A 144,179-nucleotide genomic window follows, 5' to 3' on the forward strand; every position below is an offset into this window, starting at 1 on the left:
GCAATAAACCTCCCAGTGATTGGTCTGAGTGAAATAAGTGTGCACAACATGTATCTTCTTGCTCTATCTACTGGAAAACATCCTAGGAGCAGGGAAAAGTAAACATTGCTGAGGCTGTCCATTACATTTGTAATGGGGATACTCCAGATTATGACATGGTCCCTACATATATATGTAGTGAAATATTAATTCTTCAGAGTTTCTTAATTAGAGAATTTTGTAAGAATGTTGTAGATATGTTCCTGTGCCCATAATTGTGCCACCTTAGGCCCAGACCTGTGGGGCTTTTCATACAAATTTGATCCTTATTTTGTATGTCCTATAATAATATACAACAAACTGAAAGTGGGATACTAAATAAATGTAGATTATAATATCAAAAATATTTTCTTGTAAATATTAACTTTAAAGTACACTTTTCCTTTTTAGCAATTTCTGAAGCAAGCATTTGAAAGTATTATTAAAAGACCAATATATATATATATTTTTTTTTATTTAGAAATAAACATATTATGCATATTTATCATAATACAAAATATTTACAAGGGAAAATAGTTGTATGGTATAATTTTAAAAAAGCATCAAGATCAAACGTGTTTCAGTGCCCAGTGTTATCGCATAGGGGTGTCTCCTGAGAGGCAAATGTACTGTACTAATAATGCACAGTTATACATTTCAGTGTTACCTGTTTTTTTTTAGTCACTGATGTCATAAAATAGCTTATTATTTACCGCAGACTAGTAGATTCCACATGTTTGAAATATAGGACTCATGATCTTAATATATATATATATATGTACAAATAAAAAAGTATGAAAATAAGAGTCCACAGGAAAAAAAAAAGAAATATTATATTAATACATCTCATTTGGAAGACCTGCTATCCCAAAATAAACTGTAGCAATAATGAATGCTGCAAAACACCATTACACAGAAACTTTATAGTCACCTTGTGACAAATGCCAGTGGTGACCTGTTATTACTAGTAAGCTTCCACTCTGCTGACTGAAGTCCTGTAGAAGTGGAAAAAAACAAAGTTGGCTGGAGATAGGCAGTTGTTTCTCCAGAGAGTAAACCTGGCCAAAGATGGGTAGAATTTCATATGCAAATTTTTGGGGAAAGAAGATTCTAAGTGTAGCCATACATGGATTGAAATTAGGCTAGTTCAGGGGGGACCGGCTGAATTTTGATTAACGTATGGGCAGGTTGTTTATAAACAAGTCTGTCGAGTTTTTCCCAAACAATCAGTGTCGCAGGCTATAAGTGCCGGTTCACATAGGGGCGACTTGTCAGGCGACCTAGTCGCCTGACAAGTCGCCTCCCGTTCTGTGCTACGGAACCGTTCTAATAGGAGCGACGCAAGTCGCTCCGACTTAGAAAAAGGTTCCTGTACTACTTTGGGGGCGACTTGGGGCGACTTACATAGACTTCTGTACAGAAGTCGTTTTGCAAGTCGCCTCGGAAGTCATTTGCAGGTCGCCTCGCTGAGGCGACCTGCAAGTCGTGCCGCCCCTGTGTGAACCGGCACATAACAAGCAGCACTGACCATTGTATTTTGGTGGTGGGGAAGTTGCCTCATCGTAAAACACAATAGTACAGTGGGAGTGATTCCCCCATCCACCTCAAATGTGGTGATAGGGGAATTGGATAATTTGTTAACCCGCTGGTTGAACTTAAAAAAAAAAAAAAAAGATTAATATATAGCTAGCCTAAAAAAGTTTGCTTTTCTAAGCATTAGTCAGTTAAATCTATGTCCGTTTACTACCATATTAACGAGAATATTCAAAGAAGCAGGATGGAAATTTTTCCTCAAATAAACAGATTTCTAACAGTGTATGTGGTTTTCATTTGGTGAAGTCCATCCATTACAAAATCAAATATTAAAAGCAAAAAAAAATCTTTCAGCCAACAAATGAATGTTCTGAAACATTTTCTTACAATTTTTTCCTAAGACTTTTCCTAAGAACTTTCATTCAAGATTCTATCCATCTATGGCCAGCTTAAGACAGCTATCTATCCTCAAACTCACTGATGCTCCTCCAGGACCTACTGCTGACTTTTTTGAGCACATTAACATAAACATATGCTATTTGCTTGGAAAATGGAACAATTGCAGCCTGTTTAGAGAGATGTTCTAAAAGGTTGGAAGCATTTGTAATCCCCCTTAGGGCATTCCTAAGTCTCATTATGTAAGTAATGCTTCAGTCGGGCACATTGCTTGCAAGAAGCAGGCTGCAATGGGCCACCATAAATCTAGATATAGACATAAGGTGTGCTTATGACTTGCAACACACATGTGACTGATGTGATTAAAAACTTCCATCCTTATCTTGCAGGAAAAATAGTCATTAGCTAAAAACATGGCTTAGCCCACCGAAAATGATCAGTCATTGTTTTTCTAGGTGCCCACTAACATAATGAATATTATGTTATTAACATAATGGGTGCTATTGGTACCTTTTCGGTATCATGCACATGGGTTACTAGACCCATACAAATAAATGACCAGACACTGTCATTTATCAAGCCATCTAATACATTTGACACTTGAAGCTTTTACTTATATTGAAATCCCTTATGACACTGTACTGCCTTTTCTGTTCTTATGGAAATGTTATGCATACTAATGCAGAAAAAAGCAAAACATAGCTGCACAGCTGTGTTCCTCTACACTAAAATCTGACATTCAAACCTAAAGATGGTCTTTCGGATATGCCCAACAATATGACATCAATGAATATTATTTGGGTCATATTATTTTAGTTGGTTTATTATTATTTTTAATTTAAATACCCTGAGCATTAACACTCTTGGTTGGACATATAGGGCTTATTTTCAGATTAATCCCTTTTCCCACCTATTATTTCTGCTAAGAATGTTCTTATGGGCAGTATCAGTGAAGTGGCTTATCCCTTCTGTTTAAATATAGAACATAAGGGAGACATGTGAAAGTTTCCAGCTCACTGGATTTTCTAAAACTTTGATTTTAGGCTTTCCTACTTCAATTGTTAACTCCCTATATGCAGAATTGCTCTAAAGTAGTTTGTCTGTGCACAAATCTATCCTCAGTGGTCCTATCTTTGATAGCAGCAGAAAGAGTATCTTTCAGCCCATGTATAGGACAGTTATTGCCAAATTAGGTCTAAAGACTAAATATGTTCATCTTAATCCAAGGGACTATACTCTACAACTGTACACCTGGATAAACTTTTTTTTTTAAAACAAATGTCAAGCAATAAACATACAAATAATAAGTGCAATATATTTCATGGAATGAGTTGGCTAATAACATTGTTATTTGTACTAACTGAACTGCAATATGGCCCATGATAATGGCCATTTCCTTCCTTATAACCAGTTAGTACAGAACAAGTGGTATATTGGATAAAGAGTGGAGAGTTACAGAACAACTGGTATATTGGGTATAACAATGGAGGCCAAAATGTAGTGAACCAAGCAGAGAAATATACCCCCAAAAATCCAAAAATACATCTTCTCAAAAAAATGTCAAATGAAATGTAATCTCCAGTAATGATAAATAACGGATTTGTTTAGTTATTTAAACAAGAGCTACACCTGGTATTTGGTAGATGACAAAGTAAGTAATTTTCTGAGCTTCCCCCAGACCCTTCATCATCTACAGAACTGATTGGCACTGTGCTATAGAATGCTGAAGGAGATCTAAGATAATGAAGATCCACCGTCACTCTTCAGCAACTCAGTTGTTCTTTCTTTTTTGCATAGTTTGTTACATTTGACTTTATTCTCCGTTCCACTTCACACACATATATATATATATATATATGTATGTATATCTATATACACATAAATACAACAGTATGGGATAAGGGATGATGAAGAAGCTCAAGAACATGACGTTGGTCCTATATAACAATATTACATCTCATAGAAGCCGTAAGAAGGTAGTCATTCTCCCTCCTCTTTTATGCGCTGCTGCTTATTCCTGCGGGTGTCCATATCGAAATTGAAATCATTCCAGTCATCTCGTGGAGGGAAGGAGATGGTCTGGCGAAGTGTGAAACGCACTGCGTCAATCACCCTTTCTCCGCGAGACTCATTAGCACTGACAGAAGAAGCATTGTTGGCTGTCCTTAGCAAATGAGGAGAGGAGAAGTCATGGATCTGTCTGTGTTCAAGTAAACCTTTCCAGATTGCATGCCGAAACTGATCAGGAATCTTCATATTGATCAAGTCCTTTAATTACATAAAAGAAAGTCAGCACGTGGTTAAATGTTGACTTAGCAATTTACAGAGTGAAAATCCAAAGGAAATTAATCAACATTCATCTTTTGACTGATTGAAGGGAATTATCTAATTGTTTTGCTATGAATTATTGTTTTCAGCTGCGTAAAGACTAGTTAAATCTAAGCTGGCTTTTACATAAGAAATATATTAAGCTGTATTCTTGTCATGCTGGTCCACATAAACAAAATGCACAAGTCTGAGCCTTATAACAGTATGCATGAAAAACACATTTGCATGGATTCACTTGTTACAATAATTGCATTCCAGTATTACAGGGAAGCTTATTAATCGTAATTAATTGAACTTCATATTAGATGTGATATACATATGCTGAGTCAAATGAGATTTCATTAAGTACACTGGATTTCCAGTTAAAACTAAAAGTAGACCTTTGTTTTAGTTCTACCTATTTGGTTTTTATGGATCCCCTCTGCCCAAAGCCCCCCTCAAAAGCAACACATGGACCATCATGGCGTATTTTATACTGTATATTAGTTTATAAATTACAGCATGCAATGTGAGATGACAAATTATATCAAAAGAATAAACCCTTCAAATTCATCCATTTGAAAGTTGGTTGCTTAAATACACACCTCTATCGAGTAATGTTCAATCTGATAAATGCTGCTCAGACCCTGGGTAGTGAAAAAGTCCAGACAAGATGAACATCCCAATCTCGCTAAAAAACTAAACAAGAGAGAGTAAGAGAGAGACATTTAATGCATATATAATGCATATATAATTGTTAAAATAATAAAAACATAAATATTATTTGGATGAATTATCTAATATAAGAAATGGTAAATAATTATTAGCTGGGTGCTTTCTGAATCTTTTCCAAACTGAAGGCTGGGAGTTCAGTTGCAAACATCAATTTTAGAGCAAGAATCCATTTTTTGGATTATGCACAATGTTTAGGATTGTAAGGCCACATTTTTGCCACAACCAGCCTGCAGAACATTTAACTATGATAACAATTTACACCTTGTATAATTATCACTAACAGAAACAGAAGTCCTGCTTTTTGAAATGGTTAGACACATGTAAAGAAGCATCAAGAACTGAAGGGTCCTACTGATAGAAGAGTTTGAAGGAAGAGACATTTCAAGAATGGCAAAGGGGTATAGCATTTGATCAAGCAAGCAGCACAGCTAAGAGTGGCAAAGTGGTTGGGCATTTCTGACATAAAAACAATTTTGCCCATCTGCACTATTCCAGCATAAAGTGCCCCAAACCGAGCCATATTAGCCACAGGTATGTTTAAACAGACACTAGCAAAGGACTGTGGTTGTAGAGGTAAAACTAGTGTTATCTCACCTCACGTCTTTCTTTTACTTGTCCATACGCATGCACAAATTGATTAGGGGCGGGGGATGAATCCAAGCCCAGGTGACTATAAGGGGGGTGCAAAATACAACCCCTTACTTTTCAGATAGTCTGATTTGGTTTAGATAATGAGCAACAAAAGATGCAGAAGGCACTTGAGAAGAGTTACAAAACAACCATGCTATGATCATGGGACATGCAGACTGTTAATACACAACAATGCCTACTAATATAATTAGCAGAAAGTGTTCATTGTGAGGTAGCCACAACAACCTACAACAAGAATTGTACACTAGGAGGATTTACTTTCCATTTGCACATAAAATGGGGATGATTTACCAAAGGAGTTATTTCCACTCTTCGTAAACTGAACTGCCTTTCAAACATCCAATCATGAGGATGTTTGAAACAAGGGTTCATTTCACCAAGAGTGAAATTTACTTTTTAATAAATGACCTCCTCTGCGTTATTTAAATAATTGAACTAAACTAAAAAAAAACACCATCAAAACCCAATGCATAGATACACAGAAACTGGTAAACTGTGATTATTCCTGCAGTTTACAAGAAATGGCCTGAAACTGATTGGGAAATATTCAAGTTTAGCCACTACTTCACTTTAACTTTAAAGCTCACTATGAAGATGTAATGATGTTTTTAACTAAATGTCCACATTGCTCACACGCTATGCCATTTAACGAACCACTGCCAATTGCCAATGACTCAAGTTAAAGGTGTCATAATTAACAACCAGTGAATTTCCCTACAACCACCAATCAAACTGCATCAGAAAATGACAAAAGTAAAAACAGAATATAAGTTTGATGGGTTGCTGTGGGCTAATTACAGATTGTTTTTTATTAAGGACACTTTTATTTTTGATTGCTTATATTTGTCCAATTTTCCAGCAGACAATTCTCCCCACTACATTATAAACAGGTGGTATTTGGTCCACTGGCCAGCATCCTCCCACGACTCAAAGATGTCATGTATGGACTTTTTTCTTTGAACAACTGAAATTGCAATGAACACATATTTTTACAAATGTAAAAGCTTCCTAATTAAGCCAGTTATTATTTAAATAATTATTTTTAACAATTTTTGGCTAGAAATTGATTTCTGTCTCATAATAACATCTCTATTTTAACAAAAAGAAAGAGTTTTATTTGTCTCCAGAAGAACTGGTAAAGTTGACACATGGATGTTTTGAGATATGTTGATGGAGTTGTCATTACTTTGCATTCTTACCTGGCAATGCTGCAGTCTGTGGGGTATGGGGGAGGTGGCGTACAGTGTGATGTGGAAGCCATAGAAAGGGAATTAGGTAATGTCTGAGGAGGGCTGAGCCCATTAAGATCACCAGGCATTGGCATGTGTGTCCCCATCATAGGAACTGTTAACAAGAGAAAACAAACATAGAAAATACATTAATCTAAATTGAACTGAGTATGACAAGTATAATGTTTAATCCCAAGGCCCTATTATCAATCGAAGTTTGTCCAACCAGTAATGTTTTGAGGGGCAACAATAGAATAAACTACTTCTAAAAATGACGTAACAATGCAGTCACAGAACCACAATCGTTAACTATACATACATACATACTATACATATACTATATATGCTTTCCACAGCAACCTAACCATTCTAGCTGTAGTTTCTAAGGCTGGTTGGAATATTCAAGAAAAATCAATAAGGAAACCTATTCATTTATTTCAGATAATGACAGTGGATGCTGCTCAAAAACATATCACATGTATTTTGCTCCAGTTGCATTCTTTATCTTTTGCAGTCTTAAGACCATAAACAATTAAAGGATTTCAACTTCTCGGAACTGTAGAAAAGCTAACCAACTGCAGCCAAAATATTTGAAACTAATAACAAACCCAAGCACTGCAGGGAAAATGGTTTGTTGCCTGCTTGAAGAAAGAATGTGCAACATAACAATTTTATGGCTGTAATCCATGTAAGTCTGCTTTAATAGGATACCTGCACACCAGGCAAACGCTTACTCTATGCCATAAGTCAAGATGAATTTGGCTCTAATACTTATCTTACATCTATTCAGAATCATGAGCTTTCTGTCTTCAGCAATGATTGCAAAACACAACAAATTCATAAACTTGAAAAGTGATCTCTACTGTTAGAGGGGAATACTTATGCATCTGCCATTTCTTTTCTATGTGGATACTGCTAAAACTGAAAACTTCATAGTGCAAGTAAATTCAGCATCAGAACCTTGTGAAATCCTGTGCCTGCCGACTGAAGAAACCCAAGCTGCTCTTTGGTGTCAGTGTTGCTATAATACTACTTGCTGGAGGATGCCACATCACCCTAACAGACGGAAAACCAGATTCTGGCATTGAAGGATGCCTGGATAGCTGTGTGGGCTGTACTCTTTAATGTTTAAAGAAAACCTCTATGTTTTTTTTTTTATTGTGGATTTGACCCCAATGGATAAACTACTTTTAAAGTGAGCTTTCACAAGGGATAACATTTATTTTCTAAGTTTACTTCTGATTTAAGTCTTTTCAATTCAAAATCTGGCAAGGTTATACAATAACCTGAATAAAAATAAGTCATACCATCTCAAATGTCTACTGGATTCCTAATTTATTTAAGATACATGTATGGTAAGCTTATTGGGGTTCATCCAGCTTATTAAAGAAAACAGCAATAACCAAAGTAGCAAGTGAAAGTTGAATACAAATCTGTTTTGTACTAGAGTGACTTCAGTAAAAATGAATTCTGAATGTTTGCTATGTGATATTGAACTTTGCATTTAATTCTTTGACATCTGTATTGTTTAATAAATATGGCTGCATGTCTCATTTAAGAGATGAAACCCACCTTAGATTCAGGTATAAATACACTTCTCATATGTCAGTAAACATAAAACATGGGCAAAAGTTATACTTACTGTTTGACCCCATTCCATCAGACATGGCATTTGGAGTAAGAGAATTTCTCTGTTGTGGGTTCATCAGCTGGCTGACAGAAGGTAGCTTGTTCATGCTATTCATCTTGCTGAGGGGAGGAGAGACTGAGCCAAAGGAAGGCTGACTTTGTATGGAAGATCTGCAAAGATACAACCCATCTGAGGGTTAGGGACACTCTAGAAATAAATGCATTGGCACTTTTAAAAATGCATATACATTGACATACATTATTCAGAATGGCCTTACTGTCATACCAATTGGAGTTTCCTTTGAATTAATAATGTGTGTTTTAAACTTCTGTAAAAAAATATCTAGATGGACAAACTGAGGCAAAGCTACAAATATGCTTTTATGTAAAAAAAAGAATAGAAACAAAAGATATTTAGATATTTGAAACATGAAATGTATTCTTATGAAAAAAGAATATACTGTAGGTGTCATTAATGACTACCTTTTTAGTTATTTTTTGTTTATTCAAAAACATGTTTTCAAGGTTGTTTGCTGTGTATAGACTGCAACTCTGTAACATGCTTTGAAGTAAAGTTCTTTAATAATATTGTTGTGTAAAGTAGTTTTATGGAAGAATGCCTTTTTTTTTTTTTAACTATGAGTTTTTCTTTCCATCTACACGAAAATCTGGAAAGGTCCAGAATTACCACTTTAAAACTGCTATGAGGAAGAAGCGATATTTTTCTGTTTCCATCATTTCAGTATCAGCACACACATCTCCTGGGCAGGTATGTGAAGAGATAGGATCATTCACTGCCCTCCAGGTATATGGCAGCAAGCCAAGTGGAGGAGGCAATGAGCATACATCCTGAGGCACAAACTGCGAGACCTTGAGATTCAGTTTCACACCTCAGATTTCAGTAGAAATTCACTGCTATTTTGATTAGCTGGGAGAATACAAAATGGTGTGTTCCAAATATGGAGTGCTTGTTCCTCTAGGGTTGCTTCAAGTATTGTTGGTTTTAAGGAGTACATATGACATGTACATTATAGTCTACTGAGCCTTAGAATTGATTAAAAAAAATCAAAGCAGAGAGTTTGCCCATAATGACCAATCCGTTAACATCAGGTTATCACTTTTTCTGGGGAATTAAACAAGAAATATGCTCATAAAGGCAAGTTCACCACATTAACTTTCTTTTCTTCATGTTTTTTTTAGTTCTTGTAAATAATACACTTGGCTTGATTCACAAATCTTAAAAAAAAGAGATTTTAAAGCCATGTGACCGCAATTGTCAAACATTATTGGCTTTTAGCTTAATTAACTGTAATTTTTTTTCAAAATAAACATGATGTTTTGCCTTGAACTGAGCTTACTGTGCCCCAAAAAAAAAACAGCAAGTGTATTATTATCAGCTGCACATTAAAGACTCACTGGAAGCATTTACACAAATAAATAAGACAATGGCAATACAGATATACATACTTTAGGAGGTACAAAATGTTTTAATTGGTACATAATAATAAAGATAGATGCCACTATTCTTTAAATAGTAAATCTTGGGAAGTTCATTAGCCTTTTTCAAAAGAGTTGTCTACTTTTTGGAAACAATTTGTGGGATAAATTGAGCACCCCACTTCCCATTTCCCAAGCCAGAAGTGGAATGCTTTACAAATTGGTTGAATGCGTTGCAGTAACGCTTCCCTGCAAACACATTATGGTTTATATTATTATACAGTATATTTAAGTTCCTTGGATTCTGCAGTGGGAACAGTATCTGTCTTTAGCTGACAGCTTGCGTGTCTGTATGTAAGTGTCTGTGTTGGAAAGGAGACGGGCCGGGAGGGTGTGGTACACAACTGAATTTTTAATGAGTGTGTGAACTGTGCCTAAAATAAAAGATATAATAATACCTGTACCCTTGGAGTTCTTGTTTTATTTAAAAAGTGCCTGGTTATTTTACTGTGTAAGCAACAGTAGGTTTTTTTTTTATGTGTGAAATCCAAAGAGCTGTTTTCAGCACACTGTCTATATAAGGATTTTATATTTGATGGACTGCAGTTCAGATCAAATTCTCTGCCAACCTCAATAGACTTTCTTTATCAAATCATTTTTAGGAAGACTTGCCTGAGAATGTGTATATACATACTGCTGCCTATCAGGTGACAGGTTTTAAAGCTTTTCTGTTGATAATGATGCAAGTCTACTGAAGCTACAGTGATGTTTTTGTCTTGGTGAACTCATGAAAGAGTTAAATACAAAGAACAGGAACTGGAACAAAAACACATCCAATGTCCAAGATAAGCTAGCATAAATGTTTATTGGCATTTAGGAACATGCAGCCACTCGAAAAAACACTTCAAGAGGATGCCAAGGGGAAACCCAGTGGAATTTGACCAAACAGCATTAATATTTTCCCACTTTTTTAATCAACACTACATTTTATATCAGAATTTCAAAGTCGTAGCAGAGTGACCTGTTGCGTTATTAGCATGGCAAATGGAATAAAGCACAACATTTTTATAAACACATTTGACATGTTACAGTCAAGCATTTTTGGTACTACACATATATTGACACATTATTATTGCAGACAGGTGTATCATGAGACAAAATAACCTTAAGTTAAATGACTCTATGAGGACAGAAATATGAAATCTGCAATTACACATGTATTGTGTTCAGGCTCAGATACAGGCAGTGGAGTTGTAATACTGATCCCCAATTTGCTATCTAATGTATCACAGACCTTGATACGTAGAACAGGAGTTAAAACTTTTTAGAATTCACTGGCTGCATGCATCTTACAGACCAATGACTAACTCAGCAATTAAACTAAGATCATAAACAAACTAAGCCCCGAATCTGCTAATTTTAAACCAGGTCAGTAATGGAAGATTCCATATGTTTATCTTTATAGATTCACTTTAAAGCTTAAAGGGGTTGTAAAGGTTCATGTTTTTTCACCTTAATGCATCCTATGCATTAAGGTGAAAAAACATCTGATGATTACCGGCCCCCCAGCCCCCTGGTTTACTTACCTGAGCCCTCGAAAGTCCTGCGCTCGATCCCGTGCTCGATCGTTGCCCGGGGCTTCTCTGATCTTCTCGGCTCTTCATTGGATAGATTGATAGCAGCACAGCCATTGGCTCGCACTTCTGTCAATCAAATCCAAATCACATGGCCGCCGGGGGGTGGGACCGAGACATACACTCTGTGTCTATGGACGCAAAGTGTATGAGACAGGAGCGCACTCGCAAGGTAAGCCCCCGGGAGAGCGTTTCTCCCAAGAGTTATTTGAGACGGGGAGGTGCTAAGAGAGCCGCAGACCCCAGAAAACGCCATTCAGGGTCACTCTGTGCAAAACAAGCTGCACAGTGGAAATAAGTATGACATGTTTGTTATTTTTAAAAAATAAAAATCAAACCTTTAATGTAACTTTAAGTGCTGCCAAAAAAAAAAAAAGTATGAAAAATCGTCATGATGGATAGAACTAAGGGGCTGTCATAGGGGTAGATTTACTAAACCTGAAGAGGGCAAAATCTGGTGCAGCTGTGCATGGTAGCCAATCAGCTTCGAACTTTGGCTTGTTCAATTAAGCTTTGACAGAAAAGCCTGGAAGCTGATTGGTTTCCATGCAGAGCTGCACCAATTTTGCACGCTTCAGTTTTAGTAAATCAACCCCACAGGCTCCAATCAAAAGCTTGACTGTGCTTGCCCTTTACACCCAACTGATCTTTTTACAGAAGCTGTACTACAGTTTTTATGAATGAAACATGATTTATGAATGGAAGGCAGGTGGATAATTGATAGATCTGCCTCCTTCATGGGGGGGGGGGGGGCATGGATGGAGGGGGATTTAATCTAATAGAGGAGGCACAAGGGACATGTCCTACTGACTGTTATTTCCCTTGAGCTTATTTTTCTGTTTTTTATTTTGGCTGCACATAGGCTTTAATAATATTGCAACAAGCAATATTAATAATATTGTAAAAAATAATGGCATTCCATTATTCATAGCAATCAGACATTTTGCATAGTATTCTAGCCACACTAAGTTGTTTAAAGTTAATATCTGATTGTTGGCATGAGTTCTGCAGTTCTGATAATTTACTGTTGAACAAGCATGCCACTTGCTTACAGGACTAAGGTGACTAGATGACGAAGCCAGAAACATCAGCTAAAAGCTCACTCATAGGAGCCATTTGACACAAGCTAAAATATGCCACTGAATAATTCTATCTATTAGTAATCAGCTATACGTGTTCGGTCGACTGGCCCTTTTATGTATGTATGTTTATGAGATTTATAGGTATAACATACTCTGAGATTGGTTTTATGCAAAAAAAACCCCAAAAAAAACATTTATTTGTTTTACTTTGACTAAATTTGACTTAACATAAGTGCTTCAGACAATATGTTAACATTGTCTGAAATAAAAGCAACACACATTTTTATTTAGATCTGTCCAGCAGTACATATCTTATATGACCAGCATTCATAAGCTTGAACAACTAGGAAAAAGCCTAATATGCAACATTCTTATTACAATACACAAAAATATTATAAAAAAATATATGTTTAACATTTGAGACCAGCTCAAAATCCGGCACAACATATATTACATAAACCAGACAAGTAATTGCCACCAACAAGCAGAAGCGAAAAGACATATAAACTGTTAAAATGGCAAATCAACTCTTGAGTCCCTTTATAGAATGCTACACAGTTACATTCACCATAGAACAAAAGGCTAAATATATCATCTCATGAACTTGTAAAATGTGCTATTTTAACAGTTCTCTTACAAAGGCATCACTAAGAGCCACTTTACATCAGAGTACTGCACATGAAAATTCACTTTTAGGCAAGTCAAGGTGTGACAATTCAGTAGAATGGCAGCTCTTATGGCAACTGCCGACAATCCACTGTTGGCAACTGTGCATGACAATACAATGTATTGTCAGTGATGCAAACTGTGCATACAACATGTTTCAATGTTGTGTACTAAAGCAGGTATGAGTTACATTCTTTAGCCTTGTGCAAATGGTACCCTCCAACTGTTCACTACCATTGCAAGTACCATTGTGTTACAAAGCTTCATGAAAGGAATTTATGTAGTTCTTAACCCATGTCAGATGTAGAACTATAAATTAAAAATGACTGCCTTACTAGGATCCTGAATTTCTTAGACAGCTGCATTCAAGTAAAGAGAAGTCCAGTAACTCTTATGCCGCGTACACACGGTCGGACTTTTCGTCTACAAAAGTCCGACAGCCTGTCCGACAGACTTCCTGCGGACTTTCGGCGGACTTGCAGCAGACTTTCTAACGAACGGACTTGCCTACACACGACCACACAAAAGTCCGACGGATTCGTACGTGATGACGTACACCGGACTAAAATAAGGAAGTTCATAGCCAGTAGCCAATAGCTGCCCTAGCATGGGTTTTTGTCCGTCGGACTAGCACACAGACGAGCGGATTTCGGGGTCCGTCGTAGTTACGACGTAAAGATTTGAAGCATGTTTCAAATCTAAAGTCCGTCGGATTTGAGGCTGAAAAAGTCTGCTGAAAGTCTGGAGAAGCCCACACACGATCGGATTACCAGCCAGCTTTAGTCCGTCGGTGTCCGTTGGACTTTTGTAGACGAAAAGTCCGACCATGTGTACGCGGCATTAGAAACTGACAGGAATTCATATTTTACAAGTAAGGGCAACAGTAAACTGGTTGTAAAGAGCTAGTGTACTTTCCTTAGTATCATTGTACTTGCACGGCCTTTTAGTAGTGGTCAGATTTTAAATAATTCCTGTGGTATATATGTTATCAACAATACTTTGATTTAAAAAGGCCTAAGGAAACAGATATTGTAGGAATGTAAAACTCTCACTTTAAAACCAGACCTGTATATTGCATATTTGCATAGGCAAGGGATATTTTATTTAGGATCTAATGCAATAAGCTCTGCTAGAAACCAGAGTAACTCAGGAAGTGCTTATTTCAAGCAGAATGCTCTAAAGTATTATTTTTTTTTATTACTATTCAAATGAACCCTGCCTAAAATGTCCCTACCTGTAGCTCAGTGTTACCTAATAGGAGCTTCAAAAAGTTTCCGCACTTTTACATTGTTAGAAACAGTGAGGGTGGGAGGAGTTTTGCTGATGGCAATAAAAAGTTGGTACAACATGGTAAAAAATGCATCGCAAAGGAAGGTGACTATGTAGAAAAATTATGCAATTTTTTTTTTAAGTTCTTAATAATAAAAGTAAAAAAAGTGTGGAAACCTTTTGAAGATACCTCGTACATTTCAAATACAAAGGCTGAAGACATACATGATAGTGACAGCACAATTTTGCAGCATTTCAGACTTTTCAGTCATGGAGCAATCTTCTCTTTAAATCCATCAGTCAATATTGCAGAAACAGTTCAAATCTACTTTTTCCCTATGGAAAAGCACCATCCCCCTTACAATGAAGCATGATTCCCCAGAAAAAGTCCTTTTTTTAAGTTCCTTCTTTTTAAATTGTGGGAAAGAGTAGGGCAGTTAGAAAGTGCATATACATAGTTCATGGATACATTGGGAGGTGAGAGAATGTAGAGTATTTTGGGAAAGAATCTTTGTCTTTCAGAAGATCTGCCCGGGGATCCATGAGTTCATTCCGGAAACAGGCCGTTAGGAGCCTGTAGAGAAGAAACCAGAGAAGAAAAGAACAAGAGCTGATGACCATGAAGAGTTGAAAGATGCAGTGACACCACTATGACCACAGTGTGATGAAATGATGGATTGAGGGAAACAGAAGGATTTTAACAGTCTGAAAATATTTTCTAAATAACACTATAGTGAGGCTATAGTAGGATCCTTTATGTAGGCTATATGAACCTGAAATGTCTGCAGCCAAGTAAATTCTAGCTGTTATGGTTAGTGTAATTTAGAAAATGGAAGAAAGACTCTAACTGGTTGCTTTAGACAATAAAGCAACTTTTCTTTCCCTGGTAATTATAGGAGGGACCCAATTTTTTTATGGAATGAGGCAAAAGATTTACATTCAGAAGTGAATTAAGGACAAAACAAGTAAAATGTTCTACACTGTGCTGGCCAGGAGTACAAGATTTGTAAATCTGTCCCTTATTGTGAGAAATTTGGCACACATAGAACAAATAATCATACAATATTGCCTTTCTGAGAATCTGGACGTGAAAGAGCAAGTGTACCACGTAGGTCTAAAAACAAAGGCTTACAATGTTGGGATTACAACACGTGCCAGCTCTGTAATTTCCTGAAATTCAAGCCAATTGAATGAGTGCAGAGCAAACGGCATGCTCTAAGTAGAATGAAATCTAATGCTTCCTCTGAATATTCCCAGTAACAAAACAATCTAAATGCCTTAAATTTAAAATAACAAGTCAAGCATAATAGTACAGAAAGCAGCCTTTTTCATAGTTTGGGACACTTGTAATCCTTTGTTAGTGTTATCTCTATTGCCTGACTGATCAAAATTTCATATTCTCTTTTATCTTTACCAGATTATGATGTGCAGCTTTAAAAACACAGAGAGATGAATGCACCCTACTGTTTTCTCTTAAAATATGTATCAGGCTAACTCTGGCTATAAATGGAAAGACTATCACACCTGACCAAACTTAGAATTCATCTGGCTGGTCTCCTCTTTACCAGATCTGGTGTGGGTCCAAACCTAGACACATGGGCCAGTAAATGGTAGGTTAGACCTAACAAAAACTAAATAGGCCATAAACATCACTTATTAAAGTGTTTTATCCAAAGCGAAAACCTTTTAGTGTGGTAAGGGCTTAAAACATCTGTCAAGTTTATACTGCTGTCTCTGTTCCTGTTGAATTTACAGGACAGGAAGTGAAGAAAATACTCTCCAAGTGACACATTGCAAAAATAAATAAATTCATGTAAATAAAATCTAACAGGGAGTCCTAATAATTCCCTGTTCTATTCAAATGCAAAAAAAAAAGAAAAAATTGGATTTACATATAATTTTAGGGCTGCCCAAGAATATTAGGTGAGAAGTCACACGGTAAACAAAGACACAGTTTTGTGTGTTTTTTTTTATCTTTAAAAGATTTAAAGTCAATTTAATTCCTAATTACTAAACTTAGAATAGGAACTGACCTTTTCCCTCACAGTATTTATTACAGTGTCCTACAAAACATTTATTATAAACTGTCAAGTAGTGAACTGATACATGTGAGTATATAAACTATAATACACAGGAAACTTTTCAGATAAAGAAACAAAACATCAATGCTTTATTGGTGCATTAAGTAATGTAGTTTTTTTTTTTTATCTTTGTGAAGGAGCTGAAATTTGAGCAGTCACACTGTGATCATAGAGGTGTGGGGGTTAGTGAGAAAAAACAAACGAAATGCATTAAAAGAAATCCGACATGCAAAATGGAAGACATGAAAGAGGAAGAAAAAAGCATTATATGCACAGTAATGTCAACCGTGAAAGGGTAGTCAATATTTCTACAAACCATGTACAATGGAAGCTAATCATTTTTTACACCGGGTGGAGAATCTCTCAGTAAAGAGATTCATTTTAATCTGTTTATTTTTTGGTTTATTTTCTCTTTTTTAATATCTCGCACTTTAGGAAATGTTAAAGAGTTTGATCTCACTTTAACCATATGATGTATATACCATCAATAGTACATTCAATGCAAGAACAGCTCTATTTTTCACCATTCTAGAAGATAACATGTAGTTTTACTTAAAGCGGAGCTCCAGCCCCTTCCCCCTTCCCACCAAAAAAATAAAAGTCAGCAGCTACAAATATTCTAGCTGCTGACTTTCAATATTAGGACACTTACCTGTGCAGGTATCCCACGATGTGGACACCCCAGTAGATTTTTCTATCAGCTCTCGGGTGATGCCGCCGCCATTCCTTGTAAGGCAAACTGGCAGTGAAGCCTTGGGGCATCACATCTGGTTCCCTATTGCACATGCGCAAAGCACGCTGCACTTTGTAAATGGCGCAGCGGCGAGGGAAGGAGGAGGGGGGGCGAACTTTCGGGGGACCTCGCAATGGCGAAGTCATCCGGAAGTGGGGATAGGTACCTGTCAAAACAGGTACCTGCTCCCCCTGAAAGGTGCCAAATGTTGCAGCAGAGGGGGGGAAGTAAGCAAACAAGTGAAGCTTCCACTTTTGAGCGGAGCTCCACTTTAATAAGTTAGAGATTAAAGTGCAGCAATATTTAACAACTAATCATTACAAATTTTTTATTGATCTGAGTGGAATTAAATGGAATATAATTGGATGATTTGATGAGTTACTGGAGAATTTTTCTTACTTTCATGCCTTAAATTGAACCTTCCCCATTTGAAACCGGATTATGACATTAATGATCAGGCTGAGAACAATGAAGAATTTGATTTCATCTTTTAAACTCATGATGCCATTGCCAAATAACCATCAGCTGTTTTTTTTCCTTTTACAGAAAGTAGTCTATCATCTGCAAAGAGCCTGCATGGGTTTTTTCTCTTCAACTCTATGCCTGGATGTTTTAAAGCATTGTATTGTAACATTAGTCCAGATTCAAAAATATAATACTTAGTCTAAATAGTGCTAAGTGTCCAAGTGTGGAATCTTTTGTAGGTGACAGAGTCTCTTTATTGAATGACCCCAAAAGTGCCTATTTATATATTATTTTGTTTTCTGCTATTGTTACCTTTCTTTTGATAACTGGCATTAGAATCAACCTTACAGTATTAATCTGAGGTTATGAGCACTCTATTCTTTAACTGCTGTCTAAATTTTGTTGTATGCAACATAGGAGAAAAACTGCATAATAAAACAAGTGCATGTACTTTTTTAGCTAAAAAAAAATTGGATAGGATGAGTTAATGCGGATGATTTACTAAAACTGGAGAGTACAAAATCTGGAGCAACTCTACATAGAAACCATAGAAATCAGCTCCCATGTTTTATTGTCAAAGCTTAAATGAACAAGCTGAAGTTAGAATTTGATTAGTTGCTATGCAGAGCTGCACCAGATTTTGCACTTTCCAGCTTTAGAAAATTAACCACAATGTTTTTTAAGTGTAGAATACATTGATAAATGGTTAGAAGTTAGAACCTGTTTCATTTTATGGCTGTTCGGTGGCTAACAGAGTGATAGCTAGCTGGGTAATTTTTAGTCACCTATAATTATAAGAAGGCAGAAGTAAACCAAAACCCATTCTGGAAAAAGAGCAACCTATTGTTCAGAAAGGTTTTACATATTTGTTGGTTTGATCATACCAATACCTAAGCATTATTAAGAAAAGTGCACAGCTATGCTTAACATTACTAAAAAAACAATGTTTATGAGATTATGGACTACAATTGATGATAAATAAACTAAGTTACTACACTTCTACTATGAAGCCATTCTCTGTATGGAACAGGCTAATCCTCACTTGAATAGATAGACAAGGAGATAGGATTATACTAAATAAAAAAGTTGTTTCATTTACATTTTGGTCTGTCAGAGAATGGTTTCCATAATGATGCATGTTACCAATGACTGCTCTGCATTTTTGTTTGCCATGGTAATTGGAAAATGAATCACTGTGAACAAGGAGTGTTGTTTCATTTTCTTGTCCCTAAGCAATTTATTAATGACCGCTCCTAACTAGAATATTATGCATATATTACACAAAAAAATAGAAGTGGTGACAGCCAACATAAAGTCCTCACTTTTAGCAAAGGTTTTGGAATTTTGTGCATATAAACTATGAGAAATACAACTTACTACATCAGAATTGTTCTGACTGACAGTCAAAACTTAGATGATACAGTACCATTGGCACTGTTTGATTTCATTATCTACATTTTTAAGTTTAAGTATCAATTTAAAATTACATCTCGCAATGTTAAACATTGGGGTTTTTTTTGTTTTGTTTTTTGGTTTGTGCAGTGTGAAAACATGTACATAATTGTAAAATAGCAAGATAAATAATTTGGGATATAAAAAACTCAGACTTGGGCATATTAAATGTCATTTAAAAAGTGCATGCATATGCAAACTAAACAGCAGGCACAAACAGGTCACATTTGTAAATGTACATATAATTGATTTATTTATGTATTATAAATATACTTACTGTTTCTGCAATAGATGTTGCTGTTGTTGTCTGTAGTTCTCAATCGTGTGTTGGGGAAGGTACTGCATGAGTTCAAGAGACTCTTTGATTTTTAATAAGGTTTCATATATTTCTCTGCCTTTTACCTGCATATAACAAAAACAATGAAAGTGATAAGAGTAGCTTCTTAGTGTTTGATCTGTTTCAGCTATGGACCATATTTAACCACTAGCCTACTGGGCACTTTTACCCCCTTGCTGCTCGGGCCAATTTTCAGCTTTCAGCTCTGTCTCACTCTGAATGACAATTGCGCGGTCATGCAACACTTTGCCCAAACTACATTTTTATCATTTTTTTCACACAAATATAGCTTTCTTCTGGTGGTATTTAATCACTACAGTTTTTTTTTTTTTGCTAAATCAACGAATAAAGACCAGAAAAAAATAAAAAGTTTCATAGTTTGTTTTAACATTTTGCAAACAGGTCATTTTTCTCCTTCACTGATGTGCGCTGATAATGCTGCACTGATGGGCACTGATGAGGTAGAACTGATAGGCATTGATGGGCACTGATAGGCTGTGCTGATTGGCACTGATGAGGAGGCACTGGTGGGCACTGATGAGGCTGCACTAATAGGTGACACTGATTAGGAGGCACCAATGGGTACTTATTGGCCACACTGATGGGCACTTATTGGCAGCACTGGTGGGCACTAATTGGCAGCACTGGTGGGCACTGATTGGCAGCACTGGTGGGCGCTTATTGGCAGCACAGGTAGGCACACATTGGCAGCACTGGTGGGCACACATTGGCAGCACTGGCGGGCACTGTTGGGTCTCCACTGATAATCAGGACACTGATTATCAGTGTACATGTCTCTTTTAGAGAAGCCAGGTATCGGCTCTCTTCTCCTCTCCTTATGCTGTCAGCATTAGGAAAGGAGTGCCGATAACCAGCTTCTATTTACATCCATGGTTAACTGTGATTTGACACAGGTGATCACTTGGTAAAGAACTGCTGATTGGCTCTTTACCTCAATCTGTGGTCAGCAGTGTCCTCCGTACACTGTGATCACAGAGCGCTCTGCCCCGCAGCAGGTGCGCAATGAGCACAATCACGGGAGGCTGTCTTATGACAGCCTCCCAGAACTAGTCGGCTGTGCTGTAGCAGTCATTCAGCCATAGCACAGTCGGCAAGTGGTTAATAAAGAGCACAACAACAATAAAAATTCATTTTGTACTGGTGTGACATCAACAGAATGCATTTTGATTGATTGCTCTTGGTTAGTGTGTATAAGAGTGTAAGGAGTTAACTTTTTACTAAATAATGCCACCTATTTAAGGATATATATATATATATATATATATATATATATATATATATATTTATATATATATATACTGCATATATGTACTTTTTTTTTAATAAAGCTTGTATTCGTTTTAAGTGCTAATTAAGAACAGCAACCCATACTAACCAATCTGAATCCATCTTGTACTGCTCTAATTTAAGTTGAGTAGCTTCCAGTGGCTTCCAATTGCTTAGGGTTACTGTGCCTAAGAGCTTATTCTACATTGAAAAAGGCTGCTAGTGGCATAAGTATTATTAACCATCTCAATACAGGGCACTTTCACCCCCTTCCTGCCAAGGCCATTTTTCAGCTTTCAGTGCTGTCGTATTTTAAAGGACAATTGAGTGGTCATGCAACACTGTACCTAAATTAATTTTTAATCATTTTCTTCACACAGACAGAGCTTTCTTTTGGTGGTATTTAATCACTGCTGGGTTTGGGCAGCACTGATGGGAACTGATGGGAATTGATGGGCAGCACTGATGGGAACTGATGGGAATTGATGGGCAACACTGATGAGCAGGCACTAATGGGCACTAAAAGGCAGCACTCACTGGCACCAGTAATGGGTACTGATTTGTCTCACTGATGGGCACTCATGGGCACTGATTGGTGGTACTCATGGCCATTGATTGGTGGCACTCATGGGCATGGATTGGTGGCACTTCTGGGGCTTTACTGTAATCAGGGCACTGATGATCAGTGCCCTGATTACATGCCCTGTTCTCCCCTGTGAGGAGATGCCGCTGATCGGCTCTCCTCAACGCAGTGAGGCGATGAGAGGCGATTATTGGCACTTCCTATATATGGACACAGCCGATCACATGGTTAAAGAGCCGCGTCAGCAACACGTGCGGCCGCGATTGCCGCGCTGTGAGAGTGGGAGCGGCCCTTCGGGTGCACCGTCATATGACGTTCACCCAGAACGAGAGCCGCACCGTCCCTCCGTCATTTGAGGCTGGGCGAGCAGCAAGTGGTTAAAGAAATTTTAAGTAATCTGTTTTATCCTAGAAAGACTCAGTGGACTTGATTTACTAAAGGTAAATAGACTGTGCACTTTGTAGTTGCACCCAAAGCTTAGTAAATGTAGTGAAGCTAGACTTTGTAAAGAATACCCAATCAGGTGCAAGGAAAGTAGAAAACAAAAAAAAAGAGCAGTTTTGCATGCCCATGATTGGATGATGGAAATTAGCAAAGCTTCACCACTTTTGCTAAGCTTCTGGGAAAATGAGTGCAATTGCACTTGCACAGTATTTGCCTTTAGTAAATAAACCCAAATGCATACACTTATGTATAAACTATACATTTGCTAGGAAATTTGCACAGAGATGTACCAACATTAAGTTAGGAAATAAAATACAACGTATTGACTTACAGGTATGTACAACACTTCATCATCTGGTGACCGCCGTTTTTTAATAGATGCCATCTGAATTCCATGTGTGTTCTGTCTAAAACCTGAAACATCAAGAGACACTTTTATAATGATTGTTTGCAGTGTTACTTGTTTTAAATAGTCCTTTGTGTTCCAAAAAAAAAAAATGCTTGAATTGCTACTTAATTTACATATCTCTCCAATATATGGAACACTTATCTAGTATCCTGGTAGTTACATACTCATACAATGCTTGGTGCTACAAGCTATATTGCAGTAACTTACATTGTTTCATACCTTCGCCACTCTTTGTACCGTCTGAGACTTGCTGTTTACGGATGCTGTCCTCATCGGCCTTACGATCTCTTCCAGGACAAGCACAAATCCGAGCCTCAAAACATCGGCGCCCAAGCACTTGACCACTTTGAAAAAAAAAATGATGCCGTTATAGACTATGATAAGTAACAAATCAAAAATGAATATCTGGTTTTCTGTTGGGTATTGTACATTTTACTGTGCAAAAGATTTATGTACATGATCAAGCAAAACAAAGCACATTCACTTACTCTCTTGTTTCTAGCGTTACTATGATCAATATCGGTCGGCGATTCATTCCTCCAACACAGCTGCTGTTGCACATAAAGTTGTATAGTATTGTTGTGAACTCAGTGCCAACCTATAAAGAATTTTGTAGAGATAAAGTAATATATTTCACAGTATAGTAACTGCATTGACATTTTTCAAGATACATAGTTTAGAAATAGATACTTCCAAAAATAATTCTGATGATTAAGAGACACTGACCTGTGGGGGTTCATATGGTACCAGAACACTTTGTCTGCCAGTGATTGGATCCTCCACATACTGTGCATGGCTATTTCCTTCAACTCTTATGAGATGGCTTGGGGGAGCTATTTGCCCTACAGACAAAGAAAATAAATCACTGAAAGCAATAACACCAATTACGGTAGATTTTATTTCTGTAAAAGCTACTTACAGTAGGGACGGAAAGTATTCAGACCCCCTTACATTTTTCACTCTTTTTTATATTGCAGCCATTTGCTACGATCATTTAAGTTAATTTTTTTCCTCAATAATGTACACACAGCACCCCTTGTTGACAGAAAAACACAGAATTGTTGACATTTTTGCAGATTTATTAAAAAAGAAAAACTGAAATATCACATGGTCCTAAGTATTCAGACCCTTTGCTGTGACACTCGTATATTTAACTCAGGTGCTGTCCATTTCTTCTGATCATCCTTGAGATGATTCTACACCTTCATTTGAGTCCAGATGTATTTGATTATACTGATTGGACTTGATTAGGAAAGCCACACACCTGTCTATATAAGACCTTACAGCTCACAGTGCATGTCAGAGCAAATGAGAATCATGAGGTCAAAGGAACTGCCTGAAGAGCTCAGAGACAGAATTGTGGCAAGGCACAGATCTGGCCAAGGTTACAAAAAAATTTCTGCTGCACCTAAGGTTCCTAAGAGCACAGTGGCCTCCAGAATCCATAAATGGAAGATGTTTAGGATGACCAGAACCCTTCCTAGAGCTGGCCATCCAGCCAAACTGAGCTATCAGGGGAAAAGAGCCTTGGTGAGAGAGGTAAAGAAGAACCCAATAATCAATGTGGCTGAGCTCCAGAGATGCAGTCGGGAGATGGGAGAAAGTTGTAGAAAGGCAATCATCACTGCAGCCCTCCACCAGTCGGGGCTTTATGGCAGAGTGGCCCGACGGAAGCCTCTCCTCAGTGCAAGGCACATGAAAGCCTGCATGGAGTTTGCAAAAAAAACACCTGAAGGACTCCCAGATGGTGAGAAATAAGATTCTCTGGTCTGATGAGACCAAGATAGAACTTTTTGGCCTTAATTCTAAGCGGTATGTGTGGAGAAAACCAGGCACTGCTCATCACCTGTCCAATACAGTCCCATCAGTGAAGCATGGTGGTGGCAGCATCATGCTGTGGGGGTGTTTATTAGCTGCAGGGACAGGATGACTGGTTGCAATCGAGGAAAAGATGAATGCGGCCAAGTACAGAGATATCCTGGACGAAAACCTTCTCCAGAGTGCTCAGGACCATAGACTGGGCCGAAGGTTTACCTTCCAACAAGACAATGACTATAAGCACACAGCTAAAATAACGAAGGAATGGCTTCACAACAACTCCGTGACTGTTCTTGAATGGCCCAGCTAGAGCCCTGACTTAAACCCAATCGAGCATCTCTGGAGAGACCTAAAAATGGCTGTCCACCAACGTTTACCATCCAACCTGACAGAACTGGAGAGGATCTGCAAGGAGGAATGGCAGAGGATCCCCAAATCCAGGTCTGAAAAACTTGTTGCATCTTTCCCAAAAAGAGTCATGGCTGTATTAGATCAAAAGGGTGCTTCTACTAAATACTGAGCAAAGGCTCTGAATACTTAGGACCATGTGATATTTCAGTTTTTCTTTTTTAATAAATCTGCAAAAATGTCAACAATTCTGTGTTTTTCTGTCAATATGGGGTGCTGTGTGTACATTAATGAGGAAAAAAAAACAACTTAAATGATTTTAGCAAATGCCTGCAATATAAAAAAGAGTGAAAAATTTAAGGGGGTCTGAATACTTTCCGTCCCCACTGTATATGTAGATGCATCTGGTATGATGAAAAGTCTGGAAACTATATTTTTGAAACAAATTTCATGGCTGCAAGTTGCATTCGTTATTTAAATACATTTTCTTTCATAGATTATAGTGCAGGTTCTGTCATTCTTTTTTTAAAGCTTATCAAACATAGTTTCTTCTAGAATAGATATATATATATCTTAAAATATGACAAAATCATATGGTTGAAAAATCTGTCAGTAGTAGACAGATGTTAAACATTAGCCAAGGAGACCTATGTAGAAGGGGTTGTATACAAGACCAGTCATTCTGCACTAGGTGAGAAAGCAGCGTGACTGGTCTTCAAAGCAGGAAGTTCCTGCAAAAAAGAAAGCTTTCACACTGGATTTCTGCACTGATCTGGAAAAAATACTCAAAGTACATGAAGATTCAAGTAAGAATGTACACGCCTGTTGTATTTAGACAATATTTGCTTATTCTGGGGTCTAGTGTAAGCTACCTAGAGACATGCATGGGGCCGTCACTGGCACCGATATTTTCTCTTGCATTTAAAAAAGTTGTAAACCTCAGAAAAAAACAAAACAAAAACCCTGCAAGACAAAAGCATAATGAGCTAGTATGCACTGCTTACTAGCTCATTATGAAATACCTTAGAACGAAGCTGTTGCAGCAGTCCCCGCACACCAGTAAGACGGCTGACATTTTACCCGGAGTTACTTTCGGGTTGGTGGGCTCCGGCGCTGCGATTGGCCAAAGCCATGATGATGTCACTCCCGCGCATGTGCGGGGGGAGCCGGCATTCACAGCATGGACTCGGAAGGAATGGCACCCGTGGGCCCTTCCTTCAGAGAGCATGCGCCAGTGATGTCACTGGATGCATGCAACGTAAATATCTCCTAAACTAGGTTTAGAAGTTATTTTGACTACCTATAGGTAAGCCTTATTATAGGCTTATCTATAGGTAAATGTCTGCAGAGGAAGTTTAATTCCTCTTTAACACAGGAAGACGTGTTTCCTATTCTAGGGGTGGACAAACAAACAGTGAAAGGGGTGTTTTGGATTATTTTTGAAGTGTGCAAAGTGCAGGAACCCAACAAACCAGCAAACTTCCATTTTGCTATATTTATAGTTGTTAGAACACACAAAAAGATTTCTGATTGGCTGCCAAAGATTACTGTGTTTTACACAGGTCTCTGTGCTTCACATGGATCAATTACATTGTTCATATGCTTTCTAAATAACATCTGTTTAAATCTATGAACCAAATTTCAGTTCTATAACAGGATTTGTTCATACCCTCATTAAATTCCCGGCTGAGCTCATGGTTTGGGCATCGCTTTACAACTTCTGTTACATGTTCTGCTTTTTTGTAGACTGGCATTGCTCGTATAACTGCTCCTTGTGGTGGAGGAGTCATCACCTTGATCTGAATTGGACAGGTTTTGGCAATCTGGCAGTAGAGCTTCTTGAGATCAGTAGAATACTGGAAACAAATAGACATAAAAATATCATAAAATTATCAATGATTGAAAATAATTTGCCAAAAAAAAAACAGATTCATATCACAAATAGTGGCTATTGCATTCTAAAATCTGTCTGTTCTATGCTCATAATCCAAGTTTAGATGCTAGTCATTTTATAACTATACCTCCTGATTTACCATATCCCACATATGACAATGTCCAGCTGCAAGAACAATCAGATAAACAATGGCAAATATGAATCTAATGATGTGTTTCAATCATAAAGTATATGATTCACAAAAGAAAGTTTATTACTGTATGTAATGAGCGTACTGGATTGAGCATACATTGTATTATGCATTATACATTTTAGAATATTTGGGGTAGTATTATGGGCTTCTTTGTATTTAACAGTCAAGATACACAGTTATGTTTTATATGTTTTTTAAACCTTTGTGGTGGTAACTAGCCCATATATGAATCACCAGCAAATTAGGATGCCAAGTTACATTTCATATCTGGGTGTAAATATGTGGCTCTTGAATAATTGCTGTGTTGCCTCACCCTAACTGTATGATTGGCTAGCACCTGTGACAATCGTCCATATTTACAAGAATTGTCCATTTCCTTGGTTGTCAAATCTACTTCAGGTTAGTTCTGCTATAGCAAACCCAAAATGTTCAGAGTTCTACTTTAGCTATCCATAGGCATGAAATGGTGGTCATACGTGCATGTACAATTTTACCTCAGAAAAATGGCTGTGTCATACAGTTATTAAAGCTGAACTGCTTAATTCATGAACATGCACACTTGCCCAAGCAAGAATATTCATGAAATAAGGGAAACTGTGCAAACAACCTATGGACCTGCCTTATTTTGGGGGAACAATAACAATCAGGTGAAAATTCTAACCTAGCCAAAACTGTTTATTGGTACCCACTTCCATATAAGCCTAATGATGTTAACCTCTTGCCGACCGCGCTCTAGCCAAAAGGCAGCTACATCGCGGTCGTCCAGCTCTAGGAAGGAGCCTATTGATGTCCTCCTAAAACCCAGCCCACCTGTAATCAATGTAATCGCCGTGTAATCAATGTGTCCTTTGGACACAGATCAAGGTATAGGGCCAATCACATGCGGAAACTGAAAATTGACCTGGTCAGGAAGGGAGTGAAAGTGCCCAGTAGGCAAGTGGTTAATAATAAAACTTTTATCCTATGACATGTTACCAATTGGAGGCTATTATAATGAATAATAACTAGTGAATAAGCTGAAGCTGTGTTCACTTTGAATGCCCAATCATGGAAAATACTTTTTCTTGCATCGAACTGGGTATTTTAATGATGCAATCAAATGTTGGACCTACAATGAGCCCTTTCTTATTTATTCTCTTTTAGAATAAGCTATTAGCTACAGGCACTGATTTAATGGAAGCTTGACTGCATCCTAAAAGAACAAGTAGAAAAATTCCCAAAAGACAGACTGGGAACTTAAATAAAAACCTTCATAAACAAAGGACTCGCTGAGTACACTGAATAATAAAAATACATAAGATACATAAGACAACTAAACAACTAAGGTTAATGTACAATGCTTTCTAATTCTAACTTCTGCCCACACTGTATACTGTATATATTTACTGTATGATGCATTCTCCAGTCGTGCTAAAGTAAAGGTAACAGAGCTTTCAGAAATCTTGTAGGACATTGTGCAACACAGCTCATGCCTTCAGGCGATGGATTAAAATACAAAAGATCCATGTAGCCTCCGGATACAGAAAATGCAGCCAAAAGATAAACATATTTTATATGTTAAATTGCGAAAGACTGTCTTAGATTCCTTTATTCCAAACTTTACTAAGAAGAAAGAAAGGAAGGAGGGGGGGAGAGTGTTCTGTATCAGAAAGTCAAAAGGAGAAAACAAATGTGGATTAATAACCCTCTATTCTACATTTATTGACCAATTGTTTCCTACCTGTAACATTAAAGTGGAATTCCAGGCAAGAATGATATTCTCCCCCAGATTTCTATGATTAATGGCATCCACTTCTGCATTATCCACTTTTTAGTTTTTTTCAAATGGTTGATTAGAAACAACTATCTAACCAAGCCATTCAGGCCCCCTCCTCTCTTGGACCGACTATGATTGGTTTGTGCAGCCGAATGTGGCCGTTCACTGACACTTCCAAGTACCATTGTCGGTCCCAGTTCTCTCAGCCAGCCAGCTCCGCTCTGCCCCAGTCCCGCCTCTCGTTTCCCCTTCTTGTCACATGCCTTCTCATGAATGCCACTGCAGGGGGATTGCAGTCACATTATAGGGAGCAATACTGCATAAAAAAGGGTAAAAAAAAATTGTGATTTTTTTAGCTTTCAGGGCGCATTAGGAAGAATAATGATTGCTTAGGGTTGCTGTGGCCCATTCAAGACATCATTTTAATGACCTATTTAAAAAAAAAAAATCATAAAAAACCTTAAGGAAAAAATAACAAATACAAACAAGCACATTTTTATGTTACATTTATGGACATTTTAAGATATACAATGATATCTTAAAGTGGAAGTTAACTTCCATGCATGACTTTTACCTATAGGTAAGCCTATAATAATGCTTACCTATAGGTAGTGTAAATATCTCTTAAACGTGTGCCATTTAGGAGACATTTACTGTACATGCAGCCAGTGGCATCACTGGCGCATGCACTCTGAAGAAACGGCCACCCGTGCCAAGACCAGCGGCTCCTGTGCGCAACACGCGAGAGTGATGCCATCGCGGCAACGGCCAGTCACAGAGCCGGAAGCAAGATGGGTGAAGATGGAAGCAACCTCCAGATCTGACATCTCGGCACAGGATCGCTTCGTTTTAAGGTAAGCTTAACATAATGTGCTAGTATGCGATGCATACTAGCACATTATGCCTTTACCTTGAAAGGTTAAAAAAAAAAAAAACGTCCAGTGGTTTACAACTGCATTAAACCTGCCCCTGATTGAATCATACCTTGTGATTGCCAAATATTAGAGAGGTGTCCTGTGAGTAGTAATGAACATGAGCTTTTGCTGGAAGTGCTCCTTGACCTGGTAGAGTATTTATATGACTAATAAGAAATCCATATATTGCCAATCAATGTTACCCAATTGGGCTAATAACAGTTGGTCTATCTATCCATATATCTATCTATCTATCTATCTATCTATCTATCTATCTATCTATCTATCTATCTATCTATCTATCTATCTTATTTCCCTTGTGTCCCCTAACCTACACACAGGGTGCAATTGTCCTCCTAGTTCATGTTTATTTCACCTGAACCTGCCCTCAGTGTGAAGTAATCCAGTTTTAAACAGTCGGTCAATTCCATTACTAGCACCCATCCAACCATTTTGCATGTACTAGAAAATCAGAACAAACAGTTGAAAAAATATAGCCTGAGGAAGTATGTCTTGCAAGTGATATCCAGTATGCCTATTGCTGCAATGATGGCTCAAGTTACTTGGCATGCAATTTCCATTCAGCTCCTTGTTTTCAGGTTCACCTGCAATGTCATGTTTAAATAAGCAGTTTTCAGGTAGGCGAGTCAGAGAACAACAGAAGTTTGGGGTACATTAATAATAACACGTTTTAAAAGAACATTCCAATGAATAACCCTCTCTACACCACCTGCCTGCTGAATTACAGGGTCTTGGCATCATACTCAGAATTCCTATTACAATATGTGTACATGCCAGATTCCAATACCAGACACCTGTCTACTTCCTCAAAAAGCTGTACTCAATCTTTGCCATTACATTTTCAGTTTCTTTTACGGCACAAAACCAATAGTGAATAACAGCATACTATTAAGTTAAGGACTTTAAAATGACATTTACTTATATGATTTTTTTTTCAAGCTTCCATGAGAGCAATTTTAGAATCCATTAGGTAAAATCAACAATATGAAGAAATTACTGTATCTAATACTGCGGAGCTGTAACAGATGCATTGACTTGAACATAGGCTATGTATGTAAGGGATAACTCATTTTGTGTTTGTAAAAAACAGTTACCTTTGATGTACAACTTAGGCCTCCCATAGACAGCCATAGGTAGTCAAATCTTTATTAGGTTTTGTTGAGTGATCAAACATCTATCCATTTTCTAAATAACTGCATAAATCAGAACCACTTTTTTTCATCCTGTTCATTATTTTTTTTTTAATTTTTTGGTACTGCAACTGGCTTTATGATCTAAATAGCATAAATATGGGAATCTGCTTTTTTTTCGTCCAGACTTCGTTTTGGATCGAGTGGGGAAGTATCAGAATCCCTCTCAGGTTTTTCTTCTATCCAGGACTCCAGGTATTTTTTACATACTTCCTGTCCAGTGAAACCAATGTCGCAGGATAAATAGTGAAGAACATTTTTCTAACAGAGTCCTGGATAGCAGTGAAAACCTGAGAGGAGCCCTAATCCTTCCCCACTCGATCCAAAACTAGAAAAATATTTTCAGTGTGACATACTCTTTAAAGTGGTTGTAAACCCCGTACAGCCACTTTTACCTACTGGTAAGCCTATAATAAGGCTTACCTGTAGGTGCTGGAAATATCTCCTAAATCTTCACGGTTTAGGAGTTATTTATAATATACACTTGCGCTGATGTCATCGGCACATGCGCACTTTAGAAAGGGCACGACCGTGCCCTTTCTAAAGTGATCGTGCCATGACTGGTGGCTCCCGCGCGCATGTGCGAAAGTGACGTCATGCGACTCCGGCCAGTCACAGAGCCGGAATCCGCGGCCCCGGAAGGAAGAGGGCTGAAGATGGATGCTTCCAGCCAATGGGGACAGCGGTGACATCGCAGGCTTTGCTTCAGGTAAGTGACACATAATGGGCTACTATACGATGAATAGTAGCCCATTATGCTTTACCTTTGCAGGGAAATAAAGAGGAAGTAAAACCCATCAGGGTTTCCTTCCTTTTTAAGACCCCTTCGAGACTGGAGCGTTTTGCAGGCGCTAGAGCGTTAAAAATAGCGCCTGCAAACCGCCCTAAAACAGCTGCTCCATTCACTCCCTCGGGCTTTCACACTGGAGCAGTGCGCTGGCAGGCCATCAGAAAAAGTCCTGCCAGCAGCTTCTTTGGAGCGGTGAAGGATCGGTGAACTCACCCCTCCTCCACCGCTGCTCCCCATTGAGATCAATGGGGCAGCGCTGCGACACCGCCAGCGTTTTGCGGGGGGATTTAACCCCTTTTCGGCCACTAGCGAGGGGTTAAAACCGCCCGCTAGCAGCCGAATAGCGCCGCTAAAACGATGGTAAAGTGGCGCTAAAAATAGCGCCGCTTTACCGCTGACGCTGGTGGCGGCACAGTGCGAAAGGGGTCTTAGTGGTAAACTATTAGGGCTCATATATACAAGGATGTTACAGCACACTTTCCATAACCGGAAATCTGTACATGGAGAGTTCTGTACTGTTGTTTTCAGTGGTATACTTCACATAATGGGGTTGATTTACCAAAACGGGAGAGTGCAAAATCTGGTGCAGCTCTGCATAGAAACCAACCAGCTTCCAGGTTTTTATTGTCAAAGCTCAATTGAACAAACTGAAGTCAGAAGCTGATTGGCTACAATGCACAGCTGCACCAGGTCCTGCACTCTCCAGTTTTAGTAAACCTACCCTAATACATTCTCAGATGGTGTATTTTTAAAAAATACTCTTACAATTATTACAACTACTATTGTAAAAGCTCAGTGAACTAGGAAAACTAAGTATTGTATGCATTTATAGGTATGCTCAAAAAAAAAACCAAAAAAAAACCCCTCACTGAATGTTTATATTACGTTTAATAACTGAAAAACAAGAGATCTTTGTCATTTCCTACAGATCCTAAGGCAGAAATCATGAACACTATTTACTCAATGTAGAAAGAACATGTTTAAACTGCTGCTCCAACATCTTCCTGAAATGGTCAATAGAGTGTTGAATGGTCCTATAATGTGGATGGAGAGTTATTTATTTAGTTGTACATTGTGCTTCTGTAGTCTAGCACTCAAGCTCATATGCTGCCTCCTGCCACCTGTCAGTCATATGAGATTAATTATTTGGGCGGCCAGTGCTGGGAGCGTCACATTCCAACCTGGCCGCACCCAGAGGTGTTGACATCAGACAGGTGAGGTCCCCCTCCTAAAACGCTTGGAAGATTGCAGTCTGGCCCCACCCTGTAATGTCCCACTCTCTATATGGCCCCTCCAGGCAGAATGTGAGAGCACTACATCTCTCGCTGTATCTGTTAAACACTCCCTTAATTCAGTTGTGATTAGGCTAAAGGAAAGAAAGAATTATAACCTCAGGCACACTTTGAGAAAATGCTGTTGTCTACGCTGCACATATTTTATTTAAAGGGATTTTAATGAACACATGGTGCCGACAGCTAGGCATACTATGTATCCCCCATTTATAGTAAGATTTATAAAGCTTTCACAATTAAATCTGCACAGTTCTAACTAAGCACTGAATATTCCGATTCTTACATAAGCCCAGTTATTATTGGTTCCCTTTAATATTCAGCTAGATACTTTCTATATCAGCAAATAATTCCCATCATTAGGAGAATCTAGATAATCTGGTGTTGTCATCATTTTAAATTTTTATCGAAGAAACATTGCTGCATTAATCCGAATATGTATCTCATTATAACACAATTCTGTGCAATAAAAGATTGGTTTGTTATTTTTGCAATACCATTATTAGTATTATATCTTTTTTTAATTTATCCTCACTTTTATCTTTATCATTTGTTAAAATTACACCAAATTGTGTTCTGATGATATACAGTACATATACAAATTAGAACAGCTTTATAACCATTTATATTTAGTGGTGTGCTAGCTGCTTTTCTTGTTGAATGAACCATAAGCGCAACTCCACAGTTTTTATTTTTTGGTAAATATTTAATTTTTCATTCCCCTGAATATGTGTGTGCAGATTTTTCTTATCTGCAGAGAACTGCATTATTACGTTATTATGAATCCAATCAGCAAATCATCTCTATAACTACCAAAGTTAAGTTTTACAAAAAATTACTCAAGTAAACAACTGAGTACTGTCCACCATACAAGCTTTCAAGGTGTTCCCCTAGGGCTCATGGAGCTCTCATTTTTTTCTGCCTGGAAACTCCCCTCCATGTTAGCCAATGTGTCCATGCACATTATGGCTTTTTCAGGAGTTTACAGGCATATGCTCTAAGGCCGCGTACACACGAGCGGACTTTTCTACCGGACTGGTCCAACGGACTATCCGACGGACTTTCAACGGACTTCCAACGGACTTTCCGAATGAACGGACTTGCCTACACGCAATCACACCAAAGTGATGACGTACGACCGGACTAAAATAAGGAAGTTGATAGCCAGTAGCCAATAGCTGCCCTAGCGTCAGTTTTTGTCCATCGGACTAGCATACAGACGAGCAGACTTTTTGATAGGAACTGGGTCCGGCGGAGTTCCGACGTAAAGATTTGAAACATGTTCCAAATCTAAAGTCTGTCAGATTTTCGACCAAAAAAGTCCGCTGCAGGTCCGATGAAGCCCACACACTGTCGAATTGTCCACCGGACTCGGTCCGTCGGACCAGTCCGGTCGAAAAGTCCGCTCGTGTGTACGCTGCATTACAGGCAGAAAAAAACTCCCACCAAACTCACATTTTTGAGAAGAGGTTTTCAAGCAGAAAAGATGCTGAAGTGCCCAAAAACATGCAAAGAAAGCGTGAAACAGTATGAAAAAGCTCAAAAAAGCTTATACACAACAAAAATTAGGAAAAATTAGCTGTGGGTAGGGTTTGTAAAAAAAAATACTTATGCTCAAAAACAGCTCAAAGAAGCTCAATAAAAATGTGCAAAAGAGCAGAAAAAAGTACAAGCTTCTTCAAGCTTATAGGCAGAGAAATAAAAGCTCAAATGCCTGTAAAAAAAGCAGCTTTTTTTGAGTGAGCCCTTATTCTTGGCCAAGCAGTACTAATACACAAAGTTGTATTTGTTTTGCTGCAAGTAAAAAAAGTATCACAGACAGTACTCAGTTGTTTTATTGCAAGTGCACTAATAGGGTTACCACCACCTCAATGTAAAAGCAAATTGTGAACATTTCTTGTCAAGCACAGTGTTATACTAGTTTGTATTAGTTAATACTAACTTAGCATTATTAGACTTGTAGGCTGGACACACTGTTCTGCTTCCAGTTGTGGCATATATAGTTCTATATTGTTTCCTAGATTGTGAATGTGAGTTGGAGGGAGGGAGGGAGGGTTAGTGCTGTCGTGTGCCTGTAATTGCAGTACCTCCTGCCTGGCTGACTTCCCTGGGGGCTCTGCCTCACCCTGAGGTTTTGGGCCACGTTCCAGCCACACTGCCACAGTATAAATGAAAAGAAAGGATAATAAGAAAAACCCGATAACTACCTTTAGTCAAACATAGTTCAGTTTACATAGAAATTAAAAGAAAAGGTTGGAGGGAGGGAACTACATACTTCAATTTCTTTGGCATGTATGCCTCCAGGCTACATATATGGACAAGGGCTGAGAAAGAAAAGAACTGTTTGAAAAAGCAAACCACTCAGTCCATTAAGCAAAAGGAATGTGTGTCTACCAAGAAGCCAGCAAGCGTCTCACTCTTATAATACGAGGGGCTATGCCTGTCACATCACTGCCAACCAACTAAACAAACAAAGACTGTGTACAACAGAAAAGGAATAAGCTCTCTGGAGACACATAGATATTACAGAAAAACTCCAGGGAGCGACGCCCCTATATACGACACGCTGTCTTAGATTGTGACAGTGCATAATAACATCACTGTACCAGAATAAAGAAAATTTATTGAATTGAAGGGAGTACATGAAAGACTACCTGAGCAGAGAAAGCAACAAAAAACAGCAGATGGGCTTAATCAGGTAGAACCTGGGAACTATATGATAGTTGCCCATCGTAGCCAATCAAACTTTTGCTTTCTAGGTTGTATAAATAGGTGAACAGTCACTATACAGAGGCTATTTGTTATTTTAATAACAGGTTAAAAAATAGAAGCACAAATCTCTTGGGTTGCTACAGATTGCACATCCACTCTAAAGATATTGTTTGTGCTGATAGTTCTTTTTTTCATTCATGCCAATAAAAGCTTAGCATTATAATAAATGTGAACAAACACCAGCTAAGATATGGTTGCATAAGATTTTAACTATGAAAAAAGACTACAGTCATAATAACATTCAAGCTTCAGGGTATCACTAAGGTGTAGTTAAAGCAAGGGAGTGTCCCGTATGTATAATGATGCTAAAGCTTATGGGAACAAGAAGCCTATTAATTCTAATGTGCTACTATCATGCCGAAGGTAGCAATTGTTATGTGAGTTACTCACATGGTCCCTATCGATGCCAAACTAGTATAAGGCAACAGCCATATCATATTTCGACCACATTTGTATATGTAATATTTTATAGTAGAACACAGAAAAGTAACTTTGTGTGTTAGAGCTTGATAATATCTTTAGGAGTATATTCTCAGCTACTGTTATAGGAGATTTTTTTTTAGTAAGAGCGCAGAATTTTTGTATCATTGAATATTATGTATGACATACAGATGTAACATTTACTTTTAGATTGTAAGCTCTAATGAGCAGGGCCCTCTGATTCCTCCTGTATCGAACTGTATTGTAACTGAATTGTTTGCTCTAACGCTGTAAAGTGCTGCGCTATATAAATCCTGTATAAAAATTTTAATAATATAAGCAGAAAACACTGCTGCTATACATATGGTTAACAATAACTCCACTAATACTCTTAGAGATGCCAGTCCTTTCGGAAAATACCATAGATGCCACACTACCAGCCCTGATTTGGAGCTCATGAATAAATCTCCTGGTCTTGTGAACGCACTTCATTTGTATATGTTTTTCCTTAAAGTGGATGTAAACCTGAACTTTTTTTTTTTTTTTTTTTTTATCATACTGTAGAGTATAAGATTTCCTATTATTTGAGCCCAGTCTTGCCACACAGAGTTAATCCATCTCTGAGCAATCCTCTTTTATTGTTCAGTGAGAAAAATCTTGACAAACAGAGAAAAACTTTGTCAAATCCTCCCCCTTGCTGTGAGTGATAGGTGATTTACATATCTCGTGCACTAGCCTAAGACATGCATTATTTTTTAATTCCCACCCCCACTCCTTTCTTCTCCAGCTCTTCAAGGATTGGCTGTTCCACACCTCAGTGTAAGAAATACGCAGGAGAAAATGCATATTGACAAGGGGAGTGTAGAGGTGGGCGGGGAGTCTTCTGACATCACGACTCCACTAAACGAGCTCCAGACAACAGACCCACCCACAGAATCTGCAGTTTTTCGGGTCTCATAACAGACAGAGGGGAGACATTTGACAGGTAAGGATACATGCAGGAGACATGTATATCCTTATAGATAACCCCTATGGCAGTAGTTTAGAAAAGATGACATTGGGTTTACATCCACTTTAACAATAAAAAAGGCAGAGCAACACCATTTTACACTCTTCAAATTTTACTCAAATTAGGTAGCATTCTGTGTGCTTCCAAGTCTCCTATCCCACAAACAATCTCTTTTGCAGAAACCCTGCACTTTTTGCCATCATAGCAACTGTAGAAAAACAGTCACTATGTGAATGCATGGAGGTAGTGTAGGAACTGACTACCTATAAAGAAAAATGAGGAAAGCCAAAAAGCTCACAGCTCACATGGGCCTAGCTGCTGACTCATGATTTATGGTGGATCACATTGTCAGCAGCAGCAGGCCCGTAGTTGGCAGCTGGTTGGGAGGGAATATGTTGCTTCTCGCATGCTAGTTTCAAAAGGGATTTCACTTTGAAAATTTTCTTCAGCCTGTCGTAACCATATCCATTGAGCAAGCAGTATCACCTGGCAAATGCAACAAGCCCTTTTTTTGCCATACTGCAAAGCACAGCTTTGCGACCATGAAAATTTGTATAAGGCTTTCCAGTGGCTTATGCTTGGTATTGACGGGTGACTGCGGGAAGTTAAAAATGCACCCCCACCTGTCTGTCTGACAGTGTCCATGTGAAAGGGGCTTTAGAGTAAACCTGTGATTTGCCCATGCTAAACAAACACAGGTTCATATAACTGCCATTCTTCCTTGTTGCACACGCTTGACTACCTTGCTGAGCTCCCACCAGAAGCAATAAAAGGAAGCCCCCTACACAGAGTTTCTCTGCCTTTTGGCTAATATTGAGTACAGTATCTGTTAACAGTTTTCGGGAACAGAACGCTGACATCCCTTGAACCTGAAGGGTGCTGGTCAGTAATGCCTGATGTAATAATGTGGGTATGATGATAGCGATCCTTTTCTTCTTGAGTTGAATCTGGCCTGGTTTACCAGGTTTGTTCCTGGTAAAAGGCAGGACTGTCCCTGAGTGCTAATAACTTTCTGGTAGGAATGGGGCTTCATTTGTCTGCCAGGGGCTGGGAAGCACAAGGATTTCTTGGTTATGTGCCCCCTAGGAGTGGTGTCCCAAGGTGCCAGAAAAAAACATTGAGTCTTTCACTGGTACTAAGACATGTCATTTTATGCTCTTCTTTTACACGCCTCTTTTGGCATGTGCAGAGGAAATTCTTATACTGGCCAGAAGCCCTGTCTCGTCATTGCACTTGGCACTTTTTTATTTTGCACTATTTATCACAGGCTCTTGCACTGCACATGTGTTTGATGTTTTTTTATTTATGCACAGAGACGAAAAGGTACAGGTTATTGGGGCCTGCCTTGAAGTTGGTGTGGGGGATCTGTGGCCTTTGAGTCTTTTTCCTCTCCATTGGGGGAGGGTCTCCCTTTGGGAGAGCCCCCACCAAGTCAACTACTTGGAGGATCAGCTTTGGCTGGTTCCTAAGGAAGGGGGGTCTTAGGTAGACCATGGAGTACCTTGCCTCTCTCAGAAGCCTTGCACCCGGGGGTTTGGCTATTTTGTACCCTCGTACACATTTTTTGTGTGCTTTGATTTCACAGTTCACTTTTTTGTTTACTGGGGTTCAACAAGAACCGCACTGCAAATATATATATATATATATATATATATATATAATAAAAGAAAGCTATGCTTTAGTACTTTCCTTGACATGAAAACTCAATAAGAAAAGAGACACCTATTTCACTTAATATGGATTTGTTTTCTGGTTTGCACAATACATAATTGTAGCAAATCATTGCTTCTGCTCAAAATGATAAAAATAAGTTACGGTTATCACTGGTATAGGAAGTGGAGGGGAAATCTTCCACTGGTGGCACAATTCCAGTGGCAACTGTCTAGGAGGGGATTTGTAGATGTTTCCATTCACCTCTTGTTATGTTGCTGGAACAGGAAGTAAAATAAATTTTCCTAACTGGCCGCAGCAATAATTGCTGTAATAACACGTAAACACACAAATCCCCGTTCTGTCAGTAGAGGAGAGACAGACTGTCTGTTCCTACTGGCTAGGAACAATGATCTGGCTTCTCCTTTAGCCTGTCCCAGTCCCCCACAGGAAGAAACACGCTGAGGGAACACATTTGACCCCTTGATCGCCCCCTAGTGTTAACCCCCTCCCTACCAGTGACATCTACACAGTAATCAGTGTGTTCTTATAGCTCTGATCGCTGTATAAATATCAATGGTCCCAAAAATTTGTCAAAAGTGTCCGATCTGTCCGCCGCAATGTCGCAGTCCTGATAAAAATCACTGATCGCCACCATTACTAGTAAAAAAATAATAATAATAATGCCATAAATCTATCCCCTATTTTGTAGACGCTATAACTTTTGCGCAAACCAGTCAATATAGGCTTATTCAATTTTTTTTTACCAAAAATATGTAGGATATTAATCGGCCTAAACTGATGAAGAAATTTGTTTTAAAAAAAAAATTGGGGAATATTTATTATAGCAAAAACTTAAAAATATACAGTAGTTTTCTTTTCAAAATTGTCGCTCTTTTTTGTTTACAGCGCAAAAAATAAAAACCGAAGTGGTGATCAAATACCACCAAAAGAAAGCTCTATCTGTGGGAAAAAATGGACATCAGTTTTGATTTGGGTACAGAGTTACACGACCGCGCAATTGTCAGTTAAAGCGAAGCCGTGCCATATCACAAAAAATGGCCTGGTCATGAAGGGGGCAAATCCTTCTGGGGCTGAAGTGTTCAGCAGATCCCCACATCCCATAATAAAATTGTTTTCATAGGCAATTTAAAAATTAGGCTGTTGCTAAAATAAAAATACCCTTCTCTCAGCCCTTGGTTCTGCTGCTTCTGGGAGGTCCATGTGATGTCACCATACCTCACTGGTGTACCTGGGATAGCTGAACACTGACAATCACTGGAGAATGCACTCCACCCCATTGCTGGGGCATATTCATTGCAGGGGCATTAAATAGAACAGGCCTTCCATTTCATGGAAGGTCTGCTTCAAAGGAGATATATTGGCTTACTAAAAAAAAAATATGCATACTCACCTCCATGCTGCAGCATCTGTGTGAGACTGCAGGTGTTCCACCTGAGTCCTAGGACTGAGAGCTGAGTCATATGACTGGTCAACTGTCAGCCCCTGGTCTGCTCCTCCAGCGTTACCTGGAGTGAAGGACTGAGGAGGGAGCCTGGCTCTGGCTGTCAGTCATGTGCTGAAAGGTGAAGCCAGCTTTCAGTCAGACAGCTGGGTGGATCCCAAGAATATTGTCAGGATCCTTTCTCAACACGGCACAACTCTGCCCCTGGTTCACAGGAGTACATTAGTAAATGCGATTCCTGTGATTAAAAAGAGTGAAGCATAGCCACAAAATGTGTGTAAATTGTGACATTTGAAATTACGTGGATTGGGGTGCCACTGATGTGTTTTTTAAGTCAAGATAATTGTGGTATGTGGTATCATCACATATAGCTTAAAGGCTTTAATATATAATATAAAGAGTTGGTGTTTTTTTTCATGTTGCCCTAGATGTCACAGTAAAAGGACCCTCAGCTGTTTTTTTTTTTTGCTTTATGTCTATCATTGCAGTGCCATGGGACATGGGGTTTGCTGCTAAGTTCAGATTTTGCAGATTTCAAGCATAATTTGATGTACCCACTGTGAACTGAACCCAGACTGATTCGCTCATCCACACAAATCTAAAGGGAATTATTGTTAATGTATAGCGGTAGACCCATGCCAATCATTATTTATTTTTTTCAGTATGGCACTGTGGCCAACGGTATTGTAAATGGTTGGTTAAACCAAAAGATGCTGGAGTCGTGTAGGCTAAAGTTGCCCAGCTACCTGTATCTTTTCTTTTTAGCAATTGGTTCTTCCTGATATCATTTCTGGCATGGCTTTTTGGAGTCTCTCTCTTCCTGGTGTTTCCAGGTGTTTCCACATGTTATCATACCTCCTGCTTCAGTTTTCATAGTAGCAAAAATACAAAAGAAAACCTATTCTCAGAAACACACAGGGGTTGATTTACTAAAACGTGCAAAATGTGGTGCAGCGGTGCATGGTAGCCAATCAGCTTCTAACTTCAACTTGTTCAATTATGCTTTGACAAAAAAAAAAAAAAAAAAAACCTGGAAGCTTTTTTTTTTTTTTTTTTTTTGCAAAGCTGCACCAGATTTTGCACGGTTTTAGTAAATCAACCCCATAGACTTGTATTGGTAAGCTGTTCTAATCTGGAACAGGTAGCTAGATAAGGACATTATTTCTGAAAGCTTGTGGGTCACTAACTCAAATACAGACAGGAGGTTAGAATTTGTATCCATCTTATAACTTTTAGTGCAGGTTCTAATAGAAAGAGAGATACCCAGTCTCAACTGCAGTGGCAGGTGTGCAGATATTGGAATTCAGGCACAGAGATATCAGTCCCAAAGTACCTGAGAAACACAGACGGTGTTGGGTGTCTGAGCTCTACACCATCCTCTAATGTAAGGAATATTAATTTCTGGAAAAATTACATTTTACATAAAAACTCTTGTACCCTGAAACATCAGTTTTATCTTTTTTTTTTTCCAAGTTACGTTAACTTTTTCTAGTTAATCACCATCACTGTTCCAAAGACCTACACAGTGGAAGCCATCATTTTCATGTAAAGCACTTGGAAAAGTTGTATTTTAGTTTGATAAATGGCTTTATATTTTAGACTGTAGCTCTGTTGTAAACCAGTGGTCTGAATGCACAGTTGACCACAATGGCATAAATAATGCAATTTAAGGTTCCCTCCACAATGCCAATTTTTTAGGTTTGTTGAAAACTGTTGGCATATAACTACCACCGGTTTTATGAAAGAGGTGCTTTATTTTCAAACTGAAATGTAAAAATGCTTCATGCCTCCAGTGTTTTACAGAAGTTTAATAAACCATTGAAACCCCTGACTGCCAATTGTCGCATTAACTGCTGATCTTTGTTCAATTTGTTTGTCTTCAGGGTTTTTCCCAAAGAAGATAACTCATGTAAACTAATGGATGTGCATCTCAATTATAGAGGAACAGATAAGAAAAAAGGTACTCTGTGGAAAAATAATTCATAAGTGATCTTTAATGCCAATAAGAATGTCTGCATTTCTAAGACGACATCAAACTGTAAAAAAAAAAAATCTAAAAGACGATTACCAAGATTCTTTCTTTTAAAAGGCAGTCAATTGCTTCACTTTCAAAGCACATTCTCCCTGAATATTTATAAGAAACAAAAACAGAAAAAAGATCTAAGATCAGTAAGACAACAAAGGATAATCCACAACTTATTACTGATCATTTTCCGGATGAAATTTTGGCATTAGAATGTGCTTTGTGACTAGACGCTTCCTTCCAGGGGTAATGGTGTCTGAAAAGTCAAAACATAATGACTAACTTCTCTTCAGCTACATACATGGTACGTTGACTTAGGCAACATCAGATATTGCACAATTTGAGGGGCCGAGGATACAGTTTTACTAAGGAAATATTGTATGGCAATTATGCGTTATGCTTTAGAGGGTGTGGAAAGATTTTTCCAGCCCGCATTATATAATTTATCACAGTATAATATCAATTCTATAAGTCTATCAAAGTATTATCATTGCCAGTAAAACACATCATTACTCAGTGAGTAATTCCCCTGTTTACTTCAAACACTTTTTTCCCAACATGGGCAGGTCTGATCAGGCAGAGTTTTGGAACGAGTTGCAGCGTCCCCATTTCTACATAATGCTGTAGGCCACAGCAGAAAGGCAAGTCTCAACTGCGCTCCATACAGTAATCAAGCTCTGCGGCGCCTCTGGTCTTGCCTTCTGCATATTTCACATGTATCGTCATGTCTTCTAACTCAAAATCTGTCTCATCTGCACTACGTACACATAAACATGCTTCTCTTGCTTTTACCTCTCTAACCTCCCAAAGGCGGTTTCAGTTTTACTGATTTTAGCTTTTATATCACAAAAGTATACAAGGTTTTTCTTTCATTGATATAAATTATTAGATGGTTACAATACAAAGTCTAACAAATTTGAAACCAAAAAACAGCGTGGGGCAGTGTGCGGCAAGCAATTCAACAAGCGGCTGGAAATCATATTTCATTAATTAGAGGCAGTAAACTAAAATCTTATTGGGTGCTTCGGTTAGAGCACTTTGCACATCGTCATTGCACTTTAAAGGATACGTTCACTTTTTGGAAAAAATAAATAAATGCACATTTTTTTTTTTTGCAGGTTAAAAAAATGTGCATTTATTTATTTGGAGCCTGTAAAGCATTGCACCAGTGATCAGCAGATCGCTGGTGCCATGCAGGTCTCCAGCAGATCTGTTAGTGTATCTGCTTTCACCTACATCCCGTACAGTTAAGCAGATGCAATCTGCCAGGAAGCATGAATGAACTACCACGGCGCTCCGCAGCGCCATGGTAGTTCATTGAAAACTAGAGGCCGACAGCCACAAAGACTGCCAGACCTTGTAGTTTTCTATGCACAGAGCCCTGTCAGTCAGTGATGTAGCCAGGTGGGTGGAGCCCCACTCGGCCATAGTTTTTTTTAATTGTGATAGCTAGCGGGGAGGGAGAAGAGCCCCTCTAGCTGTCACAGCGGGGATCGGGGAGGGAGAGGGCTGATCCATTTGATACATGTTACATGTTACACCCTGAATATAGGTTATATTTTGTATGTTACAAAAGGTGAACTTATCCTTTAAACTGTTTGGTTGAATAGGTTTGTAATAGAATTATCAGCAAGGAACTTTTAGGAGACAGTAACAAAGAATAAGGAGCCAGCCCCCCCCCCCAATGCCTCATACACATGATGAGAAAATTGGATGAAAAAAAAATGCATTAAGCGTAATCGTCCAATAATCTATTTGTTAGTATATAGCTTTTGAGAGTCAATCATGACAGTTCATGCGAAAATATCTGAAGGGACAAGCACAACATTTTTTCTCGTACAATAACAGAATGAACGATTTTCATGTAATTAGTATAATATTTGTACAAAAAAATGACCAAGATTGTGCATGCTCGGAAATGAAAGAACACATTACAATACAATACATTAGATCACTTCAGAAGTTGTATTCTCTTTAACAAGAATTTTTGTAACTTTAGTAACCTATTCGTTTTCAATATGAGACTAGCATGACAAAAAAAAAAGAGATGATCATTCATCCAATATTCTCAACATGTGTACAAGGCTTTAGGGAGGTTTTGCAGTTGAGACCCAGGAAATGGTTTAAAACCTGCAAACCACCATCATCCCTACTAAATACAATAACTTAATTTGGGAGGATTTGGGGTTTTGAAAAAAAAACTGTGCACTATGTGCCCTCTTTAAAAAAGTTACTCTTAAATTTATAATTTCAACAGCATGTTTGCAGTTATTTAAAGCTGAACTCCAGCTTTATGTTCAGTCTTGCACAGTTATACAGCTTCTCTCCTTACTGAAATAGCTTACTCTGATTTCACTCCATACTGTGAGCCCCTCACAGTGTGTATTAGAAACTGCAGCAAGTCAAATAGACCTCATTTCCTAGCTGGAGGATGTCCAGCATCATCTCACACTTTCCTCCCCAACCTTTAATTCAATGGATTAAGTTATTTTGATTGTGAAAGCACGGTAGCACATGTGGGTATTACCCAGAATAGCCTGCATTCAAATAAAATCTGCCTAGGAATGTCCATTCCTCCATACTGGTATCCACCAATTAGGACATTCTGACATTTGCATATTTCCTCTCAAGAGCCAGTCTGCTGTTTGCACCAGGCTCTTGAAATGATTATTCGGCAGACTGCTAGGATGTTTTCAGGAGGACACTGTACAGGACACTGCCCCAACCACCCATGATCTTCCTATACTGTATAGTGCAGCCTATTGCATTAGGGTGTGCACCCCAAAGCTCAAACACACGTGTGTGTGTGTGTGTATTTATATATATATATATATACACACACACACACTTCCATAAATAAATTAAAACAAACATTTTAAAATGTAATAAAGCATGGCCGGTGTCAGTAGGGCAGTGGACAGGTCAGTAGGGAAGAGGTTGCTGTCAATAGGTCAGTGGATGGTGTCAGTCATTAGTGTTGTGGAAGTATCAGTAGGGCAGAGGTTGATGTCAGTCAAAAGAGCAGTGGGCAGTGTCAGGAGGGCAGAGGACAGTGTCAGTAGATTTTTTTTATTTATATTTTACAATTTTTTTCAAATAATTTTTTACAATATTATTTTTAATTATTTTTTAGAATTATTTTAGGAGCCTCGTTGGGGGCTTTGGTGAAATTTCAGGGGTATAAACAGACCATTGGTGTCTCACTTTTGATACAGACAAAGGGACTGAGGATAGAGATTCTCCAGTCCCTCACTCGGCAGCTTCAGCTACAGTGGACAGTGAATGAATTGGAAGTACCCTGTGCTGAGAGGGTTCCTGTTCATTCACAGACTGAAGCATAGTAAACACAGTTGACTAAGCTTCAGTTATTATTGAACACAGTGATTGATTTGTACTGATCACTTATTGTATTTATTCACAAAAGGAAAGGGCCAGTAAATGACATATTTACCAGCCGCTTCACCTGCTCTCTATCCTGAAACAACCCCCTTTGTGCCCGCAACAGCAACTAGTGGGAGAGGATAGGAAGGAAGCTGGCAGCACTGCGAGGGGGAAGGTAACACAAGGAGCGTTCAGGCAGCAGGGGGATCAGTGCCATACATGTTCCAGGCACACCCCGTGTGAATGGCTATGGATGTAAGGTACAGTATGTCATGAAAACAGTTTTGATTTATTAAAAAATTTCATAAGCATTTTGATTTAAAATATAGGGAGATTAGACTTCAGCCTTCACTTTACGATTCCTATAGAAAAATGGAACTGATTCCTCTTCCTCATAGAGCTGGCTATAAATGGTTAATCTGGCAACAGAACAAGATCAAACAAAAGTTATATAAAGTGACCCTATAATCAACTGTTAACATAAAATTACATGTAAAATAATATTTCAAGCTCAATCAGGGGTTTTATGCTGAGTATATTTATTAACTTAACATTAGCTGCAAAAATACATTTACCTGCTGGGAAAGCATCATTTTTTATTGATTCCATTTAATTTACGTTTACACTGATCTTTAATACCCCTCCCTTGTTATGGTTCTTTTACGTTTGTCTAGACAGCATTAGTAATAATATGGGGCCAAATTAAGTAGGTGGGCCTACCTGTGCTTGCTTATGGCAAAGAAAACTGGCTTAACAATACAACGTACCAAGCCCAAATGTATTGCATGACTTCTCAAAAAACTAGCAAAAAAAATATTCTTGTTTCAATAAAGGACTTTTTTAAAATCCCATTAATGTTTACTTTACAAGGATGAAAAATCAACAATCTACAAAAGCTGTGCTGAAAACCCACAGCCTCTTGTTCCTAAAATGACATTTTAAATCTTATTTAACTGATATTTGTACAAGAAACACAAAAGATAATTGCTCACATTAAAACTCTGACAAACAGAAAATGCTGTTTCAGACCAGTACATTGATTTTCAATACTGCACCCACACTTTAACATTTAACCTAACCCTTAACCTGACCCTAACCTCTTAGCCTAACCTGACCTCCTGGTTATATATCCTTAAAATCCAGTTCTACTTACCTAAAATAAACTCTGACCTGCCCCATCCTCTCTCCTGTACCTGAGGGCCATACCAAACAAGCTTAACGCTTGCCTGACATGGCCCCTAAGTACAGGAGGATGAGCCCTGCACTACCAGCCAATTAAAAATTAACTCGCTGCTGCAATGCAGTATACCTCAATGTGTCAAATCAACGTAATGTGCAACCTTACTGAACAATAATGAGGTGCAGAATGTAGGGTAGGCAGGTCTTCCGTGCATGAAACAAAATCTATACTTGCATAACTGAGGGCCCAGGATTTCAGGGGTTAGAGGTATTAGGGACCTATGTTTCATCCTGGTAGCAGTTTACTACTTTGAACGTCAACAGACTTGACCATAACAACCCAAAAAAGCAATTACTTATCAAGGTAAAATCTATTTTGTTGGAATGGATTCATTTCCCCAAGTGCCCGAGAAGATATATGAAGGTAGATGCAGTGCCTGCTTTACAGGTCTAGTAACATTTCACATAAGCTTATTCTGGTCAAAGACTGACTTTAGGAAAGCATTTTTGTATACCCCAGGCCACTTAAATAAATTATATTATTTTACAAAAGATAAATTAAAGGACAATTCAGTATCATGCTCAGGAGAACCCCTTTTTTTTCAGGGCTTAGAAAAAGGACTCTGAAATTGATCACCTTTTTTTCTTTGCTGTATGAATGTACTGAACTTCCTTACACCACCTCAACCTATAGACAATTTTTTTTAAACTTCATCGCCTCCTTCATTTCCAAAGAAAAACAGCACAATTCATATTGCCAAAAACATTGAGTAATGGACTGCACATTCATTTTCCAGACATAAATCAATATGCACTGTATGATTTCTATTCTCCAGAAGTATAGGTATTCTTTCTGTTCTGTACGTGTTATGACAAGCATCAGGACACAAACAAGTCTTGGCCCCATCTCATACAGAACGAGCTGGCTGCAGATGTTCTTCTGCAAGCTCCATCTTGTCTGTAGCAAGAACAGTCATCTGAAACACATCATTTCTTTGCCTGCAGCTAAACCGAGGAGTGGTTTTATTAATAGTGGCATAAAATACTTTCCTACAGGAACTTAGAACTATATGGGCTGTCTACATGCCTAGTTGTTACAAAATGATATGATATAAACAATGAACCCTACACAGGGTTATTTACTATAGCAGTGCAAAGGGCAATAACTGTATATAAAATGCAGTAACCCATAGCAATTTCATCTTTGGCCACCTTAAGCTGGCCATACACGGATCTAAATTTGGACAGTTCAGCAGGCACGGCCGAATTTCCATTCATGTGTGGCCACTGCTGTTGAACAGAAGTAGATCTACCTATCGAATGCTTTTTAACAGCTCTGTTATGTAAAGGCCGTTTCATCAGCGCTGTATCACTGATCTGTGTATTCTGACAGTGGGGGAGTCTCCCCGTTGTCACAATACAATAGCGCAGTGGGAAGGATTTCCCCATCTATCTCAAATGTGTGGATGGATAATTGGTTCAGATTGTTTCATTCAACCTGCTGGCTGAACAAAAAAATGAACCATGTATGGCCAGCTTTATAGTAAATAGGAAGTTAAACATAATAGCTGATCAATAGTTATGTTGAATTAATTTTTTTGCTAATAGAAAAAAATTCTGTACTTTAGTGTTTTATTTATAATCAAGACAGCTATAAAATGTAAACGTCGGGGAGGTATGGATGGGAGTTGTTGCACTTGCATCCCAAATTTATATAAACTTTTGGTGCAGAATAATGTTTTTGCTAGTCTCTTCTGACTTTTGCGATAAAATAAACGTATCTTAGACTGCCCATCTTTGCTGCAATGTACTTTCCCTTTCATAACATTTAAAGGGTCAACATACCCAAACAGAGGTTTTAGTTTTTTGTAGATGCTAAGGAATTAAACTAATACATAGTTTCTTAGGTTTTTAGGCTAGGAACCTAACTTTCCCTTTTGTATTTTTAATATATGTTATCTTCTAGAGAATGCAACAGTAAGAGAGTGAATTCACTAGATTTTGCAGGAGTAGTAGGAATCCAAGGTAAATATCAGAGACAGGAATTATGTTGGGAGGCTCTTGTACTTGAGCCTCCAAGATGTATAAGGATACAATAAGTGGCCACCACACACCACTACTATTCACCTTTAACTAAAATTCACTTTTTGATTTAAGAGGTTTGATTTTAAAGTTTTTTTTTAGTATTAAATGTTGATGGCACATAGCTTTAAAATAAAAAAGGACAATGCCACTATTAGGTGATACTGGACCTTATGGTTGGTGTCACCTGGATGGTTACATATATTAACGCAGAAGTAAGAACAAAACAAATGGCTGTACAATATGAATTGCTAGCGATGGTATCTTCAAGGTAGATGGAAAATCTTTAAATTATTACTTGGCAACAGACAAGAAACCAGGTGCTCCTGTTTTATAGCAAGTTAAAAGCCAGGAGCTAATGTTCTGACCACCTGTCTGATCACCAAAAAGTTTGCAGAGTTAACATGAAAGCAGACAAAAAGTCACATCCTTTTCCCTTGTAAAAAAAAAAAAAAGACAAAATTAAAAGCAGGATACGTACAAGGTAAATGCTTCTTCCAGACAAGCACTAGCTGTATTTATTAACCAAAAGAAAGAGACCAACAAAATCCTGACTTCTGTCATGTTTGGTAATCCAATAAGCTGGCACTTTTAGTAACGTTGGGAAACATTTTTATGTGTTATGTCTGCAGTCTACATTTGGCTTGTAAACTCAAATCTCAGCCTAATATTGCCACAGGCCTTGGAATGTATTTATTGTTCATCTTCACACAGTGATTTCATTTTTTAATGTGCTGAAAGCAGTTTTAATCCAGGCTTCCAGTTGCATTTTCTATAATGATATGGGGTGGGGTCTGTTTTCATGCATGACAATTACGGTATATATGATGAACATCACAGTGTACTCTGAAGCCTAGGGTGTATTTTCCGAAGATATAACCTTGTGTGCTCTTGCATCTCTAAGCAACACTTTTTGTATATGACACATATGCATATGATAATTTTATAGACATATTTTGGTTTATAATCACCTTTCTTATTCAGATAAAATATACCCCATATTTTCTTTCACTGCAAGGAACATTAGCATATAAATTCCATTAAAGGTATAAAGGAAAACCTACTGTTTCTTAATATTTTGAAAGTTATGTTAGAACTTAAACTGCAGTCAGATTTTTTTCTTTTTAACTTGGAAAATCCACAGACCAATTTCTGCCTTTCCACATCACTTATTTACTTATTTGGGAAGAGGATAGTGTGATGTTGGGAAAGTTAAATCAATGGTGTAGAGCTTGTTAGTGAGTTCATGCCAATCATCTAGTGCATTTTCAGAACTTGATGGCCCACTTTTATTTAAAAATAAAGGAAACTTTTCTTACAACAGGTTTTCCCATGCAGGGGTGTCAGCTTCACACAGCATTCCAGGCAGAAAAAGGTCAAAATAATACTAAGCCTCCTGGCTCCTTCTTTTTGTAGCCCTTGCGGCTCAGGCCTTGTGCTGTGATCCTCCAAGCAGACTAACAGCACACCTGTGCTCACATACTCCAACTTCAGCTTTCTCAGCTCTATTTAGTTGCAGCTCCCTGCTGCATGGGCCCACTCCCTGGCCTCTCTCTCTGTTTTCTCAGTCCCCTAGACCAGTGGTCATCAACCCTGTCCTCAGGGCCCACTAACAGGCCAGGTTTTATGTATTACCTTAGGGAGATGCAGACTAGAATACTACAATCACTGAGCAGCAAATTATATCACCTGTGATGTATTTCAGTTATCTTGAAAACCTGGCCTGTTAGTGGGCCCTGAGGACAGGGTTGATGACCACTGCCCTAGACTCACTCAGTCATTTCAACTATCTCGGTCCTCTAGACACAGAACCTCCTGACTATAACATGGGTATGGTAGAGCACACTTATCTCCTAATAGGAACCCTGACCTGCTGTCAGCCTTTGATTGTAAAGGCTGTGCACACCTGTACACAGATCCTGCTGCTCTCCACCAAGACCTGGACACTGGGTTGGAGGCTTCTTCCCTCCCAAAGCTCTTTGAAACCTCCAAAGAACCCAACCAGGAATTAGAAAACCCAGGGAAAACTGAAAAAACAGTTTTCTGTACTCAAAATTAATATTCCGCACTCTGCATTCTTGTTTTTTTGTTATTTAATATGTTTTTTATTAAGGAGCAAAATTCACAATACAAATAAATGTAAACAACACAGTAAGTAGGTCTCTTGACATTCTATCAATCAGTGATCTGCTTAATATAGACAAATACCTTAGGTTATCTCAATATCAGTCGTTCTGTGACTTTTAAATATGTCCCAGAATCGCAGGATTCCATCATTTAGCCATATAAAGTAACTTGTCCGAGAAGAACGCATTAAGAGGAAGTTATCATAAGTATATTCAAGGTAACCCTTATTAGCGTAAATAACTTACAGAGAGTAAAATGAGACCAGAAAAGTAAGAAATCTAGAAAAAGAAAAGATGAGGGAGGAGATGGTATAAGAGGGGGGTGGGTGGAAAGAGTGGGGGGGGGGGAATCGTCCGCCTCAGTCAAATCCCTCTATGTAACAAATAGCAAACAATATATTACGATGGTTGAGACATGATTTCCGCATAAGCAGATGTGTATTTGACAGATCCGCCTTATCTCTTAGGGAATATGTAAGATCCTCCAATAAAATTTATGTGATCAACCTCCAGAAGCCATTGTCGTAATGTGGGTATGGTTGACTGTTTCCAATGGTTTGGAATAAGGGCCACTCTGCATTCTTGTAAACCCTGTGTCACTTGTGCCTACTTTTACACAGTGGCAGGGCCTTGCTCGGTCACAATATTCATATACACTTTCACATACTTTTCCTACAATTCATTATTTCACAATTTACAGGTGATGAAGAATTCAAATGTAGTTGTATTGCCATGATAAAATAATTTTATCTCAAAATACAACTTCAGTCAAAACCTAATATGTTAGTTGTGCATGAAGTAAGGAGTAGTTGGAAACTGTCAGTGTCAAGATTTTATTGCTGTTTCTGTAACCATTTGAAATATTTTCTGTCTTTTCCTGTCTGGTCCTATTTTCTGTCTTTTCCTGTCTGGTCCTTGGCACAAAGAGAGCAACATTTTTTCATAGCACTCATTGACTGTAATAAAACATTTTAAAGTGGATTGGGGTAGGGTGAGAACCTCTAATAGTTTTTTTGTAGGTTTGATTTCTGTGTTCCTGTTGGGAAGTTCTCCTCACTTCCTGTATGATCACCAGCACAAAAAGTTAGAAGGAAACTCCACAGCGGGGACACATATAGCAATAAAACCTAATGTTATAACCATTTCCCACTGGCTAAAACCAAAAAAAGTTTCGCTTCAAATGGTAACCAACCTCGCCTTATCAATTACACATTGTTCAATAAAAAAAATCTCAATGCATTTGGCATCCTGCACTAAAATAGCCAAGACCATGTCAACATATGTCACATAGAACAGACAAAAAATAAGCATTTGTTGCATCTTGAGGATTTTTTCATTCTTAGAAGTATTTAAAAAGGAACTTCAGTGGCTTCTTTAGTGGCTCTGTCATGGAAGAGCCCTTTGGCATATCTGTGCACACGCAGTAGATTTTCTGCACATGCACAGAAGCAGAGATGGTTTGGGACTTCCATAATAGCCATCTTTGCGCATGCTTGGGGAAATTTGCAAATGTACAGATATGGGAACTCCACGTATGCAGATGGGCTCACTTAGGACTGAAAGCCCTGTGGCACATCTGCACACATGCACAATCTGGAAGGGGGGAGGGGGGGTAGAAACATCATTCTTGCCTGCGTGAGAAATGTAGAAAGTGACACTAGACAGCACAAAATAAAAAAATTAAATATTATATTCCAATTGTGAGAGAGGGAGGGGGGAAAATCCAGGAGAATATGAAACTGTGTTTAGGATGAAGGTCTGCTTAATGTATGAAAACAAAACACACTTCATTATGTCTTTTCATAATATAGGAGGAGGTCAGAAATGTCATAACTGTCGAAGAACAGAGTGATTTACAGTGTAAATAAAATACAACAATTTCCCTGAAATTATAATGTAGTATAATCACGAAAATATATTGTGAACGTGAATAACTGGTTTATTCCAGCACAACCAACTTTCTGTGCCAAGTGACACCACCTTTCTACAATTAACAGGCAATGTCATCTGAATATCTTGTATTTGAAAGTTTCATGGCATTCAAGTTTATGTAAAGAGATTGTTATTGCTATATGTAAACATGTTCTAACTCTTCCAGCACAAAAATGATATAACATCACTAACAAAAAAATAACATTTTGCCTAGGAACGTATTTCAAATTGAAGATAGCTAGATGTGTCTGTACTTAGCCTACTTCATGGACTTATAATGTGTTTAGGGACCTAGATGCCTAAAGGTGGTTGAATTGTGTCTGTCTATGTCCATTGGAAGACAGTTGCCAAACCTGGCTGATTATGTCCCACTGCTCTCCAAGTTAAGCAACAGCACTAGTGTCTACCCAGAGTTTACACTTCTCAATTGCACAGGCCTAAAAATTATGTTTAACCAAGCCAAGTGTTCATGTTTTTGTGTGTGATAGCAGACAGTGGTGCCTGAGGGAGGTTAGATCATGCTCATCATCAACTTTAGAAACATTTTTATCAGCCAGACAGGGTAGGCATAGTTCTGGGCACCAGTCCTCAAGAAGGATGCACTGGAACTGGAATGAGTTCAGAGAAGGGCAACAAAGCTAATAAAGGGACTAGAGGATCTCAGATATGGGGAAAGACTACAAGCATTGAACGTATTCTCGCTGGAGAAGAGACGCTTGAGAGCGGATATGATAGCGATATACAAATACCTTACTGGTGAAGCATAGGGAAAAAACTTTTCAGTGAAAGGGAGTTTAAAAAGACATTTATTGAAATTGTAATAGAAGCGATTTAACCTTAAACTGCGTACAGGGTTCTTTACTTTCAGAGCAGTAAGGAAGTGGAATTCTCTTCCACAAGTAGTGGTATCAGCAGGGAGCATCTATAGTTTAAAGAAAAACTATTAGATGGGCATCTTAACTATCACAACATACAGGGATATTCGATTTACTATTGACATAAACACAGGCACAAACATAACACAGGTTAAACTAGATGGACTGGTGTCTTTTTTCAACCTTACTGACTATGTATATGCATCTCAGAAGTAAATGTACAAACAGACACTAGTTGGTTGTTGCATTGGTTGGTACTTATCTGTGGACCCTGCAGACACTGATGGGCTAAGGAATTATGCCGGATGTCCAAGAGAAGCCAATGATTGTAAATGTCTGCATGTGCCCCCCTCCTTTCCACACTATTGTATAAACATCAATGCTCAGATCTCTAAGTGTTTGAAGTTAGCATGAAGTTGAACCAAGACAACTTCAGATGACTGGATTAGCACAGGTTTGACTGGCATCTTGAGTCTTTGACCATTTTATAACCTTGTCAACCATAATGCTTGGATTTCACATTCTTCAATTTTTCTTACATGTTTTTGCCTCAAATGCCGTGTAAGATGTTTCAGTTTTGTAAACATGGTATATACTTTATAGCCTGATGGCTAAAATGTATGTGTCACCTTAAACAGGTTCTACTAGAACCTTAAACAGGTTCTACTAAAGGCATGTGATGTAGAGCATGTTTGGAAATAAATAATAATTTAGAGCTGTTTTGCCTATCAGTAGTGGGCGGATTACTTTAGCTGGTGAGTGCACAACAATTCCAGGTGTAACACATTCACATCTCAACATTCATGTCTCATCTTTGTCTACCAAATATCTGGGAGGGTATCAAGTGATTGTCAAACATGGGAATCTGAGTATTGTCACTGTCTCACCATACACAAGGAAATAAATCATACGCTGCTAATTATATGTTCTTCATAATGCCACTAACTACACAGTAGTAATGACTCAGTGAACTTGTCAGACATTCTTAACTTTCTATTCCAGTGAAAGCCTTTTCAGGAAAATCTATTTTATCCTTAATTCATGGCCTAAACCTTTGCTTAGTTAGTAGTTTTGTGGAAGAAAAAGCTTCCTCTACCACCATCTTCTATTTAAGGCTGTAGTCAGCTGAACCAAATATGAATAGTTGAACATACCTTTGGTTTTTTAAAGTGAGGCAAACAAGGAAGAGGCACAAATTAGGAGATTAACAAAAATAGATGCACAAACTAAACGCACTGAATGCCACTTTCGGATACAATAGTGATATATTTTGGGGTAAAGAAAAAGACTGGAGGTGAATCTTTCAGACCCTTAAAGAGTTTTACCCTCACTTCCTGTCTGGATGACAAAAGTTTCACCAGACAGGAAGTGAGGGGAAATCTCCAAAAACAACAGACAGAAAAAAACATGTTTGCTCATTTCCAGTGTGGTAGAACCATTGTCCCTAGGACTTAAACTGAGAAAAAATCCCCAGAAAAAAAAAACTGATTTGGGTCCTAACAGTTCTTTACTCTGTCCAAAACTAAAATAAGTTGTTGGCTTACCGTCCAAGTGGCAGATTTTGCTGTGCTAGACTGCTGAAATGAAACGTCAAAGCTGTGAGGTCCTGGGTAATCTGTATTTGATGGGATGGCAGGAGAAGGAGACATGGCATCAAATGTGGAACTTGGCTGAGCATATGGAGATGGTGCTGTCACACTGTTTTGAGCATGCTCATTGGTGTATGGGCTTGTAGAAGATGAGCCATTCTGTATCTGTTGTTCCATGCTATTCAGCAACCCCAAATTTGTATATTGAGGCTAGAAAAAGAACACAGAAAAGCTAGATGAAATGACAGAAACCATGATGTACATGACACTAGGATTAACACAGTACTGTATATTGCTGAAAAACTGCTTGTGAGCATGAAAAACCATCTGCAGAATATTCACTAGACACAATGAGAGGAATTTGTACAATATGGCATCATCATTGAGATTTGCTTAGGCCAGCAAGATATCACAATACAGTCCTGGCCTGAGGTGCACAGGTCATAGAACTTTAACAGAAGCAGAGATTTATGAATATTTACTCTAATCACTCTTTATCCTCACTCAGTGCAACATTTTATTCCTGTGCACATGCAATGAGAGCAAAGAATATCATTTTTATGGGGAAAATCTTTAAGAGCAACAAGGCAAGGTTAACCTGTGTGACGCAAGAGTTCTCTCAGATGGTCTGTGTTACCCAAAAGTAACCAATCAGACTCATGTATTGTAAAATGAGACTTGTAAAATAAAATAATTGATTATGATTGGATGCTATGAATCAATGCAGTATGTATGAAATGTTCTTTCACTAATTTTTTTAAATAAATTAAACCAAATTAGCTTTTTCACCACATGATCTCTTTATTTTTAGGTCTAAAAGTATACCATCAATAGTTCTAGCTTACATAAAAATAAATCATATCGCAAATAGCCCTTTACATTACAGTGAGAATTCTTTACTTTCACAATGTTTTTTTTAAAAAAAAGAAAGTGACCTAACAACCCATGGGTGTTAATCTGCCATTTCAAGATTATATGCATTAAATTTAACAATTATGAGAACCAGTCTGACTGCTTAAATATTAAAAACAAACAGGGAAGCTCTAGTTAATAAAATACTTTCAAAAGAAACAACTGAAAGGCAGTTTTGGAGATCAGAGATGTAAAAGTGCACATTAGGACACTCCCTAACGCATGACAGATGGCAAAAAGAGAGATTATCTGTGAATTTTGTTTAGTTCCTTAACCACAGGTGAATATGTTTAAGGTGCCCAATTGGGAAAATGTTCACATTTAATTCATCAGTATCACAGCCTAAACCTTAGTGTAACATAGAAACGTTTCATTAAGGTGGCTCAAACTGTGAGTGAGAAATTGGCATTCATTTTAATGGGCTATGCATACATGTTAAGGGGGTGGGGGCAAGTAGATCTCCTTTGTTTGCTGTTGTGTAGAAGGTGGGTTTTGGTGGGTTCTCCTTCAGTCACTCAAATCTCTCCCTGTCTTACTGATGGCACAAGGCACATGGAAAGATGCTAAAGGTAAAATATAGAAGAAAATATGTCCAAATGGAAAAGTAGTTACAGGGTAAAGCAGGCACATATTCCCTTCAGTAACAGAAAATATGTCCAAATGGAAAAGTAGTTACTGGGTAAAGCAGGCACATATTCCCTTCAGTAACAGAACAGTGAAGCATCTTTTATAAGGATTTGTGATACTTGTATGTCATCACATATTGCAGAATTTGAGTATTTAAGATAGCAGTACTTCACATAAAGGTTTGAGGTTGGCAGGAGGTCTGGTTAGTGAAGTTTGGTCAAAAGACCAAGTAATGTGTCAATATCCTTATCAGATAAATTACATAGAGATACAGGTGAAAAGACTTGCTATTTTTTCAGTTTGTTCCAGAAGTAAGAAGAGTAGGACTTTCTAAAAGACAGGTTTGAGCAAAAACCTATTTGGAAATGTAAGAATTGGCTTCTCAAAAGACTGGATCTAGCCATGGAATGATGTGTTTGTACTTTGTTGGTGTTTGCAATAAAAGATGGTCAAAGCCTTCACCTGTGTCTATGTTAGTGCCCTCCTGCCAGTGTGTCTTCATAACATACATGTGTTAGGCTAGTCCAGATTTAGACAAGTATAGTAACTAATAAATAGTCGGTTTTTGAACCATAAGAGAGAAAAATGGATAGCAACCAGAGCAATATTATGTCTAAAACACCATTAGTTAAAGTCTTTTGGATGAATCATCAGGAAGTTTAGGCATAGAACAAGACAGTTTAAAAGTGGGTGAGTCAAGTAGTCTGTCATTTTATAGACTCACAAAAGCACAGTTGACCCACCTTTTAAGCTCAAAGCCTAAAAATTGAATTTCAAAGGAAGTGCTGTATCCTTTTCTCTTCCTTGTATGGCATTTTGAAGGAAAGACGTGATTCAGAAGAACTGGTATTGCTTAACAGGAATTACCTCAATTTTCAGAAAACATGATTCAGGCATTTTAAGTAATTTTGTTTTGGTTCTAATACAATTTGTCAATATATTACCCTGGTTCAGGGTGTGTTTTTTTTTCTTTAGAGAATAAAGTGACATCTGAAATGTGTTTGCCCTGATATGAGTATTTTTAAACTGGGACAAACCAGGACAAATCTTGATCCATCACTATTCACGTGCTAATTTCTACTCATTATGATCAGTTGGGTATATATGCATTTTAACTTTTATAATTTACTAGGTCACAGAATTGCATGGAGTACACAACCAAGTAAGATGTTGTTTCAGCTAAACTAATGCTATTCTAATTGTCACCAATTCAGAGATGGACAATTCTTGTTTGCTAGGTCACCATAGCAAATAAAAAAATTCACCATTGACTGAGTCCAGGGCCACTGTTCAGTGCAGGGCAGTCCATCTGTATCAGGCCTGGGCTTCCTTTGGGTCATCAGAGGGTCCCAGGCCCAGCTGTATGACAAAAAACTACTGCAGTAAAAACGTGGGCGAGGCTACACCAGGGTCTCTTCTGCACTGGAATCCTGATGTGCATACAATGTCCTGTCAGTAGGCAATAGAAAGGTAGTCACTGGAAGTCTCCATTTGCTAGAGAAGAACATGGTGGAATAGCAGCAACTATGATGAGGAAACTGGTCTTTTTGCACACTGATAACTTGTACACATAAACAGGTGGTTATAGAGTAGCAGCAGACAGAGGGCTGTGGCAAAGCTTGGTGTGGCTATAGAAAAGCAGTTCTACCTGGCAAAGGGCTGTGGGACAGTGGTGACTAGTTGCATGCATTGATGGGTATAGAGAAGCAGAAGGTTGAAGCTTCCAGAGGACTGTGGCACAGCAGAGACTAGATGTATACATTAGTTGGCGTAAAGAAGCAGCAGGTGGAAGCTGGCAAGGGCTTACCTGTATGTGCTTAGTATAGTCACACTATGAAACATACCAGAGGGCACAGAATATTTTCTAATAGTCCTTGTTATAGGCCTAATACGGTGCTACCTATGGGCACAGGAAAGGCTGTGCCTGGCACCTCTGCTCGCAGCGCTCTTTCTCTATGATGTCTATAGAATGTGTAGCTGTGTTCACAGTGAATATAGTGAGGCCCTGTTAGCCTCTTTGTAATGTATATTGTATATATTCTGCATATGATGCAAATAGCCCATTGTGGGCATGATGTATTTAAATTATGGTATAAATGTGGGCACAGAGTATAATCCATACTGGATATGTATAGGATATGTATAGTGGATGGCATCGCCCACTGGATTATGGTTGCAGTGTCAGATCAGGCAAGATTTGTCATGTTATAGCAGTGCTGTGGAATCTTCCCAGGGATCCTTTTTTGCCTTAGGACAATTATTACTAGCAATACCACCTCCACCCAAAAGGTAAGAGTTCCAAAAAAGATGCACGTGAGGCTCGAACTCAGGGCTGTAGTGGAGCAGTGTCAGAAAGTGCATTTCTGGGTTCACACTTACAGGGGCATATCAGGTAAGCTGTACAGAACCTCATGTTTTTTAATGGTGTCCCTAACCAGGTCATTGAAAACGAATACCAGTGGGGTGGCAGCCACTGAAATGCTTGGGCTATTGTTAGGTAAAGCCAACAGTGCATGAGAACATAGCACCTAATGTGACTGTGTTGGCAACCAGTGTTTCACAGCACAGACTGAGCTAAGTCCTGTTGGCGTGTGAGAAAGTCACACTCAGCTCAGTCTGTCTCATGCAATGCCAGCTGTCAATACAGCCACATTAGCTGCTACATTCTCAGGTAGTGTTGGCTTAACATAATGATAGTCTCTGCATTTCACTGCCCATTTTTCCATTGGCAATAGCTATATCAGAATGTTGGGGAGAATCCCATGCCAAAATGCTCCCTCCCCCTTCTCAGGCCAACATCTGTCAGCTCCATAACCATGACTTGCCTCCATTGCGACAGAAGCAGCTACCACAATGCAGGCAAACCTTGGGAACATTCAGCCCTTTCTGTTTATTATTAAAATGAAGTCAGTTCAGAATTAACAGAAAAAATATTTTCCATTTAACTGTTACCTAACTTTGCATCTTTTTGCTCCTATATAGTCATATGAAAGTTACACAGTACAGGTCCCTAGGTGTTTAAAGATGGCTCCTAGTTCTGGGTAACAGTTGTTCAGGTCTATACTGATTCATACCTTCAGTACTTGTCAATTATCAGGACAAAAGTTTCCTCATTTAAACTATAAATACAGAAATACATTGACAATGACCAATTGTTTTGTGTTTCATACCTCCGGATGAAACACATGGACATATTCTTAAGTTTTCCTACATATCATCAAAGTAATGAGACAGAAAACACAAGATGTTTTTGGCCTAGACTTTAAAGTCATCAGTAGAGAGGAATCTTAGGGATTGTGTTTCGGAAGGTTAGATGAAAAGCTTAGTCTAGGATAGTGTGATGCCCACTGAGAAGGGGCCAGCATCAGACGCTCTCACATTGCTTACTTAACAAAAGAAATGTCAACAACAAGACAGGCAGGAGTACTGAGGGCAGGAAGTGTGAAACTCATAGTCTGATCCAGGTGAAAACCTGAACAAATTCAAGAGCAAAGATCTCATGACAAAATAAACAAATGTCCACATCTTGCTAACCCTAAGCCTCCTGGAAGAGCCACATTATGTCTTAACCTTATTATGCACATTCTCAATACACATACTGCAATACATATGCAGCAATGCCATGCAAAAATACACTCTGACTCCATAATGATTTAATTCAAACCTTTAATCCAAAGCAATTTTGTCTCCTGCTAACGACATTCAAAGGATAATTTAAGGAGGCAGGCTTTAACATTAAGTTCTTTCTCATTGTGGGTATATCTGCAGCATCCTTCTGTGCCTTAAGGGCTGGAATTTAAAGGGCAAAGACTAGACTCTCTCTACCACATTCCATGTCATAGAAAAGCACCTGCAGGGCATAACTGAAAGTTTAAATCTCATGAACACTAGAACAAGTCTCTTAAAGAAAAGGTTCAGCCTGAGTAACATTATGTATTACTCATAAGTCAGACATTTCTAACAAAATGCTATGCCATAGAAGTAATCAGCGGACAATTTTATGTCCCCATATTTCACTGTCTATTAAAGAATAATTATTTTAGTGAAGGGCTTTCTCTTCAGCGATATCAATATTAATCTTACAGTGTATGCAATAAATACATTGCTAAACCATTTACATTTATGGCACCCAAACACATGATTTTCCTAATCTGAATTTAGCTTATGTGTAGGGGTCCATTAGTGAGGGATTGCCAACATATATATGTGTTTGTACAATTTGCCGAGATTTTCTTGTATGCTGGATCAGTTGTTCCATTTTCTCCATACTTGTTATCTCTGTACTGGATATATGTTTACTAAACTGGCAGAAATTGGCAATGTTTTCATTGAAAAGTATAATCATCTTTGGGCAGCCTGAGTTATAGTGTCCATAGACAGGTGATATCAGAAAGTCTGACCACTCATGATCAGTCTTGAGAGTGTTAATAAAATCATACATGCTCATACTGGACAAGAGTGTGCACCAACTTTATTGTGGAAGAGCAATTGTGACTGGCTGGGAAAGTTCAATCTAACCAATGACTTCCCTTGAAATTAGCCAAATGGGGGGGGGGGGGGGGGGCATTCATCTACATTCATAGACACTGAGTGACAATCATTTATTGTTTTTGGCTAATTTGAGTAGGGTGATAAAGTAAATAATCTGATTTGAATACATATATGCAGACAGTGTCTTAAGTTTACAAATGTGACAATGTCTAGAACAATTATCACATTGCAGTGAAGCGTTATGAACAAACAGACTGCATGTGAAAAAAAAGAATGGAGATGAAAGGTTTTGAAGCATCTCCAGCTGTATCTTGGATTCACAGGCAGTTCCCATAACTGGCCAGATAATAAGAAGGAAGCACTTTCAAAGCAGTATCTCAATTCACCCATAGACACCCACCCACATGCATAACTCCCACCACGATCTGCTCTAGCACACTTTAAAGCAAGTCTGGCTACACCATCAAGACCATCATGAAGCAAGCTGTGATTGAATAAATGACAGGATGTGACAAAAAAGAATCATCTGACCACTATACTACTATCAGTAAGTCCAAAATGGAAGTGCCAATGAACCATGTGATGTCTTTTTACAACAGCATACAATTGCATGAATCACAAAAAGAAAAATAACTATTAAGCCTTTCACACCTGAAAGCAATCTTCTCAGCTGGTTAACCTACTCATTTACCCTGACATGTAGTGTGGTTAATTAGATAACTAAATGGAAAATTGGTTTAACCGAGGATTGGCTGTCACCATTAAAGCCATTGCTGCCAGGGATAAGGCATCATATCTAAACTTATACAGAACATAACAGAAACATTGCACAGTAACTCTTAACACCTAATCAGATACTTTTACTGTTTTGTCTGCTCTAGACTGATATGGGGTGTCAGTTGACTGTTACTGTGAGTTACTACTAATTTATTTACCAGGATTAAAAATTGCCAATGTGTGCACGTTGTAGATTCTTCCTCTTTCTTTCTTTCTTATAAAGCAATTTGATGCTATGATACACTGCATGTTTATGTATTATACAAATATACCCCAGCACACAGTAGGCATGAGTATATTGTAATCTTATGCTTGTTTGGTGTATTGTGCATTACATACTAACTTTTATCACATGACACAGGACTCAGCACACCTAAATGACTAATAAATTAATATATACTGGCCAATGAAAAATGATACATGCTATATTCTCCAATCTTCAACCAAGCAATAAATTCATAGAAAGTGAAGATGAACAATGCATCTGGAAGTAATGCTCTGGCCACATGTTATCAATGCATTAGCCAACTTTTAGGCCACTTTCACACTAAGAAGCTTTTCAGGCATTTTAGCGCTAAAAATAGCGCCTGTAAAGCACCTGAAAAGCGCCTCTCAAGCCACCCCAGTGTGAAAGCCCGTGTGTTTACACACTGGGGAGGTGCGCTTGCAGGACGGGAAAAAAGTCCTACAAACAGCATCTTTGGTGCGGTGCGGGAGCAGTGTATACACCGCTCTGAAAATGCCCTGCCTATTTAAATCAATGGGCAGCACTGCCGAATCGCCTGCAAAGCGCTTCAGCAGTGGTGCTTTTGACCCCTTGTTAATCCCTTCTTTGGGATTAAAAGTGCCCCGCTATTGCCCGCACAGCGCCAGTAAAGTGCCGCTAAAATGAGCTGTGCTTTACCGCTAGCACGGGGCGGTGTTCAGTGTGAAAGTGGCCTTAAAATGACTTACATAGCAAGCTGGTTCTTTTGATTAACAATCTATTTATAAGAGATTTTTCATTCTAAATTGTTATAAATTTTGGGTTTACAAAAAGTTGAAATAATTTAAAACATTTAAAAAATAAAGAACTGATACTAGACTGCAGGTAAGTTAGCAATTAGACCTGTATATGAATTGTAACTGCATGCAGCCAGCATAAGTTTGTATTTTAATTTTATGTGCTGTGAAATGGTTCCTAGGAACACAGATTTATAGTTTCAACTGTGGCTGGTTGCTTCCTTTGAACAGCCAAATAACAAGAAGAGCACCCACATAAAGGCAGCACAGAATGCATAGGGGTATGTTTGCATTACCATTTTTCTGGTGCTATGAGATTGAAGGCAGATGGGGGTGGAGGAAAAGTTGACAAGCACAAATTCCATTCCTCCCAGCCCCCTGGACACTATTACCCCTTAATCATCCAGTATTATCCTTTCCTTCTTCTCATCTTTTAAAAACTGGTGCATTAGCAAAACTCATTCACTGGGATTGCATTGTTTTATTTAATTGGTTTATAGAGAATTTGGGTCTTGGCTTGTTTTGTTTGGCTTAAAGAACTGTGAACTAAACATGTTTTTTTTTTTTTAACAAGAAACGTGAACTAAACATGTTTAGGATACTGCCATTTACTTTTCAACTCATAACATGATCATTTCCAATGGTTACTTTGGCTTAAGCTGACCATACATTATACATTGAACGTTGTTCAATTTCCTTTAGGTGTACCTTCAACTTTGTAGTGCAAGGGCCTGCCTTATTGTATACAAATTGAAAGTGTTTAGGTTTGACCTCATATTATATGGTTTTGGTAAATCTAAAGGAAAATTGCACAAGATATTGCATAAAGTATTGCCAGCCTAACGTGTTCACATTGTGCTTCACCTTATTTAACATCTCCCAAACCACAGCTTTAAATGATTTAGCCTGTTTCCACTGATAATCAAGAACAAACGGCTAGAGAAACTTCAAATTGTACACCTTCCAAAACTTGAATTACTAAATGCTTTCACAAAGACCTTATCTTCTATGAAGAACCAACTACAGTTATTTTTTAAGCCAGCTCATGTGTTGTATTTAGTACAACCACTTTTATCAGACGTGAAAAATGATGGCTACTTGGCAATTGGAAAAATAATGTTCGACAATCTGTGATAAAGCCAATATTAACTAATTTTAATACCTAATACCTGCTAACTGCGATGCACTCAAAAATTGACTGGTGAATGTAGCCGCCTGCCTTGACCATTAATGAAGAGAAGAGCCTGCCTTACCCTAAATGGAGATTTCAGTTACATGAAACACATTCCAATACTGGAGCTGAGCGTATTATTATGACTAAGGGGAAAAATGTCAAAGGTTCTCATTATGTAAAAATTATATTGTATATAGCTTATTGCTCTACTCCAAAATTTAGATACTGGGATCAGTGAATAGAAAGGTTTAACCTTTCTATATGTCAAACCAAAGTAAGCAATCTTTTGTCATTTAACACCTCATTAAAAGCTAAATCAACCCTTTACGGTGTGGCTGTTAGATCATTGTTAACAACCACATCTCTTTTTCCACCTGCTTATAGAACAAATACAGTCGCCGCCAACAAGTGACATACAAATCTTTGGACAGTTTCCAGATCAATAAAATGATGCCCGTGAAAAGGAATTCTCAATACTCTTGTAATCAAATCCGACAAACTTTCAGAAAAAGTATAAAAGGGACACATTTTTCCCATATAACAATAGCTGCAAAATATTTTAAATACACTACTTAGAGCTTTGTAGTCTAAACACTTTACTTTTTGTTTCGTGACACAATACTGCACAATCTGGGCCATTCAAATAAGAGCAGCAGCTGTCCTTTTACATTCACCGACAAGAATGTCAAGTCATTATTTTGCAATATGTAACCAGATACATTTAAGTTACTCCTTCTATGAATTATTTCACCTTTAATAAAAGGCTTCAATGAAGGGCATTTAGTAAAAATTGAGTACAGACAAAATTCATGTACAGTACAATCAAATGAAATATTGAAATATAAATAACTGTAACTACTGTAATATGAATGTATATGGTTAAATATTACTATATGCATGCCTAAATATCAGAAAAAAATTAAATAATGCATATTTAGAAGAAAATATACATTAAATGCAAAAGCACAGAAATACTATATAACTGAGTTGCAATATCTGCAACTTGTACAAAAGCCGCCTAGTTAGTTTTATATTATATACACATAATTTATATATATATATATATATATATATATATATATATATATATATATATATATATATATATATATATATATATGTGTTATATTGGAGTTGGCCGTATATGCCAGTCTTTGACATTTTTGCATGCTGCGCAAGAATAGAAATTTATACTTTACCTCATTGTACTGCGCCTGGGCATTATTTTCCAGGTACAACATCTTTGCTGTAAGATCAATCAGCGAGTGCGTCCTCCTTTCAGTCTCCAGATTTCTTTGTACACCCCCCTGAATGTCCCCCTACTATGTACAAGTTGTGTTAAGAAGGCACCAGTAATAATGAAGTTTCTCTCCCTCCCTCTGTCACATCAATTATTTAAAAGTCTGTTTATATATATACACCTGTATTCAGGTAAGGAGAGGGCGGAGCGTCTTCCCTTTACCTGCCCAATCTGTCAAAAGTTCCACCTTGGTCCCAGACTTGCAATGGGATCAGCCTCTCCCACCACATTAGGTAGTTAAAATTCTTTACAACTCTTACAAAAGAAACAGACAATAGAGACTCCAGACATCTACAGAGGGGAGAAATGGGCAACTTGACATGCAGAACTATACTGGCTCAGCAATCCCATACATTAGGGCAACCAATCAAAATAGGTTAGGAGCTGATGTTTTTCTCCCTACAATGAGTTATAACCTGTAACTAAAAAGAGTGATGTTGTATGTGTACTCATCTTGCACTGTAATTCTGTATAGAGTGTATTAAGTGCTGTGTGTTTGGGGCATGCAATAATGAGATGAATGTACAGTTCACACAAGACAAAATAAAGCCTCATACACATGATGAGAATATTGGATGAATGGTCATCTGTTTTTTTTTTTTTTGCATGCTAGTCTCATATTGAAAATTAAGAGGTTACTAAAGTTGTGAAAATTCTCATAGGACAGAGTACAACTCCGGAAGTTATTTAATGTGTTGTATTGTAATGTAGTCTTTCATTTCCAAGCATGCGCAGTATTGGTCTTCCGACCGATTTGGACGACTACTGTACTAATTAAATGAAAATTGTTCGTTCTGATATCGTACGTGTTTGTTCCTTCGGATGATTTCTCATGAACTGTCGTGAGCTGCTCTCAAAAGCTGTGTACTAATGATCAGATTATCATACGACCGCTTTAAAAGCAGTATTTTTCATTCGATTTTCTGATCATGTGTAGTAGGCATAAAACCTACAAGTGTAAGTGCAATTATTCCAGCATAAAATTCACATTTTTCAACAATTTTCAAACATAATCAGTGGATAGATTTCTTAGCATTTTATACAAAAATGCATTAAAAAACTTAATGCTAATTATTAATGTTACTGTATTTAAAACCTTCTTTCTGTGTAAGGCTGGGTTCACACTTAGATCGGATGCGGCTCACAGCAGGGGTCCGGTTTGTCCATGCTCTCCATTTCAGGGACAAATCAGGCCCAGATTTTTGCCTGAATTCAGACCTGAAACGGAACCAAAGACACACAGGACCTGTTTGCAATCTACTTCGCAGCCACCGCAGAGTTGTGTGAACCGGCTCCATTGAGAGCCTGGCACACTCTCCTGTCATGCGAATTGGATGCGGTGAAACCCGCATCTAATTCGCACTAGTGTGAACCCAGCCTAAACTTTGTATTTATATATGATATATATATATATATATATATATATATATATATATATATATATATATATATACCGGTATATATATATATGTGCAAGTATTCAGCCATATCAGCCCATTACACATTCAGGCTTTGCTGGAGCATTGCTTTAGTACTAAACAATGGCTGTGACCTACCAATGCTACTTACAATGTAAGCCTATGTGGTAAATTTTTTAAAGCTGACCATAGATGATTTCTTTTTCTTTCAGCAAGAAGGCTGAATGTAAAAAAATGAACAGATTCCTTCATCCACACAAGCGAGGTTGATGGAGGATCTCCCCTCCACTAAGACATTGTATTCTGACAGTGGTACTGATCAGTGGCTGCTGATTCACAGAAGTTGCAACATTCCCATTTGACAGAAGTCAATCTAACATTTGATTTCTGTCAAACAGGATAGGCTACATATGCATCGAAATTCGGTCAGTAACTGCTGAACTGGACAAATTTCTATCCATCTATTGCCAGCTAAAGAAGTAGCCAAGGATTTACTAAGGAAAACTTTAAGGAGTAGAGAATATTTAGCAAACGGAAACTGAGGCCGCATTCTTTCTGAATGAACATTTTGCAGGGAAACCTGATTTTTGCATTCCACGTGACTAAAGTGAACACAGCTCCAGTTTTTTCACCGAAACTGCCTATGGACTTGATTTACTGAAGCAAATGAACAAAAGCAGGGTTAAATTCTTGCAGTATTCTTAAAATGCAGACCTACATGTGCACAAAGATGTTTGCACACATATTGATTGCGATCCTTGAACCTGATCCCTGAACCTTTCTAGCTGCATGTACATTGTTGTCCAATGTTTATGGTGCGATACTAGTTTGACAATGCATGATGCACATCCAAATGATATTGCTTTTGTGCCTGATTTTCCTATAAGGTGGATGTGCATGTCTATACTATGTAAACTTAAAAAAAATAATTATGGCACAGTAGTAAAAGCAGCAGCATATATCTGGTATTTATAATTGGAATCCCAATTCCAAGCAACAGTATATCAAATCTTGTTTGCAGACTGTGTTTGAACTTCTGTGCATGAGCACAATTATATGTGCATGAGCAGAACTATACCCCTCAATTCTCTGAGACTTTAAACAAAGATTAAAGCCTAGTACACACTGCTGATTTTTTTTTTTTTGTTAAACCCAGGGGCCAAAGGAAAAAAAAAAACCTGATAGCTCCAGAAGAGCCACAGTACTAATAATCTGATGTTAGTACAGCGATCTCCCCTGCTGAGCTAGTGTGTTCTGACAGGAGGGTGCTCCCTCCCGCCAGAACACTCCGGTTAGCGCTCACAGCCAATGGCTGATAGTGCTGATCTGGAGCTGGTCGGCAGACCTTTTTTGGTCATACCCCTTCGACAGAATCTGGCTTCTGTCGTACCGTCTACGGTACACAGGAGCCGAATGTCAGCCGGTTTCTGTTGCACCAGCCAATGCCATCCGACATTCGGCCCATGTGTACAGAGTTTAAGATGGATTACAGTCTCCTTATATTTCAGCCCTGCACAATTGATGTGTTTTTTTTTCTATATGGATACATTTATAAATCTGGTGACCTATATGCAATTTTTGAAGAGAGAACATGCTGATAGAAGTATAGAGGTGAGTGAGCAGAGGGATGACTTCCTCAGGTCATGGCTCTTCTTCCTCTATCCATTCTGCAGACTAGAGGTGAACAGGGGACACCACTCTATTTTTTAAATATAAGTGGTGTCATCGACGTGGCTGTGCTGTGCAATTGGTAGTGTAAATCTTAGAAGTGGATGGACAGAAATACAAATGCTTTAGCAAGTAAGACAGCTAATTGGTTATTCGCACAGATGCTGTTGGCTAGTAACTCTTCTAATTCAACAATTAGCTTTCCTACACAGATTCACACAGGAAAATCCTATTTTAAGTTAATTCAAGTACTCTATTTTAATTGAAGCCCTGATGAAGGAGGTGTTTTTCTCACCCCAGAAATGCATTGGCTGTTTTTGATGTAAACCAAAAAATTAATTTGGATCCTTTTCTCATTTGGTCTGGCACTCCTTCCATTGGTGAATGTTTTTTTTTTTTTCTGGGACATATTGTTTTGTGTCAGAGAAATTCTGAAAAAAAAACCTTGCCAGGGACACCTTTTTTGTGGAACTGTATATATTAGCAAAAGCTTGCCCATTTTACAACAGGAAAGTTTATGGAGAGGAGCAGAGTGTGGCAGACAGAAGAACCAGATGGGGGAGTAAGAGTGGGAGGTAGGCATTGTGATCAGATCGGGTTAGTGCCATGCTTGGGAAATGTAAGGTGGATGACAGGGAAGCAGAGTGGTGCTGTGCCTGAGAAGAGGTGGATGGCAAAAAGCAGCTGAGACCTGGGGCTTGGGATGTGATGTGGATGGGAGAGACATGATGTGACTTGGGAAAGTAAGGTGGCTGGCAAAAATGTGCTGTGATCACGGTGAAGGGGAGGTGAAGAGTGGTGGAGCGTATGTGGAGGGAAGAATAGTTGCAAACTGTGGTGTGTGGTGAGTGGCAGAGTGGCATAAAGACCAGGGAGAAGGTGTGTGTAAAAGAGGTGCTGTGTTGAGGGGGTTGAACACATATTAGAGGCACACATACAGTGTGGAGTAGGGGCAAGAAGTATGGGGCAGCAACATGTGCTTAGAGTGTGAGGAGCGGGGACAGTAGTGTTGGATAAGGGGGTTGTGGAGCTGGGGACCACAGCTTGGGTGGGGGGGCTGCAGAGCTTCACAGCGCTGGATGTAGGGATGTGGAGCAGGGGATCATAGCATTGGATGGGGGGGGTGAGAAGTGAAGGGCAGTAGCATTGGATAAGTGAGGTGAAGAGCAGGAAAAGCAATGTGGGATAGGGGATGGGGTGCAGGGGACAGTAGTGGGGGGAAAGCAGCTTAAGGTGGGGGTTTGTTAGGGGGCTAGCATTAGATGGAGTGTGGCGTGAAGCATCTGATGGAGGTGTGTTGAGAGGATTACAGGGTTGAATGGAGGGGTGAGCAGCAGAAACTGCATCAATGGATGGAGGGGTGAAGAGTTGGGGACTGCAGTGTTGGATGAAATGGGGGTTTGGAGTAGAGGACAGCAGCACTGGATAAGAAAGATGTGGAGTGGGAGACATCAGTGTGGGATGGGGGGCGGGTGAAGAGTGGGGAACAGCAGAGTGGGATGGTGGGTGAGAACCAGGGGACAACAACCCAGTGAGGAGAGCCACAACATTTGCTGGAGGTAAAGAGTGGGGAATAACTGCATTACATGGAGGGGTGAGGATGGGGACTGCAGCATTGGATGGAGAGGTGAGGAGCAGGGAGCATTAGCATCTGATGGGAGGTAAGGAAAGGGGTACAGCATGTGAGATTGGAAGGATGGGAAATTTGGGACAGCTTAAGTTTGTATGGGGGTAGCTGCAGAGAGAGAGAACTGGAGATGGCAGGAAAGAATAAGATTGAGGGCAACATAAGTTGGTGATGGGGTGGTGGTGTAATAAGGAGAGCACTGAGGTTGTAGACAGCAGAGGAGAAAAGGTGCTTTCAGGTAGCGATTAGAGTTTGTGGGGTAACTGCAGCAATACTTTCAACTATGGAGTACAAGGGCCTGCCTGATTACATACAAATTTAAAGTGTTTAGAATTGACCTCATCCTCATATAATATGATTTGATAAATCTAAAGGCAAATTGTACAAGAAATCTTTATAATGTATAGCCACCTTAATGCTGTGTCCCTCTTATGTTGGATGTGTGTTCGTGACTCTGAACAGATGCACCTAGAGTTGTAGTACAAAGCGGGCGTGCGCACGTTGCAGAGACTCACACAGGACACCATAGGTCCATAGGTGATAGCACAGGGGACACAGAGTAAAGAAATATAGCTGCACGGCCAACGGGAAAAAAACAAATGCATGTGAGTTATGTTATTTTTATCTGATTTGGGAAAAACATTTTTGACTTTATTAATACCACTTTAATGACACATATATATATATATATATATATATATATATATATATATATATATATATATATATATATATATATATATATATATATATATAAAATGTATTTTTTTTTTTTTTTTAGAAACTATACATACAGTGCATCCGGAAAGTATTCACAGCGCTTCACTTTTTCCACACTTTGCTGTTACAGCCTTATTCCAAAATTGATTCAATTAATTATTTTCCTCAAAATTCTACAAACGAAACCCCATAATAACAATGTGAAAGAAGTTTGTTTGAAATCTTGCGAATCTGTGGACCTCTGAGACAGGATTGTATCGAGGCACAGATCTGGGGAAAGATACAGAACCATTTCTGCAGCAATGAAGGTCCCAATGAAGTGCCCTCCATCATCTGTAAATGGAAGAAGTTTGGAACCACCAGGACTCTTCCTAGAGAGGGTCGCCTGACCAAACTCAGAGATTGGGGAGCTTCAGTGTTTCCCTGTGGAGAGGGGAGAACCTTCCAGAAGAACAAACATCTCTGCAGCATGCCACCAATCAGGCCTTTATGGTAGAGTGGCCAGATGGAAGCCACTCCTCAGTAAAAGGCACATGACAGCCCACCTGGAGTTTGCCAAAAGGCACCTGAATGACTCTTAGACCATGAGAAACAAAATTATCTGGTCTGATGAAAAAAGATTGAACTGTTTGGCCTGAATGGCAAGCGTCATGTCTTGAGAAAACCAGGCACCGCTCATGACCTGGCCAATACCATCCCTACAGTGAAGTATGGTGGTGGCAGCGTCATGCTGTGGGGATGTTTTTCTGCGGCAGGAACTAGTCAGGATCAAGGGAAAGTTGAATGCAGCAATGTACAGAGACATCCTTGATAAAAACCTGCCCCCGAGCACTCTGGGTCTCAGACTAGGGCGAAGGTTCATCTTCCAACAGGACCACAACCCTAAGCATACAGCCAAGATAACAAAGGAGTGGCTATGGGACAACTCTGTGAATGTCCTTGAGTGGCCCAGCCAGAGCCCAGACTTGAACCCAATTGAACATCTTTGGAGAGATCTGAAAATGGTGGTGCACGATACTCCCCATCCATCCTGATGGATCTTGAGAGATCCTGCAAAGAAGAATGGAAGAAACTACCCAAAAATAGGTGTGTCGAGCTTGTAGCATCATACTCAAAAAGACTTGAGGCTGTAATTGGTGCCAAAGAGGTTTCAACAAAGTATTAAGCAAAGGCTGTGAATACTTATGTACATGGGATTTTTTTCTTTTTTTCTTTTTAATAAATTTATAGATTTCAAACAAACCTCTTTCACGTTGTCATTATGGCGTATTGTTTGTAAAATTCGGAGGAAAATAATAAATTGAATCCATTTTGGAATAAGGTCGTAACATAAAAAAATGTTGAAAAAGTAAAGCGCTGTGAATACTTTCTGGATGCACTGTAGAAAGGTTTTTAAAACATTAGCAACTGGTGATAAAACTATCAACACTGAGCTGATTATTTCACATTTAAATAACATTACAAAGCTACTAAGCTTCTTTATATAAAGAAGAAAAATAAATTTACATTTTAGTCACTAACAACAGGAGAACTATCTTGTGCTAATGTCAAAAATATTAAAATGTTTTACAAAACATCTACATAGCATTATGGCATTATGGTGGTTTTAAATCTCACAGATATGTCTTTTAGGATCTCAGAAACTCTTTTAGCACTGGTTAACACCGGTGCGATTAGTCATGCGATTTGATAGTTCCAAAATCCATGACAGCCACAGCCCATGGTCGGCAATGGAACCATTCAAATTGCAGCGACTCGTGTCGCAGCAACTTTGAAAGAGGTTCCTGCACTACTTTTTTCCGATTTCATTGCGACTCACATAGACTTCTGTTAAATGAAGTCGCAAGCCGCAGTGAAATTGGAAGCACAAATCGCACTGATCTGTGACTTTGAGATCGTGCTGAAGTAGCGCAATTTCAAAGCCGCACTGGTGTGAACCAGGGCTAAAGATCTCAGATTATTTCTGATAAGCATACATATTTAATAAATCTCAAACAGCACTACAATGATTCACACTTCCATTGTCTAACACACTTATGGCAATGATTCACAGATATTTCTACAGCAGATAACTTGTGATTCACTAAGGCTCGGTTCACACTGGGGCGACTTGTCAGGCGACCTAGTCGCCTGACAAGTCGCCTCCCGTTCTGTGCTATGGAACCGTTCTAATCGGAGCGACGCAAGTCGCTCCGACTTAGAAAAAGGTTCCTGTATTACTTTGGGGGCGACTTGGGGCGACTTGCATAGACTTCTATGCAGAAGTCGTCTCGCAAGTCGCCCCGGCAGTCGTTTGCAGGTCGCCTCGCTGAGGCGACCTGCAAGTCGTGCCGCCCATGTGTGAACCGAGCCTTATTGTTATATGATGAATTGGTACAGGTGTGGCTTTTTTTTCCAAGAGGTACAGCAGCAGTAAGCTGCTAGCCCTCTCATTACAGCTCAAATATTATATTTATTGATCCCTGGAGCAGTGTAGTAATAAATGTAACCTTTAGCCCTAGTTCACATTGCAGCGATTTGGTATGCAATTTGACATGTCAAATCGCATGCCAAATCGGTGGCTATTGCCGGAAATGGCACCATCCGAATCGGTGGGACCTGAGAAGAGGAGGATCAGGGCTGCTCTGTGCAAAACTGAGTGCACAGAGGAGGTAAGTATAACATGTTTGTTATTTATTTATTTATTTTAAATGAGCCTTTACAATCACTTGAAATGCAACTTATATTGCCACACTTAGAGGCACCTCTCTTCTCATTTATACTCGGTTGTGACTTAACGCTACTTGTATATCAAGATATCGCTTGTATATCAAAATAGTCAAAATTTATGAAAAAATTTTGCTTGTCTTACAAAACGCTCCCAAACCAAGTTACTCCCAAACCAAGGTTTTAACTAATATATATATATATATATATATATATATATATATATATATATATATATATATATACAGTATATATATATATATATATATATATATATATATATATATATATATATATATATATATATATATATAGTATCTCACAAAAGTTAGTTCACCCCTCACATTTTTGTAAATATTTTATTATATCTTTTCATGTGACAACACTGAAGAAATGACACTTTGCTACAATGTAAAGTAGTGAGCGTACAGCTTGTATAACGGTGTAAATTTGCTGTCCCCTCAAAATAACTCAACACACAGCCATTAATGTCTAAACCATTGGCAACAAAAGTGAGTACACTCCTAAGTGAAAATGTCCAAATTGGGCCCAAAGTGTCAATATTTTGTGTTGCCACCATTATTTTCCAGCACTGCCTTAACCCTCTTGGGCATGGAGTTCACCAAAGCTTCACAGGTTGCCACTGGAGTCCTCTTCCACTGCTCCATGACAACATCACTGAGCTGGGGGATGTTAGAGACCTTGTGCTCCTCCACCTTCCGTTTGAGGATGCCCCACAGATGCTCAATAGGGTTTAGGTCTGGAGACATACTTGACCAGGCCATCACCTTTACCCTCAGTTTCTTTAGGAAGGCAGTGGTCGTCTTGGAGGTGTGTTTGGGGTCATTATCATGTTGGAATACTGCCCTGCGGCCCAAGGGAAGGGATCATGCTCTGCTTCAGTATGCCACAGTACATGTTGGCATTTATGGTTCCTTCAATGCACTGTAGCTCCCCAGTGCCGACAGCACTCATGCAGCCCCAGACCATGACACTCCCACCATCATGCTTGACTGTAGGCAAGACACACTTGTCTTTGTACTCCTCACCTGGTTGCCACCATACACACTTGACACCATCTGAACCAAATAAGTTTATCTTGGTTTCAACAGACCACAGGACATGGTTCCAGTAATCCATGTCCTTAGTCTGCTTGTCCTCAGTAAACTGCTTGCAGGCTTTCTTGTGCATCGTCTTTAGAAGAGACTTCCTTCTGGGATGACAGCCATGCAGACTAATTTGATGCAGTGTGCGGCGTATGGTCTGAGCCCTGACAGGCTGACCCCCCACCCCTTCAACCTCTGCAGCAATGCTAGCAGCACTCATACGTCTATTTCCCAAAGACAACCTCTGGATATGACGCTGAGCACGTGCACTCACCTTCTTTAGCGAGCCATGGCGAGGCCTGTTCTGAGTGGAACCTGTCCTGTTAAACCGCTGTATGATCTTGGCCACCATGCTGCAGCTCAGTTTTAGGTTCTTGGCAATCTTCTTATAGCCTAGGCCATCTTTATGTAGAGCAACAATTATTTTTTTCAGATCCTCAGAGAGTTCTTTGCCATTAGGTGCCATGTTGAACTTCCAGTGACACCGGGGAGGGAAAAGGGCTAATTGGGCCCAATTTGGACATTTTCACTTAGGGGTGTACTCACTTTTGTTGCCAGCGATTTAGACATTAATGGCTGTGTGTTGAGTTATTTTGAGGGAACAACAAATTTAAACTGTTATACACGCTATACAATACACTACTTTACATTGTAGCAAAGTGTCATTTCTTCAGTGTTGTCACATGAAAAGATATAATAAAATATTTACAAAAATGTGAGGGGTGTACTCACTTTTGTGAGATACTGTGTATCTCAGAACGCTTAGTCTACAACCGTCTTAGCTCCTACCTCAATGAAAATAACCTTCTTGACCCCTTATAGTCTGGCTTTCGCTCGCAGCACTCCACGGAAACTGCCTTACTAAAACTCACTAACGATTTACTAACTGCTAAAACCAACAGCCAGTACTCCATACTCCTACTACTTGACCTTTCTGCGGCCTTTGATACTGTTGACCACCCGCTCCTTCTCAATAAACTACATTCCCTTGGCCTCCAAGATTCTGCTCTATTCTGGTTCTCTGTCTATTTATCACAGCGCTCCTTCAGTGTCACCTACAACTCTGTCTCCTCCTCTCCATTGCCCCTTTCTGTGGGTGTCCCCCAAGGCTTGGTTCTTGGACCCCTTCTCTTGTCTATCTACACCTCCTCCCTTGGTCACTTAATAACTGCCCATGGGTTCCAATACCACTTATACGCTGATGACACCCAAATCTATCTGTCTACTCCTCACCTCACTCCTTCAGTCTCCTCTCGCATTACTAACTTACTAACTGACATATCAGCATGGATGTCGCACCACTTCCTTAAACTAAATCTCTCTAAAACTGAGCTATTATTATTCCCCCCCCGCCCGTGCCCCCCTCCATGACTTTTCCATCAAAATCAACAATGCAGCCATCAGTCCCTCCCCTCACACCAGGGTACTAGGTGTAATCCTAGACTCTGACTTGTCATTTCAGCCTCAGATCCAATCGTTGTCAAAAGTTTGTAGAATTCACCTCCGTAACATCTCTAAAATTCGTCCCTTTTTAACAAATGAAACCACCAAGCTCCTCACTCCCTTGTTATCTCTCGGCTTGACTATTGCAACTCCCTTCCCATTGGCTTACCTCTCCATAGGCTATCCCCTCTTCAGTCTATCATGAATGCTGCTGCCAGACTTATCCACCTTACCAATTGCTCAGTGTCTGCCAACCCTCTACTTCAATCCCTACACTGGCTCCCAATCACCTAGCGAATTAAATTCAAAATATTAACCACAACATACAAAGCCATTCACAACTCTGCCCCAAGCTACATCACTAATCTTGTCTCCAAATATCACACAAATTGACCTCTCCACTCTTCTCAAGACCTCCTGCTTTCAAGCTCTCTCATCTCCTCCTCCCATGCTCGTCTCCAGGATTTCTCCAGAGCCTCTCCCATCCTCTGGAACGTGCTACCTCCATCTATCCGGCTATCCCCTACTCTTGCTACCTTCAGGCGATCCCTGAAAACTCATCTCCTCAGGAAAGCCTATCACGTCTCCAACTAATCTCCTACCACTTCCACCAGCTCACTCCCCACAGTTACAACCTTTTGTATCACCTGCCCCACCCTATTAGATTGTAAGCTCTTCTGAGCAGAGCCCTCTTAATCCTCTTGTATTTTATTGTATTATAACTGTATTGTCTCCCTTTTATATTGTAAAGTGCTGCGTAAACTGTTGGCACTATATAAATCCTGTATAATAATAATAATAATAATAATAATATACATACACCAACAAACAGTACACACATCTTACCAAATTGGTGAGTAGCACAGTACAGCTCTCTTAAAACAAAAGGTATTCAGATGTCTCATTCCATCACATATCCCAAAAGTAAGATGATTTTTCCTTATTTAGGAAAGTGGGCTGAGCCAGGCGAATCATTACTTTTCATTGCAATGTTCAAATGCACATGCAGAACCGCTGGTGTACATTGCAAATATATAATATTTTACACCTTTTTATGTAACACTGCACACAGCTGTTCAAAGCTTTTTAGTCATTTTTAGTGCAGGAAGCCATATTTGAATGTTTTACCTTACTCTGTGATGTAGGGTAAAAAGTTCAAACATGGTTTCCTTGAATAGAAGCAGTCTGTATGCTTTACAGGACTCCTCATGTAATTACTTATTATTGATTGGCTCACTGTTGCCAGCATTTTTTCTATAACACTTGGACCGATAGTGTGCCTAAAAGATTGCAAGAAGAAGGAAGCAAGTGGAATCAATATACATATTTCTACACGGAAAGCAGCAGATTGAACTGTACAATACAGTTTGCTAAAACTTGTAATGCAACTGACCAGTGAAAACCAGATTTTTCTCATCAAAAGTGCAGTCATACAGTATCTTAGGCTGTACATTGGATAATATGACAAGCTAAGATATACATGATGGTACAAAGTACACTGCCTCCAGATGTATCTGCTAAGGACATTATAAATGCAGTACAAAACCTATTCTGTTTTGGAAATGTATGAATATATTCAACAATGCAATGTGTTAAAGAAGTCTTCTGTGCATGCCTGTTGCTAGCAGTTCTTACTATTCAGTGCTGATTCCTGTGGTTACAGAGTTTTGCTGGCAACAGTTTAAAAACTGCCTAGCGCTTAGTGAACATGCCACCTTAAAAAAATAGGATTTTTATAACAATAAATCCTTTTCTTGGAAGTACATCACTGGACACAGAGCACCACAGTAATAACTGTATGGGTTATACGCCACCTTCAGGTGATGGACACTGGCATAATTACAGTCAGGAAGTCCCCCTCCCTATATAACCCCTCCCACACAGGGAGTACCTCAGTTTTTGTAGCAAAGCAATATACACATATCCCAAAAAAGAGGGGAGGGACCTCTGTGTCCCGTGATGTACTTCCAAGAAAAGGATTTTACAGGTAAGCTGTTATAAAAATCCTATTTTCTTTTTTGTACATCATGGGACACAGAGCACCACAGTAATAACTGTATGGGATGTCTCAAAGCAATGCCATCTGAGGGGAGGGAGACACAAAAAACAATGCAGATCACCGTCAGACGTGAGGACCTATATTGCTGCCTGCAGAATACTGCGCCCGAAGGCGGCATCCTCTTGTTGACTTACATCCATCTAGTAGAATTTCGTGAATGTATGTACTGATGACCATGTTGCTGCCTTGCAAACCTGAGCCATGGAGGCTTGGTGATGAACTGCCCAAGAAGCACTAACTGCCCTGGTAGAGTGTGCCCTAGGATGAAAAGTCGGAATTTTCTCTTTTATATCATAGGCCTGAATAATGACCTGATGGATCCACCTAGAAATAGTTGATTTTCACGCTGCTTGCCCCTTTCTGGGACTTTCTCGTAGCACAAACAAAGCATCAGTTTTTCGTATCTGAGCTGTTGCTTCCAGATAGAATTTAACTGCTCTTACTACGTCAAGGGAGTGTAGTAAATTTTCCTCTGCAGAACGTGGTTCTGGAAAAAACGGAGGTAGAGAAACATCCTGGGTCACATGAAAACTGGATAACAACTGAAAAAGGATGAGCGAGGACATAAGACCACCTTATCTTTATGAATGATCAAGTATGGCTCTTTACAAGAGAAGGCTGCTTGTCACAGATCAGCTGCGGTGCTGATCTGCGTCTCACCTTTACTGCTGTTGGTCGGCTGCCACCTGTTGTTCCTCTAGCATGTGTTCAGCTCTCAGCTTGTGTTCGGTGCACTCTGCAGCTATAGGTGTCGCCGGCCACACCTGTTGCCTATGGTTCCTTCCTGCTACTTCCTGTCCAGGCCCTCATGTGCTTACCCTTAGACTCCACGCCCTGGGGGATCCCGTGTCACCTGCTTGCCTGTGGGCACACTGTAAGTAGTGCCATGACACTGCTAACTCAGAAACTCTCCTTGCGGAGGTTATTGCCACTAAAAATACCAATTTCTTTGTCACAAGGACCAATGGAGTATCACATATTGATTCAAAAGGAGGTTCCTGAAGAACCGACAAGGCCAGGTTCAAATCCCATGGACACAGAGGTGATCTGACCGGAGGATTTATATGCGATACATCCTGTATAAAGGCCCGAACTAAGGAATGAGAAGTAAGAGGTTTTTGTTAAAAACTGAAAAAGCCAAGACTTGACCCTTGGTAGCACTTGTGGCTAGTTTCATCTGTACTCCTGATTGCAGGAAGGATAGAATTCTACTTATGATATACTTGCGAGGATGCCAACCCCTATTCTCGCACCAGGAGATGTAGGCCTTCCAGACCCTATAATAGATAGCACTAGAGGCTGGTTTTCTTGCATTAATCAGGGTAGTTATTACTGGACTTGAAAGCCCACAACGCTCTAGAACAAGGGTCTTAACAGCCAAACCGTCAAATTTAGCATTTGTAAGGCAGGATGGAACACTGGCCCTTGCGAAAGCAAATCTGGGCAGGGATCCCCTACTGCCATTCTCACAATTTCCGCATACCAGAATCTCCTGGGCCAAGTCGGAGCCACTAGGATTACTAGTTTCTGTTCCCCCTTTAATCTGCGTAGGAAACGCGGGAGCAAGCGGACTGGAGGGAACGCATAGATCAGTGAAAACTGATCCCAAGGAGTTACTAAGGCATCTGTTCCGCAAGCTAGTGTATCCTTTGTCCTTGACACAAAGTTGTCCAACTTTTTGTTGAACCTGGACGCAAACAGGTCTACGTCCGGGGTGCGTCACTTTTGGCATATGGCTCGAAAGACGTTGGGGTGCAGAGACCATTCTCCTGGGAGCAACTGTTGGTGAATTAAGAAGTTTGCCTGCCAATTTTCCACGCCTGGGATAAACACCGCAGATAGGCAGGGCACATGCTCTTCTGCCCAAGATGGAATATGGTTTACCTCTCTCTGGACAGCACGGCTCTTGGTGCCACCTTGATGATTGATATAGGCTACTGTCGTGGCATTGTCGGACTGAATCCGGATAGGGCAGTTTCGTAGTCTGTCTGTCCAGGCCTTCAAGGTCAGACGTGCTGCCTGAATTTCTAAAATGTTGATGGGTAGGAGCCTTTTGGAATCTGACCATTTCCCCTGGACAGTCATTTCCAAGACTGCTCCCCCGCCCAAACGGCTGCCAACGGTCATCACTTTCTTCTAATTGATGGGTATGAAGGTTTTTCTGCACATTTTTGGCTGACAACCACCAATCGAGACTCTGCCGAACACTTGGAGTCAAACCCATTGGACAATCCAAATCCTGGCTTTTCCTGCTCCAGGCAACCAGGATACTGTTTTGCAGAAGCCTTGAATGAAATTGGGCATAAGGAACCGCCTCGAATGAGGCTACCATCTTCCCTAACAACCTCATGCAAAGGCAGACGGAAGGACTCTCCTTTGTCCTGATGGTGAGCACCAGTTCTCTTATGGTGCAAACCTTTGGGTAAAAACACTTTCTTGTGGGTAGTATCTATGACAAAACCCAAGTACTCCAGTCTTTTTACTGGCTGTAAGGACGGCTTTTCTAGGTTGATCTATGAGCAGCAGGTCTTCCAGGTATGCCACCACTGTTATACCCTGGGCTCTCAATCTTGCCAAAAGCGGAGCCAGGACCTTTGTAAACACCGGAGGCGTGGTGACCAACCCAAAGGGCAAGGCCACAAACTGAAAATGCTGCTGTTCTACTGCGAATTTCAGGAATCTCTGATGAGCAGGAAATATTGGAACATAGAGATGTGCATCCTTGATGTCTATTGATGCTAAAAGTTCTCCTCCTCGAAGGGTGGATACCACTGAGCGAATTGTTTCCATGCGAAACAAACAAATGTTTAGGACTTGGTTCAGACCCTTGAGATCTAAAAAGGGTCTGACACTTCCATTCGGTTTCGGCACCAGAAAGAGGTTTGAATAAAACCTCAACCCCTGTTCTCTTGAAGGGAGTCTCTATGATCACCCCCTGAGATAGCAGCCAGTCTAGTGCCTGAAATAAGGACTTTCTTTTTATTCGGTCTTTGGGAACGCTCGATCTTAGAAAGCGGAAACTCCTGAAACTCTAGTTTGTACCCAGAGACACTGTGGAGATGACCCATTTGTCCTGGATTTCTTCCCGCAGACTCCTGCAAACTGCCAGAGCCTCCCCCCCGCTCGATCAAGTGCGGGCGCCCCTTTATAACGAGCCTTGGAACTCTGCTTTGTAGACTTCTGCCCCCAGGGCTTTTTCTGGCCCTGTGTTTGGCTCTGAGGCCTTCCTCTTGGAGCTGATGGCGGAGGCTGTTGTAACTGTCTGGAGGCCGTTACCACTGGAGATAGAGAGGCAGAGCGTTTGAAAGAGAAACGCTTACTCTTCCTTATGACTGGAAGAAGGGTACTTTTTCCACCAGATTTCTTCTGGATATATTTATCCAGGTCATCCCCAAATAATTGTTCCCCCTGAAAGGGAAAACCAGTCAGCAGCTTCTTACAAGGCAACTCTGCTGACCAATGCTAAAGCCACAAAATCCTGTGCATATGAACTAACAGAAGGGCAAGGTGAGAGGCCTGATGAATAGAATCTTTAATAGCGTCAACCGCAAAACAAAGGGCCCTGGGCAATCCTGCCAAATCCGGGACCACTTCCCCTTTGATGACTTGTTTTACTTTGTCATTAAGAGATTGACAGACGCCGATTACCGCTACTGCAGACTGTGCAACTGCGCTAGCCATGGAAAATGAGGCTTTAAGCAATGTCTCCAGTCTCTTATCTGCTGGATCCTTAAACACCTGAACATTGTCTACTGGACAAGTAAGACTCTTGTTCAGAGAAGAAACAGCCGCATCTACTGCAGGCAAACTCAATTTTTTAGAAAATTTCTCCTCCATAGGATAAATCTGAGAGAATCTTTTAGGAGGAATAAAATGCCTATCTGGATGATCCCAGTCAGCATAAATAAGCTGTTCCAGCAACGGGTACGAAAAGCATGTGAACCCTGAGGGTGCTTCATTGAACCCAAAGAGGAGAAAGGTGCTTCAGCCGTCTCTGCTAAGGGTAATTTATAACAAAAACACACTGTTTCAGTGAGTGATTGAGCTAGCAACCGTTGCGACTGTGAAGCTGCAACCAAATCCTCTGAGATAGAGTCCTCAAATGAGGAACCATCCTCCTGCCCCCAGGGGCACATCTGAATCCTCTACCCACTCCTGATCCGCAGATTCCGAGTCCAGGGCAGGAGGAGGGGATCTTTCGCATTTCCTCCCAGCCTGGGAGGATGATGCGAGCAAACTAGCTATCTTTCCTTCCAAACCAGTCAGGGCTGTAGCCAAATCGTCTTTAGTGAAATATGCAGAGGCTAGAGTAGAATGTTGGAGGTAGCTACAGCCTGGTCAGCCGCTTCAGGACTTTCAGGAGAGGATGATACTGTGGAGGCATGACTAGGGTGCTCAGACCCTGACCGCTGCGCTTTTGCGCCCCTTCTCCCTACTTTTGTCCCTCTCTTTTGGGCATACATAGTCCTAAGCATATGAAAAGAAAGGGGGAGAAGGACACCTTAAAGTCATCCAATAGTAGGTTCTAGGGTGACAAACGGGGGGAGGGAAATTCCCTCCCACTGTGGTAATTAATCAGATTAATATGCCTCTCATGTCACCCGTATCATTAATCATATAACTCAGTGGTATGTAGCTGACTAGCTGTCAAACGGTTGTTCAATGGACCATAAAGCATATATAAGAAAGGGAAGGAAGGGGTCAAGAGGAGATCCCCCCCAAAAAAAGATGGTCCGCTCAAGAACAAACAGTTGAACCTACAAAAACTTTATTGTGTCACAATATGTAGAAACATAATCCAACAACCATGTGTATTTAAAAAATAGGGCAGATAAAAGTCCTATTGTGTGCTGGTGGCCACCACAGACATTACACATATATCTCATGCATTCATGCACTCACACTTATCAATTAAAGTCACTAGAGACCCGGGTCTATACAATTTCACTGGAATTCCAGAGCTGGATTGGCTACATGAGTAGGTAGACTAGGTCCTTGTAGGTAAAGTGCAAGTGCTAATACACAACAAAAGTCCCCTCGGATGTGAACCAATGGCTGGTTAGACATATGTGTGTGTCATTCAACCAGAGCCAAGGAAGGAAACGGTGTCCTGATTGTGTGGTGAACAATTGCAACTCAAGCAACCTCACAAAAAGGGCTTTTAAGGATGGACGGAAAATGGCCATAAACAAAATGCCTCATGAATGTGAGGATACATTTTAGCTCACCGTCTGACGTCTTCAATGAAGAAGGAGTAGAGCCCAAAGGAGTTGCTGATGGCCGCGTTCGTGTGGATTTAAAAACACGTTCATGCAGTATTAGCTTGTTGTGGGCATGAACGGATTACTTCCGGGTATCCTCCGGCAGAAGGTAAGGTGAGTCACAAGGATCAAGCTTGTTAGTGTCTCATATCCAATGGTATAAACAATCCGGAGAGACGCTCGGCGTCCGTGTTCACCGCAGAGGTTTCACCTGATATCCCGAATCTTGATTGATCCGATCAGGATCGTTAGGGATGTTCACATCCAATTTGGAAGGATTTGTAGTTAGAGTGTGAGAGTCTGTGTGCCACCTGCACATGGGTCAAATGCTGAGCGCTTTCGCTTGTTGCCAAGCTTCTTCAGAGCTAATGTGGTATCAGTAGCTGGATGTTTAAATAGCCAGAAGGCTAGTGTTCAATTTCCTGTCTTCATAATTAACACCTGAATACCATAGCTTGACCATAATTGCAATCACCAAAAATGTGCCAATCACATCCATACATACATCTATTTAGACAAAACCATTGAGGGTAATGGATACATAAAGATTCAATCTGATTGACTTGTGTATGTGGTCAGATTTGAATATTGCATCTCTTACCATCATGAAATAACGGAAAAAGGCTTGTCAAGCAACTGCTATCAATACATAAAAGCCAATTGAGGAATGCTGCATTTCCAAAAACAAACCGTGCATATGTAACCATATACTAAATAAAAATAATAATAATAATAATAAGATAGTCAAAATAGTGATATATGGAAGCAAGAGGGAACAGTCTATTGTTCCGAATTAAATTGCAACACATATCAACATCCTGACCATAAACAGAGATGTCCCAATAATTGATCGAAAATTGCATGGCATACACACACGGAATGAAAATATATGCAACCAACCATCACTTTGGCCAGATTAAATGGCAGCTTACGTCCCATGTATTGTCATCCACACACGGGATAAAATCATTGTTACCAGTGAGATTGCCTGTGAAGTCGCATGAGACAACTTAGTACAAAGTGATTCCGGATAGTTCGGATATGTAGTTACATATAGGCATTACACTGATATTACCCGCACATGGAACAACAGAATAATCTGTCGTACAGATTATTATTTAATATATGAAAATTTCATAATCTGGGGGCAGTGCGGCTTCAATTCAATCAGTTGGTTAGTAGCCAAATGATCGAGGCAAGCTGGGATGGAATGAGGTCATGGGCCACTGTCTCGCATAGGTTACGTCTCACATGTCACTCACTGATATTCGTGTAGAGAGCAGAGACATGGTCGTGAGCAACACTACACACAGTCAATTTTCTTTAAAAGCTGCCCGTTATGGGCAGGAGAAGATGTGGATCCTGGGTTAGAACCAATCAATTTTCGGATGGGAACATTTAGATTGTGAATATTTAAATCATTGTTCCAAAAATGGAGATAAATTAAATTCATTGTTCAATCCAAAAGGCTGCATGCTGTTTAAATAGAAGATCCACATCTTCTCCTTCTGGCATAAGATCTTATCAAAATCTCCACGTCTATGGGGCAAATTAAGCTTGTATATACCCTTAACCCTAAGGCCATCCGGTTACCTTCATGTTTATCAAGAAAGTGTAACGACAGTGGCCGGTCATCATCCTTGTTGATAATACTTTGGATGTGTTCGCCAGTTCTGACTTTTAGCTCTCTTTTGGTCTTGCCAACATATGTCTATATCCAGTTCTTTTTGGAACAAGTAAAAAGGGACCTTATGGGGGTCAATTGGGAATATAAAGGATATGACAATCTTAGCCGGGAAGAGAGAAGGGCCCTACGGGAATTAGAAAATGCAAAGGATATTGTTATTAAAGCAAGCGATAAGGGAGGTAACACGGTCCTTATGTCACATACTCTATATGAGGAGCAAACCATGCGCCTTCTCCGTGATGGATCTACATATCTACGTCTACACCAGAACCCTTTTCCCCAAATGATATCAGACTTAAACTTTAAACTTGAACTAGCCCTTGAAGCAGGTCTAGTTACCAAAAGGGAACTCGAATACCTCAGAGTCAGTGAATTTAACATCCCTACCCTATACACAATTCCTAAACTACATAAGTCCATTACCGACCCCCCGGGGAGACCAATTGTATCAGCTGTAAAGGGTCCCCTCGAGAGGGTCGGTAAGTATGTGGACGCACTGATTAAAGAACTTGTACATGAACTACCATCATATGTTCAGGACACACGGGATGTTTTGGGGCACCTGGAAGACATATTGATACCCAAAGGCATGTTACTGGTCGGAATTGACGTGGAGTCGTTATACACGTCAATTCCGCACAGATGGGGACTAGCAGCGACACAATTCTTTTTGGAAAATAAATTTCCGTCATTAGCAGGCCAAAATGAATTTATCATTGAACTATTGCAATTTATGTTAGAAAACAACTATTTCCAATTTCTTGGGATATACTACAAACAAATTAGGGGCACATCGATGGGTGCCCCATGGGCCCCATCATATGCATGCCTGCACCTTGGCTTTTGGGAGTCTGAGTGTGTGTACCCCTCGTCGATGTACCTCAGCCATTGTCGTTTGTGGCTGAGGTACATCGATGACGTGATCATGATTTGGGACGGCCTGCCATCTGAATTGACACAATTCATTAATGAACTTAATGACAACGACCGTAATATTAGGTTAACATATACGTATGATACCAATGAATTGTCATTTCTGGACCTTACGGTGTTTGTCAGGGATGATAAGTTACATACAAAAACCTTTCGTAAAGACACAGCGGCAAACACTTTACTGCTAGCGTCCAGCCACCATCCCGCATCTCTGAAACGGGGTATCCCCGTGGGACAGTTCCTCCGCGCAAGAAGGAACTGTTCAGAGGAGGGGGATTTCCACAGGGAAATGTATGACCTACATGGGAGGTTTCGTGATAGGGGTTACTCGCATACGGACATCAGACGTGCTAGAAAAAGAGCACTACAGACAAATAGATCGTCTTTGTTGGTGAACTCTACTAAAGAAAAAGCAAAAACCTCAAGCCACCCTCCCCTTAGAATCATTACCAAATTTGGTACCCAGTGGGACCAAATCAAAGAAATTCTGGGCCGACATTGGCACATTTTGTCTGAGGCCCCCATTTTGGGAAAGCTTGTCAGCAAAAAACCTCTGCTCACTGCCCGTAGAGCCACAAATTTAAGGGATCGTTTGGTACACTCAGAGTATACCCGCCCTAAAAAACGCAGCTGGCTTACTGACCTTCCACCCCTTAGGGGTATGTACAGTTGCGGTAGATGCCATATATGTAGGCATGTGGATAGGACGGATGTGTTCGCCAGTTCTGACAATAAAAGACAATTTAGAATCAATAATTTTATCAACTGTACAACCACACGGGTAGTCTATATGTTGACCTGCCCGTGTGGCCTTATTTATGTTGGCAAGACCAAAAGAGAGCTAAAAGTCAGAACTGGCGAACACATCCAAAGTATTATCAACAAGGATGATGACCGGCCACTGTCGTTACACTTTCTTGATAAACATGAAGGTAAACCGGATGGCCTTAGGGTTAAGGGTATATACAAGCTTAATTTGCCCCATAGACGTGGAGATTTTGATAAGATCTTATGCCAGAAGGAGAAGATGTGGATCTTCTATTTAAACAGCATGCAGCCTTTTGGATTGAACAATGAATTTAATTTATCTCCATTTTTGGAACAATGATTTAAATATTCACAATCTAAATGTTCCCATCCGAAAATTGATTGGTTCTAACCCAGGATCCACATCTTCTCCTGCCCATAACGGGCAGCTTTTAAAGAAAATTGACTGTGTGTAGTGTTGCTCACGACCATGTCTCTGCTCTCTACACGAATATCAGTGAGTGACATGTGAGACGTAACCTATGCGAGACAGTGGCCCATGACCTCATTCCATCCCAGCTTGCCTCGATCATTTGGCTACTAACCAACTGATTGAATTGAAGCCGCACTGCCCCCAGATTATGAAATTTTCATATATTAAATAATAATCTGTACGACAGATTATTCTGTTGTTCCATGTGCGGGTAATATCAGTGTAATGCCTATATGTAACTACATATCCGAACTATCCGGAATCACTTTGTACTAAGTTGTCTCATGCGACTTCACAGGCAATCTCACTGGTAACAATGATTTTATCCCGTGTGTGGATGACAATACATGGGACGTAAGCTGCCATTTAATCTGGCCAAAGTGATGGTTGGTTGCATATATTTTCATTCCGTGTGTGTATGCCATGCAATTTTCGATCAATTATTGGGACATCTCTGTTTATGGTCAGGATGTTGATATGTGTTGCAATTTAATTCGGAACAATAGACTGTTCCCTCTTGCTTCCATATATCACTATTTTGACTATCTTATTATTATTATTATTATTTTTATTTAGTATATGGTTACATATGCACGGTTTGTTTTTGGAAATGCAGCATTCCTCAATTGGCTTTTATGTATTGATAGCAGTTGCTTGACAAGCCTTTTTCCGTTATTTCATGATGGTAAGAGATGCAATATTCAAATCTGACCACATACACAAGTCAATCAGATTGAATCTTTATGTATCCATTACCCTCAATGGTTTTGTCTAAATAGATGTATGTATGGATGTGATTGGCACATTTTTGGTGATTGCAATTATGGTCAAGCTATGGTATTCAGGTGTTAATTATGAAGACAGGAAATTGAACACTAGCCTTCTGGCTATTTAAACATCCAGCTACTGATACCACATTAGCTCTGAAGAAGCTTGGCAACAAGCGAAAGCGCTCAGCATTTGACCCATGTGCAGGTGGCACACAGACTCTCACACTCTAACTACAAATCCTTCCAAATTGGATGTGAACATCCCTAACGATCCTGATCGGATCAATCAAGATTCGGGATATCAGGTGAAACCTCTGCGGTGAACACGGACGCCGAGTGTCTCTCCGGATTGTTTATACCATTGGATATGAGACACTAACAAGCTTGATCCTTGTGACTCACCTTACCTTCTGCCGGAGGATACCCGGAAGTAATCCGTTCATGCCCACAACAAGCTAATACTGCATGAACGTGTTTTTAAATCCACACGAACGCGGCCATCAGCAACTCCTTTGGGCTCTACTCCTTCTTCATTGAAGACGTCAGACGGTGAGCTAAAATGTATCCTCACATTCATGAGGCATTTTGTTTATAGCCATTTTCCGTCCATCCTTAAAAGCCCTTTTTGTGAGGTTGCTTGAGTTGCAATTGTTCACCACACAATCAGGACACCGTTTCCTTCCTTGGCTCTGGTTGAATGACACACACATATGTCTAACCAGCCATTGGTTCACATCCGAGGGGACTTTTGTTGTGTATTAGCACTTGCACTTTACCTACAAGGACCTAGTCTACCTACTCATGTAGCCAATCCAGCTCTGGAATTCCAGTGAAATTGTATAGACCCGGGTCTCTAGTGACTTTAATTGATAAGTGTGAGTGCATGAATGCATGAGATATATGTGTAATGTCTGTGGTGGCCACCAGCACACAATAGGACTTTTATCTGCCCTATTTTTTAAATACACATGGTTGTTGGATTATGTTTCTACATATTGTGACACAATAAAGTTTTTGTAGGTTCAACTGTTTGTTCTTGAGCGGACCATCTTTTTTTGGGGGGGATCTCCTCTTGACCCCTTCCTTCCCTTTCTTATAGTCCTAAGCATATAGCAGAGGTACTATTACCATGCATCTATTGCTGAGCTCATTCTTAGCAATGGTTAATATGCCGCTATCAATGTCAGCAAGATGCTAAATAGATGTGTCTGAATTGCCTGTAGCCAATCACCCAGCGCATACATGCCCTTGGACTGTGTCTGTGTCCCTCCTTCAGCCAGCATTCTATACACAGCAATGGCTTATATGAAGCCGCCAGTCCATGCCTGTGAGGTGAGAAAGCGTGCACGTCGGTCCACGTGCATGCCGGCGGCGTTGAGCCCCGCCCCCTTGTGACAATCTCTCAATCCACAAAACTGTGAAGGAGGAGAGCGCTCGCGCATGCTCACGTGGCGGTACACATTGGCAATTCCGGGGGGGAGGGGGGAGTATACTGATGCCTGGATTCTCCCCTCTTCTTTCCCTTATGAGTAGCTGCTGACAGAAGCCTAGGAAGCAGACCCTTCCACAGGTACTCCTGACACAGCTATCCATAGGGAGTAGCATGAGATGTTTAACACTACATATGTCAATAACACCCTCTAGTGGTTGAAAATATAAATACAGGCAAGACAACATCTAGTTAAAAGAAGTCCATAGGAATGTCCCAGGATCTTCTTAACTTACCATTCCCGCCGCAGGGTACAAACTGGAATACTCCCAGTGACCCAATCTTCACCCATCACGGCGGGTTGGAGTCCTGCCAGACCTTCAAGGACGGGGTCCCCTTTTTAATGTAGGGTCCACTGCCTTGGACCCTTATAGCGCCCTGCCAGAACAAAACCTGTGGTATGAGAATGTGACCAAGGCCCTGGATCCCAGAGCCCAGCTCTCTTAAAGAGAAGCATTACGGGCAAAACCTCGTTCTTCCGTACCAAGGCTTGGGTACCATTCACCTTAGCCTTTGATTGTGGCCTTTAAATGGATCCGATTGTGCAGCTCCTTGACCCTGACAGGCCTTTCCAGGGAGCTCCTTTAGCACAGATCTTAACCGTGACCAACACCTTAGACACTGGCGAAAAAACTGAGGTACTCCCTGTGTGGGAGGGGTTATATAGGGAGGGGGACTTCCTGTCTGTAATTATGCCAGTGTCCATCACATGAAGGTGGCGTATAACCCATACAGTTATTACCCATACGGTTATTACTGTGGTGCTCTGTGTCCCGTGATGTACGAATATTTACTAAATGAAGTTGGGATGCAGAAATGACTTGCAAAGCTGTAATTTAATGGGCAGACAAAATATACTACAAACTTGAAACCAAGGGATAACATAAAACTAGACATACAACATGTACAATATAAGATGATACACTGAATAAACTAATACACTCAAGCACCTATATGTATAGTTTATACTATAATGATATATAAGTACTCATCCCATTCAACTTTTATTGTAAAGTTACATTTCTAAAACCATATTCTTGTTTAAAAGATATACAGACAGAGCCAGGAGTGTGTCATCTCTGAGTGCGTGTCACAATAGCTCTGCCCTCTGACCTTGTTCAAACAGATGCACATGCTGACTCTTTTAGCAGTAATTGGTTACCTTGTATCATAGCAAACTGCCTTCAGGCCTAATTAGAGAGTTAATCATGTGAATGTTACAGATAACAGAAAAGAAAGGGAACAATCTGAAGCTGGTAACAAATATTTTCAGAGTTTTATTTTATTCATCCTAATTCATGCTTACGCTACCCATAGTCATGGGCGCAATCCAACAATTCTTAACAAATCTCACAAGTGCTATAGAACGACAGAACATTCCGATCTGATGCATAATTCTGACTTTTAAGGCAGTTTACATAAATGAAGGGTTGGGGGAGAGAAATAAAGCGAAGCCAGCATGACTGATGCTCTACCTTAGAGTTATTAGCCAATAGGCGCCTGCCTGCAACCTAAGACATAAAATTGTCACCTGATCTGGCTGAAAATGGCTTTGCCAGTCCAAACCACTAATTAAAAGATGAAATATTATAGGGACACATATTAATAAGAAAGGCAAATGAAACAGACATGGGCTACATACATTTCCAATACAGAAGGTTGGTTAATAAACTTTATTTTCTGCAAGGAAAACCAAACACATAACCACACATACCGTATATTTCTACAGTGCTACATTACTACTATTGACTGAGCCCACAGTTCTGTCGTTTTTGGGTCTTAGCCATGTTCTATTGTTACTGATATGAGTTGTGTACTGATCATCCTATCAGCCATATTCAAGAAATGTGCAAAGAGCAAGGTCTTGTCACCCCAGGCCCGAACTGGCCATAGGGAACACCGTGCGTGTGCCCGGTGGGCTGGGACTGCTGGGCCGCATGTCCTAACAAGAGCTGGCTAATGCAGGGGTACCTAACTAATGGGCACCAGGTCCGCAGCCTGTTAATGACCAGGATGCACAGTGGGAGATAAGCGTCGATCGTGGTCGCCGTGACCTCCAGCTATGGGGCCATGCCTGCGTCTCCTCTCCCGGCTCTCCCAACTATGTAATCCTATCAGCGGAGCAGGGGCAGGAGGAGCTTGAGATCTGCACAAAGAGCAGCAGTCTTTTTCATATTAACAAGCAGATAATCACCCGCTTGTTAATAAGATCCAAATCTGCAGCTCCTCTCACCCCCCTACACAAGCTGAATCCTGCCCAAGGTAGGACTGTGCAGGGGAATCAGTGAGTAAAAGGGGGCACTGTGATTAAAGAGAAACGGGGGTGGGGGCAGACTGCAGGGGCACTGTGATGGGGGGCTGTGATTGCTATTTGTACTGTAATGTAGGGGCACTGTGATATAAAGGGGACTGCTCTGTAAAGGAACACTGTAATATCACAGTGCTCCTTTACGTTACAGTGCGGAGGAATATTCCATCACCAACTGCCCCTGTGAATGCCTGCCCTTCCCCCCACCCCCCCCCCCAGTCCCTGGAAAAAATGGCTGCTCATTCTAAAGTGCCTGGGCCTGTATCACCCACACCACAGCAACCAGAGGGAACTCACTTTACTTTGTAAACCCTTACATATACCCAGTAAAGTGATTGGCCTCAGGGGATACACAGAGATTAAAACAAATCCTCGTACATAAGTTGTACCTGTTCTTCTGCAGCACTCTCTTCTCTGCAGCCATTTAAACTTCAGAATTTATAAGGTTTGCCACAGAGTACAGAAACAAAAGGGGGCAGGGAACTGAAATTACACTTTGAAAAACCTTAATGAGGAGAACTCTGACAGCTGAATGGAGGGAAGAGACACACCCCCTTCACACACCACATAGGAACAGAGCTGAAGCTGTCAATATGCTAGAGCTCCCTTCGCTGTCACCATTTTTCTCTTGGTGTCGGGAAAATTTTAAGTGATTTATGCTGATAGCTGAGGACAGAAGCAACAGACAATAAAGACACTATGGGGTTGATTTACTAAAGACAAAAAGATTGTGCACTTTGCAAAGTGCAGTTGCCCTCTGTAAGTGCAGTTGCTCCAGAGCTTAGTAAATGAGGCAAAGCTTCACTTTGCGAAGAATACCCAATCACATGCAAGGAAAATAAAAAAAAAAACAGCATTTTTGTTTGCACATGATTGGATGATGGAAGTCAGCAGAGGTTCTGCTCATTTACTAAGCTCTGGAGCAACTGCTCATGCAGCGTGCAACTGCACTTTGCAAAGTACACAGCCTATTTGCCTTTAGTAAATCAACCCCTTAGTGTTCTTAATTGCGACAAGTACACACTATAGAAAGATATGCTTTGTTCGTACTTCATGTCTGAGGTTTACAACCACTTTAAGTCAGACCAGTAGAAAATAAATATTGATTGGTTGTTATAGCTACTGCACTTTGTGCTTGTCACCATCTTGAAGAATTGCGGGTAATAGCAAAGAAAAATCAAGTATTTTAAATGCTTAATGTGAAGAAAAATCTGGTTGGTCACACTTTCATAAAATCACCTTTATTGATAAATAATTCACGATAATCCACAATATACAGGTAAGGGGTATAGCATACAGCTGTATGCTATATCCCTCATCTGTATATTGAGGATTGTCGTTGTGAATTATTTATAAATAATGGTGATTTTATTGAAGTGCGACCAACCAGATTTTTCTTTACATTGGGACTTCTGTAATGACTAGGACCAGCACCCATAAATATGCACTGGAGGTGGGATAGGTGAAGACTCACCTTGAGTGGTGTTTCATTCTCTCTATTTTAAATATTTACTTGCATCTTTTCCTTCCCATAAGACTACTTTCACACTGAGGCAGTTTTCAGGTGTTTTAGCGCTAAAAATATTGCCTGTAAAGTGCCTGAGTGCTTTCACACTGGGGCGGTGCGCTTGCGGGACGGTAAAAAAAGTCTTTGGGCGGTGTGGGAGCGCTGTATACAGCACTCCTAAACCGCCCCTGCCCATTGGAATGAATGGGCAGCGCTTCTGAAACGCCGTAACACAGGCGCTATTAACCCCTTCTTCGGCTGCTAGTGGGGGTTAAAAGTGCCCCGCTATCGGCCAAAAAGCACCACCAAAACAACAGTAAAACTCCACTAAAACTAGCGGCGCATTACCACTAATGGACGCGCCGCCCCAATGTGAAAGTACCCTAAAAGCTTTTTATTGACTTTCAATGCACCTCTGAGCTTGTACACAAATTTGACTACTTCAGAAAGAGTAAATTCTACAGCACAGCCCCTCCCTCTTGTCTTCTGGTATTGCCTAATTACTATCTGTGCTGCCCAAGCTCCTCCACCCATCCTCTCTCCCTTCTACATAACCTTTTATGCAGTTGGGGAAGGAACAAAGGGAAAAACGATAGAGTAGCCATTCTCAACCAGGGTTCCTTCAGAGGTTACTAGGGGTTTCTTGAGCTATGGTTGATTGATCTTCAATTTGATGATGCCTGCAATGCCACTTGGCAAAGAAAGCTGCAGCACACCAATAATCTTTTTAGCTGTCCTTATTGGTGACATTCTGACCACCACTGTAAGGAGGGCATTTTTTTTTCCACTGGCCACCCATGTGAAGGGCATTTTCCCACTGATCCCCAATTAATTGATTTTAGCAGGGGTTCCCCAAGACTGGAAAGCTATTTCAAGGGTTCCTCTGGGGTGAACATGTTGAGAAAAGCTGCTAAAGAATATCACATGAATGGCAGCTCGGACTCTGCTGGGCTGCTCACATCACAGCCAAGATGTAGATGCTCAGCGGCCATCCCAGGGCTTTTTCAGGTCTACGCAAGGGAGGCTTTTTCAGGTAAATAACATGGCTATAAAGCTCATATATTCTAACAAGAACATTGTTGTTAAATTGAATGATCTAGTGACAGGGTCCCCTTAAATATTTGCTCCTTGTACTGTTTAATTGAATAAAACTGTATACAGGGCCAGACTTCCATCGCTGACAACTGTGGGCATACAGCTACAACAAGTCTTGCTAGATGATCTCTTAAAAAATATATTCCTATTTTGCTAGCCCTAACCTGGGTTAGAATGTTCTGATAATGTGTAGATACAATTTTATTAGATGACTGTGTACTGATGGGAAAAAGCCTAATGCCCCGTACACACGGTCGGACTTTGTTCGGACATTCCGACAACAAAATCCTAGGATTTTTTCAGAGGGATGTTGGCTCAAACTTGTCTTGCATACACACGGTCACACAAAGTTGTCAGAAAATCCGATCGTTCTAAACGCGGTGATGTAAAACACGTACGTCGGGACTATAAACGGGGCAGTGGCCAATAGCTTTCATCTCTTTATTTATTCTGAGCATGCGTGGCACTTTGTGCATCGGATTTGTGTACACAAGATCGGAATTCCCGACAACGGATTTTGTTGTCGGAAAATTTTATAGCCTGCTCTCAAACTTTGTGTGTGGGAAAATCCGATGGAAAATGTCTGATGGAGCCCACACACAGTCGGAATTTCCGACAACATGCTCCGATCTGACATTTTCCATCGGAAAATCCGACCGTGTGTACGGGGCATAACAAATAACTATACAGGAATGGGACACCAATTTGCCTTTTTCTCTTATAGGTACAGATCTTGTGTATCTAATACAAAATTCTGTCATGCCTTTATATATCTTCCTTTTAAGGACTGAAAATACTTGTTACTGTTCCTCTACATAGTCTGATTATTGCAAGTGGTCTCCAAAACTGCTGCAATGCTTTATTTTATTGGTCCATATTGGTCCATATTTATTGGTACATATGTTGAAAACATGATAGCCCCTGGCTGGTGTTGGGATTAGCACAAGAGTTCTAACTAGACAAATGTTTTAAAAAAAAAGGATTAAAAGGAAAAATGTTTACAGACAAGGGAGAGAAAACTGATAAGACAGAGTGAAAAGATAAGATAAACCTCAGGACCTGAGGCACTGTGTTAGAGAAAGGGCAGGGAGATGTTAGCATGTCTTCAACAACAATTCAGACACTCAAAGTGAATCTCATACAAGTACCTTTACCTTGTCAGTTTGGTACAGCTATAACAAATTAATAAAGGTAATAAGAAAACAACACGGTTCCAATTAATCCTGTCATTAACTTAAGCCAGTACACACTATTAGTTTCAGTTGGAGCCGCTGTACTAACCATGCAAGGTTAGTTCAGCGATCTCCCCCACTGAGCTGTTGTGTTCTGACAGGAGGACAGGGGGAAAACTCCGGTCAGCTCACTCTGCCATTGGCTGAGAGCACTGATCAGGAGTTGTTCGGCTGCTGGTTTTCCAGCATGCATGTCCAACACGGCCGACATACACACGGGCCAAAAGTCGGCCATTTTTTCGAGTCGGCCGCTGTCTCCCAACATTCGGCCCATGTGTACGGGCTTTACTGCCTGTCCAAGGGTGAAAATTGCACAGTTGTCACTCTAGAACTGGGAGTGTGCTACACACTGGGGGAGATTTACTAAAACTGGTTCACCCAGAAACTAGTGCAGCTGCACATAGTAACCAATCAGCTTCTAACTTCAGCTTGTTCAATTAATCTTTGACAATAAGCCCCGTTCACATCGGGGCAATTTGACATGTGATTTGACAGTTCAAAATCGCATGACAAGTTGCACCTCATTGTCGGCAAAGGAACCGTTCAAATTGTTTACGACTTAAGTCGCAGCAACTTTGAAAAAGGTTTCTGCACTACATTTTTGGGATTTCATTGCGGGTTGCATAGACTTTTGTTAAATGAAGTCGCAATGAAATCGGAGGTGCAAATTGCACTGATCTGGGACTTTGAAGTAGCGAGATTTCAAAGCTGCACAAGGGTGAACGAGGGATAAAACCTAGAAGCTGATTGAATACTATGCACACAGCTGCATAAGGTTATGTGTGCAACAGTTTTAGTAAATCTCCCTCACTGTGTTAGGACTACATAACACCTCCCTGTCTTCTCGATAACTTAATAATATTATGTTATCAGGGGGAGGTGTTTTCTACTCCACAGCAGGCAGGGAAAATGGCAACTGCTAAAATTTAGAGACAGAGAACACAGGAAGTTAGGAGCTCACAGGATTTCTGGCTGGATGAAAAGCAGTTTGTCAAATATATTAAAACACTTTCAATGGTATGGTTAACAGACAAAAAGAGAACAAATAAGAGAAGCTTATTGTTGAAGTCTAATACAACTTTAATGTTAGCAACTTTTGTTATTTCAAGTTTTTATGGTTTTTATGCACTGCAGACACTTATGCAGCGTACACACGGTCGGACTTTCCGACCGGACTGGTCCGACAGACTTTCTGACGGACTTTTGACAGACTTCCAACTGACTTTTTTTTGCGAACGGACTTGCCTACACACGACCGGACTACGGACTTGCCTACACACGACCGGACTTTCCGGCGGAAGTTACGACAAACTTTCCGAAAGAACGGACTTGCCCACACACGAACAAGTCCATTCATTTTGAACGTGACTCAGGTACGACGGGACTAAAAAAGGAAGTCAATCTCGCCGTTTTTATCGGCGAGATTGACACCTTGCAAGCCCCGTCGCAGGGCATACCAGGCCTTTAGGTCTGGTATGGATTTTAAGGGGGTCCCCCCAAAATCCATACCAGACCCTTATCCGAGCACGCAGCCTGGCCAATCAGGAAAGGGGGTGGGGACGAGCGAGAGTCCCCCCCTCCTGAACCATACCTGGCCACATGCCCTCAACATGGGGGGGTGGGTGCTTTGGGGGATGGGGGCGCCCTGCGCCCCCCCAAAGCACCTTGTCCCCATGTTGATGAGGACAAGGGCCTCTTTCCAACAACCCTGGCCATTGGTTGTCAGGGTCTGCACACGGGGGGCTTATCGGAATCCTGGTCCCCCCACCCTATGTGAATGAGTATGAGGTACATTGTACCCCTACCCATTCACCTCGGAAAAAAGTGTCAATAAAAAAACACACTACACAGGTTTTTAAAGTAATCTATTAAACAGCTCCGGGGGTCTTCTTCCGACTTCGGGGGTTTTCTTCCAACTTCGTCGCTCTCTTCAGCCTCTTCTCCCGGTGTCTTGTTCTTCTCCCGCTCTCCGGCCTCTTCTCCCTGTGTTCGACCTCTTCTCCAGTTCTTCTGCCACCTCCTCCACTATCTTCTGCCGACACCGGGAGAAGAGGTCGAACACCGGGAGAAGAGGCCAGAGAGCGGGAGAAGACCCGGACACAGGGAGATGAGGCCGAAAGAGAGCGGCGAAGTCGGAAGAAGACCCCCGAAGTCGGAAGAAGACCCCCGGAGCTGTCTAATAAATTACTTTAAAAACCAGTGTAGTGTGTTTTTTTATTCACGCTTTTTTTCCTAGGTGAATGGGTAGGGGTATGATGTACCTCATACTCATTCACAAAGGGTGGGGGGCCGGGATCTGGGGGCCCCCTTATCACCGGATTCCGATAAGCCCTCCGCCTGCAGACTCCGACAACCAACGGCCAGGGTTGTCGGGAAGAGGCCCTTGTCCTCATCAACATGGGGACAAGGTGCTTTGGGGAGGGGGGGGCCGCAGGGCGCCCCCCTCCCCCAAATCACCCCCCCATGTTGTGTTGAGGGCATGCGGCATGGTACGGTTCAGGAGGGGGGCGCTCGCTTGTCCCCACCCCCTTTCCTGACCGGCCGGGCTGCGTGCCCTGATAGGGGTCTGGTATGGATTTTGGGGGGACCCCACGCTGTTTTTTCCCCCCTTAAAATCCATACCAGACCTAAGGGACATGGTCACCTTCTCCTTGCCGCAATAGGAAAATGTGTTTTTCCTATTGCAGCGAGCGTGAGATGTAGTACCCTGCCCTTGTGTCGTATCTGGTCCGTCGGACCAGCATACAGACGAACGGGCTGAACGGGCTTAGGAACTGAGTCAGGCAGAGTTACGACATAAAGATTTGAAGAAGGTTTCAAATCTAAAGTCCGTCGGATTTCCGTCCGAAACGGTCCATTGGAAGTCCGATGCAGCCCACACACAGTCGGATTGTCCGCCGGATTCGGTCCGCTGGACCAGTCTGGTCAGAAAGTCCGCCCGTGTGTACATGGCATTAGGCTTAGGGTCAGATCTTTGTAAAAATATAATATTTGAATATTAGAGAATCTGCAACCAGTTTTCTTCAGAAACGAGTACAAGCTTTTCAATGAATTTCTGCTGCATACACATATAGTAGCATGCAGGGAAGGAATTGTATGTAGGTAACAGAGCTGTGTAAGCAGAAAACCACTAAATCCTTGTGGTGTATGCCTGAATGTCTCTATGTACATGAGCCCTAATGCTGCGGACTCATGGTAGACTTCTAGCCTTCTAATGTAAACACACAGCAGGTGTTTCTAAACTGTTAGGGCTCTTTCACACTGGTGGACTCTGCCAGTGGGATCCGCCTTCTCAGCGAGCTATCTCTCCGCTAATCCCCGCTGAGCAGGAGAATGAAAGGTCCATGTCAGTTCCGCTTATGCAGAATGGAGATGAACACAGTCTGCTTTCCTTTATGAGCGGTCGTATGTAAATGGACCACCTGACCATCTGATATCTGTTTTTAGCAGATAAGATCGGATGGTGGAGGGTGTAAACAGACACATGTCCATTTGATGGGGGATTCGAGTAATTTTTTTTCTTCAACCTATGGTTGAAGGAAAGAAAATTGCACAAACTATGGCCAGCCTTACGAACCTGATCATACAGCGTGTGTTATGCATATTTGTGATTTGAGATCTGAGTGTTGTGAAGTAAATATCAGAACAACAGAATAGGAATTGAGCCTATAGTCAAGTTTATGAGCAGAAACATGGTTTCATGTTCTGTTACCAAAAAAATGCACATTTACCGAAATATGATATATTTTAAGAGAATGTTGCTGAAAATATTCATTCTAATGCATATCATGCCACAACCATAAATGATGTGCTGCTTACCAGGCTAGTGCACATTTCCTTAAGAGCCTTTACTAGATTTACAAATTACACCAAACTGCTATTGAGATTGACTTGACAAGGATCTACAGCAGATATTTTTTAATTTTCATTTGTTTTGGAGTTTTTTCAACAACAGCTTTATTCACTGGCAGTACCAGGTATGCTGCTGCTTGTAGAACACCAACCCCCTAAGTAGGTGTACACCACCCTCACCCGCAAATTTACCTAGATCTTTCTGCAAGGCCCACGGCATTATTTACATCCCTTTGCTGGCTTCTTGAATCCAGGATTGGTGCCTATGCAGTTTGGCCCCATAGGCGTCTAGGAGGCTGATAGACAGAGAGGAGCCGATATGCCTACCAGCCCCATAAACGTCTACGTGGTCAAGCTGCTTGGGTGCAGACATTGATTTAAGAAGTTGGTGGAAGGATGTAAACTATGCTGGGGACTTTGGAGTGAAATCTAGGTAAGAATAGCAATTTAGCAGAGAGGAGGTGAAATAGACCCACTAAAAGGGTAGGAAAAGAAAGTTAATAAAGAAACTTCATGGGAAAGTTTCCTTCCCCTTTAAATACAAGTAAACAAAGCCATAACCACAAAGACTATCCTTATGGCCAATATACATCTTTCCATTCGCTATGAGCCTTCTAGCATATTACAGCATTGTTGCTTGTGATTTCTATACCCTGGTACTTTCCCCCAGTACTTCCTGCACGACAAGCCTCTTACTGTGAGTTGCAGCTTTTTTATTGCCAATAGTAACACCCAGAAACAATGCAAGTAGTACATATCTCTCAGATAAATGACGTGCCGAGATTGACATTGGTGAAACTATTGGCAACTCCTTAGGAATTATACTACTGATTTTAATTAAGTGATAATTAATTAGGTGATATTGGGGTCCCCTTAAAAGCAGTTTGGCCCTCTAAATGACAAGAAAAGGTTTCCTTTTAGAATGTATGATCTACTCTATGGTGAAGATTTACTAAAGCTGGTGCACATAGAACCTGGTGCAACTGTGCAACAGCTTCTAACTTCAGCTTGTTCAAATAGGCTTTGACAATAAAACCTAGAAGCCGTACTATACACAGCTGCACCACATTCTGTGTGCACCAGCTTTAGTAAATCTCTCCTCATATCTTATAAAAGAAGTAAAAATAAAATGAATATGGCATGCTTATACTGTACATGTGTCTCATGTACTTATTGAATAGACATAGGAAAATTATAAAGAACAACCACCACAATCTGTACCCGAAGGTGTGAATTATTCTGTTTGTCATGAAATAATAGTATAGTGTAGTTTAGGGGTACTTGTAAGCAGGGCTGCTGTTAGAAATCATGGAGCCCGTATAGCCTTCCTGACTCCCCCCACAGGTGCAATGGAACAGCGACACTGACTTTATGCCCCAAAATGAAAAAAAAAGTCCCTCCTCTGCTGCCACCTCCTGGGTCTCTCTGTTGACAAGATGGGGCCTAGGGAAATGTAATTCAAGCCCTGGAAAGCAGATAGGAGCAGGAGTGTGGTCTAGTAAAATCAATGTATTAATTGGGCAGAAATAAACAATAAAGCTGTCCTGGTCCTCCCTGTTTAGCTGATGAGGCCTGGGCCCAGTACAACAGGACCCTTTGTACTGCCTTATCAGCTGCCCTTTTTTGTAAGTGATGAATGAGCAAACATTTGTTATTAAACTGGATTATATGTTGATGCCCCTCGAGATATGTCATAGAGCACCCTTAGGCCCAACACTGTCACGACTTCCGCGCTGACATCCCAGCACAACTTTGGCACGACTTGCATGCGAATTCCCTGACAGAAGTCAATGCAAGTCTGAGTGACTCAAGTTGCTCCTATTAGAACAGTTCCATTGCACTTAATGGGGAGCAACTTGTCATGCAACTTGTGCTCGCAAAGTCGGAGCGCATGTCGCACCAGTGTGAAGTGGGCCTTAGGGTTTATTCTGTAAAAATAGCATCAAAGTAAGATTGTCCATATAACTCATTTGTCGCTGAGTTGGCTTCATTAAACTAAAATCTGATGATTTGTTGCTATGGGTTGTTGCCCGTTGGTCTTGACTATTGTATCGGCACTGGGGTTTTCATTAAGACTGCTTATTTTTCCAACATATGGATGTTCCCATTTGACCTTACACTTCAGAAGAGTAACAGACACAATTGCTAAAAAATAACAAATAAAACAAAAGAGTGCTTCATTTATTTTTATGCTTAGTGGGAATTAAACGAATAAAAATTACCCCCAAAAAGGATTTGTGGGACTTTAACGGCAACAGCGTAGTATAAAAATAATTTTATTAAGTAGAAAAAACATGTATATACAACACATAAGCATTATCATATGTTACATAACAAGGAAGTCACATATAAAAATAAAAAGCTAAAAAATCTATACTGATATGCAGGAGATGGAGATACTCGTATGGTCTTCCACGAAGGCCTACGCGTTTCGAGACTAAGCAGACCATCCCTATATCAGGGGCAGCTCGTGGGCCAAAATGCTACCAAGCATATCAGTGTTGGAATACCCAGTGCCAGAATCACGGCGGCGACTATGTCAAAAACCACCCACGGATCCAGAAAAATCGAAAGGAGCCGGGGTGTGTATAGCTGGCCACGCTCTGTCCACACTGATCCACCCCAAAAGAAACACCAGACAATGTATCTCCATCTCCTGCATATCAGTATAGCTTTTTTAGCTTTTTATTTTTATATGTGACTTCCTTGTTATGTAACATATGATAATGCTTATGTGTTGTATATACATGTTTTTTCTACTTAATAAAATTATTTTTATACTACGCTGTTGCCGTTAAAGTCCCACAAATCCTTTTTGGGGGTAATTTTTATTCATTGATCTAGGGATGTTGGCAACATACATGATCTAGCTGGATGGTAATCTCTTTTATTAGTGGGAATTAAACTGATAGCAAATAATAGGCAGCACATTTTTTTAAAGCAGTAATTAGAGTTTTGGAAATTTTCAAAGGCTGATGGAAGATCTTGTTAATGTTAATTTAAAGCTGGTAATTTATTCATAACAAGAGTTTTCAAATACTCAGCTCTACTCCAGTGATGTGATGTCCACAAGATCCTTCACTGGCACTTACATCTTCACCTGTTTTTTTTCCCTAGGTTCAGCATCTTTGGTGGATCTTGATTGGCATGGCCAGTCACGGTTGAAAGCCCAGTGCATGTGCACAGGAGTTAATTTATCCTGGCATGAAGAATGGCTAAGAATGTACACTGAGCTGCCAATGTGCAGCTCAATGTACATTCTAAAACTTTGCAAAAAGAAAGGTAAAATTAAAGGTTTTCATTGCAGAAGAAACAGTCCATGTCTCTCTCTCTCAGGGTTGGGGAAGGCTAGAACCCCCGTCAATATTTCTGTGACTCTGTTGCAGAAATCCCCTCACATCATAGGAGAGCAATTTAATAATTGCATGTAGTATGTAATAATATACCTATGATATCTTACAATGCCTATAATATACACATGTATGCCATAATATATAGAAGCATAGATTTAATTCATAGTTAAAATATGCCAACAGATTTGGATTGAAAACTTTATTTGCTTTTTTTTCAGGTGCCAATGTGATGAATGTCTCATCGGAATAGATACCCTAAAGCAGTTTTGCAACTACTAAGAAATCTGTTTTTAGGTAAACATTCCTAAAAACAGGTTTATCCGGGAGTGGCTTAAAAGAAAGATCCCTGAGGGGGCTTCTTAAGCAAAGAAAACAAAACAGGTATCGTCACAGAGGGGGAAATTGTAGATTGTCATGTATTTTCTAGATAATGGCACCTGCCAGCTTCACCTTCATCATGTTACAAGGTGAAATTAATATTTTAAGAGAATTTAACTTGAAATAGCAAGTAATAATAATGTCACCAGAAATGCTTCATGGTGATATGTCAGAATTCCCTGTTGATAAAATGAAATTATATTTTTCTTCTTCTTTTCATCCTTGTGAAAGAAAAAAGTAGCATAAAAAAACTACACACAAATGTTTCTACAATCAATATCCAATACCAAATAAGCGTTTTTATTTCCTGATAACCCTCTGAGGTTCTGATTCCCACTGAGGAAAGTATTCTTCCCATTTCAGCAGACTCTTAGTGGAAATTCTGGTCTCCCTTATGTTTCAAGTACTCTTAATCATGGATTCTCAGCCAGGGTTCTGCCGAACCCTAGGGTTCCACAAGATGTCTCCAGGCGTTCCACCTAGGGTTGCCACCTCATCCCTTTAAAACCAAACACATATTAATTACACAGGTTCTGTGGCTGATTAAGGTGGTAATTAAACTCACTTGGTGCCTTATCTACATGAAATTAGCATTAGAACCTGTGTAATTCACATGTGTTCGGGTTTAAAGGGATGAGGTGGCAACCCTAGTTCCAGCTTTTGCCACTCTTGCAAAAAATGTATATTTACCCAACAATGTTTTTTTATTGTTCTCTGCAAGCTATCATTAACTCCAGTATTAAGTACCAAAAATGTGGATTGATATTTGTCCAACAGGATGCTTTAGGTTCCGCCACCAATGTCACCATTTTGATCCATTAGGGTAGGCAAAATAGGACCTTCAGAAGGGAGAACGGCTGGACCTGCAACCCATGCACAACATTTATAGTGAAGTCAGTAGCTCTCCTCATTCTGCTATTATGTGGTAGTATAACCCCAAGGGTATAGTAAAGAAGAATAAGAAAAAAATCCTATGGCTTTTTTTATTATTTTTTATTCTGAACTAGCCTTACCGTGTCTCTTAAGGATTTAATACTGTTGACAGGGGCTGAAGTAAATAGCTCTATGTAATGGTGTACCTATATAAATATCAAATATGATCTTTGGTTGGGCTATTAAAAGGAATGTTAGCCTTCAAGCAGTTGCAGATTATTACAAGGGCAATTCAGGCCATTGCCTAGAGCCTATGGTTCCTATGAAGCCTATAGTTGCCTGACGGTCCAATAAACTTGTTACTCTGCTAATTTTAACCATTAATGCTGCTTGAAAGCCAACTCTCTCTTATACTCCATGCAAATTTTTATTTTACTGTTTTGTTTTACTGTTATAGCTACAACTCATTGATCACTCATTGATCACACTAATGCACCGTGGATCAAAAAAAAATTTCAGGGGGTTCCTCAAGATCACAGTATTTTTTGGTTCCCCAAGCTGAATTTCAGGTATGGATATTTTTGCATAGTTACATTGGTCCAGTTTGGGCCAGTGCATGTATGCATGTTGCATACCTGTGGAAGGTGGAAATCACTGTAGTAGCCACTGCTACTACAGTGATCATTGCTGTCTTCCAGGTCCTCTGCCAAGTGGCTGTCTTGCTGATTAGTCAACACAGGTGGTCTCTTGCTTAGTACAGGCACCGTTCAGAGAACACTTTGTGCTATTTCAATGAATTTTCTGAATGGACAAGGCATAGAAGTGGGGCAGTGATGTCATAATCTCCACCTTGTCCAATCAGAGAATGCTTTGCAATCACTGAAAAAATGGTCCTGGCCTTAGGTACATCACTCCTGGTTCAGGGTATTTGGGTGAGTAGTCGCAAAGAAAAAAAGTCCCTTTATGCCGATGAATTGGTCCAATTTCCTAATAAACCTGAATATTCTTTGTCAGAGGCCTTGTCCTACCTTTTTGGGCCTACAAGGAGACCCCAATGGAGGAAGTAAGGGAAATAGTAGTGACCGACTGAATACATGCCAGGAATAATTTAAATACATCCCAAATTCTACCTTTGTGTGCTCCTACTACTCCTCCAAGTAATTCCTTCATTGATTCTCTCCAGTGGGTGACTCAAATGGAATACTTTGGTATTTTTCTTGCAAATTCAACTCATGATTTTATCTTCTTCAATGTTTCCCACTTGGGTACACATGCATCAAAAGTCAGCTGGTTCAGCAGAACCCGGACAACTTTCAGTAGGTGTGCACCCCTATCTGTTCAACAGAAGCCTGTGTAGCAACCGGCTTCTGCCAAACGATCCTGATGGAAAATCATTAGACCATACATGCAGCAAATGACTACAGCGCTGATCTGTGCATTCTAGTGGGGGGGAGGTAGGGAGAGCCCCCACTGTCTGAATACAATACCATGGCAGGGATGTTTCCTTCATCCTCATTACTTGTGTGAATGCGAAGATCTGTCAGATTTTTCTTTCAACCCGCTTGTTGAACACAAAAACTGTATGTGTATATTCTGCTTTACTCCCTCTACTTAAACACTGGTTGAATGCCTGGATAAACCTCTCAAAGTCTGTAATAGGAAAAATCAATCTCCTTAGAATAATAATCCTTCCCCTCTTCCTTTATGTGTTCCGAAACTTCCCAGTGCGGATCCCCAAAGCTATTTTTAAGACTATATGACTATCTGATTTTCTTTGGTAAGGATTAAACTTGCGGTCCTCCAGCAGCCTTGGCGGGAGGGAGGACTGGCGGTATCAAACTTTTTAAAATATTTCCTCACTGGTCAATTGGTAATGACTCTTTTTGACTATGCAGTACTTTCCTTGGAAGTGAGGGTTGTTAGCTCCTATGAAGCCTTAATCCACTTGGTCTATAGAGGCTCAGAATCCCTAACTTGCCTCCATTAGATCCGACATTAAAGCTTGGAATGTTACTCATACGTTGGAGTCTGGGGGGCCTCCCTCTGCTTCCATACATACTCTGCTGTGAAAAAATTTACCTCATTTCTATAGTTGCTAAGATCCTGTCTTGTGGACCTGATTTGGTGTTAAGAATTTCAAGATTTTGTCAGAAATGGTTCTCCTTCGATGGGTTGAAATCCTTATATCAGTTACCTAACTCTCAATTCTTTTGCTATTTACAGACACACGCCTTTCAAGTGCAATTTGGGACTTGCCATCTCTCTTTTCAGTCAACTGGGCTTGATCAATTGTTGAGGGATGATGATTTTCTTATCAAGGCACTGTTTACTATATATAAAACAATTGTTTCCAGAGATGTCTAGACTCCTGCAGGTTTTTCCAAATGGCATGGGTCACTGTTGTCCCAGAGCTAGATAGTGATGAATGAGACGAAATGTGGTAGGCTCCCGTTACTAGATTAGTATCAGCCAGGGATCAACTGATCCACTATAAATTCCTGTTTAGAGTTTGACTCTGGCTAAGTTTGCAAGAATTTACTGGGATCAAACTTCTATATGTTGTCAATGCGAAAGCGCTGCGCAAACTGTTGGCGCTATATAAATCCTGTACAATAATAATTAAACAATATTGGACATATATCCTGGCATGTACTCAGTCAATCACCACTATTTCCCTTACTCCTTCCATTGGGATCTGTCTCCTAAGGTTTGTAGATCCTTTAGCTCCAATTAGGGCGTCTTAGGGCGACTTATACTTTACTTACACTATTGCTCTTTTACACAGAGAAATGTATTATACTGTCTTGGAAGAAGGCCTCAGCACCTCCCCCACTGCCTGGAAGGCTCTGGCTAACAAGGCTCTCTTCTATTAGAGTAGGCCACACTAATAGGAGTGTATCTTCTAAATCTAAAGGTTCTTATTTATCTGAAGGTGACAGCTTGGGGTTATAACTTCTGCTGGTGCAAAGTTTGTATTGTATTCATTACATTTATAACATAAAAGTTTTCATGTTTTAATAAATCCCTGTGCTGCTGTTTCAGTGCATTGGATAAGCAATATTAAACTGTAAACGGGATCTAAACTTAGATCTATGAGCTCCACAGGTTTTAACTCTACCACGCTATGTAAGCTGCTAGATCAATAGTTGCACAACTACTGCATGTGCCTGTGGTAATTTAAATATAGAAGCTGGAAAACTTGTAGTAAGCAGAGTGCTTGCAAGTCAACAATAAATGCAAATTAGTGAGTTATGGTAAAACTGTTTTCAGCCGCTGTCAGTTTTTACACTGCCATCATTTCCTAAATGTGATATGTAAGCATGTGAAGATGAAGAATGAGGCAAAGTAGAAGACCCTGGGTTCATGGGCAGACAAGCATATTTTGCTTTTTACTGGCCAACAATGATGCCTAAGGATTTCCAAACTCACCATCGAGGCCTTATACTGTCGTTCACGACCTATTTTAGCTAAGCTAGTATTCTGCTGTAAAACTGATCACTTTGATACTAGTGACAGAAACACCAATGCCGGCATTGTCTAGCTGGAATAGGAGTGGCATTGTCTGCTTTTTTCTAAGACTTTTACTTAAGGGTCTTCACTCAGACAGTCATTTAATATGCATCATAATTATAGCATATTTTTCATTATCAATCATACAGCATTATCATCACATTTTTTTACAGTGATTTTTTTTTTATATGGTACATTATCAACACTATGTAACTTAAGTCTGTAAACAAATCATTTAAAGCTGAACATCAGTCAACATTCAAAAAAATGCTATCTAATTGCACCCTATTACCCTGGAGGGATGGGGTAAGGGTCAACTAGATAAAATTTTTTCCTAGGGGATAAAGAATCGGGTGAACTACTTACCTTGTTCTATTGTTCCCACAGCTGCCTTTCCAGCCCAGTGGTACTGCATTGTATTTGAAGACATGAAAGTACAGATTCGTTATGTTACTAATTTTGTTTCATTGATTCGTTTTCCCGCTCGGTGATGTCACGAGGGGGCCCAGGTCACTTGCTCATGTCATCGGGTGACTCCGCCCCTTAGCTATTTAAGAAATGTCAGATGGAGGAGTAGGCAGTCGGCGGGAGCATTTGACAAAGCTGGATGTTTTTATTTTTTTTCGGGTCCAGTGGTGCAGCAGGCATTGTGATTGACGATGGATCTACTTCAGGGGACTTTTTTTTTAATAAAGGAATTGTCAAAAACTTGTGTTGTGTCATTATTCACTTTTTACACTTTTTTTGTGAATGGGTAGGGGTACAATGTACCCCATACTCATTCACATAAGTGGAGGTGGGATCTAGGACCCCCCTTGTTAAAGGGGCTTCCAGATTCTTATATGCCCCCTGCCCGCAGATGCCCACGACCACAGCCCAGGGTTGTGGGCATGTGGCCTGGCATGGTTCAGGAGGAGGGGGCATTTTCTCACCCCCCCTTTCCTGGCCTGCCAGGCTGCATGCTCGGATAAGGGTCTGGTATGGATTTTGGGAGGTACCTCATGTTGTTTTTTTTTTTAAACTTTGGCTTGAGGTTCCTTATAAAATCTATACCAGACCTGAAGGGCCTGGTATAGATTGGGGGGGATCCCATGCTGTTTTTTTTCTGTATTTTCTATTGCCGGCATTCTTTTGTTTACATTTCAGTTCTGTCTGCTGACAGCTGATGAGTCCTTAGGTTGTCAAGGATGTGGCGGCCAGCTTCCCAGCGCACTCCTTAACAACCAGCTGTTCTTCACACAGAATTTAAATCGGTGGATCATTTTTCGACCAATCCAAATTTGAATCGTTCTGAAAATTTGGAATTTGTTAGAAAACAAATAAACACAACGAATTTCAATAAAATTTGTTACTATTTCATAAATCTCAGAATAACCAAAAATTCATCTGAATTTACAATCGGACTGAAACAAATTACATGTCTAGAGAAAAGTTCCAGCAGTCTGGAGACCAAGGAATAAAACAAGAAAGCTAAAAAGATTTCTTCTTATTTCTTTCCCCACTATGCTAAACAAGTAGTTAACATGTATGTCAAACCAAAATGTTCTGTTTTAGCTTAAAATATAGTGTTAAAACCCCTATTGAGCTTTTACTGCTATCCAGGGTTCAGTTAGAGAGATTGCCCCTCACTTCTTCACCTGCATAAAAGGTTTTACAAGACAGAAAATGAGGGGAACTTTCCAACAGCAGCACAGAATGAAGTAAAAAATGTTTGTTCTAGTAGAGTAGGGCCACTACTAGAACTAGAGGATAGAACCACTTTAATTTTTTTTCTGTCTCAGATAGCAGTAAAAATCTGATAGGGGCTCTATTTCCTCTCCACTCTGCCTAAAACTAGAAACCTTTTTCGGCTTGACATACACTATGTGGGGAGTGGGAAGGGCACAAATAGATAGTCATTTTTCAGTGCTAACTGAGATTGGCTTTAACATATATGATTTACAATCCTTGAACCCCAGCTCCAGCCCTGTTAAGTTTTATACAGAGTGAGGTAAGGTTAGAATTTATGTAATTTTAAATACTGTATGTGTTTTGGTTGAGGACATTTTTGGTGGGATTTTACCTGTTGTCATCATCATCACAGATGAAGTTTCTTTTCCCGTCCTGTTCTGTCTGACAGCTGTTGCCTAGATAAGAAGTGGAGGGGACATTTCCCTTATGAGGACAAAGACAGCAATACAATCCTGACAGAAGTTTTAAACCTTTCTTCCTCTAATATAAAATGGGTTTGATTTACTAAAACTGGAGAGTGCAAAATCTGGAGTGCCTGTGCATGGTAGCATCAGCTTCCAGATTTTTGTTAAAGTTTAATTGAACAAGCTGAAGTTTTGAAGCTGATGCACAGCTACACCAGATTTTACACTCTCCAGTTTTAGTAAATCGACCCTATTGTGTTTCTATTGCTGTCTCTCCCTTGGGAAATTTCCCTTTGCTTCCTGTTCTACCTGTCTTCTGTCACACAGATAAAAAATGAAAAGGAATCCTCCAAACAAGTACACAGACAGTAATATAAAGTTGGCAGAACTTCCATGCTATGCAAAAAAAATAAAACATGCATGAGAGTTTTTGAAATGTGAGGAGCAATAGTTACTGTATGTTATTAAATGAATATATGATACTATTGAGTAAGTTAGGGAAAGTCCACCTGCAAGGATATGCAGCAGAATACACCCATCTGATATCTGTTGAAGTTAAGAAATTCTGATACTTCCCTTCTTCCCTTCAACAGAGATGTGACCAAAGCTTTAAGTTAACATTTGAATATAGGACTACTTTAAAGAAGCACTCAACAAAAACCTAAGAACATACTCAATGAGTCTAAAATTTAAACACAGATGTATTACAGCTGCAACTTTTCTTCCGATAATTAAATCACAGACATAATGCCTTCCATCTATTGCAGAGGACCGAAGAAACATCTAGTGCACTCCCAGATTACATGGATAGAGAAGAAGCCTTTAGGGCAAGTCAGGGAATTTAAAGCTGTATTTCATGACTGGGTGGACATTTTTCTTCCACACCCTGTAAATTACCATGTTACAAAGTACTCTTGCAATGTTTTGTTCTCCTTCAGGTTCACATAATTTCAAAGGCTTTTCCTTTACAACCTATCTTTTCTTTAACATATAGTACAAACTGCTGATAGCTCCTCAGCAACTTTAAAATTAGACAAGGCACTTAACCCTGCATTTGGCTTCAATGCAAAGAGAAATTGGTAAGGGGTTAAGTGCAGTAACCCTTAGCAACCACATATTATATCTAAGGCAGACCCCTGAGCTTGATGCTAGAAAGAACAACATATTAGGTAGCTTGCAAAACCTGATAAATTTCTACTGAATCTTTTCTGATAAGCCTGTTCCTGATAATGCTCCCTACTAAACCCCTGCCTTTTTCCCCAATACTAAGTTGAGCTCACACATGTATGGGGTATTTTGCAGTCTGCTGCATGTCCCAAGGCTAGTAAAATTGTGCCAGCAAGTCTATAGGAAGCTTTAAAGCAGCAATGAACCCAAAAGCAAACATGTATTATATTGCAGCTTACCAATTCTTAGATGTGGGAGATGCATTTGGTTACATTTTTTAGGTGTATCTCCTCTATTTTCTCTATCTTGGTGATCTGGCCAGTAACACACCTCCTGTATTAGAGTGTCCCACTCTGGATGAAGGAGCACATGTGGCTAACAAGACTATTCTTTTAGAAGCGCATTTGTGAGGTCAGGCACTGATCTTGGACGAGAAGGTCTGGCTTGCAGGATCCACTCTAATTCATCCCAAAGGTGTTCTATCGTGTTGCGGTCAGGACTCTGTGCAGGCCAGTCAAGTTTCTCTACCTCAAACTTGTCCATCCATGTCTTTATGAACCTTGCTTTGTGCACTGGTCCAAATCATTTGGTGGAGGGGAGATTATGATGTGGAGTTTTTTTTCAGGGGTTGGGCTTGGCCCCTTAGTTCCAGTGAAGAGAACTCTTAAGCCGTCAGCATGCCAAGACATTTTGGACAATTTCATGCTCCCAACTTTGTGAGAACAGCTTGGGGGTGACCCCTTCCTTCTCCAACATGACTGTGCACCAGTGCACAAAGTAAGGTCCATAAAGACATGGATGTGTGAGTATGGGGTGGAGGAACTTGACTGAGTCCTGACCACAACCTGATAGAACATCTTTGGGATGAATTAGAGCAGACCTTCTTGTCCAACATCAATGCCTGACCTCACAAATGCACTTCTGGAAGAATGGTCCAACATTCCCATAGACAAACTCCTAAACCTTGTGGACAACCTTCCCAGAAGAGTTGAAGCTGTTATAGCTGCAAAGGGTGGGCCAACTCAATTTTGAACCCTATGGACTAAGACTGGGATGCCATTAAAGTTCATGTGCGTCTAAAGGCAGGCAACCAATACTTTTGGTAATATAGTGTATTACATTTTGGTTTGGAGTTTAATACCACTTTAAATATATCTGAGACAAAACTGTTTGGGTTTGAATAGAGTAAAGATCTGTCAAAATTTCAGTCTGAGGTCACCAGTGTAGAAATTATATGAAATCCACATTTTTAAGGTAACTGTAGGAACTGGGGGTAAGGGCGAGTCTTCCTATGGGGGCACATGTTCAGGCGACAGCTGTCCCTAAGGAAGCTCACTTTGGAGAGATTTCCTTTCACTTCCTAGTATATCTCTGGAAAAAGATGTTAAAAAGAAATCTCTATAAAAGGACACAGACAAAAAAAAGTAAGAGGTTTTAATCAATTATCCAATCATTTCATCTTTCTTGAACTGAGCATGATCTGGCCCCTCTCAACATGACCTGCACACACTTATACTTAATTTACTTAACTTAGTCACAGATGTCCAGAGATGATCAGAAGAGAGAAACAAAATAAAAAGGAAATTATCACAATTTGTAATGCTGGGGTTTGGTGAAATTTCTAACTCAGCTGCCCTAAGCAATGGTGACAAACACCTTTATGGGATTAAAAGCTGTGACTGGGTGTTGTAATACTAAATTGTGTATGTAATGCTGCATTGTGTTTACGTAATGCTGGATTATGTATTCTTTATGTGTTTATGTGTTATGCGTCTTTAACGCATAGATGTGTTTGTGTGTTTTGTCACAATATTAAATCCTCTAGGACCTGATATTAGCAGCACTGGATTTCATGGAATAAGAAGAAGTAGATGGGTTAACACTGCTAAAGTTACAAGGATTTTGGTGCTGTGGGCCCTGAATGAAGTTTAAATGGGAGTGACAGTGATAAGAGAACATGATAACAGTAATTGATTGGAAAAAAGGGATTTGGGGCATTGATTTGCAAGGATGTTGTAGAGATAATACAGCTGTATTAAAATAGGATTTACCTGTAAAATCAGTTTCTTGGAGTACAGTATAGGAACCAGGATCAGACTTTAGACCATGGGTTATATGCAACTACTTTCAGATGTTTGGACACTGGCAGACAAAGTTGCAAGGACAGCCTTAATGTAATCCCTCCCACTTCCAACAAGCTTCAGTTTTGTAGCAAGCAGATAGGAGTAAAGGAGTCATAAGGAACAATAAAAGAAATTACAGGCATACCCCACTTTTAAGTACATAATGGGGTTTTTTTACTAAAACTGGAAAGTGCAAAATCAGGCTCAATTCTGCATAGAAACGAATGAGTTTCTAACCCCAGCTTGTTCAATTAAGCTTTGGTAATAAAACCTGGAAGCTCATTGGTTTATATGCAGAAGTGAGCCTGATTTTGCACTTTCCAGCTTTAGTAAATAAACCCTATTGCGTACTTAAAAGTGGGGTATGTCTGTACCAGGTAATTTAAAAATGCTATTTTCTTAATTGCACAGTACAGGACAGAATCAGAGTCTAGACCATGGGATATCCAAAAGCAGTCCAACTGAGGAATGGGTAATACAGCAAGCTAACAAGCCCTTGGGGTAAAAGGTCAAAGAAGTGTTTGATAACTCACAGGGCAGCCTAAAGCCCCATTTGCCCAAAACTGGCATTGGAAAAGGAATGAACATCCACCTGATAAAACAAAAGTGAACAGAAAACAAGACCCATACGGCATGCACAAATCTGGTTGAGTGTGCCTTAACAGGGAAGAGGGGAACCCTATGCCTTGAACCATAGGCTTGAGCTTTATTTAATCTACCTGCAATGGTGGAATGAGAGGCAGAGAACCTTCAGGAGAGACAATGAGCTTGTCCTGGGGAGGGAAAGGTATCTAGGACTAGGCCCAAATACTCCAAGCAATATTGATAGAAAGTGGTCTGACTGTGCCTTCAGCAGAAGACCATTCAGATATGCCACTATGTGGACACGCTAAGAGTGAAGCAAAGCTAGGATAGGTGCTAGCAACTCAGTGAAGTGGACAGGCCAAAGGGAAAGGCAACAAATTTGTACTGATATATTCAAAGTGGAAAATACAGGGAGCAGTGATGAAAAGGGAAAATGGGGATGTGCAAGTAAGAAACCCTGATGTCCACAGAGGCCAGGAAGGCCCTTCATTGAAAGTAGGCAATGAATGACCTGGCACATCCAATGTATAATTTTTGCCCTTGAAGGAAATTGTTGACTTTGTAGATCCAGATTGGGGAAGTAAATGCCTTGAGAACACTGAACATCTACAAGTAGAACACCTGAAATCTTTTCTTGTTTGGGATGGGGGTAATGCTGGAGAGCAGCATATAGATCCACCTCCTTTTGCAGATAGGATAGCAAATTTGATAGCATGAAGTGGGGTGCAGGAAGAGACTAAAATTCTAGTTTGTATACTACCTTGATATGACAGTCTGAACCCAAATTCCTGAAATGTCTTGGGATCAGATGGCCCAGAAGGCTGACAGATGTCCCAGCGCTCTGACAAATTGGGGGTGGGTTTGTTCCCAGGCTTCCTATCCTCAATGAAAGCACAAGTAGCTCACTTTTTTTTAGGTTTAAAATAAATATTGCAGAAAATAAAATTTTTTGCCCATACAAACCTAAAAACTGCAAATAATACCAAGGAACAGTATCTGTTAAGAAACCCTTTAAACAATGTGCAACTTTGTAATCCTGCAAAAGTAAAGAAAGTCTTTAGTGTCCTTCTTTTGATTCCTCGGCTCCACACAATAAAGCACCACTGTGAGAAACACAGTACTACACTTTGTGAACCAACACAACATCTGTGACTGTCAAAAATCACTCACCTGAGTTATTTAACCATTATTTTGATAAGGTCTAAACACGCTTGATGAAATTATCAGCAGTGATTGTCTTCTTAGAGATCTTCCTCAATTTTTAGTTTCAATATTTTTATTGGTTTTTGGCAAAGATATGAACAAGCGATACATAAAGAAAAGTGATATTAGTTGCCATAGGTACAATAAAATCACAAATTTAGTGTACAAAACAGCAAGGATTGATCAGAGAAAGAGAAAAAACTGAAAAAAATACAATACAGAGGTCGATGGGTGTAAGATATGTTCAAAGCATTGTATACATAACCCAACAAATGACAATGCGAACGGGAAGAGGTTTCTATTGTTGAGAACTCAGGTTGTCTGCTGAGAAATGTCAGCAGGCAACAGGTCTTCTTTATTATAGTAGAAAATGAAAAAGAAAAAAAATAACCTAATGTAACAACAGATTGAACGTCTTCAACTGTAGGCAAATGCTTAAAGGATAAATATCTATGGATATTGAGATAATACTGCTCTGTATGGCTGATTAGTCTAATCCCTATAAATGCAGGAGATCCATCCCCTAGTTAGCGTTAAGTGGTCCCATAAGGTCACATTATCCCGCCATTAATGACACCTAAAAATTAACCAGAGAACCCGAAGAGTAAGCCATGGCTCCAGGGTAATTGTGTAATGTAAGGGTTCTGGGGGGAAAGGAACTGATAAAGAGAAACAGAGGACAGAAAAGGGAAGAGATGATCTAAGAGTGAAGATAAGAGAGGAAGATAGAAGTAGTACAACAGGTAGAAAAGCAGATACATACCTGTGCCGAGGGATAGAACTCAGTGCTCATTACAAGCCAAAAAAGGGCATATATAGGGTTTAAAGGGTAACGTTCATATACTTGGCCCAGGGTTCCCAGGTCAACTTGTATTTCTCAACAGAGCTCTGGAGAATGTTTGTCATCTTCTCTTGTGCCATTATCCAGAAGATTTTTCACTTTGCCAAAGACAACGAGACAGAAGGGCTTTTCCAGGCTCGAACTATCGTAATTTTAGCCCCTAGTAGAATTACCCTAACAAAATTTTGAGTGTATTTAGGGGTTTTGAAAATGTGTTGATTGAGAAGAGCTGTCCTGGGATCCTGGGGCACCGAGAATCCAGTAAGCCTCTGGATTAAGTGGAAAATTTAGTTCCAAAACCCTCTGATACTAGGACACTGCCAGAAGATATGTAGCAGGAAGCCCATATACCCGCACTCTCTGAAGCATAGAGGAGAGACCACAGGATACATTTTTGCGAGACAAGTGGGTACCAGATACCAGCTGGAGAGGACTTTTATGTTAGCTTATATCAGAGATATATTATGGATGCCCTTAAATGAGCGCTGAAAACAAGAATTCCAAGTGTCGATCTTCCATACAAAATCAAGATCCTGCTCCCAGCCCAGCATGTAGGATGTTTTCTCGGTGGATTCCGCCAGTGCCGAATATAATAGAGAAATGCCTCCCCTCATCTCCATGATCTTAGAACACCATTGTTCATCTGGCGTGACAGTTAATGGACTTGGCTTCGTCGCCCATATTGAGTGCAAAAAGTGAGAAATTTGAGTGTAGCGGAACTTCTCCGAGAGTGGCATCTCCAGTTTACTCACACAGTAGCTATAAGAAAGAGGAGCCGAGGAATTGAAGAAGTGCCCTATCCTGTATAAACCCTTGTCTGTCCACCAATGAAATGCTCATATATTGTTCCCTGGAGGAAAGAGCGGGTTGTTAAAAATATGTGCTAAAGGGTGCCATGCTGATGTAATTTTAGGGGGATTATGTATGGAATCACATAATGCTATTGAGTGAGACAGAGAGGGGGCCAATATAGGAGGTCGGGATTTGGGGGCGCTCCAAATAAGGTAGTCTAATGTGAAATCGGGGGTCGATTGTCTCTCCATTGCTACCCAGTCAGGTTTGGTGCCTGTAGAATAGACAATAGAGAACTGAGCTAGTTGGGCTGCCTGGTATTACCACCAGAGATTGGGGAATCCCACCCCCCCTGGAGTTTGGATCTATATAATATATGTTTAGAGAAACGGTGTCCTTTCTTTCCCCATACAAATCGAACTATAGCTGATTGTAATCTAGTTAGATGGGCCTTGATTATCATGATGGGAAGGGAGCGGAACAAGTAAAGGATTCTGGGTAGTAATGTCATTTTGACAGCATGGACTCTGCCTAGCCAGGAGAGCCCCAGAGATGCCCATTGTGATAGATCTGTAGATAATTTTTTATAGAGAGGGGTGTAGTTAATATCATACAATCGATCTATCAACATGGCCAAGTTAATTTTCAGATAAGGGATAGTTTTATAATTCCATGTGAAAGAAAAGTGGTCCTTCAGGCGCTCCACTAGGGCATGGGGGGGATTGAAAAATTCAGGGTCTGCGATTTAAACATGTTAACTCTGAGGCCTGAGACTTTTCCAAAGTCATGTAGCAATTTGGGAATATTTGAAGTTGAAATGAGGGGAGAGGTGACAAATAATAGGATGTCATCCGCGAAGAGGGCGCACTTATGGGTGGACGGACCACATCTGATGCCATGGATATCAATGGCCAATGTCTCAATGGCTATAGCGAAAATTATAGGTGACAGTGGACACCCTTGCCTAGTTCCTCTAGCTATGGGGAAAGTTTCTGAAGAAATGCCTTGCTTTCTGACCCAAGCAGATGGGCTAGAGTAGAAGGCTTCTAGCACACTGGTGAAATTAGGGCCAAATCCCCATCTATTCAAGATAGAGAATAGGAAGGACCAGGAAACCGTGTCAAAAGCCTTCTGAAGGTCTAGCATTAGCAAGAAGCCCTCTTGTGGAGAGCCCCCATCCCAACCCGACTTCATAAGGGAGATCACATCAATTGCTCTCCTTATCTGGTCTGGACCCTGCCTGATCAGCATAAAGCCCACCTGGTCTATGTGTATATAATTACCTATGAAGGAGGCTAAGCAATTGGATAACATTTTTGATAGTATTTTCAAGTCATTGTTGACCAGTGAGATGGGCCTGTAGTTCCCCACATCACTGTGGTCTTTGCCCGGTTTTGGTATAACCGGGATAAATGCCAGGTTAGATGTAGGGTCCAAGGGTTTGCCTTTCCTCAAAGTGTTAAAATGCCGGACCATATAAGGGGAAAGAATGTTTGCGAAAGCCTTATAATAACAATTAGAAAACCCGTCAGGTCCCGAGGCAGACCCGGTCCGCAGCCCTTTGATAACCTCCAAAAGCTCAGATTCTAGGATAGGGTATTCAAGAAGAGAGCGATGATTATCTACTAGAGTGGGAAGGGGGATTCCCTTTAGGAAGGTGGCAAGGTCTCTAGGGTCCTCATTCTCGTTCTTGCTATACAGTTTGGAATAGAAAGAGTGGAAGTTTGTTTGCGAGTTTCGATCCTATTCTGTCTTTTTGGGCATAAAGGCAGGCACCCTGCCATCTGAGACTTTTTTCGGCTGCCGAAGTGAGGGCAAGGTTCAAAGCTTCTTCCTTAATTTTTATCATTCCATCCATTAATCCTCAGCATTGCTGGAAAAACAAGAAATACTCACAATAGTGTATACTTTTTAATAAAAAGTTTTAATGGTCATAACCAAACCCACTCACAAACAAACAATGCACTGGAAAAGCACTTCCAAAAACTGCTTACAACATACACTGTAGCAATCTATCAGCAGCCTCTCCTTTCTTATCTGACAGGTCCACCTCTGTGGTAACACTGCCAATAGGAGACACAGGAATCAATCAGTCACCCCTGTAGCATTGCTCGCCCACTTGCAAGGAACCTGCCAAACACTCTGCATCTCCCATTGTGTAGGTGGGTGTGTGGCTGGCATGCACAAGCTCCTTCCTTTCATCCAAAGGAATTTGTCAAGGGATATTCCATTAAAAATTTGCACTATTATCGAAATATAAGATTTTAGGGTGTTGGATTTAACACCATATATATAGCGACATTCAGTTTATGATAAAGTTGACAGCACAAAATTTCGACAATTTTTTTTTCCAGACTTGGCAGGTTTGAAAGTCCAAGTATTAGTCTTTTGGCAGAAGAGAGAATACTGGGCATAAAAAAAATTAAAGGATTTTTTTTTGTTTCAGGAACAAAAAGCTTACCTGCAGGAGCTTTGCCATTTGTTTCTAGGGTAAGAAGGAAGCTCTTCTATCAGCAACTTCCTTGGTAAAAGTGTCTTATTCACTTAAAATGGCACTGCCTGTCAAGGGGCATCCTCTCAAGACACTTCTTGCATGGGGTCTTGCAGACCAGGACTTGAGCCAGGAAAGCTCATCCTAGAAATCTGGCAAAGCATATCCACTAATCCATCCAGCATTAGCGTAAGGCCATGGGCAGGAGCTCCAGATGTTGGAAGACAGATGGATCTGTCAGAATGCAACTTGATAAAGAATGGAATAACGAGTCACATGTTCATGCCCATACCCGGGTGTACTGGGTAACTCCGAGGTTTTTTTCTTACTGGTTAATGGAGCAACAGTGGAATGGATGAAAAAGGAGGAAATTTGTAAATTTGCAGTGAATTTGTTACTTTGACCAGCATCACTTCAAGCTTCTTTAGTCAAGTTATTAGGTGCATCCACTGTCTATAAATACATAATTTACAGACATGTAACTATTAGCATTTTCATAGTTTTTCACACCTCTGTACCCATATATTGATACAAAAAAAATAAATAAATAATAAACTCTTTAAAGTTTCTATATATGGTTTGTAGTGTTTTTATAGCTTAGTGGTGAATATGCCTCACCAAGAAAAGGGGTGTCCTATAACCTTGTGAAAAACAGAAAGGACTGGCTTTGAATCTCAGACTAGGAATTTGATATGGTACCTGAAATTTTTTGTGAAGTGCATTGTTCTGAAATTTTATAAAAACAAATCAACATACAACTGGCAAAAAAGTGAATTAAATAATCACCACTGTTTTTTTTTTCTAACAAGTACAATAAACGTTTAGTGTGTTTTAAGCTAAAGTATTTTTTTTTCAGGTAGTTCTTAGATGCAGTAAAAGCTACAGCAACTGAGGTGACATAAAAAATCCATTTTGTATTTGATGAAACAGATTGTAACACAGGGAAACATTTGCTAGTTAGTCGTAGTGACAAGTGTAGAAGCTTTAATTAAGCACATGTCTGACATGATATTTTCTGTGTACTGATGCTCACTAAGTGGACTGATCTCTATCTATGTACAATGTGACATAAGCAGGCTTTCACTGCTGAATTCCTGTATGCGTACCTGCCCTTCTCACCCCACCCTGCAAAAGCCAGGCCCTGCATTACATCTTCAAGGAACTTTTAGACTTTTCCATAGACAGGTGCTGCAGGAACGTGTGCCCCAGGGCTTAAGAAAAGTAACAAGGCACAGAAAGAAATATTTCAATTTACACAGACCAGCAACCCCTCCTCCTCCCCTCAGGACACAAGTGTTGCCAGTGTAAACTTAAAAAAAAAAAAAACATAGCCACAAGGAAAGCAAACCTTTCTTCACCTTAAACACAAGGAACATTATTCCATTCAGAAAGTTGGAATCAGCAACATTGTTATTCATTCTAATGCCAGCATAAATTGGGACAACAAGTCTTAGATGAAAAAAGCCTTTATTTGAAAGCCCAACTGCAGCCATTTTATTTTGTTTTTTATACCTTGTGGAAGAACCTCTGCCAGGTTTTTATAGTTACTAGTAGGGATGCACCAATACCAGTTTTTTTAAGACCGAGTACGAGTACCAATACTTTTTCTCAAGTATTTGCAGATTCCAATTACTGATACCTAGCCTGGGTTCACTAATTCTTCTTCATTCTATCAAAAAAAGCTGTTTTTACTGATGCCAGTGTTCAAAAGCACCCTCAAAATGGACTGTCCTCAGTAATCTATAAGCACTGTGAATCAAAAAAACTGAATAAATAAATATTATAAGAATTTAAATGAAAATTACGTCTGGATTTAGCAAGTCAGTGCATAAAGAAAAAAGAAGAATGAGAAACAGCGCCAAAATAAATATGTATATACATAATAAGTGATGCTGCACCAAAAATTAGTAAACTAATAAAGCAAAAAAATGTGAAAAAATTGGGCACAAACCATATAAGCATGTGAATATCAGCCAGACCCACATAAGTGTGACATAATAATCAGCACATATATCTTAAATTATATAAACCAGATAAAGCAGATTGATTTGTCACTTCGGGTGAAGCTTTTAATCACAAGAAATTAGCATACTGCACTTTATGAAGGCACGGTGTTGGAGATTTTACCCACACAGAAGAAATACACCCATCTATATCTGTCTCACAGATATAAATATATATTTTTTTCACATTCTTTTATATTGGACTGGTTTATATAATTTATGATATATGTGCTGATTATTAAGTCAGTGCATATGTCTTAACCTATCATATTTGAAAATATAAGATTATATTGTATAAGATAAGATTGTATTTTTGCCTGATCTGCTCAATCCCAACTACAATTACATATGCTTTTAAGGGGGGGTATGGCCAGCGGAGGAAATGTAGGCAGCAAGGTTCACAAGCTCCTCCGACACCGAGAGATTCTGCAAAGCATCCAGACATTAATCACCCCCTCTGACCATACCGAGGGATCGGGTACATATACAGCACTGCCCAGAGCCTGTAAAGATGGTCCGACAGGGACCGGCGGGGCTTAAAACAGCCGATGAACGGCCGCTTACACGGACCATGGGGAGATCCAAAGATGGCGCTGGCTCCTCTTCCTCCTGCAAGAAGCCACCGAAGGACAAGCAGCAACAAGCTGGTGAGTCCCACTTCCCTGCCCTCACACAAAAGCCTGGTGTCAGTACAAAAAAAATAAACCACCAACCACGATAAGGGAGCATTTTGCTGACTCCCCAGAGAGCCCACGTTTGTCAGCCTTGGCTGCGGCCCCAGAAGTGGAGGAATCAGATCCATGGGAGGAGGCAGGAGGATGGGAAGAGGACAGTGAGTCTGGGGGCCCTTCACAACCAGCTATGGCTCCTGGGGGAGCTGGAGAGGACAATGAAGGGGAAAAGGAGCTCACTTTAAAACATGTCATGGAAGCTATCCATCAGTGCCAGTCTTTGCTGACAACACAGGTTGAATCAGTCAGACCGGACCTCTCAATTGTTAAACATGACGTGCAAAAGATTAGTTCCACGATGTCTACTGCAAAACAACACATTAGTGATATGGAAGACTCCATGCAACCTATGTCTGCTAGTCTACACATGCAGCAACAAGATTTAAAGGAACACGCTCTGAAACTGGGAGATTTAGAGGATCGCATGCGAAGAAAAAACCTGCGTTTCGATGGCTTTCTGGAAGGAACTGAAGATCCTGAACTGTTTCTGGGAAAATTTCTGAAATCGCTAGTGGGGCCGGAGACTTTATCTTCCTTGTTCGCAATTGAACGGGTGCATAGAGTTCCTATGCGCCCCCCTCCATCAGGAGCTCCTCCACGCCCTCTTCTGGCGAAGCTACTTAATTTCAGGGATAAGGAAGCCATAATGCGTACAGCCCGTAACCTCTCTGACATCAAGTTCAACGCTAACTGAATCTCAATTTTTCCAGACTTTTCTGCTGCCACACAGAAACAAAGAGCTGCTTTTACTGCGGTGAAAAGGCACCTACAAGACAAGCAGCTCAGCTACAGCATGCTATACCCTGCCAAACTAAGGGTCATCAATGATTGCAAGGCTCAATTTTTTCTATCTCCCTCAGAAGCCTCTGATTGGCTCAACGGTCTAGGATAAGTCCTTACTCTTTTTTATAGAGCTTTAGTTTGTCGGTTACCAAACCTGGTTCAATTCATAAAGGCAACTGTTGTTGCTGAGTTGTTGGCTCTGTTCATTTTCTTCTATTTTTCCTTTTAAGACTCTACTGGACGCAGCAGAATTACTTGGCAGACACAGGAAAGCAGAAGCTGAGATATGTAGACTATGATTCTTCTGCATTTGCAATGCTCTGGAGTCCTACCCCTTAAGAGACGTACTTGCGGGCTGGGTGCTCTGCCCCTGCAATTGATTAGTGACTGCCAATGTACTTTATAACAGGTCTATTCCCAGGACCAGCATCAGTTGGGTGACAGAAGCTTTAAATCAGAATTCTCAGAAGGATGCACAACTCTAGGTCTTATCCTATGAAGGTGCTACTATTGCTCGACATGACATTTACAGTACTTTTTTTGTAATGCTAAGTTTTTCCAATAGACAATATGGAATTAATACCACTTTAACTGAGGGATCTTTCTGGCCACCTCTCAGGTTACTTTCATGGTTACTGGGATAAAGCTCATTGAAGTTTGGGGCAATGAGCAGGGAGTGGGGACGGGGAAGTTTGTATTTACTTGTTTTTCTTTTCCATTTGTTTCTTGTTTTTTTTCGCACTGCACAGATATGCTCCAAAAAGGTACTAACAATGTGCTGCTGTCACCATAGTCAACTTGTGGAAATGTTCATTTATGCCATGTTGGATACAGATATGCCTAAGACATCTAGGCGGTCCCGAGAGTGTAGTATAATACTTTTTGAGTCATTGCCCTTTCTCCCCAAAAATGAGTCTTAAATGTCTTACATGAAATGTTAGAGGCCTGAACTCAAAGATTAAACAACCTTTGGTCTTTAAATATCTCTAACACGCAAAAACGCATATCATACTGCATCAAGAGACTCATCTAGTGGGATCTAGGGTCATGGCCTTGAAAAAGCCCACATTGCCCATGCTTTTCATGCAACATACTCCACCTATTCTAGGGGAGTATCTATACTAATTCTCAAGTCTCTACCGATTCAGGTAGTGGAGGTTAAGACTGACCCACAAGGATGTTATGTTGCTCTGGTCTTTAAGTATATGGAGGTACTGTATACCATAGTAAATGTTTATATTCCGCCGCCTTTTGAATTACAAAGACTAGCGAATTGTATGTCCACAGTGCTTCCTATGGTGCAAGGCCACCTCATTATAGGGGGTGATTTTAATAGGGTCATGGATACGGAAATGGATAGACTCCGGTGTGCTAGACCACAGTCTCACGCCTTAAGAGAATGGGCAGCTGCCTATGATTTAATTGAAATATGGCATTGCAAACACCCTGATAAGAGGGAGTTCTCCTGCTCATTGGAGTCCTATAAATCTCTGTCCCGACTTGACATGTTTTTCCTATCTCGAAATGCTTTACATATGTTTTTAAGAGTTCTGCTTCACTGAGAATCTGAAAATGAAAACTTATATTGATGCAGTGACCACTACTTATGCTATTTAGAGGTCCTACAACTGGACTATATTTTCAAATGGCAGGGGCTTCTGGCCCACACTTCCAATGGCATGGACCTACGTATTTGTCCTAGCAGCTGTTCTGACTCTGTTTTCTATTGCCAATTTATATTGACATAAATTACATTATTATCCATTGTTGTACCTAATTATCATCTGAAAACAAATCTTCAGACGATGTTGTCCCTGTGCCTTTACAACATTAATCCCCATTGAGTTCAGTTCCCCATTTTGACTTTTTCCTGTCCTTTGTTTATTATCTCTTCACTTTAGCCTGCAAAGTTAATGTTTTATTTAACAGTCTTTAATGTTTCCAGCATATTTACCTAAATTACTACAACTCCCCTATCTTCTTTCCCAATATAAGATGGTTTGGTTCACTTGACAGTAAGTAAATCAATGCAGCATGGGACTACAAGGCAGTGGTTTGAGAAAAAGTAGTATGATGTGTGCAGATGGCCAGATCCTCACAATCAAGTGATTTTGAAAAATGTCCTATAGACTGCTCCAACTGGAAAATATTAGAGGGAGATTACAGAAAATAAGGTTAAAACTGAAGTTTTTCATTCCAGTCTACATATGTCTTTTGTAACTAACTTGCTAGAAAGATCCAGAATTAAAGTGGTTGTTAACCTACATTTTTTACTTTATACAATCCTCCTTATCTCCAACGGATATGCCCATCTGTGTCTGTGTTTTACTAAAATAAGCTGTTCTTTACCTTATCTCAGAGTACCGATCGCTGCTCATGTGACCTGCCGGCTCTCGCTGCTTCCCATCTGACAGATGCAGCAGGTGGGGCTGAGATTCCCCCACTGACATCAGTGTAGAGGGGAAGAGGAGAGAAAGAGAGATCCGGCGGGTCACGTGAGCGATGAGTGATGCTCTGAGATAAGGTAAAGGCTGGCTTATTTTAACAAAACACACAAACAGGGGGACATATCCTTAGGTGAAAAGGATGATTGTATAAACTATCGAATGTTATTTCAGCGGGGGGGGGGGCTGACACAGGAGCAAACAGGCAGGGAGGGAGGGGGGAGAGGAGGAAAGGAGAGCTGTGGATGATGGAGGCACGTAAACTGACCACGGTGTCAGGGCTCAGCAGCCATAACATCATGGTCAGTTTACAGAGGGGAGGGCAGAAACTGTCAAGATCAGCCAGGTTTTTATAGGTGACACAGCACAAGCACTGCGCTGTATAGCATGCTTTAAGGGAACAGGATCCATTTTTTTTTTAAGTTAACAAACGCTTTAACCAGTCAGCCCACCCAAACTGAATACTTCAGGTGCTGGAGAGTTCAACCTTCAAAATGTCTTATATTGCCCAAACACTCTAATGTTGGAATTTCTGTGACAGGCCTGCACACCTCGTGCTTCCACACAGCAATAAGTGTCTCACTCACCCATTTTGATTTTTTTTTTTTTAATCCTTTTAAGTTATACAGATAGCAACAAGGGAACTTGGAAGTGGGAATACTCCAACAGCAACACTCAAAATTATGCAAAGATTCAATAGTAGGATGATCTCATCACTAGAGGCACTCAAGAGGTATAAGAAGTCACAAGAAACATAACCTAAAATGACTTATACAACTAATAATAGTAATACCAAAAGAATAATAAGTTGTAGAAGGCATTAAAAACCATAAATGCAATATGTCACCAAATAAGGTATGTATGGACATGCAGCAGTTAATGTAACACAGGTCCATAAAGTCTGTCAATGCAATACTACATTCTATGTATCTACAGCATCAATATTAAAATGTCCAGCAAAAGAGTAATGATTGATGAGAGCTCCCAAACCTTTGCAGATTCCTTCTTCAATGTCAAATATTTAAATTGAATATATACAAGTCGTTACATTTTGCATTAATGATTTTCAATTTTCTATGCCACTACAGAGTCATGTAAAACTTATCTTTTGTACTATAGCAATCGTCTCTGCATCACATGAGACAGAAGATTCTGGTCTCTGCGAGACAGACATAGATCAGTTCCACCTGCTGGATACTTGAATAATTGCATCCTTTCTTGAAACAGCTTAGATCAAACATCCAACAGGCATACAAGTTTTCTTAGATTCTCAGTTTGTGACACACATAAACCTTCCATTCCCATCTTCATTTTCTACATGGAGAGTTGCTGAAGAAATTACACTTGTACCATACCCCACACATGGAATGAAAAACAAATCAAAAAAGTATAACTTATGCCGCGTACACACGGTCGGACTTTTCGTCTACAAAAGTCCAACGGACGCCGACGGACTAAAGCTGGCTGGTAATCCGATCGTGTGTGGGCTTCTCCGGACTTTCAGCAGACTTTTTCAGCCTCAAATCCGACGGACTTTAGATTTGAAACATGCTTCAAATCTTTACGTCGTAACTACGACGGACCCCGAAATCCGCTCGTCTGTGTGCTAGTCCGACGGACAAAAACCCATGCTAGGGCAGCTATTGGCTACTGGCTATGAACTTCCTTATTTTAGTCCGGTGTACGTCATCACGTACGAATCCGTCAGACTTTTGTGTGGTCGTGTGTAGGCAAGTCCGTTCGTTAGAAAGTCTGCTGCAAGTCCGCCGAAAGTCCGCCGGAAGTCTGTCGGACAGGCTGTCGGACTTTTGTAGACGAAAAGTCCGACCGTGTGTACGCGGCATAAGGCATTACTTTTTTTTTAATAGTAGTGAGGAATTAGACCTGCCATCAGGTATTTATTGGTGCCCATATTCCTATTACGGAGATTCACTTTCTCTAATTGTCTTGATCACCAATGTTACCAGGAGTGAAAGTGAGGCCCTCAGAACTGGAATAAAGTGGACGTTTTCTGATGAAGACCTTTGTTCCTGCGAGACATCTGTCTAAGGGTTTATTCACACTGGCAGTGACTACGGATGAGCCCAAGGTTCAGTTCAAACACAAGTTCAGACTGAACCCTGCCTTTTCGAATGCCTGAACATTTACCCTTTCGACAGGAACCAAATGTGTAATGTATTACTACTTCTATTATGCATGACAACTTCCCACTGTCAATGGTTGTTATGGATGCCAGCGAGTCCTTAACAACCAGTGACATCAACAGCCCCATTTAATTACATGAATGGGAATCCTTGGCCATGTAAGTAATGAGACAGAGTGGTGGTGACATCATTGACAAAATATTGCCATGACCATAGACCAAATATGACCATTTTCATATTTGGTCAATTATGCCACCACATCCCTGTCCGCTTGTATAAAAACCTATCTTTTGACGATCAGTGGGCGACATTCATTGTGTTTGGATTTGCAATGCTGGATTTTTTTTTTTTTTTTTTGGGGGGGGGGTTATTTTTATAATAAAGGACTTGTATGTGTTTCTTTACGACTGACTTTTTTGTGTATGAAGTCTATTCTGGCTAAAGGAAAAATAAGCATGCAGGGACAACCATATGCCTTTTTAAGCTCTTCCCACCAACAAGGCGCATATATGCAGCCTATCGGCAAGTGGGCTTTAACGCAGAGAGGCTGCATATATGTAGACAGTTTTCTGTGCTAAGAGCACACTGGCATACTTGCGATAGCAAGCTTACTGATCATGTGACCGAAGTGACAACCAGTCACAGTGGTCACATGACTCAAATGCCCTTCTCTGCCTTCCAGCATTTAGAAGCGTTTAAAAGGCTGAGAGGCGGCGACGGGAAGGAATGGCACCAACTAAATCTCAAAATTTGATGCAACATGGAAAAAATGTGGGCTATTGTTAATAAGATGCTAGCTTCCAGCTTCTAAGCCTGGCCCTACACATTGTAAGAGTTCAGTTCCATCGATTATGTAGGCTTACAAAAGTAAGATGTTCCTTTGACTGATACTTCAGATTTTTCATTTGTGATTTTTATTGCACGTTGTAAGCAATATCACACTATTTCATACACCTCACAATGCTGTAGAACAAAAAAAAAGAAAAAAAAAAAAAAAAAACAGATAGGTAATATTATACAAATCATTCTGCAAAACACTGCAGAGATGCGAACATATATTTATAACACCAGGACTGTGTGCTCATGCATTTTAGTGAATTGCAGCAGTACAGCCTGAACAGGCCCTTATAACAAAAAGGACATAGTATGTGTTTGAAGATGCTTACATATAAACATAGATGGATGACATTTGCCTCTGAAGCAGCCGGCGTGACCGGCGAAACCGGTCAAGCTTCCAGCCTTGCTCCCATGTTGCCAGCTACTGGTATACCTCCTCCATTTACCAGAGGGGCTTTGATCTCTTTGGATATGGAAACCTCCACTTGTTACAAGTATAGCTTGGACTTCTCAAAAACCATATGCATGACTACGTACATTTTCTCTACTTGAGTGTTATATGGCTTGAAATCCCTCTTTGATTTATACTGATGGCTACCACACTGGGCAATAATTAATTATATACCACACAGTTGGAGGAGTTCTCCTGTGTCTATCCAGTTGCCAATAAAGGGAGGGCAGAAGGTGCTATGCTATAAGCTATACCGGTGCCATATGTGATGACAGTGGCATCTCTCCCTGGGAGTTTTGCCTGATGTTTGATATGTATGCCATTATACACTCTGGCTCTATGCTGCCTATATGGGGCTGGTCTTATAACACAAATAACACACCCTCATGGCAGTAACCACATATGGTGGCCCATCATATTGTTCATATGTAGGTTGATCTCATATTACAGCCCAAAGGAACCTACCGTGTTTCCCCGAAAACTAGTCCTACCCCGCATATAAGACCTAGCGTGATTATTGGGGAGGGCTGCAATATAAGCCCTACCCTGAAAATAAGCCCTAGTAAAGTACATGAAAAAACTGTGGTCCGTTTTGTAGGACAATTGTACTGGTATGGGGTGCAGTGTGTCTCCCCTTGTGACTGTATTAAAAAATATATTATTCACAGACCTCACTGACCCACCGGAGGTCTTCTTCTCTCCTCCTGGCTGACGTCTGCAGCCCCTCCCTCTTCAGTGCATGGAGCGGGCTGACGTCAATGGGGATCTCGGGTCTTCCCCCTTTTCTTCTCCTCCCGGCTGACATCTGCGGCCCCTCCCTCTTCAGTGCACGGAGCGAGCTGACGTCAGCAGGGAACTCAGAGCGGAGAAGAAGAGCAGATCACGTGAGCGCCCAGGGGAGCTGTAAAAAGGTATTCTCCAAGAGACACTTGCAATGGGAGACACTGCATCTTATACCAGTGGGATCTTTTTATAAAATGGATCACATAATTTTAAAAAGACTTTAACCAAGATGTTTTTAAAATGATGTCTAAATACTGACTCCTGACTTGAAAGTTCTGAGATCTTTCCCTTATAATGGTGGTCAAGGAGGGTTGCCAACCAGTATTCATCCTTCTCCCTTATGCCACATATTCTTGGGTCCTTTCGCAGGCTTTGAAGCATGAGGTTGCCCATGCACCTCAAATTTGCAGAGGCTTGAAAAGCAGACTCCTTGGGGTCACTCAGGATGACAGCATCTGGAACTTCCTTTTCCCAGCCACATACTACTCCCAAGGGTCCTGGAGTTGGAAAGCCATCGCTTACAGATTGACGCATGTCTTCCTCTTCTTCGAAGCCTATGAAAGTGCCAGAATCCTCCTCCTCATCCTCTTCCCCTCTCTCCTCCTGTGTCTGGATAAAGTGGGCCTTGAGAGGAAAGGAAGTCCTCCTCTATCTCCTGCTGCTCTGCCTCCAGTGCCCTATCCATAATGCTATGCAGAGTCTGCTACAGCAGGAACACAACAGGGATTGTGTCACTGATGCATGCACTGTCATGGCTCACCATCCTTGTGGCCTCCTCAAATGGTGACAATATATTGCATGCATCCTTAATGATCAGCCATTGGTGTGGGGAAAAAAAGCTGAACCTGTCGTCGTGCCGTACTGGCACAGGTACTTGTTGATGGCCCTCTGCTGCATGCATAGCTGCTGCAGCATTCCCAAAGTTGAGTTCCACCTGGTGGGCATGTCACAAATCAGGCGGTTTATGGGCAGGTGGAATTCACAGTGAATTTCAACCAAGCACTGTGTATGACCACCTGAAATGGCTACAGACTCTTCTGGTCTGTTTTAGAACATCTTGCAACCCTGGATATGCACTTAGGAAATGCTGCACCACCAAATTGAGGACATGTGCCATGCATGACACGTGTCAACTTTCCTTGTCTAAGGGCGGACAGCAGGTTTGAGCCATTATTGAACACCACCATTCCTGGCTCCAGCTGGCGTGGTGTGAACCATCTCTGGGCCTGTTCCTGCAGAGCTGCAAGAATCTCTGCTCTGGTGTGGTTCCTGTCCCCTAAACACACCAGCTGAAGCACTGCATGGCACCTTTTAGCCTGACTCTGGGAATAGCCCTTTGAATGCTTAGGGGGTACTTGATGTTCATAGGACAATTCTGCAGAGGAGGGCATGGAGGTGGTGGAGGAGGAGGAGGGGGTAGAGCTCACAGGTCTGGCATCATCACCACCAGCTGTATGGAGACGTGGGGGCATAAAAAGCTGCAGCACCAAGCCCTGTTCTGCATCCTTTCGAGTTGCAAGCAGCGTTACACAGTGTGCTGTGAACGAAATATATCGTCCCTGCCCATGCTTGCTGGACCACATGTCAGCAGTAAGGTGGAATTTACGGCTGCCTTGCCCAACGATGCCAGAACATTCTCTTCCACGTGATGGTAGAGAAATGGAACTGCCTTACGTGAAAAGTAGTAGCAACTGTGAACCTGCCTTTGTGGTACAGCACATTGTGCAAATTCATGGAAGGGGCAGAATCCACCAGGCTGAAAGGCAGAAGTTGGAGAGCCAACAGCTTTGACAAGCTTGCATTCAGATGCTGGGCATGTGGGTGGCAGGGACTGTATTTTTTTTTCCACTGCAGCAGATGGGTCAGAAAAATTTGCCGGCGCAAGTGGCTGATGTTGTGCTCAAATAACTCAACTGACTCCTCAATGGCTGATGTTGGGGCTATGGCAGGAACATATGTGGACAAGGAGGCACGTTTATCCACTCTGGCAACTGCAGGGGACTGCATATTTGTCTCTGCTTGCGTGACAGAGGATGAGGAAGGTTTAGTAAGCCAGTCCACCACCTTCTCTGCATGCTGTGGCTGGATAGCACAGGCAAACTCACTAAACAGAGGAAATGATGCCCTGCTGAGGACTGACCACCCCGTCCACCTTTGCCTGTGGACACATTTGTTGCTGGACCCCTTATGGTGCCAAGGGAACGTCTGCCTCTCCTTGTTGTCCTCCCAGACATTATTGGGGGAGGGGGCGGTGCTTATAAGCAAATGTAAAGAAGACACTAGCGTTAAACTGGCAGTAACGCACACAAAACTATATGGCGTTAAGCTGGCAGTAACGCACAAAACTATATGGCTTTAAACTGACAGTAACACACACAGAACTATATGGCGTTAAACTGGCAGTAACCCACACAAAACTATATGGCATTAAACTGGCAGTAACGCACACAAAAGTAAATGGCATTAAACTTGCACTAACGCAATCAAATAGACAGTGTTAAACCGTCACTACACTGATGCTAACTGAACTGTCCCTACTCTAGCTATACACTAATGTAAATATTACTGACACGGTCTCACTACATTACACTTAAACTATCTGAGCTGCCCCTACTCTACACTAATGTATGTATGAATGACACAGTCTCACTACACTACAGTGAAACTATCTGAGCTGTCCCTACGCTAGCTGCACACTATGCAAAGCTGAATGATGGTCCTCCTCACTACATTCACACTATCCCTAGATTGACACTAAACTAATATTCTACACTGACAATTGAAGCAAAATAGCACAGTATAGCACACTGACTAACTAATAGCACTGAACAGAGCCCTGTTCTATCTCTCTCCACGCCAAAATCACACTGAAAATGCCTGCCATTGAAAGAATGCTTTTATACTGTGGGGCCGGAATGAGCCATGATTGGATAAAGTCATGATGACAGTGTCCAATCATGACTCTGACAGTGCTCTGTGCACTGATTGGCTGAAGCTTTCACTGCTTCAGCCAATCAGGGCTTGCAATGCACTGTTCAGCGCCGCAATGCATTGTGGTCGGTTCGGGGGGCCGAACTTATGAACCGTTCGCCCATCCCTACTGGCCATATGGAGTGGCCCACTAATATTGCCTATATGTGGATTGGATTCCCTTATAATCCATGGCAAGATCCTTTAATGGACTTTGAACAATACATACAATACTATACACTAGTTCTGGAATATATTCTACCAAAGGATTATAAGTTATATAATATAATACGGAGGAGGAACTTTTTTTTTTTTATTGATCTGGTTTATGTAAACAGTGCCTAGCATTGGGGACACCTACCTACGAACATGTGATCTCACATTTTTTCTCTTTTTCTTTCCCCCTTTTTTGGGGAAAGGAGATGTTTACACGACTTCCATGCAGCTGCCATGGTTGTATTTTTAATAATTGGCCAATTATTCTTTGATTTTATTAGTTGGATAGTGGATTTTCTATTTTCCAGGATTATTAATGTTCAATAAAGTCATTTTCTACATTGTTGCATGTGTCAGACTACTTTGCTAGGTCCTTTCATAATATATTTATTTATACAGGGATACATTGCATATTTTTTCACATTGAGGTTGAGCTGAGTCTGTTTTTTTATTTCTATTTTTTTTTCTCCTTAATTGTGAATGCACCAACAGTTCTGATAATAGACTTCTCATAATTCCCTCCTAATAGAACCTGGATTAGGTTCTATTTTTTTGCTTATCATTTAATAAGCAAAAAATTGCCCCCCCCCACTCTGTCTTGATGACACATTTTATTCCCTTTTTCTACATATAAACAGTGTAATGCCATTTTATGCTAGCTACTGACCTAATTCAATGGATACAAAGCGATGTTGTGTTCAACATCGGTAAGCAAGAAGTTAAAGGGTAACTCCACTTTTTTGGGTAAAAAATGAGCAAATGTAATATAGTGTACACAATTGCTACACAAGTCATATTGCAGTTTAATTTTATTTAAAAATTACCTTTCCTTTTCAATCTGCAGCTCTGTAATTCTCTGTGAAATGCAATGCAATATGGCTACCTGGAGGAGTTCTGTACACAGAATGTGTACAGAATGCCCCCTAGAGACGTCATTTCCTGCTTGTGTGATTGGCTGACTGGTTTTCCCCGGAGTCTGCACTAGGATACAAATTAAATTTTTGGCATCCCTGCAACAAAAATGTAATTTTTGGTGAGATACTCCCAAAGGAAAATCACATCTACAGGGATGCAGACCCTGCAACTTTCCTCATTAGGACCCTGCAAATGCAGCAGCGAATTGATAATTATAAAACCACTCCCATTCACATTCATTGTGGACATGGACACAAACAAAGAGCTATTTATTTAGAATAACAAAAGGTAGGAATCTGCAACAACGCTTGTTAAAGTCCTTGCAATGTACATTAGTCAGCCAGAGGAGAATGTTCTTTTCTCATCAAAAGTGGAGTTACTCTTTAAATCTTTGCAGACTAATGAATTTTAAAGAAAAAAAACAGAAATGGAAAACAGAAGCTCTGTCTGACAGTGGTAATACAATTGGTCAGACAATATTTGCTCTTGAACGTTAATGTTTAATTAATGAGGAATGCCTGCTCTCTTTTCATTGCACACCTGTTGATAAACAGTGTTCAGAGTATGGAAAACTGTGTGGCTAAGCATGTCACTCTATTACACACAGGACCCGACTGTAATAGGCATTTTAAAGAGGCTATCAATGATTCACAAATCAAGTTCTGAATCATTACATAATCAAACACACTATAAAGTAGAAAGTAAACACCAGAACAGATGGACCAAGCAAATATGTATTATAAATTCAAAGAATACAAAGCAAAATGAGATCTGGTCTCTTAGAGTGGATGTACTTGAACTAAGAAAAAGCTGACATAGAGGGGTTGATTTACTAAACGTATATACCCTGCAGGAAGAGTTACGCATTGCAAGGGAATTTTCCCTAAAGCTTCATAAATGTAGTAAAATGCGCAGGGAAAATGAAAAACATTTTTTTTGGCTTGCACATCATTGAATGAATGAAGTCAGCAGAGATTCACTTCATTTACTAAGCTCTAGGGAAAGTTCCTTTGCAAAGTGAACAATATATTTGCTTTTAGAAATTTAACCCCAAAGTCAACTTCTTACACTCAAAGCGGAGTTCCACCCGTTTTTTTAGTTTATTAAAAGTCAGCAGCTACAAAAAGCATAGCTGCTGACTTTAAATAAACTGACACTTACCTGTCCCATGGTCCAGTGATGCGGCCGCCTGGAGCCTCGCTCCTCTCCTCGGCGCCTCCATTGATACTGTGGGCACCTGGCCGTGACAGCTTACGGCTTCAAGGCCGGGCGTGCACTGCGCATGTGCAAGTCGCGCTACGCTCTGCTATTGGCCAGCCACTCTTCTGGGACTTGAGTTGTGTCTCAGAAGATTGCTGGCAGGGAGGGGCCACCTAGGGCAAGAGGAGGAGTCGCCTAGGTGGCCAAGAACAGGAGGAAGTGGGACAGGAAGTCTCAATAAAAAGAGGGTACACTCTCCCCCCCCCCCAAAAAATGACATCCCAAATATGGTATGTCAGGGGGCGAGGAATGCTTAAAGCAGAAGTTCCACTTTTAGGTGGAACTCCGCCTTAAAGTGGATGTAACCCAGTGAAGTGAACAGACTCAGATGAGATACGAGGATGAAACAAATCTACCTACATAAGTTTTACATGTATATCGACAGTCTTCATCTTTATATATTCTTTCGAAAATAAAGATTGTGTTAGGAGATTTTCTCTTCTTGTTCCACCAGTGCAGAGAAGCCTGGGCATACAGCCAAGACAGCTGATTGGAGGAAAGGCACACAACCCCTCTGCTTATAGGTAAAGACTTTCAGCTCTGTTCTTTGCATAGTTCAGCACGCTGCTAATCTATTTATAGCATCCGCCCCAACACAAAATTCAGGCTGCTTTTAGCATATGTGACGGAGAACGTGTCAGAAGTTATCAAACTGATAACAGAAGAATGGAGCAGGAGACAACTACGGGACATAGTGCTTTGAAGAGAGATAAGAAAACACTGCAGATATATGTACCCAGCTCAAATTTCATGAATTGGGTTTACATCCACTTTAAGGCAGCCAAACATCAAGGTTCATCTCTCGGCTGGTTCAGCAGGGACAGGCCAAGGTTTCGGCAGGCTGATTGTACCTAAGTTGATCTATCAATTGACTTGGGTACAGCCAGTATGTCAGATTTTTACATGTGATTATTGCCAGCGGCAGAGATTCTCTAGCTGAAAAAATATCTATTTTTATTTTTATGATGAAAATAAGTCTTTGCCAGTTCCTTTCTTTTTTAAATACGAACAAACACACCTCCACTCCAAAGATGTGGCTGCATTTGATTGGCTACAGCTGCTGATAAAGTAAAATTTTCCAACATGTTCCCTCAACAGAAGTCGATCAAATGACCACACACTGATCAAAATTCTGACCGTTCCTGCTGAACTCTCCAAATTTTGACCAGAGTATGGACAGCCTTAGTGCTTATTGGAAAGAGTTTCTTAGGAGGAGGGAAAGAATCCTTTATCGCAGAAGAGACAGTAGGGTTGATTTACTAAAGGTAAATAGGCTGTTCAGTTTGCAAGGGAAGCTGCACTTTACAAGGGAAATTTCCAGGGAGTTTAGTGAAGGTGGTGAAATTTCACTTTGCAAAGAATACCCAATCATGTGCAAAGAAAATAAAAAAAACCCTGCAATTTTGTTTGCATATGATTGGATGATGGAAGAGCTTCACCTCACTCACTATGCTCTAGGGAAAATTCCCCCAGTGTCTCCTCTGCAATACAGAAAAAAAACGAAAAAAAAACACCTTACTGCTCACAAATGTGATTTTTTTTTAGAGTAATGTTCTGTTAGAAATTCTGGATTTAACCCTACAGAACAGACAGTAAATGTACAGTCCACATGGCCTTTGCTGCTTTCCTGCAGACAGGAAACAGGAACTTTATTCAGGGAAAAGACAGAGCATATCATAGATGCAATACTGACTTATTAGTACAACCATCTACTGGTTGAAGAATATATCTTTACTAAATACTAAAGTACAGTAGTTGTTACACAAAATACAATTCTGTATTCCAATAGGTTCTAGTTTCCAAAAGTCTCCAAGGACATGTACTGTACAGTACACTCACTGACAATTTTTATTTAGGTACACCTTGCTAGTACCAGCTTGGACTCCCTTTTGTCTTCACAACTGCTTTAATTCTTCATGGCATACATTCGGCAAGGTGTTGGAACCATTCCTCTGGGATTTTGGTCCATATTAACATGATAGCATCGTGCAGTTGCTGTAGATTTGTCAGCTGCACATTCATGGGGTGAATCTCCTGTTCCACCACATCCCAAAGATGCTCTATTGGATTGAGATCTGGTGACTGTGGAGGCCATTGGAGTACAGTGAACTCATTGTCATGTTCAAGAAACCAGTTTGAGATGATTTGAGCTTTTTGACATGGTCCATTATCCTGCTGGAAGTAGCCATCAGAAGGTTTGGACATGGTCAGCAACAATACTGGTATTAAGGGCCCCAAAGTGTGCCCAGAAAATATCCCCCACACCATTACATCACCATCACCAACATAAACCATTGATACAAAGCAGGATGGATCCATGCTTTCATGTTTACGCAAAATTCTGACCCTACTATCTGAATGTTGCAGATGAAATCGAGACTCATTAGACCAGGCAAGTTTTTCCAATCTTTTATTATCCAATTTTGGTGAGCCTGTGCGAATTGTAGCCTTGGTTTCCTGTTCTTAGCTGACAGGAGTTACACCCGGTGTGGTCTTCTGCTACTGTAGCCCATCTGCTTCAAGGTTCAATGTGTTGTGCATTCAGAGATGGTATTCTGCACCTTCTGGTTGTAACAAGTGGTTATTTGAGTTACTGTTGCCTTTCTATCATCTGGAACCAGTCTGCTCATTCTCCTCAGACCTCTACAAGGTATTTTCCTCCACACAATATCCTGCTCACTGGATATTTTTTCGGTCCATTCTCTGTAAACCCTGGAGATGATTGTACCCTAGTAGATCAGCAGTTTTTGAAATACTCAGACTAGCCCTTCTGGCACCAACAACCATGCCACGTTCAAAGTCACCTAAATCCCCTTTCTTCCCCATTCTGATGCTCGGTTTCAACTTCAGCAAGTTGTTTGCACCACGTCTAGATGCCTAAATGCATTGAGTTGCTGCCATGTGATTGGCTGATTAGCAATTTATGTTCCCAAGCAATTGAACAGGTGTACCTAATAAAGTGGCTGGTGAGTGTATATTACATTTCACACTAACACAGGCAGGGGCGTTGCTAGGTCTACAAAAGATCTGGGGCTAGAGCCCATAGCAGCGTAGTAAAGAAAGTCATATGCTTGGGCGGGCATACACATGTATATACAGTAATATACGTGTGTGTGTATATATATCCCCAGAGAGCCCCCCACTTACATCAGGGTCCCTAGAGAGCCTCCTCTACATCAGAGACATAGAGAATCTCCCACTTAAAATCAGGGTCTCCAGAGAGCCTCCCCCTTGCATCAGGGTCCCCAGAGAGCCTCCCCTCCCCTTAGGGACCCCTGCAGAGACTCGGGGCTGTGGGCCCCAGATTCGGGGCTATAGCCCCAAAAGCCACCCCCTAGCGATGCCACTGAACACAGGGTTTCTCAACTAGGGTTCCATGGAAGCCTAGGGTTCCTCCAGAGGTCGCTAGTGGTTTAAGGGGATAATCCTTCCCAAATGACTACAAATGTAAGGAGCATTATTCCCACTACCCACCACACTAATGTATCATGAGTTGTAGATATGGTCATTTTAGGCAGGGGTTCCCTGAGACCAGAAAGTTTTTTTAAGGGTTCCTCCATGTTGAAAAGGTTGAAAAAGGCTGCACTAACATATTGTCACACATAAGATTAAAGTGATTGTAAAGGCTAATTTTTTATTTTTTTTAATAACAAACATGTTATAATTACCTCCTCTGAGCAGTTGGTTTTGCACAGAGCAGCCTGGATCCTCCTCTTCTCGGGTCCCTCTTGCTGCTACTGGCCCCTCCCTTCTTTAAGTGCCCCTCAGCCAGCAGCTACAGGGGGCACCCAAGCTGAGTCAGAGCTCCGTGTATCCATTCAGACATGGAGCCCCGACCTGGCCCTGCCCCCTCTCTCCCCTGATTGGCTGACTGAGAGAAGGGGCTCAGGTAGGTAATTAGGAGGGTGCTGGGGAGGCTGCTACACAAAGGAGATAAAAAACCTTCTGATTTTACAACTCCTTTAAGATAGCCTTACATGAGTCATCCAAGATTATGAAAATCTGAACATTAAACCCCCTATTTAGTATAGATGTTATCACATGCAAACCTCATTCCAACTTGCTGAGTGTAGATGACACAGCATGTGATGTCATGAAGCTGATTTACATAAAAGAATGTTTAGTCACCATTAACCAAGAAATGTGTTAAAATGTCAATAGATTATTAAAATGAATAAAGTTTAGATCTAGTGTAAAGTGCAATTTTCATGTACACAGCTGCCTTTCTTTCCAGTATACCCTTGGAAAATATTGCCAACTGTCATTGGCCAACTTTAGCTTACATTGGATGTTAACAAAAAGCAGTAGATTCTGAAGCAATACTATATATATATACTATATATACTATATAGATGAAAATGAATACATTAATATTTACATTGATACTACAATGCTTACATTGAAACTAGCAATCCTCCACTGACAGCACAGTACGGAAATGCAAGTTTTTTGGGGTTTTTTTTATTATTGTGATGAAGTCTCCATTAAAGACACAGGCTATGATTAAAAAACGAAGCCTCTAAGACAAACTATGAATATTTATGGTCACTGATCAGAGAGCTAATGGCGCGGCTGCCGGGATCTGACAATACATTACAGCCGCAAGCAGATCCCACCCCCCCATGTGAATGTGAATTTTGGTGCCGGGTTCCCCTTAACCACTTCAATACACTGTAATACAATACAAACTACACTGCCTGCACTGACTGAATATAGAGTCTACACTGAACATATAGGATACACTAAATGCTACACTTATGTCAAGCCACTCCCTATGCAGCTATCATCTGTTCCCACAGGCACAGCAACACCCGACGTTCTCCACATGGACATCACAGGGTCTGCTCAGGTTTGCTCAACTGTTTGATGCCTCCTCAGGGAAACCTCTCCCTTCCTCCCAGATTTTATACATGTTTCAGCTGCCCATCCATCATCTGCTCTACATCCACCAAGCAACAAGTTTTGTGACTAGTATGTGTCCCGCGAGAAACCTATGCTTTAAATCTTCTATACTGGACACCTTTCTGGAGCAGAATTGCCACAAAATCTCAGAACTTTATAAACCCTTGAAGTCTCTTTTTAAGCCTACTGCCCACTCCACCACCTCTACTGCGTGGAATAAGGAACTTCAATCCTCAAAGTCTCTGAACACAATCCTTGCAAGATACAATACCACATGTGCTTTTGTAACAAATTAATTTTGGCGTGAACAATAGTATTACATTTTACACTGGGCTTACATACCTCATCTGAATTCCAAAGACCTCCCAAATCGATCCAAGTGCCCGCTATGTAACTTCCACAAGCCTTGTCCTCTACACAGGCTCTGGTCCTGCCCTCACATCCTGCAAATTTGGAACCAAGTGAAACTCTTTGTAGCGACAATCACAGGACTCTGCCCTCACAAAAACATCTTCCTATTACTATTTGGATCCTTGGATGCCCCCAAACTAGGCCTGCATAGGTCTCACACCAAAATCATACAACACAACAAAGCCTGGCTCTCCTCTTGCTATATGGCTGCCAGGAGAGCAATCCTCAAAAAATGGATATCCTCCCCTCCTCCTACCATCAAAGACTTCAAAACCAACTTACTGAACCTCCTCAAGTTAGAGAGATTGGACTTGGTCCTCTTCAGCCACCAAAAATATCTTTGTTTCAACATAAGTGGGCCTCTTTTATAGACTATGCACTCCCAACAACAGACTGACAGGCTTCTATGGACTGAATACTCATGAAAGTCAACCATAGTTGTCAGGGTATTCTTCCAATGCTACATCAAGGCCACATCCTTGTCCATGCCATCCTGGCACCGGTATTCACATACATCCCCTCTGAACTTCAACTTCACGAGGTATACCTAGCCATCACCTACTACGTGCTAAAAACCTGCCTTTGGAGACACAACAGTAAAAGCATCTCTCGGGAGGACATAAGTGACTTGGCAATAATCCCATTCCTAACGTCTATAACAATTCTAACAGTTTAGCTACTGTATGTCTGATATATTGTAAATATACCTGCTATACTACCCGAGCTCCTTGACAGCTCTGATGATGTAGAATCGGCTTGGGTTCACTTCACTCCCCCCCCTTCCCCCTTCCCCTTCCTTTCCCACCCCCCCCCTCCATAAGGCATTCTCGTGCAGATCACCTTTGTTCTGTAATGTGATGTTATCACTCAACCGCATGCTTATATAATTACTTGACTACTGTATTGTTATTTTGAAAAAAACAAATACATTTTTCATGGAAAAAAATTTTAAAAAATTATTACCGCCAGTTTTCAGATTAGAAATCTGGCAGTAATTAAGACCAGATCTTAGTGGGCATACAGAAAGACACCAATGTTCAGATTAGGGCATATCTGTGCTGGGGTGTTGGCTGCCAACATTTCCCAAATGGCAATGTACATATTTGGCTCATGATGAGTCACACAGGAGGTGGATCTGATGAGAAATAATCTCAGAGTTCCCCATCAGGCTCAACCCACCCAACTCCATGGCTGCAGCACCTGCTGTGCCCTGTCAATCAAAAGCAAAAAAAAAATCTCCAATTTCCCCATCATGTGTCACCCCCCACACTTTAAAACTCCTCAACCATGCACCTGTAGGTGGGATACAGGGTGGTGAAGTGGGAATACCACACTCAGTCCCAGTAAGAACTTGTATTTAAGTAAAACAGAGACAGTTCAAAAATAAGGCAACCCCACCATGAACACTGACAGTTCCAACAGTGGGTAGAGAAGAATGCAGCCAAACTGACAGCCTCTGTAGAGAGGGGTAAAATGCAGCCTGGCCATCTTGTGCCCAATCAGGCAGGTGTCCAGAGAAATAGTGAGCCCTACGCTTTCCCTATTCATCAGCAATCTTTATCTGCCACTAGTTCTGTTCCTACCAGGTGTCCCTACTCTACCAACTCACAAATGCACACCAAACCTGGTAGCCAGGGCCTTAAATAGGCTCTGCCTGACCTAAGGTGGCTGCTTGGTACATATGGTGTCAGCAACCAATCGGATGCTTCACCAGTGACTCAGGAAACCATAGAGAAGCTGGGTTCCTCTTGATTTCCTCTCCAACTGCAGTGCCGCTGTGGAAGACCGCCACCTGCAGTGGAGAAAGTAGACTGCACCTGCCTACACACCTGTCTGTGTGATGGGCACAGTAGGTGGAGCGGGAGCTCAGTAATGCCAGTATGGACACTCCAGTCTCAGTGCCACCACCTCCTAAGACAAATGTATGTACCTGTTCCCAACAGGTACAGGAATTTGTTGCAAACACTGCCAATTTTGGTACAGAGGTACAAGGGAATTTCTATGACTCTCTTTATGATTCTCTCCAGAATAGTTTTGTTTGGGTGTAATTTGGAGTGTTTGAATGGTGCATTTTAATTTATTCAGTAATAGTAGTAGCAAAAATTAGAAGCAGTATTACAGTCTGTAGCAGTGGTGCTAACATCAGGATTATCATTACCATTGACAGGCAGCCTGTATTTGAACTTGATATTTCTAAATAGTTCTACTTTAAGAGTAGTATATTCCACAATGGTAAAAAGGTGAACTAGAACAAACTTGCTAAACTTCAAGAGGCTAAATACAAGTAATTCCATCCGGAACAATCATAGTGCCATGCAAACATGTTGTTCTCAAACTCTGTTTACAATGCATATATCAATAAACTATGAGAAAGAACCCACTAACAGCTGGAAAATGGCACATTTGAAAAGGGGGGAACGAACAAATGCCCTGGTAATCAGAACCCTTAAACATGTTTACTAAAAAAGTGGTGCATACAGCTTCTCAGCCAGTTATAAAAAGCCCCCAATGATTCCACCCAGCAGTTAAAAACAATGCTCTTCCTATTAAGCTATTATCCCAGGAGTTGCTAAGCAGAAAAGTGACTGATGGCACATGGCCAGAGGGAGCTTCATTTAGTGACTAATCTGAAAATCTCTACATTGAATACCCTAACAAAGAAAGAACGTGTAAAAAAAAAATGTAAAAATCATCTAAAAATGACTAGTATTCCAGCCTTACCTGTTCTTGTCCCACCTGCTATTGCCTCCAGTGTTTTGCAGAAAAAAAATGTCTTGAGGGGCGCTTTCACACTGATTCATTATGGTTCTCCTGCAGGTGCAGTGCAGTTCTATTAAGTCTCATGTTTTTTGTGTGCTTTCACCAAAACCACAGGATATATTAAAAGTCTATGGCAAAGCACGGCTAACCCGTATGAAAACTGCGGGTACACTGCACTGTGCTTGCAGTGTGGGAGAACCGCACCACATCAGTCAGGTCATCATGTCAATTCTAATGGAAATCGAGCCCCCCTGCTTCTCCCACAGCCTTCTGGGACACGTCATAGGTCCCAGAAAGCTGCAAGACCATTCATAAAGCGCAGCGCGGCTTGCTCAAGAGCAATGAGAAGCCAGCTGTGAATCTGCAAGGAGTCACAGCCAGATTCCCAAAGTAAACATGCCGATGTCTGCACCTGAAGATGGTTAAAGAGCCTGCTTGGGTGAGGATAGTGCTGGATCCCTGGACAGGTAAGTGTCCTATTATTTAAGAGTCAGCAGCCACAGTAATTGTAGCTGCTGACTTTCATTTGTTTTTTTTTGTTTTTGGTTTGAAGAACCTCTTTAACCACTTGCTGCCCGCCCACCGTCATATGACGGCGGAACGCTGCAGCTGTTATCCTGGGCCGCCGTCATATGACGGTGCTGCCTTCCAGGATCCCTAGGGGGCGCGTGCACGGGTCACTCGGGTCCCAGTGCGCATGCCCGGCGGGGCACCCGCGATTGCCCAGTAACCGAGCAGGACCGTGGATCTGTGTATGTAAACACACAGATCCATGTCCTGTCAGATGGGAGGAGACCGATGGTGTGTTCCTTGTACAGAGGAACACCGATCAGTCTCCTCCCCTTGTGAATCCCCTCCCCCACAGTTAGAATCACTCCTTAGGAACACATTTAACCCTACAGCGCCCCCTCCTGGTTAACCCCTTCATTGCCAGTCACATTTATACAGTAATCAATGCATTTTTTTTAGCACGGATCGCTGTATAAATGTGAATGGTCCCAAAAATGTGTCAAAATTGTCTGATGTGTCCGCCGCAATATCGGAGTCATGATAAAAATTGCAGATCGCCGTCATTACTAGTAAAAAAAAAAATAATAATAAAAATGCTAAAAATCTATATCCCCTTATTTTGTAGATGCTATAACTTTTGTGCAAACCAATAAATATACGCTTATTGCGATATTTTTTACCAAAAATATGTAGAAGAATATGTATTGGCCTAAACTGAGGAAAAAATTTGTTTAAAAAAAAAAAAATTGGAAATTTATTATAGCAAAAAGTAAAAAGTATTGTGATTTTTTTCAAACTTGTCACTTTTGTTTTGTTTATAGCGCAAGAAATAAAAACCGCAGGGGTGATCAAATACCACCAAAAGAAAGCTCTATTAGTGGGGAAAAAAATGATAAAAATTTCATTTGTGTACAGTGTTGTATGACCGCGCAATTGTCATTCAAAGTGTAACAGTGCTGAAAGCTGAAAATTGGCTTGGGCAGGAAGGGGGTGAAAATGCCCTGTATGGAAGTGGTTAACCACAGTGATAACTGCTGTTAAACAGGTTTGGGGGTTTTATTGTTTTTTATTCTTTCTTTAAAATAATGGTTGGAGTTCTTGTTTATTAGGG

General features: G+C 40.4%; 1 protein-coding gene across 7 annotated transcripts; it reads right to left on the bottom strand.

The window, feature by feature from the left end:
- Nucleotides 1-476: 476 nt before the first annotated feature.
- TP63 (tumor protein p63) lies at nt 477-65,489 on the bottom strand. Of its 7 annotated transcripts, XM_073626406.1 has the most exons (14): nt 65,276-65,488; nt 57,898-58,081; nt 55,049-55,303; nt 26,213-26,399; nt 23,104-23,219; nt 22,866-22,975; nt 22,585-22,721; nt 22,300-22,382; nt 19,595-19,719; nt 8,512-8,669; nt 6,840-6,984; nt 5,584-5,659; nt 4,860-4,953; nt 4,081-4,215 (listed from the first exon to the last, which is right to left on the bottom strand). In XM_073626406.1, exons 2-13 carry the CDS (start codon nt 57,970-57,972, stop codon nt 4,876-4,878), a joined length of 1,545 nt encoding a protein of 514 aa, XP_073482507.1. In that variant the 5' UTR covers nt 57,973-58,081; nt 65,276-65,488; the 3' UTR covers nt 4,081-4,215; nt 4,860-4,875. The 7 variants fall into 7 exon arrangements, with proteins under 7 accessions (XP_073482502.1, XP_073482503.1, XP_073482501.1 ...); XM_073626401.1 differs by lacking the exon at nt 5,584-5,659 and having other exon boundaries at nt 477-4,215; nt 23,104-23,210; nt 65,276-65,489; XM_073626402.1 differs by lacking the exon at nt 5,584-5,659 and having other exon boundaries at nt 477-4,215; nt 22,597-22,721.
- Nucleotides 65,490-144,179: the final 78,690 nt, after the last annotated feature.

This window comes from Aquarana catesbeiana, linkage group LG04 (genome assembly GCF_042186555.1).
Source record: "Aquarana catesbeiana isolate 2022-GZ linkage group LG04, ASM4218655v1, whole genome shotgun sequence".
Classification (NCBI taxonomy): Eukaryota; Metazoa; Chordata; class Amphibia; order Anura; family Ranidae; genus Aquarana; species Aquarana catesbeiana.

Coding starts and splice junctions, on each gene's coding strand:
- TP63 (XM_073626400.1), bottom strand. CDS start 57,972: ATGACCCAAAGGAAGCCCAGGCCTGATACAGATGGACTGCCCTGCACT. Junction 55,304..57,897: donor GGCCCTGGACTCAGTCAATG/GTGAATTTTTTT, acceptor TTCTTTTTCTAG/CCTCAATATACAAATTTGGG. Junction 4,954..6,839: donor ACAGACTGCAGCATTGCCAG/GTAAGAATGCAA, acceptor TCTCTTGTTTAG/TTTTTTAGCGAGATTGGGAT.